Genomic DNA, 144,179 nt, shown 5'->3' with positions numbered 1-144,179 from the left:
TTCTTACTTCCAATTTCGTCTAATACAATTTAATCTCTTAATTACAACATCATTAACTCAAATTAAATTACAAGAAGAAGAAATCTTACCTTAAATTAGTTAGGACAGATTCTACAATCACTTGCACCAATTGTACCACTTCTTCTTTCTCAATCCAATTCCAACGTTGCTGCCTCCTTTGAATGTTTAGAACACCTTAGGGAATTATAATTTTCTTGCTATCAAAATATTAAACTTGGCCGTGAGTTCAAGGTGCTGCCATGGCCGTTCATGGTTCTTTCTTTCAATTGAAGTTTGGTGAAGATGAATTGTATGACTAATTAGTCATCACTTAATGATTCATTGCTATACATTATATATGCAGCCAGCCTTGTTGACATGTGGCCATCCCACTTGACATGTGTCCCATTAGCATGTCATCATCCATGCTCCAATCAAATTTAGCCACGTTTTGTGGGGCCCACTTAGTGGTCTAATTAAGTTAATTAATCATTAATCCCCACTTAATAATCTGATCATAGTTAATTAATCCCTAATCTTCACTAATGTTTCTACACTAATTGTAATTTAATGTGCAAACCGTGCACTATTAAAATCGGGATTAAAAAAGTCCTTGTCTCATATCTTAAAAATAATCTTGTCCTTGAGCTTATGTCGATTAGCTTACGAATAATCCAACGTACCAAAATACGGGATATAACATCCTTCCCCCCTTTGGAACATTCGTCCTCGAATGTTAAACTAGTCCTGCACTCCCAATACTTCCTTAAATGTTCTTTTATTGAATTATGCCCTTCACATGCCTCTTTCGTTGGTCGATTCCCTTCAATTTATTATAATGCATTCCAGATCTCTAAGTAACCATTCCCGTAATATTTCCTCTTTCTGTTGCTTCTCGAGGTAATAATTCTGCGTCGTTGTCTTTACTCTCCTCCTTATTTCGCAGTTAGTTGACAGTTGTATTGCGAGCTCTTCTGCTGAAATCTTACTCTCTCCCTGGTGCACTTAGTCATAACTCGGCTCTTTCTTCTTCTATAGTTACTCCCTTAAGATGTATCGTTCACTTCATCTTACCTCTTAATCTTTAAATAAGATTTTATAACGCGCAGACGTCCCTCGTCGATTTATTTGACTTTACAATCCTTGGAGTATTTCATGCCTCTGGTAACCTGTAGACCCTTCGCAGACTCTACGAATAAAATGAAATTTCCCAAGGTGTAATATTATTTTACTTCAATAACCTTACATTGCTCTGCTGTTACAGTCCATATTCTGGAATCCTCAGCATCATGTATCACTTCTCGACTTCCTTAAAAGACTTTAACTGTCACTCTACTTTTTAGCTCTTAATCTCAATCATAATCGACATAAGTTCAAGAAAAAGATTATTTTTGAGATATGAGACAAGGACTTTTTAATCCCGATTTTAATAGTGCACGGTTTGTACATTAATTACAATTAGTGTAGAAACATTAGTGAAGATTAGGGATTAATTAACCATGATTAGATTATAGGCTAAGACTTGGAAATAGAGTTGTACGCTAATGATATTGCGACTTATAAGTAGCGAAGGGAAGGGATAGAAAATCTCTTATAGGTGGAGTGAATAAAGGAATACTGCGTGTATATGACTTCATCTTGGAAATAGTGAAATCCTTAAAGGACAAGGACTGTAGGCCTGAGGAACAAATAATGTATTGTAAATTCATTAAAGGAAACATATGATATAGGTTGGGATAAAGATAATAGTACAAGAGAACTTTGGACACTTATCATCGGAATATAAGTGCTATCTAATTGAGAATTTGGAACGACTATAAGTACTAATTAATTACTTATTGGAGTAAGTGGAATGTGGCCTTGGATGAGTTGCTACATGGGTTGCATTACTCGAGTACAATTGGTGCAAGTTAAACCATGCGATGAAGAGAACTCTGGCATTATATAGAATAGAGGAGTTGAAGGATCGCTAAGGTCAGACAGATGACTATCAAAGACGGTTAACATTTAGATGTTACAGTATATGAAAACATCCTTAAAAAAGGAGGGGGGGGGGGGTAACAAATTCAGTTTTAAGATGAGCTACAATATTCCGAAGCTCAAGAAAAGGAAAATCTTAGCACTAGAAGAGATGGGAGTTTTAGCAAGAGGAATAAGTATAGGGAGTTCAATGTTTTCCAAAGAAAAGGGAGATAGTGTGCCTATGAATAGCAAGACAGTAGTGCTACCTAAGATTAGAAAGTACCTCGCACTCAGCGGAAGTATGACTCTATATGGGTTATTGTGGATAGGCTGACAAAATCAGCCCATTTTCTTCCAGTCAGGACTACTTATTCAGCTGAACACTATGCGAGGTTATACATCAGGGAGATAGTGAGACTTCATGGGGTTCCCACATCTATTATATCGGACAGAGGAGCTCAGTTTACAGCTAACTTCTGGGGATCATTCCAGAAGAGATTGGGGACACAGGTGAGTCTTAGCACAACATTTCACCCTCAGACTGACGGACAGGCTGAGCGTACCATTCAGACGCTAGAAGATATGTTGCGAGCCTGTATTATTGACTTCAGACGTAGCTGGGACGATCATTTGCCACTTATTGAGTTTTCTTATAATAATAGCTACCATTCTAGTATTCAGATGGCACCGTACGAGGCCTTATATGGGAGGAAGTGCAGGTCACCTATCGGTTGGTTCGATGTTGGCGAGACTAAGTTCATAGGCTCAGACATGAGTCAGCAAGCTGTTGATAAGGTAAAGCTTATTCAGGAGAGATTATTGGCGGCCCAGAGTCGACAAAAGTTGGCGGCCCAGAGTCGACAAAATTTATATGCAGATAATCGACGTCGAGACTTAGAGTTTCAGATTGGTGATTGGGTGTTCTTGAAGGTATCACCCATGAAGGGTGTGATGAGATTCGGCAAGAAGGGGAAGCTTAGCCCGAGATACATTGGGCCTTATCAAATTATTCGTAGGGTAGGCAAGGTTGCCTATGAGTTGGACCTACCATCTGATTTGGAAGCAGTACATCCAGTCTTTCATGTATCAATGCTTCGTAAATGTATTGGTGACCCTTCTAGAGTATTCCCTGTAGACGATGTCCAGGTAACAGAGGAGTTGTCTTATGAGGAGAGCCCTATAGCTATACTTGATCGCCAAGTTAGAAAATTACGTACCAAGGATGTGGCTTCCGTTAAAGTATTGTGGCGAAATAATAATAGGGAAGAGGTGACCTGGGAAGCCGAAGACAAGATGAAGAATAAGTATCCTTACTTGTTCCCTATGCCTGCAGGTAATTTAATTCCTTACTTGACTATATTGATTAGTAGATAAGCCTTTATCTTATTGTGGCCCTGTGAGGCATCTGTGGGTTACTGAATGCAGGTTGGTAGGTATAGCTATAGAGGAGACTGCCAAAATTTTTGTAAGACTCTATAGACTAGTTTAATATTCGAGGACGAATGTTCTTAAGGGGGGAAGGATGTTACATCCCGTACTTCTATACGTTGGATTATTCGTAAGTTAACCGACATAAGCTCTGAGGACAAGATTATTTTGAGGTTATAAGTATTTATGTTGTTACACCCCGTAAGAGTCTGTGCTACTTGACTTAAGACAAAATGAACGAGTTAAGAAAGTTCAAGGGAAGTTAATCGAGTTAGTAAGAATATCGTTATATATATATGGTTGTCTTAAGTATCCCGAGGTGACATGGCAACCTAAAGGATTTGAAATAGTGTCATGAGTACGTATACGAGGTAATGTGAGTGCCTTTTTAAAGTATTTGAGATTATTAGTAATGATATAGAAGATGGACAAAAGATATGAATATACTTTTGCGATTGGAGTTTCGTCGAAGCTTTATGAGTTCTCTAGCTATGTTTAAGGTTATTGTGATTCTCCGGACCCTTCGAGACACGTGTATGGATTGTTATGGATGTATATGAGTATGTATATATATGATTATTTCACCGAGACCTTCACTAGAGGGCCGGGTACGGTATATATATGATTATTTCACTGAGACCTTCACTAGAGGGTCGGGTACAGTATATATATGATTATTTCACCGAGACCTTCATTAGAAGGCCGGGTACGGTATATATGTATATGACTTCATTCACCGAGTCCCATAATGGGTCGGGTATGGTATATGATATAGATATGCATGATTCTCATCTCGTAAGGCACAGGTGCATTGGTATCTTTGATTATCATATTTGCCTTCTGTTATCTTTTCTTCAGTCTTGATCTTCTTTATGGCATTTCATGCTTTATATACTCAGTACATTTCTCGTACTGACCCTCTTTCTTGGGGGGCTGCGTTTCATGCCCGCAGGTACAAACACTCAGTTTGGCGATCCTCCAGCCTAGGACTTCTGCTCAGTTGTTCGGAGAGCTCCATTGTTCCGGAGCCTAGATTATTTTGGTACAGATCTTTTGATGTAGACTTATGCATATCCAGGGGTACGGCGGGGCCCTGTCCCGTCATATTTCACTTTTATACTCTTAGAGGTCTGTAGACACATGTGGGTTGTGAGTAGGTTTTGGTCAGCCGTGTCGATATGGTTTGTTTTAGACATTCCCGTATATAGTGGCAGCCTTGTCGACTTACGTATTATGCTTTGATCAGCTGCGACTCCTCAGGAGACAGGTTTATGATGATTTATGGCATTGTGAATCTATAGTTGCTTTTATAAGTTTCCATTCCGTCCTTAGTTTCAGTTTGACTATATCTAACAGGTTCGTATACGAGTGTCCAGCTCGGGCACTAGTCATGGCCCATGGGGTTAGGTCGTGACAAATTCAGTTCAGCTTATTATTTCATTCAGTTGCTTCACATACCAGTACAATTCCAGTGTACGGATGTCCCATTGCTCGGGGCCTGCATCTCATGATGCAGATACCGATATATAGGGTGCAGACGCAGCTCGCTAGGAGACTCTCAGATTCAGCTAGTCAGTGGTGAGCCTCAGTTCTCCCAGGCCCTATCTTTATCTTTATATTCAGTCAGTTAGCAGACAGTATTTCAGTATTAAGGTATGCTGGGGGCCTTGTCCCGGTAGTCACTCAGTATTTCTTTATTCAGTATAGGCGTCATAGATTACAGTCAGTCAGATATTTCAGTATTTTGTTAGATTATTGAGTTAGCCCTTTTGGATACCACTTATTCAACATTGCAGGCTTTTAGTATTTCTTCCGCACAGATATATATATTTCAGTAAATTATTCTCACTCGATTAGCATATGTTTATCATACTTAGATATCAGTATACCACATGTTGATCCAGCCAGCCAGTTGGTTCTCTCGGTCAGATGCAGACATGCACCAAGTGTCGTGTTACGCCCAGGCCATGGTTCGGGCCGTGACATAAATTATAATATATATTAGCATGTTGCTACATTAAAGATGGAATACTATGTAAGTCGGATTGTGTTTGATAGACATACTTAAGGACAAGTTCAGGGGTTCAATTGGAACAACGCTTAGTTGAAATGCCAAAATGAAAAAAAATAGACAAGTTTAGGGGCCGCATATGCATTAAGCCATAATTATATAATTTTAATAATGGAAAGAAAACTCTCTCAATCTTTAGTGTTACTTGGCCAAATGAGAGAGAGAGAGAGAGAGCCTATTTGGATATTGGAGGTCTGAAACTCTGAATTGGTCCGCAAACAGACTTTTATCTGTTTCTAGATTTTCAGTATTACACAGAGTGACTCGTGGGGATGTGGTAAGAGAGATTAGAGAATATATATTTGGAATATCAGAATTCTTATATTATTTAAAATTAGCTTCAATATAGCTTAAATCTCAAGTTAAACTCAAAGTCTTACTAATATGATAGAGTAAAAGAACAGTACACGTAATGATTCAATTGGCCCAATAATCACCTACCTTTGTACAATTTAGTGCAAGCAGCACTTATCTCATCTCTCCAAAAGAACGTAAGGCAAGTATTTACTGAGCAGCAGGTATTTACATTAAATTAATTAATTTATCGTTGTTTATCAAAGAATTTAATGAAATAAAAGTACGTACTAGTTAACTGTTAAAATTTATATGCAAATTCATAATATGCCTTTATTAATTTAATATAAATATCTGGTGCAGATAAATATATACCAAAGAAATTAGGACGCGGAATGAAATGTTTGAACTTGGAAGAATCAAAGTTTTGTTTTGTCTGCTCAAAAGACAACAACTCACACTTAATCTTTGACTTAAAATGATTTTCAATAACTTAATCATTAACGTCAGAATATATAGCCAAACCAGAGAGAGAGGGAGAGAGAGAAAAGAAAAGAAAAATTTGAAGATTTGAATTGGTCAGCCTTTGGACTTTGGTTTTGTGTTTCTAGATTCAGTGTTATACGAGGAATACAACGTATTAATGTCGTAAAAAGAAATTTGAGTTATGTTGGATATTACTTATTATAGTACGCTATTCACATGGACTAACTCGACCTGACTAACAATATATATATATATATATATATATATATATATATATATATATATATATATATATATATATATATACTAGCAAACTATGTCCGTGCGATGCACGAGGCCCAACATGATTAATTTGGCTACTCACTTTAGTTAGTCTTTATGGTTTGTTATTTTGCAAAGGATATCAGGATTCTCCTTAATGAGTCTCCATATTTTGTTTTTTTTTCCTCTCTCTTATCTTCCCCCTTAATTTCTCAATTGTTGTTTTTGGTTATGTCCGCCTCTTTTTATATTTAGTAAGTTCACAATTCAAATACCTTACATGTCAAGTTTATAATCAAAAGATTCAAAGGGTATTTTATTATATTAATCACATTTTTAATTTAGAACCACAAGATTTAAAAGTCTATCTTTATTTCTTAAACTCTGTGTCTAGTCAAACTTAGACCCTTAAATTGAGACAGAGGGAGTATATGACAAATGAAAGGACAACTGAGACACTGCGTTAGATCTAATTAACAAAGAAATTTGTAGAATAAACTCACTAAATTTAATAGCAAAACTCTAATTTAAACAGGAAAAATTAAAAGAAAATCTCAAATTCAGAGTACCAACTATATGAGCCACTAAGCAGCCTAGAGAAAAATCAGATCGAGCTAGTGAAGACCAGAGAAGTAGAATAAAGGCGGAGAGAACACCGGAATAGTGAAGAAGAAAGACATTACTGACTTCAGTTAATCTTTATGGTTTTTATATTTTGTAAAGGATGCCGCAATTCTTCTTAATGAGTGTCCATATTTTGTGTCTTTTTCTCTTATTTTCCCCCTTTTCTCAATTGTTGTTAAAATTTATGTCTGTGCCTCTTTTCTTATTTAGTAAGTTAACAATTCAAATATTCTACATGTCAAGTTTATAATCACAAGATTCAAAGGATATTTTATTATATTATACACATGGGGACTTAAAAAGTAAACACATAAGAGGTAGAATTAATGTCAAACTTTTAAAATGTACACATATTAGTTCCTATTTAGAGTATAATTTCATGTGCTTTCTATAACAGAGTAATAAAATGAAGCGTAGAACTAAAGAAATATGACAACGTAAAAGTAAAATACACACGTGTACAGAGAATAGGTGGTAAACCAAGTACCCCCTCCGTCCCAAAAAGATTATCTTAGTTTGACTTGACAGAAGGTTTAAGAAATAAAGGAAGACTTTTAAAATATGTACTCCAAAACAAGCCTTACATATTTGTGTGGCTGTAAATCATTTCATAAAGTTAAATTGTTTTTAGCTATAAAAAGGTGTCAATCTTTTTGGGACAGACTAAAAAGGAAAGGAAGACAATCTTTTTGGGATGGAGGGAGTAGTTGTACTTGTTAAATGAAGTGAACCCACGACTGGAAAACAGGAAAGAAACCAAGTACAATTGAAATAAGTCCAAGTTTACTGTACAACTTAGACAACTTTTTGTACAATTTGTTGTTGCTGTGTTCGTCCCTCTTGGACACTTACATATATTTTAGAAAAGAAAAATATTTAGCAAGAACGTGAAAAGTCATAAGTGAACAAGTAAAAGTGCACGGAGAAAATAAATATGTGTTGAAAAATTAAAATTGAAGTGCATATGTGTATACGTGAGAAAAGAATAAATATTCAGTGCTATGACATATGTCCACATGGGATAAAAAAGTAATTGATTAAAGTGTACAATTTATATAGCGTTTGATACAAGCATTCATTGCGTGTATAAGTTATAAAACTTTTGATATAAGCATTTACAGCTGTGTTAGTCCCTCTTGGAGACTCATATATAATAGAAATGTTGACAACCCCGTAATTTGTATTTATTACTCCTATATATGTTTAAGTGGCTAAAATAGATGAGAGTGAAGGTATTAATTTATTATGATTAATTTATTATGATAAAATACTTATTTACACCTACGTACCGTTCACATCAAATTCTGTAGTAATGTCATGGTTAAGTGATAACAGTGTATGTGAACATATGCATCATGTATAGTATAATCTGGTTGATATATACATTGGGTGCGGGTAATTTTTATCCCCTAATTAATTAAATCATGGGGAAATCTTTATCCTTATATGGTATTTATACCAAATCAAACAATTTATTCATGACAGTAGTTAATTATTAACTAAAAAATATTCACCTCTTATATTCATTGATTTAGTATAGATATTGATATATGAGTAAGCTTTCACCATAAATCTTTGGAGGTCCATGTTTTTCATGTGCTATAAGACTTTAGTTGGTATGCTATGTTTAGTTCATTAATATTTGAAAAAACTATGTTAGATAGCAAAACAACAGTGCATGGAATGACATATTTTGGTCGGCAATGACCTGATATTTGTCAATTTAACCAATAGAAAGAATGGACGCGGAATTAGAGGTTTGAAGGAACTCTAACTTAAAATATAAAAAATAACTTAGGAATGTGTTAAAGGTGGATAAAATTCGTTAGTCCTTGATTATTATATTTTTTGGTTTGTCCAGTAGCGACGCTTAAAATCTCAACAAGGAAAATTAAAAAAATTCGAACTTGTAATCTCTAGTGTTTTAGCTACATTTTCCAATATATATAGTTTTCTTTGTATAGTATAATATTTGACCGATGGAGATTCAGCTTAACCATCTTTCTTAGTTGTGGCTCACCTTCTGGTCTCAAGTTCGAGCTCAGAAAATAAAGAAAGTACTAGAGAAAGTTTCTCTTTGAATGAGCCATATATGATGCGAATAAAGAAAGTTCATGCATATGCGGCTTCCTAAATTTGTCTCTTTTTTTTCATTTTGGCACTTTAACGAAGTGTTGCTTCTATTGAATCTCTGAACTCGCCTCAAGTATGTCTATCAAACCCTCCAAATCTGATTTTTATTAGAAGCAGAAATTAAATTGGAAAAATGAAGGTGGAGTAATACTTTTGACATGTGGTAAGCTATTCTTTAGGTCATAGATGTGTCGATTTCTGCTGGTTTTGCTTTTTCACTACCAGCTTAATTAAGAACTACTCTTTTTTCCCCTCTCAATTACTACTAATCTTAGCTAAAAGATGGCATAATTAAATTAGAATATATATTAGCATGTTGCTACATTGAAGATGAAATACTATGTAAGTCGGATTGTATTTGATCGATACACTTAAGGTCAAGTTTGAAATTCAATAGGAACAATAATTAGTTGAGGTACGAAAATGAATGAAAAAAATGAATGAGTTTAGGAGCCTCATATGCATTGAGCTATAATTTTATAATAAAGGAAAGAAAACTCTCTCAATCATTAGTGTTACTATGGCCAAATGAGAGAGAGAGAGACTGAGAGAGCGCCAATGTGGATATTGGAGGTCTGAATTGGTCAGCAAACAGACTTTTCTCTGCTTCTAGATTTTCAGTATTCCACGAAGAGTGACTCGTGGGGATGTGGCAAGAGAGATTACAGAATATATATTTGGAATATCAGAATTCTTTTATTATTTAAAATTTGATAGTGAAAAACTTTACTCCGTCCGTTTCAATTTATTTATCTTATTTTCTTTTTTAATCAGTTATAAAAAAATGACTCTTTTCTTTTTTTGATAACTCTTTAATTTCAATTATTCTCGTAATATGTTTAAGATCACAAAGATTAAAGAGTATTTTGATACATTCTACATATCTTTATTCTAAGACCACAAGATTCAAAAATCTTTTATTTTCTTAAATGCCTGTCAAGTCAAGTCAATCTAAACAAACAAATTGAAACAAAGAGGATAATACAAATAAGTTAAACTTTTTTTAAAAATATATATAGGTCTCATATTCTTCTTTTATTTTTTTGGTTTTCCATTTGATTTTCGATATTCAAAAGCCCGATTAAATTCAGATTCAAGACTTGAATTTCATACTCAACACTCGGAACCTCTGGTTAAGATCGTGAGACTACTTTTATATGGCTGTGGACATTTGAAGATGGCTGAGACTATTGAAGTTTTGAATTGGTCAGCACTGAGCATTTGGACTTTCTTATTATGACCAAAGACCAGTCCACATAGAATAACTCGTTTTGATCAGTCAACTTTCCAAGTCCACTCCCTTTTTTTCCACATGCCTTTTTTGTTTACTTCTCATTTTCACTATAAATCATCCCCTATTAAATTCAAATGTTTCCATCAGCTTTTGCTTCAACACATATCTCCTACAACAAAAACAAAAAAAGCCTCTTATAAGTCCCATCATTTCATGTATCCAACTTCTCCATCAAATTTCACAAAATCATCAAGTTTCTAAATCCCACAAAAAAGAAGACGATTGTCTTCTTCCGTATCCCAAGATTGTGCTCGTTTTTCAGGGTAATTTGCTCGTTGATGACATTCCACGCGTAAGTAGGTTCACATAATTTCAAGGGTATTACATACCTTTTGAGTTGATTAAAGCAAGAAACTCAAAGAGTCACATCAACAGAAAGAGTTAAGCTACTAAGCTAAGCTGCTGTTGTGGAACGTCTTTCTAGGCTTCAGAATAGCTCCCCCTTTTCTTTTCTAATCCCGTCTTTCAAAATGGATTGTGCATTCAACTGGGAATACAAGACACTCATCAATGAGCTAACTCAAGGGATTGAACATACAAAGCAGCTTAGAGAACACTTCCACTCTGTAGCTTCAACTTATGAAAATCAAGAATTGCTTCTTCAGAAGATTCTTTCTTGTTATGAGCAATCTCTGATGATTCTCAAATGCAGTGGCTCACCAGTCCAATCTCCGCCGGCTCTTCCACCATCATCTGGTGTAATCGAGTCTTCGGTATCGGTTGATGGAAGTCCTAGGAGTGATCACAAGAAAAGGAGTTTCCAAGATCATCAGGAGCTCATTGATATTTCAAAGAAAAGGTACATCAAATTCCGGTTTAAAAAATGATACTTTTCTATGTTTAGAAACTCTTGAACATCAACATTCTCGTTTTACCTAATAACATGTTTTTAACTTTTTATAACCATGGAAATGTCAATCACATGTTTAAGACTAAGTTCTAAGGGATCTTTTGATATATGCCAAAAGTCTTTCTTTTTTTCTTAAAATCCGTGTCCAATACTTGACTGCTCTAGAAAATGAAACGAAGAAAGTTTTTGTAGTTGACTTTCATAGGTCAACTAACCTGGTTCTTAATGGATATTGCAGAAAATCACAGCCCACATGGACTGAACAAGTCAAAGTCAGCGCGGAGACCGGATTTGATGTTCCTACTGATGATGGATATAGCTGGAGAAAGTACGGACAGAAGGATATTCTTGGAGCTAAATATCCTAGGTAATAAGTCAATTTCATTTCCCTGCATAAAAGTCATAAACTCATAAAAAGGAAAACCAAACTTTACTAGAACATAATTAAGCAAAGAGAAAATAACAAAAATGGTCCCTTAGGTTTGAGGTTAGGTTCAAATAGTCCTTAAGTATGCACTGAACAGTTTTGGTCTCTTAAATTTGAGGGTAGGTTTAAACTGTTCAGTGCATAGATAAGAAACAATTTTGAACCTACCCTCAAAACTTAACAGACCATTTTTGTCATTTAAAAAAAAAAAAACAGTATACTTCTCTAGGAATTTTAGGAAACAGAGTCCTATGTTCTGATACCAAGTTTACATATATTTTGCAGAAGCTACTACAGATGCACATATCGTCACATGCAAAATTGTTGGGCAACAAAACAAGTGCAGAGGTCAGATGATGATCCTACTGTATTTGAAATCACATACAGAGGCACTCATAATTGTCATCAAGCTACTTATTCCGCACTACAATCAACATCGCTAGCAGAGACAATAGAATACAACAAACAAGCCAATTACCAAACAGGGCAATGTTCAAATCAAGTGCTAATGAACTTGAAAGCAAACCTGAGAGTCGACACTGATGAAGTGGACACGAACGAGACAGCGTGTCCTTTCTCCTTTCCTCCAACATTCTTTGGTTTAACAGGTGGCGGCTATTCACCATCTTTTGTCTCTCCTACAACCCCGGAATCAAAATACTATGGTTTTGGGATGGTTCATAACTTGCACCATTCAGAATCAGACCTCACTGATATATTTTCAGCCAATACTTCCACAACAAGTTCTCCAATTGTGGGTGAGTTTCCACTCGACCATTTCGAGCTAGATCCAAACTTCCCCTTCAATGACCCCAATCTTTTCTCATGAAGCCAAGCTAATACGCTTGAAAAGGACAATAAAGATGAATCGTTCGGATGTTATCACCAAGTTACTTTATTGAGGTTGATGATCCCTCCTTTACAAATTCGTATAGATATAGATATGATTGTAAAAATTTACAACAAACTAGTCTCAGATTAGAAACTAGCTATTATATTTGTATCAATAGTCTACTGTGTTTCAAGGTCATTAGACATCAAGTTGCTGAGTGAAATTCAAGCATATTTTTGCAAAAGCCTATTGAACATTCATGAATTTTATCAAACTCCAGACAGGTAGGCCGGGTTCACTTTTGCTTACTATCATAGTAGACTGAGAATAACAGGAAACCAAAGGCATTAATAGCATGTTTGATCAAGCTTCCAAAATTTGCTTATTTTGGAAAGTGCTTTTGTCAAAAGTGCTTTTCGGACAAGTACTTTTGGAGAGTAGCAGTTTATGTTTGGCTAATCAATTTGAAAAGCATTTTTGTCAATATTAGAGTATTACTTTCTGCTTGACCAATGTTCTAAAGGTGCTTTTGGGCAAAAACAACTTTTTTAGCTTCTGAAAAACAACTTTTGTTGCCGCTCAAAAGCACTTAATTTTTCTCTAAAAGCCTGCCAAATACCCCAACTTTCTAAAATAAGCTCTTTTTGAAGAAAAAAAACAAGCACTTGTGACTTCCAAGAAGCTTGGACAAACAGGCTATAAATCTAACAATTGTAGGCACTGAGATGCCACAAGCCCTTCGGCTGTTGCAAACAGACAGAACACTTAGCACTGTTTATCATTCAAATGCAGCAAGCAGAAAGTTGTTCAAGCCTTTTTAAAGCCTCCTGGGAAGTCAAAAGTGCTTGTTTTTTTCCTTCAAAAAGTGCTTAGTTTAGAAATACTCTGCAAGAAGTCACAACAAAAGTCATACTGGTATGGACAATAAAAACCAGAACAACAAATGTGCTATAGCTTAATGTAAATGTATTGTTAGCAGTTAACCATTAAACGGAGCACACCATTTACATGAAATTGTTCGGAAGAGCAGGTATCTTGATAGTCATCAGGAGAACCCCACAATCAATTCCAACAGATTAGGAGCCTGTTTGGATTGGCTTATTTTAGGTGCTTTTAAGCCAAAATAGCTTTTAAGCACTTTTGTTAAGTCAAATTAACAAAAATAAGCCAAATGCCATAAGTGAGGCTTATGCTTCTAAAAGTTATAAGCTCATCCAAACAGGCTCTAAATAAGTAAAAGAACAGTAGGTCACTTCTTCGCAGGTCACTTCTTCACATCTGTCTAAGCCTTGGTGGACAGAGTTACTTACCTGTTGCTGGTGGGAAGTAGCACGTTTCCCGTAGAACTAGTCGAGGTGCGCACAAGCTAGCCCCGACACCATAGTTATAGAAAAGAATAAGTAAAATACAATAATTTAAGAACGACTCGAACCATCAGCAAAAACATGAGAGCCAGAGAAGATGGAGATTAACTGTGTGCTTCATTGACTGTTCATAACATCGATTTATGCAATCTATACAACAATTTTTCTCCACTGATGCATCAAGATAGGACTGTCGCAACTATGCTTGAGGTGAAGATACAATTGACCAGATAAATATCCAGCGAAGCCAGACGGACAAAGGGAAAAACAATTTTTTTCTTTGAACCGCTGATATACTATTGTCTACAAACAACAAAGGATGATAGATATATACATGTCAACTAGACTGATGACTTCTTCTCCTCTATAACTCTGGAGGCATCATTGGTTTTGCTTTCTTCACAATTCTCAGCTTTCCTAATAGATTCCCTTAGTCCCAACACAATGAATAAGTTGGTTAAAGTGAGTAGTGACTCAGCTCCTCCATGCAACCAATCCACATTGGATAGAGAAGTTCCATAATGCACTTTCGCTGTCCCAAAGCATGTTGTTAGAATTACAGTTGTAAGTTATAGCCTGTTCGTCCAAGCTTCTCCAAAGTCAAAAGTGCTTTTTTTCTCAAAGTTGAGGTGTTTGGCCAAACTTTTAGGAGAAGAAAAAGTGCTTTTGAGTAGAAGCAGAAACTGTTTTTGAAAAGCTGAAAAAAGTAGCTTCATCCGAGAAGTACTTTTTTGAAAAACACTTTTGAGAAATACACTTAGAAACACTTTTTAAAACTTGACCAAACACTAATTGCTGCTCAAAAGTGTTTTTCAAATTGATTAGCCAAACACATATTGTTTCTCACTAAAAGTACTATTTTATAAAGCACTTTTTTTTAAAAAGCACCTTTGAAAAATGCACCTTTCGAAATAAGCTGATTTTAGAAGCTTGACCAAAGAGGCATATTAGACTTGTACAATCAATAGATTCTTTGCTGAGAAAGGAAGTTACCGTAAATTCCAGCGGGAACTGCACAAAGGAGGTGAAACAGAAAGAACAGTGTCAAAACAAATAAAATGGAGTTAAAATGATGTTGCTAGTATAATATACAGTTAGCAACTCATGGTGATTCAGAATCAAGAAAAGTTAGCAGCTCCAAATATACAATTCCATTAAGAATAACTGAATAACAAGACAATTTAATATACTATGCCTCAACTGTAATCAAGTTGAGGTCTACTCTTGACCATATGTATCTGCAATTTTGTCAAGTCTAAAAAACCGACACAATATGATGAATGCTCTAAACTAGAACAAGAGAGAAACAACATATATAGTTCCATGAAGAATACAAGAAAATCAATATGCTATGCCTCAACAATAAAGGGTCTCCAATAGTAAACTAGTTGTAGTTTATTCTTGACCATATGGATCTTGAACTTTGTATATGTAAGTTTGCATAGCCGGTCTCAAGCCCGAATAAATGAAAGGGTTAAGGGTCAAAAATAAAATAGAACAATTGTACCCTCCCTTATACTTTAAGGCTATTTAAACACTTGCCATTAGCAAATTGTTTCATACTTGCTCTTGATCCTAATGGAGCTCCAGCCTAAAGAATGACGGAAGGTAATTTTATATCAAAGAAAAAAGCAGAGGGGTAAGTTTGGACATTTTTCCCAAGTAATTTTGACACGTGAAATCCCTTTTTTTTTTTGTGACAACCGTGGTGCCCGGTGTAGCTTGCGCGCACCTTGATTAATTTTGCGGGTACTTACTAGCTCCCACTAGCACTCCATGTTGGAGCTCAGTTAAAGTCAAGGGATAAGAGACAATTTGCTAATGTAAAAGGGTACGAGCGACACCAAATTAAAATGAGAGTAAAATTAAGATATTTCGTATAGTAAACACATAAATTTGGACATTTTTCCTAAATAAAAAGAACTGGATTAAGTAATATTCTCTGTTTCATTTTATGTTACACTCATTCCTTTTTGGGGACCAAAAAGAATGACACCTTATTTAACTTTAAACTTCTTAATGAGATGATTTCTAACCACACAAATGTCTATTGTTTATTTTGGAACATAAGTTTCAAAAGTTTTATTTCATTCTTAAACTTCGTGCCTAGTCAAACACATTGACATAAATTGAGACAGAGGGAGTACTAATCATTCTAAAAAGCAGCACAAATATGATCAATACTCTTAGTGGTCGTTTGGTTTAAGGTATAACATGGGTTATACCGGTACTAATTTTTATACCACGTTTGGTATAAGGTATAGATTTATCCCGGGATTATTTTATACCTTGTACCAAACGTGGTATAAAAATTAGTGCTGGAATAACTCAACTTATACCTTCTTAACCCACTTATACTGGTATTATTTTATACCATCTTTCAAATGGTATAAAATAATACCAACAGATGGTATAAATTAGTCCCGGGATTACAATCCCGGGACTATTTTGACCTCAAACCAAACGACCACTTAAGTCTTAAAGAATAGAATAAGAGAAACAAGAAGGGACTTACTAGTAGCACCCACAAAAGCAAGCAAGAAATAGAACCCAAAAAGTGTAAGTTTTGGAGCAGTCTTGGATTTGGTGATGAAGTACAAAAAACCAACATAAGGGAAAAGAGAAAAAGCAAATAATTGTGAAGCTATGCTTTGTGAATCAATATTTGGTGCCCATGGATCAACTGGTAAAAATCCACACACAATTCTTGATTTTTTACTGTAAAGTTTTCTACTTTCAACACATTTGAGTTGTTTGGTATTTCTTAAATTGTGGAAAAATGGAGAATTAGAGGAAGCAAGAATTATGGGGTTCTTCCAAACAGGGTGTAAGCAATTAATCATTTTGAATCAATGTTTTTTTTTTTTTTTTTCAAAAGGATTTACAGTTTTCTGTTGAAAGATGAGATTAAAAGCTCAACCATAAAATACGAGATAGAGTGAAAGGAGTTGAATATGGGCTTTACTGGACTATTTATGACCCGGTTCATAGTTGGGCTAACTTACTCAATTAAAGCCCAAGAGCATTAGAGAAAGAAAAAAAAAAAAGGAAAATGACCTAATAATACTAATTAAGACTCTATATTACAAAACATAGGGATACTTTTTCTTATTTACACAATATAACAACAAAATTACAAAATATACCAGATCTGGAAAATTAAAAGGGCTGCCCTTCCTTCCTCATTCTCCTTCATGCACAAATCTGGAAAAATTAAAACCCAGCCCTTCCCTTCCCCATTCTCATTCACCCCATATTTCTTCATGTCTCAACGACTCTTCTTCACCACCCACTACCTAGCCGCTGACAGTGCAACTCCGACTGAGGCACCCACCATCTTGTGTGAGCAAAGTGTAGTATCTAACTTCTTTCCAACTTTTAAATTCGTGGATATTAGGTCTTGAATTCTACACTTTTTCACTTTAGAAGTGGGAAATAAGTTACCTTCGGTATTTTAGTGAATGAGAATAGAATAACAGATCTACAGAACTAATTTTCACCAAGTTTGAAGTTTCAAAAAAGCTGGAAAGTGATTGCTTGTTTACCAATAAAAAAGAAAAAAGAGCGGCACATTAAAGCCTACTCCTCTCTGATTGGTCTTGTAATTTCAATTTTCTATGTTGTTGTAATTGATTTTGGGATGTGCATTGTATGAAAGTTGTATACACTATTATTGTAGTTGTATTAAATTTTCAAACCCTAATATAGACTTTACACAAATTTTATACAGTTATATATATATTTCATACCGTTTTCATACATGAAAAATGTGAAAATTCTAAGCCTTTAGCAAGATGTACATATTTCATACAATTTTCATACACAATATTTTGAGCGAAATTTTTAAGCTTTCAGCGAGATATACATATTTCATACAATATTCATACACAAAATATTGAGCGAGATTTTGAATGGGGAGAGAAAAGTGAATGAAATAAGGGAGCAAAAGTTGGAGAAAATCACGGAGAGAAAAATGGATAAAATAAGGGAAACATTTTCTTATCTTATTTAATGTGTTTTATTTGCTTGTTTTTAATTTACCTGATTCGTATAAATTTTGTAAGAAATCTATTGATACATTTTGTAAACAGAAAAGTATCGTCATGTTCTGTAAATATACCCTCTTATTACGTACATATATGTTTTTTGCCCCAGAAAAATGTGGCAATTTGCATGATTGTCCTTATTCGGGGATGGTCTTTAATATTTATCCCCTAAATTGTTGATCTTTAATTTTTATCCTTCGCCTAAAATACTTTAAAAACAAAAATCTTGAAGGTATACCTTTGCCTTAAAACATTTTTTTTTTTTTGCCTTAAGGCAGGCAAATTCTGCCTTATAAGGTAGACTTTTTGCGAAGCCTTGCCTTGTGGATTTTTTTTTCATTGAGCGTGCGTTCGAACCCTGAACCTCGAGGTATTTTTGTCCACTTTTTTAAGCGAAGGACGAAAATTAAAGAGCAGCAATTTGAGGGACAAATATTAAAGACCAGCGCCTTTGAAGGACAATCCGTGCAAAAAAAAAAAAAAATGAGACTTTTACACTGTATAGCGCCCACCAAAATAATAGCCAGCAAATATATATTTTTTGTACATTAATATTTATAATATAATATACATATTTTATAGATAACTAATGTATATTTCTTATATATATGTTTAGCGGTTGTAATTATTTTTGGCGTGTGGCCATATGTGTTAACTTTCTCAGAGAAAAACGAAATGATAAATAGCAGCCTTGATTTCGCTACGTTCAACAAGAACTTGCAATAGCATAAATGAGTTTGTTCTCAACAAATGCAATTTAGGAGCAATGCTTAAGAACTGCGATTTAGGTGTTACGTTTATGAACTGTGATTCAGTTAACAATTGTCATTTAGGAGTCACATTTGACAACTGCGATTTAGTAGTTGCATTTAACAAAGGGATCTTTACACAAATAGTCGGCCGAACCTGCAAGTTTACTTTTTGGTTAATTTACATAAATTATACAATTATTATACGCAATTATATAAATATTATAGATAAACCCTACATATATTATATCCCGATTAACTATTTTTAGTTAAGGGTTAGATGAGCGGTTATTTAGATTAATTCTTCTTTAAACTAATGCAATTTAGGAGATGCAATTTACAATTATATATAGGTCTCATCACAATTATTTCTTGGGAAATTATGGTTGTGCAATAAGACGTCGTTTTATAAATCTTTGGCATGTGGATTCAGTGAATGAATATTACCTCTTCCAAATAAATATGAGAATGTCAATGAATTCCTAATTCTCTTTTTTGTTAGCCTATCGATACTTTATCTAAAGTCTAACAATCCATCATTCCCCTTCAAAAGGGGACCCCGTTTTTCCAAATTGATCCCGCGGATATAAAATTCAGAAGAATATGTGAGTGATTAATAATGTAAGCAAAAGTTTCTAGATTCGTGGATATATATATACACACACACCATATGGAATTATACCCAGTTATTATTAAACAATAACTTATTATCATTGTATGAATCCATAAATTTAAGGATTTGGGGTATCTTGCTACACTACAATACCATATAAATGCATTTTGATTAGTATTATATAGGAATAGAAAGATAGATCCATCCATCTATCATTTTCGATTTAGAGTTTGATATCTAAGAAATCGATTTTATTTGACGTTGATTCAAAGAACTGAGCTTATTCCTCCGCTAATGAAACGACATCTGCTGCAATGGATGCCAGAGAGTCTGTAGTACCCGAATCGATAGAGTGATCCAGTAGCAGGGAAGGGGCCTAGAAGGGCCTACTAATACTCCACATTATATTTGGCTCTACACATTTACAAAGTTAACCCATGTCCAATGCCTGACAAAATTAATTAGGGGGCTTTAAGCCTTACTCTTTTTACCCATATTCGCCCAGGCTAACGAGGCGTTAATTCTGGAAGAAGAGTGGAGCCTCGGTTGAAAAAGCACTATTGAGAGGAAGATCCTTGGCCCCTCTTCATTCTCTATTGGATTCCTAATGAAAGTGCAAGAGGGGGTAAATGTAATTATTTTTTTTCAGTCGACTGGTCATGAACGACAATCTACTACTAGGCAAACAGTTATGTAAAGACAGTTAAATAACAAAATATAAAGGATGCAGAAAGTAAAGTGACACTTCCTATTTTTATACTGGCTCGAATTCAATGTTAACTCTCATTCAGTTTCCTTGGGTTACAAGAGGGTTTTAGAACTGTAAGCTCTTGAATTTGTTCTTGGTTACAATGTTGAGTGTGTATTTCCTATGCATACACCAACGGTCTTTTAATTTCAATCTCTTAGCAGTTTATACAATGCATCATCACACACTATTATTATCTCTTTTCTCTTGGGTACACAGTAATTCGACTAGGGACAATGCTTATAAAGAGTAGAATAAAAAAGTTGAGAGTGGTTAGACAAGACGTATATCTTCTTTTCGTCTTTTCTGGAGAATGTATGCGTTGATGACTTTGGCCTTAATTTTTGGCTCGTCCAAGAGATTTGATCCTTGAAAAGATATGAAGTATCTTTGCCAAGAATAAGATTTGAGTTTTTACCAAACTTGAATCTTCGTTTCGATCAGCTTTCTTTCTATCTTCTTCCGCCTATTTAAATCAGTTTTTTGATGTCACTTAGATTGATATTCGATTGGTTGATTGGATACCGCTGATCTTTTTCTTTGAATCTTGGAGTTAATTTATTTTTCAGATAGTATTTATCACTACATGTTACTAATCAATGTGCTTATTGAAAAATTTACTTGTAATTAATTTTAGTTGGCTTAACTAGATAATTTTTTCTTGCCATTACTACATATAAATTAACCTCTCATTAACTATCCGCGCTTCGCACAATTATTAAATAAAATTGAAAAAAAAAATCAACCTTTATTCCTCGATCAATGTGATATTTTCTCTATTCGTGTGATTCTTCTTGTCAAGAGTTCTTATGTTGATCTAATTTCCTAGCTACTTCCTTTTTTTTTTTTTTTTTTTTTTGTAGCTGCTTTTTAATTTATTCTTAGTGATACTAGGATGAATGAAAGAAAAGATATTTTCTATGAATTTTAAGTTCAACATTTCTGGCTAAACAATCTTTCTTCATATAAGAATGTCAAACTTATATAGAACTCATTCAGCATAATTTTATAATATTGAAATCTTAAATTCTAAAAGACAATTCGGTTTTCTAACTCGCACTTTATACATCTATCATTAAATTTACTCTTCTTTCCTTGTCTTGCAGTGCATAACTTCATCTACATAAATTTTGATCTAATATAATCTTAGATAAATATACATTATATAATCCTTTTTATTTGCTCATCAATTTTGGTTTGATCTACTATAATATCCTATAATTATTATACAATATATGTTGCTATTTTCAAACGTTAAACCAAATAAATGGGAATTTCAAACTACATGAAGTTATTTAAATGAAATAAGGTAATTAAGAAAGATTATCATATGCACAGGAAAAAGTAATCTTTCTATGCAATTATCATTGGGTTAGCAAGGCTCGAAGAGTTTGGAATGTCAATGGTTTAGTTTTGAAGGTTGAAACTTGAAAGTATCACAAACATACTTGTAAAATAAGATTATGAACGATGTGAGGAGTAGTTACAACTATCTGCAGAATAGTTGAATAGGAAAAATGAAATTTGAACAAAATATTCATAGATATACAAAAAGAAAGCTAAATCTAGAACGAAGGTAGTAATCACATAGGAAAAAGATATTTGAAGAAAATTAAAAGACTTATCCAGAAAGAAGACAATATATGCAATCAAATTTTCAGATAGTCCTGAAATAAATTATCCTGCCAATTATTAAAGACCCACCAACGCTTTTCAAATAAACTCTATAGTACCTTTTCTCAATTACAACAATTGCAAACCCAACACACCTTTTAATCATCCAACACAACTGAAAGTATCTTCCAAATCATCTTAAATTCAAAAGAGATTTAGAGAAAGGACAATGCAATTATCCACAACACCATACACACAAATGTATGTATTTATAGTTAAATAGTGAGGGTAAGTTGAATAGAACTGGTATATTGGGAATATGAAGGTGAAAACATAAATTTTTGAGGATCACATTTAACCGGTAACTTATAATTGCTTCTATAATGGTAATTAAATTTTTTATACACATTAATGTACATTTATTATAGGGCATAGGCTTACCATTCTTTTGTTTCACTGTGCTTTTAGACATATGGAGTTTTTTACTCTACAAATACTTTGTAAACAACAATGATATTATACTCATTGGTGCCAAAATGAAACAACTGTTAAGTTAATAAATTAGCAATTAACTTCATTACTGTCTGCTTTAAGTTTCATTAGAAACGATTAAGAAAGAGTAATGTGCATGTAGCATACAATAAATGAATGAATAGGAAAAAGATAATACTGAAAAAAAAATCGGAAAAAGTCATCTGGGTATAGAATTGGTTATAGAATTTAATGTTAAATAATGAATGATATAAAGAAGGTGTATTTAATTTATTATTTATTTATGCAGATTTTTTGGACATCAAATAAGGGGAAAGAATTCAAAAAAATGAGAAAAAAGATAAATATAAATGGAGGCCAAAGAGAGGTGTCACATCACCTTGTCTATGTCTAGCTTTATAATATATATATAGATACTATACTAAGTAGTAGTTCTCCGACACGTGTGTTGCACGTGAATGGCGAATCATGTAGTATTTGATTTTATAAAATAATATTAATATTATTATATTATAATAAAGAAATGAGTAAATAATTATACATGAAAGAATAAAGTACAATTTTTGTTGAATGTCAATGTGCATCATCGTATGGCGACATAGTTCCTCACACATGTGTTGCACGTGAATGCTGTTGGAAGATGGAGAATGGAAGAGGAGCGTGGGTGTGTGTGTTTATATATATATATATATATATATAGCTATATTATCTGGAAAATAATGTAGTAGTGTAATATGTAGACTGTATTAAGAAATATTATCTGGAAAATAGCTATTAGATCTCGTGAATCTAATTATCTAAATTTTGGACTCTGGATTCTCTCTCTCTCTCTCCCCCTCCCTCCCTCTCCCTCACAAATGGAAAATCCCCAAAACAAGAAACTAGATTTGACTCTGGATCTGCCTTTATATGGAAGCATAAATGCATCCAATAAGTCTCTAATATGGGACTGTGAAAGCTCCCTCTATGACTCATTTGAGTTGAAATCTATAGAGCGCCAACTCCACTCGGCCTTGACTTCAAGAACACTCTCCTTGCCTCATTTATTGCAACCTCAACGCATGTCCCCAAAAAAGTGTAATTCTAAAATCGCTAGATCTTTCCAGAAGCTTCTTAAATTCGTCTTCAGACACAAGGAAAACAACAATCATCATCTTCCGGAGGTCCTCGAATCAGAGTCGAATTTAGAAGGTAGCTTGCTTCTTATTTTCGTGTTTGATCTCTTCTATCTCTAGCCTAACTCGTTGTTATTTATGCTGAAGAAAGGCCTGGTGTTGGGTTTTGGATTTTAATGATGACGTACTAAATGTGCAGGTACAAAAAGAATAAAGAAGTCACGTGCAATTCAATAAGTATTGAAGGAAGCGACATCAAAGGACTGATTTGAATAGACAAAAGAGGATAGAAGGAAACATCAATTCTCCAGCACATGTGTTGCACGTGAATGGCGAATCATGTAGTATTTGATTTTATAAAATAATATTAATATTATTATATTATAATAAAGAAATGAGTAAATAATTATACATGAAAGAATAAAGTACAATTTTTGTTGAATGTCGATGTGGATCCTCGTATGGCGATCAGTGGCGGATTCAGGATTTTCAATCAAGGTGTTCGGAAAAACAACTGAACCAACTTTTGCATTTGTTCAGGGTGTTCAAAAGTCAATATATGTAAATGAACAGAAAATTTACCCTAAATATACACTGTAATTTTTTGCCTAGGGTGTTCGAGTGAACACCCTGAGCCTTTACTACATCCGCCCCTGATGGCGACATAGTTCCTTACACGTGCGTTGCAGGTGAATGCTGTCTGAAGATAGAGAATTGGAACATGGAGAATGGAAGAGGGGTGTATCTATCTATATATCTATATATATATATATATTCGACCCGCGCGATGCGCGGTCGATAATAAAGAATTGACAGTAGCAAATTTTAAAGATCTATCAAGGTACCTATACATGAGCAACTTAATTAACAAAAATGTACCTAGCATGTTTATAGCCATTTCCATAATTCATACCTACTTTCCATTGGTCTGTTTGTGCCCATCCTAAATCCTCAGACTTGTGAAGATTGATGTAATTACTTTGTATTCTTCTCTAGACTTCGTTGTCTTGTCTCCTACCGAACATTACGCTCGTTTCTTCGCGAGAAGTTAAAAATAAAAGTCTTTGCTACACAGTTTCATGAAGCTGCGAAAAAATAATATAAAAGAAAATTTTATCAACTACAAATATTTAATAGAAACAAATTTCCCAAAAACAATGTTAATTTAGAACTAATTAAGAGCCTACAAAAACACATCAAGATTTGGGACTACCACCCTCTCGAATTACAGCATTTGAAGAGGAAGATTCTAGTTCACTAATCCAAGAATAACTAATAGATTGCTGATATAATTTTGTATGGTATTTTTTGCTATGCATCCTGTGCCATATCTACAAAGAAGGAATATTTGGTCAAATTTACACAAAAAGGAAAACTTGATATATCCAAAATCAGCAGATTAAATCTACGATGTCAACCCTCCGAAATAAATTGAATTTTAATTCATTAACTACAACATTAAAGATGAAGATTGTTGGTATAATTTTGTACGAGTGGACTCTTTCTTCCTTGAAAAAGGTTAAATCTCTCTCTAAAGCCAACAAACATATGTATTCTTTTGCTCTTTTTTTTTTTCCCCCGCTTTTCCCCTCAGTTTTTTCCTATAGAGACGTAAAAGAGCCCTTTTTTCTCCTCTTAGTAAGATCAAAACGTCACCGCAGCAGTGTTTGTCCTCAAGCCACCTATATAGGATTTGGTAATGGCCACATACAGTAGCAATTTTTTTTAAACCATTTGTTCTTAACCTCCCAAGGTTAGGGGTGGGCGTTTGGTTCTTCAGTTCGGTTTTCTCAAACTTCAGTTCGATTTTTTAATTTCGGTTTTTTGAAAATGGACACCAAACACCGCATCAAACTAATTCAGTTCGGTTCGGTTTTTTAAAGTTCGGTTCGGTTTGATTTCGATTTTTCTAGCTTAAGCACCAACAAGACACTGCATAAAAAAATATACATTTGTTCATAGATTTTAGCGTGCAAGAAGTTAATGTCACATATCAGTGTTGAATTATGAGTTTACAAGATGAGAAATAGTAACTTCGCTTTAATAAGATACCCCTGAATTGCACAATAGTTTCTATTCCATACAGCTAAGGCATGGAAATTTAATGCATCAGTTTCATAAACTTCTTGAAAATCATTTTACAAAATGAAGTTGCAGACAACCAAGATTAAAATGAAATTTCTGAAACATCACGCTTACAATTCTGTTAGTAATGTTTGATGATAATGAATACTTATGAAACATGAAATATTTATATAACAGGCAGCAATAGTCTTACAAACTAGGGGTGGGCGTTCAGTTCTTCAGTTTTCTCAAATTTCGGTTCCAGTTTTTTAATTTCGGTTTTTTGAAAGTAGACACCGAACACCGCACCAAACTAATTTGGATAGGTTCGGTCTCTTAAAATTCGGTTCGGTCTGATTTTTCGATTTTCAGTATTTATGCCCACCCCTACCCAAGGCTGTGCAAAAGTTAGCCAAATGGGATTAATGTAATGAAGCATTATTCCTACTTTAATGAAAAAATGTCATAAGACTACTAACTTCAAGTCTTCTGAAGAGCTAATATCTTTGCATTAACGAAGTTACAAATTTAAAAACCATCATATGAATGAATGTGAACCATTTACGAAGAAGTAACTTAATTATCCCACTCCACATATACTTACGATTTAGAGATTATACAGGTTAATTGTGGAGACCAGTGGCGTACGCAGGATTCTTTAAATGTCGACACTCCTTAACAAAAATCCTGTGTACGCCACTGGTCTCCACAATTAACCTGTGTAATCTCTAAATACTTATCTCTACTTGGTTTGTTCAATACATACAAAATGTACTAGCACAAGAAGGTGAAATTATATCATTCTCTTAAAGAAGATAAATTATATTTAAGCCTATGCTACAATCATATTGATGGCTTTGTCCAGTTTCCATCTTAGATTGTAAACATAAACTTTAAACCTATAAGAACCGATGATTTAATTCTGTGTATAAGCTAAACTTTATTCACTAAGTCATCTATTAAATAAGAAAAGGACACATACAAATTGAATAAACAACTATTCTATAATAAATATTGAAACACATGATTAATAGTGGATATCCCAATAATCTTTCATTTAGACTTTAAACTATGACAATTACTAGAATATATCATATTAAACACATGATTAATGGCAGCTCAATTGGTAAGAGACGTCCTCTTCGGGGGAACAAAGGTGCTTGGGGACGCGGGTTCGAGCCTCCCTCGGGGTCTGCATGACCTGGTTAAACGAGGGTATAAATGGTCGAATACTGAGCGACTGAGTACGGACAATACCTAGAGTGGGTCCCCCAAAGGGTGGTCGTCACAAAAGGCAGCTCAATTGGTAAGAGACGTCCTCTTCGGGGGAACAAAGGTGCTTGGGGACGCGGGTTCGAGCCTCCCTCGGGGTCTGCATGGCCTGGTTAAACGAGGGTATAAATGGTCGAATACTGAGCGACTGAGTACGGACAATACCTGGAGTGGGTCCCCCAAAGGGTGGTCGTCACAAAAGGCGTCTTTTTGGTGACGGTGCCCCCTCAGGGTACTACCTCCCTACTCAGATATTGTCTCTGCCAAGTCGCTCAGTGATCGTACTTATTCCAGTGTTTAACCAGCGCTGCAGCGCCCATTGGGTATCGATCCCGCGTCCCCTGGCTCCTTTACACTACCCCGAAGGGAGTCGCCTTTACCAATTGAGCTGCAGTATATACCCCAACAGTTTAATGTCACTTCGGATTTATCCTTCTCCATCTTTGATCTGCTTTCTTTCTATCATCTTCCGTTGATCACTTCAAATTGATCTTTGATTGGTTGATTTGATGTCGTGGATCTTTCTTCCTTGAATTTTGGAGTTACTTTCCTTCCTTATTGAATTGCACGTGACTTCTTTTTTCTTTTTGTACCTGCAGATTTAGTACTTCATCATAAAAATTCAAAACCTAACGCCAAACGTTTCTTCAACATAGATAACAACGAGTCAGGCTAGAGATGTAAGAAATCAAACACGGAAATAAGAAGCAAGCTTACCTTGTAAATCCGAATCTGGTTCAAGGACCTCCGGAAGATGAGGACTGTTGTTTTGCTTGTGTCTAAAGACGGATTTAAGAAGCTTCTGGAAAGATCGAGAACTCTCTTTTTGGGACATGTGTTCTTCTAAATGAGGCAGGGAGAGTGTATTTGAAGTTATGGCCAAGCAGAGTTGGTGCTCTATAGATTTCTTCTCAAATGAGTCGTAGAGGGAGCTTCCACAGTCCCATATAAGAGACTTATTGGATGCTAAATCATTTGATGAACTGTTTTCTAGTTTCTGATTTTGGGATTTTTCCATTTGTGGTATATTTCACTATGTAAGATCAAGAACGGAAGAGGAGTATATAGAAGTATATTTTTGATGGGGTTGCTTCCATCCAGAATCCAATATTTAGATAATCAGATTCACAAGAATCTAATACTCCCTCCATCCCATATTACTTGTCCACTCATAAATAACAGTGTATTTTTACTACATTACTCATATCTCTCTCCAATTAATTGCACTCTAATCAATATTGATTATTTTAAAAAAACAATTAGGGTCTGTTTGGAAAGCCACCTGGTAATTGGAATTGGTGTAATTACTAGGGTAGTAATTACACAGCCTAGTAATTAATTACATAGTAGTGTAATTACAACGACCTGTTTGTTTATCACAATGTAATTACAGTGTAATTACAAGCATGTTGTTTGGTTGCACAAGTGTAATTACACAGTTAGTTTAATTTTAAAATAAAATTTAATTATTAAAAATTTAAAATTAATATTTAAAAAATATTTGCCTTTATAAATGATATTAAATTAGTTATTTAATAACACATTTTTTCTTGAAAATATATTAATTAATAATCATATATTTTTAACTAATATCGTAAAAAATAATTCATATATATTTTTCAAATTAATAATATTTAATTTTTATTAATTATAAAACTTAAAAGAAGACTTTTTTTGTGAGAACGTGATGGATTGGATGTTTGACAAAAAAATAATATTTATAAATACAATTCCATAACATTATTCAAATGTTTGACACAAAAAATCCACCAAATGTAAGTGAAAAATAAACAACATGCAATGTAAAAGCAAATAACTTAAAATTGAAAATATAACCTAAATTCAAAATCCAAAAGAAAAAGTTTAACATAATACTCTTATGTCAAACTCCAACATTACATAAGTAAGTTCCAACGTAACTTAAGTAAATAATTCAAAAGAAAGGGAAAATATAAGTCTATAACCACATTCATAACGAAATTCTACTTTAATAATGTCACTCGTTATATGTCAAGTTTGTTAATGACTCATTCTTTCCAATATTAAGAAGTGTAGTTTTAAAAATTAGAATAATAACACGGTTATACTAAATGAATAAAATAAAAGCATAAAAAAAATACGAGCAATTTCATGGAACAACAAGAAGTAAAATAAATAATATAAAAAGAAAAATACATTTAAAATAAATTAAAAAGTAAAAATAAAAACGAAATTAAAATAATAGAAATTAAAATAATAGAAATAAAAAATAAATTAAAAATAAAATGAAATTAAAATAATCAAAAAAGAAACAAACTAAAAAGTAACCCTGTAATTCCAATTACCTGGGTGGCTTTCCAAACAGGCCCTTAATGTTAAAGGCAAAGTAGGAAAAACTTAATTAATTCTATCTTGATTTTGTAAATAGACAAGTATTTTGGGACGAATATTTATATTAATGTGGACAACTAATATGGAACGGAGGGAGTAGCTATTTCCCCTATAGTATTTATTAATACAATCTCCAATTACTCCCTCCGTCTCATATTACTTGTCCACTTTCCTTGTTTAAAAGTCAAACTATATAAATTTTGACCAACATTTTGAGATATATTTTTTCACCATATTAATATGAGAAGTATTGCAACTTGTAGCACTTTTCTTGTAGTTTTTGAATATGTAAATTATAATTTTAAAATATTGAATTAATCTAATCAAATTTAGCTCTAAAAATTAATCAATTTGACTATCGAAAAGTGAAACAGGACAACTAATATGAGACAAAGAGAGTACTAGTCAACACGCTTATTGAAAACATTACTTGTAACTAATTTTAGTTGACTTAATTTTTTTTACCGTCACTACATATATATTAACCTCGCATTATCTAAATACTTATAGTAAAGATATACTCATTATTTTAACGAATTAATTTGTGATTAGTACGTATCCACCAAAAGTGAGTTTAACTTTAATAAGCTGATAGGGGAAAATCTTTTTTACATTATCTGATTAATAGTTTCATGTAATTGTTCATAATAAGTAAGAATAACAACATGAAAAATAGTCCAACTAACACATATATTTATCGATAATTAAAAAAAAAAAACTTTATAGTGTCAATGTGTATAAGATCTGATAGTTATATATAAGTTAAATTAATAGATAATTCAATTTATAAGTTAAATCTTTAGACGAAAAAAAACTATGTTAGAACTTTGATATCAACCACCAAGAATTGTAATGGGATAGATATGATATTTTCACCTTTAAAGGTTTGAGTATGAATAAGATCCCGGTAGAAACTAGGAAGCACTTCCCTTTATTGGTTCTTACGCCAATTCTAATTAACTGAGGCTTCAGGATGAAAATCAAAAACCAATGATATTAAAAAAGATGACTATTTACTAATTAAATGAGAAGATAATCTTACATAAATAATGCATGATGATTGAGACTAAAAGTTAACGTGGGACAAAAGACCAACACCACCAAATCTTCTTATTAGATCCACATTTTATATGTTAATTTGTTTTATTTATTCCCTTGATCCCCTTGGATTACTAATACGCACTTTGAGAATTGTAATCAAATTTGCATATCTCATGATGTCACGTGTCTAGTCAAATAGTCTTGCTCTGGTATGCTTTTACCATTACAGTCACCTTGGTCCTGTTTTCTTTTTTTCTTTATGTTTAAAATTGTATGGTCCTCCTTAACAGTGCATATTGTCTCCCTACAGTTACATGTTTTTCTTTGGCTTACATGAGAATAGGCCTGTCAACCGGTTTCAACCGGAACCGGTTAGGAAACCGGCCGGTTCCAACCGGAACCGGTTAGGAAACCGGCCGGTTCCGGTTTCAAAACCGGAACCGCCTAACCGGTTCCGGTTTCAAAACCGGAACCGCCTAACCGGTTCCGGTTAACCGGTTTTAAAGTTCAAACCGGAACCGGTCCGGTTTGGATTGGTTAAAATTTTTTTTTTTTTGTTTTTTGTATTATATATATATATATTATAGTATTTATTTGTATATTGTAGGTATATTTACATATGTTATACAACTTTATAATTAAAGTTTAAATATTTACTGACTAACAGCCTAACAGCAAGTCAGCAATACAGAATAGTGTTTTTCGTACACATATATAAGTATAACTTATATACTATATATATGTATATATATGTACTATATACTATATATAGGTATAGCTTAATATATATATATATATATAGGTATAACTTAATATATATACTATATATACTATATATACTTATATATGTGTATAACTTAATATATATAGTATATATACTATATATACTTATATATATGTACTATATACTATATATACTTACTTATATACTATATACACTTACTTATATACTATATATACTTGTATACTATATATACTTACTTATATACTATATATACTATATATACTTGTATATATGTACTATGTACTATATATACTTACCTATATATACTTATATTCCTAACTTAATAAAAGTAAAAATATGAACACAAGTAAATAGAAGAAAGCTCAATGAGCCATATATTTTATTCATTCTTGGATAACATTTATTTGCAAGTTGTATTTTTTTTTAACTTGCAAATAATACATGAGTTATACAAAAATAGTAGAATAATAAAATCACCAATTTTGAACCATTTCGTTGATTTCCCCCACATCATATTCGGTCATGGAAATATCTTCAAAGTCTTCCATTTGGTCCGGTCCACTAGCTATCAAATCTTCAATTTCTTCCTCTTCGCCTTGCTCCGCTTATGAGTTTTGGTTGCGTCGCTCCGATCTAATCCAATCTCGAATGCACACTAGTACTTGCAAGCTAAAGCCGGAAATGAATGTCTATGGTCTCCAATTTGTTGTCTTCCTTGGCTAAATGCGCTCTCCGAAGCCACGGTTGATACTTGAACCGTAAGGATATCTCGAGCCATTCTTGAAAGTACCGGATAGCTTGCCTTGTACTTCTTCCACCATGCTAAGACGTCCAAGTCATCCTTGATATCCACATTTGGCTGCATCAAATAAAAGTTAAATTCATCAAAGTTTGCAGTAGAAGAAGAAGTTGGCTGTGAATGTAAAACTTTTAAACCCGACAAACCCTTTTTGCTACTCTGAGAAGTAGTAGGGCGTGGAGCAACGGGTGTAGCACGTTCTTCCAAACTAGAATAATGAGTAAAAACTTTTCTAAACTCATCATCAATAGCGAGATCGGCTTCAGCTAAAGATGGTTGAACTCCCTCTTCAATTTCTAAAAATGTATAAATTTGACTAATCAAATTTTTAGTATAAGACACTTTTAAACAAGGATTTAAAAGGGAACCCAATATAAATAAAGTTGGGATGGGAAAAAAATACTTCTTAAATTTGATTATCATTTCAAAAATAGCCACTTGATAATCGGGTTTATATTTATACTCTTGTAAAACTCTAGCTATTTCCGCTAAGTAGGCTAAAATTCCGATTACCGTGGGATAGAATTGTCTAGAAAAAGCAAGAGTTGCATTATAAAAAATTTCTAAGAGTTCAATACATTCTTTAACATCTTCCCAATGCCTAAAAGTTAACCAATCCTCACTATCAATATTATATTTGTTGTGAACTTGTTGTATGGGAATCCTATAGAAAAACATATGCTTGTTGTAGCATAATGTAAGTGTAGTTCCACCTAGTCTCAATTTCTACTTGAATTTTCCTAGGTCTAAGGTTATTTTCCACACAAGCATTCTTAAAATCTCTAATTCTTCCCCTATTAGCATTACAAAAAAGAAACGCAACAGCATTTCTAACTTTTTGAACAGAATCATCAAAATGCATAAGACCATCTTTAACAATTAAATTTAAAATGTGACAACTACATCTTACATGAAAAATATTTCTTAGAGGAGGGTTTATTTCTCTTTTTAAAAGACCAATTGCCTTTGTATTATTAGAAGCATTATCTAAAGCAATACAAAATGTTTTTCTATAAATGTTAAAAAATCTCATTATAGTAGACATTGAATCGGCTAAAAATTTTCCATCGTGACGACCTTTTCCTTCGTCGTATAAAAAAGCTATAATTCTTTTTTGCATAACCCAGTTGTCATCAACCCAATGACATGTAATAGCAAAAAAATCTAAATGGTTAATACTAAGACCCAAATCAGCGGTAAGACAAACATTACAATTTAAAGAATTAAATACATGGCGCAAATAAAATCTATATTTTTTAAACAAATTTATAACATCGGCTCTACAAGTACTTCTAGGAATACCCTCAAATAACAGGTTATAACAACGTTGAATGTAAGTAACAAACCCCAAACCCGAGGGAAAGGAAAATGGTAAACAATCATAAGCTACCATTTTAGCTATTTCTACGCGTTCTTTTTTCTTGTCATACTTAAAATTTCTACCGGTTCGTGGGTCTATCGTCATTTGAATCCCCCCCACATTTGAACCCGTTTGCTCTCCCCAAACATCCATATGTTTGGTTCTCATATGAGCATTTAGTGTACCCGTTCCACCATCCTTACCAGTTCCTTGCTTAAAACTAAATACTTGTCCACATAGGGTACATGTAACTGATTGGTTTTCCCTATCCTTAGTCATAAATTTCCAAACTTTAGCTGTTGGCTTACAAGTTCTAGGCGGTTTGTCTTGTGTATGTGATTGTGCAGGACCTGTATCTCCTATGGGATTTTCGGGGGGTTGTGTTTCATCATCATCATCATCTAAGTCTTCATTAAAAGTGTCGGTAAAATGTTGTTGCATTGCCTCATGACCTAAAAGTGGATTATTTCCACCAACATCAATACCTAAATTAGGTGTTTCTTCCACAAATGTTTCCTCATTAAGCGCACCCCTAACAGTACGACTACTACTACCGGCACCACGTCTTAATCTCTTTGACATTATTAAATAGAAATAATTTAAATCACAATCAAATAAATCACAAGAAAATAAATTACAACAAATTAAATTGCGTAAATTAAATTTCGAAAAATAAATTGCTAGAATTAAATTGCGTAAATTAAATTTCGAAAAATAAATTGCTAGAATTAAATTGCGAAAATTAAAGATAGAGTTGGAACGAAGGTACCAAATTGCCGGATTAATTTCCAACAAAGCGAAGGCGGCTAGAATTGCAAATCCACCAAAGCTACTTCGGATTGTTGCAAAATCACCAACTCCACCAACAATATTATAATTGCAAAATTAATAATTGAAAGTTGAAACTATAATAAGACTTTGTGGCTAATTATTGCAAAGTAACTATAATTGAGAGATTGAGATTTGAGCTTTGAGAGAAAGATGAAGAAGAGTGAATTGAAATGAAAATGAAGAAGGGTTTATATAGGGGTGGGGGAGGGGTTAAAGTGTTAAAAAAAAAGTTTGGGGGCCAAAAATTAAGAAAATGACCGTTTGGCAACGACCATTTTTGCAAATGGACCGTTGCCAACGGTCCATTACCGAGGCCCAACGGCTCTTTCCTTTTTTTTTTTTTAATTTTAACCGGTTTAACCGGTTCCGGTTAAAAAAATTTTGAAACCGGACCGGTAAATTAATATCCGGTTCCGGTTTAACCGGTCCGGTTACCGGTTAAAACCGGTTACAATGAACCGGTTGACACCTTTACATGAGATTTGTGTTAAGATAGTTTGCTATATCTAATTGGGAATATAAGGACTCTCTCACATTGGTGGTGGAAGAATTATATGTGAGCCTTAAAAGTCCTTGTCACTTTATGTACTTTGATAAATACACACTCCTAAAGTGTGTAAGTAATTATATTATATATTATCTATTAAAGACTTGGACTTGGTTTATTTGAACTTTAATTATCTAAATACTTATACTAAGTACTAGTTCTGGTCCCTAGGTTGTGCTGGTCTTTAATTTTTGTCCTTTAATATCAAACTTATGCCTAAAGGAGAATAAGTTACGCATTATAATATCCACAAGTTATGTCCGCGTCCTAAAAGAACTTTTGTCCCTCTAGGCATGAGTTCAATTTAGAAGGCCAAAAATTAAAGACCAATCCATCTGAAAAGCAAAAATTAAAGACCAGTCCACTTGAAGGTCAAACCGTGCAATTACTTGACTAATGATGAAGGAAGAGGTATTACTAACAATCCACTCTTGCACTAACTATTGATAAGTTACAGGTATAATTATTATTAGGGAAAAAATGTTTTAGACTTTAGCGCAAACAGAATGTATCAAAAAAAAAAAAAATGTATCACTAACTATTGTTTTTACGTGGGTTGTTTAAGTGTTAATTGGCTTTATTGTTGAGTTATGCGTCGGCTGACTCTTGGAAAGGGATAATTTACTTTATGAGGTTTTTGTTGATCCAATTAATTATGTAGAGAAATGAAGGAAAAAATGTCAAAAAAAAAAGCAATTATTGGCCATAGGGACGTGTCAACTGATCAAATTACAAAATTGGAGTTACCAACAACGTAATTAACCCAAATTTTATTAATCCATACGAACATACAGTAAATAACATGAAAATAATTAAGTAAATGACCAAATCTACATAATCAGAACAATTAATTGAGTGGACAACAAGTGTAGTAACGTGTGTATTCAGATGTGTATAATAGCGGGAAAGTGGGGAAATTTATCGGATAAGCTAGTAATAACTGTTTCCGTGATTCTCGCACGTTTCAATCGTTACGTGACACAGATAGAGGGAATTAAATGAGATTAAATGAACTTCCGAATATCTTGAAATTTGACTGTTGTTATTGAGTTATCATCCGTACGGAAATTCTAATCCTTTAATTCAGGGTATATCATTTCGAGACTCTATGCTTGCCACATGTCTGGTCAAATAATCTTACTTGGTTATTACTTTTGCCATTACAGTCACCTTGGTGCTCGATCTTTTTTACATGATCTCCTTTTTGTTTTTGCTTTAAAAAGCATGTGGTCCTCCTTAACAATTTATCTCTCCAGTTAACATTGTTTTTCTTTACCTTACATATGATTTGTGGTGAGTCTAACAACTCTAAAGATTTGATTCTAAATAACATTAACAGCAGGTGAATAGTAGAATAATAAAATTTTAAAAGAAAAAAATCAAGAAAAACTAGAACAAGTCTTTATGAATGATTGCTGCTGTTTTATTAGTTTTCTTCAATAGATAATTAATTACTGCTGTATAGTACAGATATCTCAATTCATGATGAACTTCACAATTACTTAGCATCAAATGGCAATTCCAGTAGACAATCTATTAATCTAAATACTCTTAAGATAATTGATGTTTTAAAGAAAAAAAGATGTCATGTATTACTTTTTCCTGGATCTACCCTTATTGCGCCAAATTAGTGAAGTGTTAATTAAGTAACACGTTTAAGGGAGGCATAAATTGTAGTTTAAACAAATACTCTTACATACAATTTGGGTATAGTGGAAACGACGCGAATAATTCTTAAAATCTATATAAGCGATACGACTTAAATCTGCAAGAAATCTGCAAGAAGAAACTTGATATCCTTGATCGCATCTTCTCAAATTAGCAATATTAGTCATGTTTGTGTCCTTCGCTTGCCAGAAATACTCTTACGGTTGATGTTATTACATATCTTTCTTAAGAGTATGCAAAAATATTATAAGAGAGATAATATGGACCGAAGTGAGACCCAAGATACTGTGTCCTCCTAAGTAGACCCGTAGCTTAGTTGAACAATTGATCATAATATAAAAAAGTAAATACCAACAAGTAGAGAATTCTATAACATAGTCACTTTAATTTCTCCAATAAGAGATTTGGGACTTTAATTGATTCCCAAATCCAAAATGTACAATACAAAAATCTGGTTTTGGCCAATGGTTAGGCTTGTAACCAAAATTATTTGTGTGTGTGACTAATGTTTTTCAGTTGCCTAATACTCTTTTATTCAGTAATACAATAACACTCTTCTAACAAGAACACACCTATTGGTGAACATAGCAATAAAAGAAAATGTGTAACAATTCTCAGGACAAGAATTTGAAACTTGCACATGAGCTTCATGACTTGATCTAAGCAAATCCCCGACATTGCAAGAAAGAGGAGGAACGCGCAAATGGCGGTTCCAACCTTCTCAAATTTTAGTCGGAATGCAGAAACTCCTGGTAAGAAGCGCCTTATCCCCCTTTAGTGGGCCCCACGCTGCACGATTCTGGACTCAGTGGATGTCGGGTACCAGATGTATATGAAGAAAGGACACAAGCTATTACATCTCATCATATGACTAGCTGAAGAAGCTAAACAAACTCCTGCTAAGAAGCGGTTTTTCCCCTTCTGTGTGCCCCACAAGTGCAAATCTGGAATCAGTGGATTTCGAGTACCAGATAAATAGAGAAGAAAGTAAGGACACAAGCTATTGCATCTTATCATATAACTATGGCTAAAGAAGTTACTAAATAGCTCTTAAGGAAAAACATTCCTAGGGAGCGCTCCTTCGGCCAAATTCAGTTAGCAGGATCCTCTTGTAATAGTCAGAGCGACTACGATGATAATCAATCCATACACATAATTGCCTAATCGCCTCTCTTTTTTCCTCCTTGAGAACCAACATTGATTCCTCTTTATCCTTGATCATCTTCTCTAGTTCCCTAACTTTATTATCCGACTTCCAAACTTTCTCCCTATACTTCAATATCTCAGCTTCTTTGTCATCACATTGTGCAAGTAAGCAATCAAAATCATCTCTAACATGTGCCATTGCTTTATTTTTCCTCATAACCCAATCTTTTACGAATTGCAGCTCACACGAAACTTTGGATATTCGGTTCAAAAAATGACCCGTGCATTCCTCAAACTTTAATGCCACAGCGTCCAGTGAACCTAAGATATCGCTTGCTGTCAATGATATATCCTTAACGCCCCTTAACCCCATTTCATGCCTTGCATTTTTCTCTTTTAGATCTTTGTTCTCTTTCTCGTACGAGTTTCTTGTTTTTTGGTACCACTCCTTGTTCTCGATATGCAATTGTTCTGCCACGCAGATCCTTCTGCTTAAGATTCGTAAACTGTCTTCAAACATCTTGCGTAGTTCCTCCGTCATTTCTTCTAGTTTTCTTTCAGCATTATGAAAATTTTCTTTTGAATCCTTTACCTTGATTTGCATCTGCTTATGTTCCTGCTTTGACTTGTTTACGACATCTTGCATTCCTCTTATAATTTTCTCCTGCTCCGCGATCTTGATAGTCAGTTCAGTATTTTTCTTTTCCATCTGCATAATGCTTTGCAAAAATTCCTGTTTTTCTTTCTCAGCGATTTGAATCTGCTTTTGAGTATTGCTGATTCGGGCTGTCAACGTTGAACTCTGAGTGGACATATCGTTCATGTAAACCTTGTGTTTCTTTTGAAGAATTCCCACCTCTGCTTCTTTTCCTAATAGTTTTGTTTCCAACTCCATGATCTTATCATTCAGCTTTTCTTTTTGTAACTCCGAATGATAAGCTTCTTGATTCATATCCATTATCTTCTCTTCCATGTCGCATTTTTCTTTCGCGAGTGATTTCACCTCTGACTTTAAGCCCTTCTCGGACAAAGTAATGCTCGTTAATTTCTCTTTCATATTTTCTATCCGAAGATGACAGTCCGATACTTCTTGAGTTTTTTCTTTGAGTGACAACTCAAGTTCAGAATTCTGATTTCTTAAGGCTTCCAACTCCTGCTGCAGATAATTAGTCCTTTCGGTTAAATCTTTAACTTGATCAGATGCCTCGTGAGACTTTTTTTCGAGTTCTGAAAAACGTATTTTCTCTGGTAAGTCCTTGATTTGTTCTGATCCTTTTTTTGTTTCATGTAACAACTTTTGTTCCAATTCATTCCTGTCAGCACCTAAACGGTCCACTTCTTGATGGAGTGGACCGTTTACGTGTTGTAGTTCTGAAAAATGTGTTTGTTCTAATAAGTCCTTGACTTGGTCTGATACTTTCTTCGTTTCATCTAACAATTTTTGTTCCAATTCATTCCTTTCAGCTTTTAAACGGTCCACTTCTTGCTGCAGACTGTTTGATTTTGCCATAAGATCATCGATCCTAGACATTGAGTTGAGTTGATTTTCGTCGAATTCTTTCAGAAGATGAGAGAACTGATCATCTTTCTCTATGAATGTTGCTTCTAGTGCTAAGTTTCTTTCTTCCATTTTCTTAAGTTCTTTCGACTTGCGCACGAGTTTCTCTTCGAGTTCTCTCTTTTGAACACATAAGTTATCTAATTCAACCTTCATACTAGCAACTTGATCCTCTAACACCTTTATATGAGACAATCTCTCCTTCTCACGAAGCTCAAAATCATCGGTGAGATACAAGATTTCGTCTTCTTTTTCTTTTACTTTATCGTTTAACCATTCGGATTCATGTATCAGCTTCTCGTCACCTTGAATGCACAGGTCTTTGAAGAATTCCCCTGACTCAGACCCTCGGCTATAACACATTGGCGTCTCAAAATTTTCCACATCAAAACTTTCGACGGTTTCCTTCACTTCAAAATTTGAAGTTATAATTTTGTCCTTCAAAATAGCATCCTCAAGAGGCTCACAATTGGAACAAGACGAGCTACTTTTCGCGGTGACTTCCTCGGGGCTAAAATATGATTCTGAATTCGAACACGATGAAGAAGATTGAGACGATGACTCGCCCTCGTGTTCTTCATGAAGTTTTTTCCTTACTTCCCCTCTGAGATTATCATACATAGAATAAAGGGATTGGTAATGTTTGTGGAATTCATCAACAAGTTGAAGCAATTCTGATCTTCTTCTCAAGTTCCCTTCTCTACTACCTTGGTTTATTTTCTTGATTAGCTTTGCTATCCTTTTTACTTTGTTTTCAATTTCTGCAAGAACAAACAAAATTCTTCAAGTTAGGATTCTCTTCTTGTATGAATCAAAAACAACAGAAAGCATAAAATCATATTACAGTCACATAACTGCAATGTGCATTATATTGGTCTGGGTACATGATAAAAACATGGATGAAATTAGGGATGTCTGTAAGTTATTATACAGTGCAATATAACCATGCCACTCAAGAAACTGTTATTAAACGACAACAGATGATACAGTCTAACCAAACATTGTCTCGAGTCTCGACAATACAATACAATAAAGTACAACACATACGGAACTATACATTATGAAATGACGGAAAACAGCAAAACCAAACAGGCTGTTAAGGTTTGACACCATTAGACACAGAGGCGAATCTATGATATAGAGTCAATGGGCTCAGAATGATTATGATCTTACTGTAATTTTATACTCTATTTGCATATGTTTACATTGTTCGCGTCAAAAGCAACGGGTTCAGTTGAATTCACTTCTAATTATACACATAGTTGAAGTCATATAAGCTCTTATGTGCACCATATTGATATGAACATATGATACAAAATTTGAATGTCATTAAGGGGTCTTAGAACTTTTCAAGTTAACATTAAATTTTTGCCACCATTATTCACTTCTTGACAGGATGATCAGCAACTTACTGCGAACCAGTTGCCATTCTGTATACCACATAAATCCACCACGTTGGGGGTAAATTTGTGCTCGAAGATTCGCTTTAAATTGCCTTCTTTTTGCCTCTAACGCGTTATCCCACAACCTCCAATAACATTCAAAGGGTCGAGGTTGTTCTGGGATCGAATAATTACCTATTTTTATCCATTTCAATTGTTCTTCCTTTTCAGGATCAACATGACTCCCAAAAGGCTTCATGGATTCCTTCCAACTTCGTTTTGTCATGTCTGCCTTCGAATTTTCAAGAACAATAATGCTCAGAGTTAACTGGTGCCTGTAATGCTGGTATCAAAATAGTCTCCCAACCTGAATTAAAGAAAAATCAGGATTTGAAAGTCATAACCAAAATACTTCAAATAATTCGTTAATGTGGGCAACGACGGAACCAAGAAATCTAATAGATGTAAAAAGTGCAAGTCATAACCATACATATCAAATGTTTCGTTAATGTGAACAGTGACAGAACCAAGAATTCTATTCAAAAAATGCGAGTCAATACCAAATACATCAAATAATCGATTGATATTCACTCTGTGACTTAGAGTAACTTTTGAGCTACGTTAATTACCACTATACTGGAAGATTCTCTTCTGTCGAGGGGATTCAACAATTTATATATATACACGCAAAAAATGTGTTTTTCCTTATTTGCACAGTATAGTTTACGGATGACGGGGATTCAATTGAAACCCCTTCCTGACGGACCATGTAGCTCGGGCCCTGGTTGTACCAGTTGAATTATGACATGTTTAAAAATCACTTTAAGAAAAAGAAGAAAGAATACAGAACATTTGTCAAGATTCAAACAACAATTTATAACATTACGTTGTTAGAAAAACATCACCTAAATCATATGCTTTAAGATACAAATCCTTTTCAATTGGGGTTGTTCTTTTTTTTTTTTTTTTTTTTCGGGAATCTGTTGATTAAATTTCATGCATGGCCCCAATGATATTCCTATATCACCAACTTTTCAGCAGGTACGGAGGTACCTAATATAATTAGTCGAGGTGCGCGCAAGCTGGAAGGACACCATGATTATTGAAAAAAAGTACCAATTTTCATCCAAATCACAACCAAAAACAAGTATGATACACATGGAGATAATATCCATATTTTAGAAGAAAAAAACAGATAAAAAAGACTCATGAACATCTAGGAATAGATACATACATTTAAATAAACGACATGTTATTTGAAGGTAAAGATTCAAGAATGGTCATGAAAATGTTGAATATATATGAATTAAAAGAGATATCAGAGAGAAATATATTACCATGCAAAATTTACTATTTTCATTGGGAAGAATCAAATTTCTGGATTTTTATCCAAAGCTATTTTTCTTAAAATATTACTTGAATTTGGGAGCAAAAAGATGAAGATATTTCATCTGAATCAAGAAAAAGAAAGAGCTTTAAAAGGGTTAAAGAGGAGGAAGAACAAAATGGGGATCACAAAACACAAGCATTTATTTTATTTTGACATATTGGTGTGACTCTTATTTTGCATATTTGCAAATATAAAAGAAAAAAAATGATTTAGATATATATGTCCTCTAAATCAAGAAAAAATAGTGCATTAAAATGGTTAAAGAGGAGGAAGAACAAAGTGGGGATCACAAAACACAAGCTTTTGCTATTGACATATTGATGTGATTCTAATTTCGCATATTTGTCAATATGAAAACAAAAAATATGATTCTAGAACTGTAATTATTGAGGGGGAAAAACCATCATAGAAAATTAAATTAAATGGTAATGTTGGATTGTATCCACCATTAATAGTTGTTGTTTTCCTTTGATTTTTTTGTCGGTCCACTATCAATTTATAGCATGTTTGGCAAAGTTTTGAGCAGTCAAAAATGCTTATTTAATTAAAACATACTTATTTATAAAATTAACGTGCATGGCTAAGCTTTTTTAAAAAAATAAGTACGTTTAGGTCAGAAACCGTGATGAAGTTTGAAATGTGCACTTCAAACTTTAGAAACAATTCATAGAGCTTGAAGTTTTCCTAGAGTTCACATGCATCATTTCAAACTCAATTTTTTTTCCAGAAATTTTGTTTACACCACTTCGAACTAAATAAAAAAATATCAGGAGAACTCAAAAGGAATTTAATGAAATTTCACTTATAGCATTTTGATTTTAAAAAAACATTATGGTTGTACAATTTTGACTAAAAAAGAATTTACTTGTGATGTTTTCCTTTTTATACGCTCATTAAAAAAATATTAACTAAAAGAATAATTTGATTAAATTGTCTCTATTTATTCCTTGATCTCAATTTAATACTACTCCTTTCTTAATCACACTGGTCTCTCTTCATATTTATTAAGCAAGGTTAAGGTAGAAACTACATAATAATTAATTACTTTCTCCGTCCACTTTATCTTGTCATATTTCGCTTTAAAGAGTTAATTTGACTAATCTTCAGAGTTAAATTGAATTAGATTAATTTAATTTTTTAAAATTAAAATTATAATGTTCAAAAACTATACGAAATATATTATAAATTATAATTCTTCTCATATTAATATGATGAAAAAATACATTTTAAAATATTGGTCAAACTCTATACAATTTGATCCTGAAAAAGCGAAACATGACAAGTAAAAATGAACGGAGAAAGTATAAAATAACAAACTATTTTGGATCTGTTATTGACAACTAAAGTGGACAGGAAGGAGTATACATCAAACTTATTATGGTAGTTAAGAATTAAAGTGAACTGCTTATGAATTTATCTTCCCAAGGTGGTGGGGTGAAGTCTATCATTTTCTCCTGAAAACACATAAACCAAAAAAGCGAGGAAATAAAGATTTTTTGGCCTCTTACAATTTGAGTAGAAGAAAATGTCTTTTTCAAATTTTTATGTGTTTTTTCAGATCTCTTATGTGCAAAAAATAAAAATTTCTGGTAAAAAGATCATAAAACTAAAAAAAAATTAAAAATGGCTAAAATCCATTTCTCCCTAAAAAAAAGCTCTGTATTTTTTCTCTTTTTCTGCTTCACAAAAACCCCTCTCCCGTGAAAGCTTCACACCATCATTTTCACTAAAAAGCAAAACAAATTACACTTTTTGGTGCATTATAAGTTCCACCTGAAGAAGTGAAAAGAAAAAAATATACTGCTCTCGTTCCAAAATACGTGTCATTATAAAAAATACGGAAAAAGCTTAAATATGTCATCGAACTATCGGAAAATGGCTCATTTATGCCACTTGTCAATAGTTTGGCTCATTTATGCCATCGAACTATTGAAAATGACTCATTTATGCCACTCATCAATAGTTTGGCTCATTTATGCAGCCCTCGTTACCAAAATGACTCATTCATGCCGATTTTTCATCAACGCCGATTTTATAATACCATATATGACATGTGGCCTCCAACTAGATTATGGTTGTGGGTGGGTCGGGTGTATGGCTCGGATTTTTTATTAATTTGGATTTAAAATTAGACTGATTTGATTAAACGATGTAGACCCCTAATATTAAATCAACCCAATTTTAAATCCCAATTTAATAAAAAATTCGAGAAATACACCCGACCCACCCACAACCATAATCTAGTTAGAGGCCACATGTCACATATGGTATTATAAAACCGGCATTGATGAAAAATTGACATGGATGAGTCATTTTGGTAACGACAATGGCATAAATGAGCCAAATTATTGATGAGTGACATAAATGAGCCATTTCCAATAGTTCGAAGGCATAAATAAGCCAAACTATTGGGAGTGGCATAAATGAGTCATTTCCGATAGTTCGATGGCATATTTGAGCCTTTTCTGTAAAAAATAAAGATAAAATTAAGTCCCTCCATCTCAAATTATTTGTCATTTTTTTATTTTACACGTCCCTGAAATATTTATTAAGGGATATTTGAATAACTTTATTCTTATGTTTAAGTTATAATCTCTCTCCATTAAATATTTACTCTCTATTAATGATAAAATTTTATTAAGGCTAAAATGGAAAAAACTAATTAATTATGTCTTGAACTCCTAAAACGAAAAATATATTTTTTAAACAGGTTCTTTTAATGAGATAATTATTTTTAATAATCACGACAGATAAAACGAAAGGAGTAGTTTTCTCCCATCTTATCCTTAGTAAGTATTAGGGAAAATACATAAAAAAAAATCCCAACGTATACTCGGATTAATTATGACGCACCCAACCTTTGCGGGCGACCTATTACCCCCTGGCCTTATTTTTTCTATATTTTTGTACTCTTTTTTTACTGACGTGGCAAAAAAAATTGATGCCCAGTTGCACAGTGGAGAGTGTTGCACACTCTCCGCCATATTGGTGCCACGTCACTGTCACTTTTCCTTTCTTTTTTTCATTTGATTTTTCTTTTATTAATTATATTTACACTAATTAACTTCTAGTTAACCATTAAACCATTAATTTTGTCTTCTTCATCACTAAACCCTTCTTCTTCTTCTTCTTCTTCATTTCAAGAAATCAATCAACTCATTTTCTTCCTCCATTAACAACATACATTTAACCCATTTTCTTCCTCCATTAACACGCACACATTCAACCCATTTTCTTCCTCCATTAACACACACACATTCAACCCATTTTCTTCCTCCATTAACAACATACATTTAACCCATTTTCTTCCTCCATTAACATACACACATTCAACCCATTTTCTTCCTCCATTAACACACACACATTCAACCCATTTTCTTCCTCCATTAACACACACACATTCAACCCATTTTCTTCCTCCATTAACAACATACATTTAACCCATTTTCTTCCTCCATTAACACACACATTCAACCTATTTTTTTCCTCCATTAACAACATACATTTAACCCATTTTCTTCCTCCATTAACAACACACATTCAACCCATTTTCTTCCTCCATTAACACACACACATTCAACCTATTTTTTTCCTCCATTAACACACACATTCAATTTAATCATGAGCTTATTTTCAAGAAACATTCAACCCATTTTCTTCCTCCATTAACACACACATTCAATTTCATCATAAACCCCCCTTCTTTTTCTTCATTTCAGGCTGCCCCCCCCCCCCCCCCCCTTCCCCCCTCCCAACCCGCTCCTCTTGCCCTACCTATTTGAAGAAATTGCCATTGACACCCATTTGAAGAAATTTCCATTTGAAGGACAAAATGTGCAATTTCTTCCTTTCTGGGTTATGTTCAATCATGGACTGGAATTTAACAATAATGTAAATTGTTATTTGTTAAATTTCGTGGAAATTGTCCAACCCGCTCCTCTTACCATTTGTTAAATTTCATAGAAATTCATAGGGAATGGAATTTAACAACAATGTAGAAATTGCACGAACTGCCCATGATTTCACGAACTGGGCTATGTTCAATCATGGCGACGGCGGTGGCGGCGGTGTGGTGGCGGTGGCAGCGGCGGGGGTGGTTGAGGAGAAAGAAGAAGAAAGAGAAAAAGGAGAAAGAAGAAGAAAGAGAAAAATAAATTGCAATTAATAGCTTTAACAGTTGAAATGTGAAAGAAAGGGAGGGTGGGAGTGGGTGAGAGAATAAAATATAAATAAATTTTTAAAAATTATTTTTTATTAAAATATAAAAACTATTTTTACTGCTTCACTAGCTATTAATTTATTTTTTTGCCACGTCAGCCAAACAAGGTACAAAAATATAGAAAAAATAAGGTCAGGCGGGTAATAGGTCGCCCGCAAAGGTTGGGTGTGTCATAATTAATCCGAATATACGTTGGGAAGTTTTTTTTATGCAATTTCCCTAAGTATTAATTACAGAGGAAGTATATCAAAGTTGACATAGTTGTATAACAAATATTTATGAAGAGAGAAAAACATGATAAAATATTTTAAAAGAGTAAAATAAACAAAATACACCTTTATTAATGCTAGACGTGTAAATGGAACACAAATAAACTGTACGATAATATTCTCCTGATAAAAAGAAAAACAGAAACGTGTAATAGCTCTCTGTATTTTTTCTCTTTTTATTCTACTTCAACAAAAAATATCTCTTTTTTTTTACACTTTTTGCTGCATTATTAGTATTTGATTTTCCACTTTGTTCTTGTTTTAAGCAGAAACCATTACCACCATTTTCAACCAAAAAAGATTGTTTCTTTACACTTTTTGCTGCACTATAAGTATTTAATTTTTCCTTTTTTTTCTTTTCAAGTTACCACCATTTGCAACAAAAAAAGATCGTTTTTTTACATTTTTTGCTGCACTATAAGTATTTGATTTTTCCTTTTTTTCTTTTTCTTTTCAAGTTACCACCATTTTCAAACAAAAAAGATCTTTTTTTTTATTTTTATTTTTATTTTTTTTACACTTTTTGGTGCATTATAAATATTTGATTTTCCACTTTTTTGTTGTTTCAACCACAACCCCATTACCACCATTTTCAACAACAAAAAAAGATCTTTTTTTTACAAATTTTGGTGCATTATAAGTACTTGATTTTCCACTTCTTCTTTTTTCAAGCAAAACCCATTTTCAACAAAAAAAAAAGATTTTTTTTTCTACACTTTTTGCTGCATTATAAGTATATTTGATTTCCCACTTTTTTGTTGTTTCAAGCAGAACCAATTTTCAACTTACACTTTTTGGTGCATTATAAGTATATTTGATTTCCCACTTTTTTGTTGTTTCAATTTTTATTTTTTTTTCCAACTAGAACCCATTACCACCATTTTCAACCAAAAAAAAAGTTTTTTTTCCCACACTTTTTGGTGCATTATAAATATTTGATTTTCCACTATTTTTTGTTGTTTCAAGAAGAATCCATTACCACCATTTTCAACAACAAAAAAAAAAAGAATTTGTTTTTTTTATACTTTTTGGTGCATTATAAGTATATTTGATTTTCCTTTTTTTTTTTTTTTTTTTGGTTTGATGATGGACCCATTAAAGAAGCCATCAACTATTATTTCACAAAGTTCATCAATCCCAGAAATACTTTCACTTTTGAATAAAAAATCCTCAATTTCATTTCAAGAAAATAAAGACTTCTATTTTGTACAAGCATTATTAAAGGCTCATGAAAATAATTTCAAGAATGAGCTAGAAAATATGTGAGGAAGAAAAAAGGAGGATTGAAGAAATATATAAAAAGATACTAAAAGAAAAAGGTGATGAAAATAAGGAAAAAACTCAGTTGTTATTTGATAGGATTGATGAGTTAAAAAGGGGGAAAAATGAAGATGAGGAAAAAATAAGGGGTTATTATGAAGACAAATTTAATGAGTTAAAAAAGGAAAGAATTGAAGCTAAGGATAAAATAAGGGGTTATGAGGAGAAATTTAATGAGTTAAAAAAGGAAAGAATTGAAGCTAAAGATAAAATAAGGACTTATGAGGAGAAATATAATGAGTTAAAGAAGGAAAAAATAAGGGGTTATTATGAGGAGAAATTAAATGAGCTAAAAAAGGAAAAAGTTGAAGATGAGGAAAAAATAAGGGGTTATTATGAGGAGAAATTTGGTGAGTTAAAAAAGGAGAAAAGTGAAGATGAGGATAAAATAAGGGGTTATTATGAGAAGAAATTAATTGAGTTAAATGGTAGAGTGTCTATTTTGGTGGAGGAAATGGAGAAAAATAATGATGGGGAATCTGCATGCAACTCAGCTGGAAATTGCAGTGGCAAATCAAGAAATGAAGGTATATTTTGTGTTCCTTACATCTTGTTTGGATGGTTGCTAAGGGTGTGTTTGGTATGAAGGAAAATGTTTTCCAGAAAAATAAGTGGGATTCGTGTTTAGTAGGCGTTTGGACATGAATCAGGTGATATTTGAAAAAAAAAAGTAATATTTGAAGTTAAGTAAAAAAGTTATTTAGAAGTTGAAGTTGTGTTTCGACATGTATTTCACTTGAAAAACTAATGAAGTTTGGAGTGAAAATTTGACACAAAATGTATAACCAAACAGTTGTTTCGGGGAAAAAAATAATAATGATGTTTTAGACATCAGATACATGTCCATAAAGAAGTCCATTTAGCATTGCTTATAGTTATTATGTCTATGCTTTGCAACATTTTGTTTTTCAGCTATTAAGTTTATATTCAGGCTAGATGGCTTAAGTTCTGCTAATTTTGCTTTAGGGATTGATAACATAAACTTGGTTCCAACCGAAAAAAGCTGCTCGAGTGACCAGAGTTTTCAGTTCGCGCCTTCTGGTTGTGCATATGCTAAAGTAGATAGCAAAATCAACAGACAAAAGGGAAGTGATCCTTCTGAGGAAGCAGGTATATCTGACTTTTACCGCATTTGCAGAACCTGTCTTGATGTATCCTGTTGAACTGGTGTGTTATGGGCTTGGTATTTTCTGCAAATTCTTCATATACACTTACAGTTAGCCAAAAAACTAGAGGAACCGTACCTCCGATTTAGTTTGAGACACTGGTATCGGATACATACCCATAAACAACTCCATTTAGCATTGCTTGCAGTTAGTAGGTACTAGGTACTGTTAGATTTGATAGCTTCATTATTAGAATCTAGGTTAACCATTTCATTGAACTTGAGAGGAATTTAGAAGAAGAGAAGAAAGGATATTTTGCATTGAAGAAGAAATGAGTACAATGCCAGCTAAGGACTTTTACACATTCAGTTGGTATAGTGCACGTGATGTGCACATGATTTCTAACAAACTAACTGCATCATCATTACATTCTAATTACCACTAACTAACTCCTAAGCTCATTTAAGTTACATTAAGCATCACACTCCAATAGGTACTATGTCTATTCTTTACAGCATTTTATTTTGCAGATATATATTAGTTTCAAAAAAAATAAAAATTAAGTGCTATATCCAGGCTAGACGGCTTAAGTACTGCTAATATGTGAATGAACGCTGTATGTTTATTTTGTTGAGGGCCTGAGTTTCAGTGTGGACTGATAACATGGTAGATGCCAATGTGATGATTGTGTGTAGACGGACACTTGGTTCAGATATTCCCGTTTTTCCCTTTTCGAAGTTGAGGACTGACTTGCGGTTTTATTATAGGAATTGATGACATAAACTTGGTTCCAGCCGAAAAGAATTTCCCTGGTGACCAGAGTTTTCAGTGCGCACATTCTGCTTACGACTCTGCTCAAGTAGATAGCAATTTCAACAAACAAAAGGACAGTTATCATTCTGAGGAAGCAGGTATATCTTACTTTTGGTGCATATGCAAAACCTTTTTCTAATTATTTGTGGCATTACACTAATCAACTACTCCCTCTGTCCCAATTTATATAATGGTGTTTGACTGGGCACGGAGTTTAAGAAATAACGGAAGAAATTTAGAACTAGTGGTCTAAAATAAGCCATAGATATTTGTGTGACTATAATCATTTCATTAAGGGTAAAATGACATTTTAAAGTCAAATCTGTTACTAAAAATAGAAGGGTATTATTCTTTTAGGGACTGAATAAGTAGGAAAGACTGTTAATATGTTACATATGATTTCTTGTAGAGCCTCTTCCAATCAACTTGGCTTCGGAACGTGGAGTTCCTCCATCGGCATGTGAAGCAGTAGACTGCTTTAAGAATAACTTGAAGGCAGTCTCACACAAACCGGAATTTCCACATGTTATTCTTATTATCGACAGTGACAATGAAATGGCCACAAATGAAATGGAAATGCATGTGCAAGATTCCTGTAATTCGATGCGAAAGAGAAAAAGAAGCGTGAATGAGAGTGAAAATAATGATGGTTCTTCATTTGGTAGACGATGTGAAGACAAAGTAGGAGCTAACTACCGGTCTCAACTTCCTACCTGAAGATATGACAAGCCTAACGGGTCTATATATGGCAATGATTCAGATTCAGACAATGATTCCTGCAGTACCCAAAAAATAGATATGTTCATTAAAGAAGGTAGAAAATGGTAACAAATCCTCATATTCCATGAGTCAAATTGACGAAATGAGGTATGCATAGTTATATCATTCTCTCGGCTATTTTTTTCTTTGTTGGTAATAAAATTATTTCTTTGTTTGTCAGATGAAGATGTATTATTGGCAGTGATATTAATACCTGAAAATATTAAATTTCCAATACTTTACCGATATAGAAAAGCCGGACTACTATGTTTCTTTTAGGGATGTCAAATGGGCGGTTTGGGTTGAATTTGGGCGGGTCAACATGACTTAAGTTAATAAACCCGCCCAGAAATTACTTGGTCATTGACCAACCCAAACTTGGGCGGGTGGGCCGAGTCATGCTTTTATGGGCTAATTTTGCCACCCTTAGTTTCTTTCCATGCCTCGAGAGTAGCTTTTATAACAAAATGGGTAAAATGATGTTCATTTTTCACATGCTTGCACAACTATGTGCATGTCCACTAGTGATCCTTTAACTTTGTCAGTACTAGAGAAAATATGAATCAAAATTGATGCAAAGACAAGAAAGACAAAAATTAGCTGTAACTATATTTGTGTCTTGTCTAGTAAGTTCATTCGATCATTCACTTTGTAATCTGTTTTTGCATATTTTTTCCTTCAGTATTACTGCTTCAGGGAAGTATCTGATTGATGAATATCCCGAAAACAAGCTCAGAAGAACAATGTCGGAGGTAAGTCTAGAAGATCACAGAAAATGCAAGCAATTAGCTATTCGATACTGCCACCAACTATTTCAGAAATACCATAGCAAGAAAGACCGTATATATACACTAATGCTCAAAAAGGGGGGTTGAGTTGTTACACCAGCCTCCGAGTTCCCTTGACAAAAATGGATAATTGACTTGCTTTGTTCTGTGAAGATATCTAACTAGTAGGTATGATTAGGTCCTTTGTTGTTCATTTCTTGGACTTCAATGTAGCATGCTGATTATGAACAATAGATGGCTATAGCCTGTATTTATAGAATGGTGACAATTTTAGCTTAACATTTTCATGATTGTAGAACATATAGATGCTTAATGTGCTCTGATCTGTTGGAAACAGTCCTTTTGTTTGAATTTTGGACGTCACTTTAGATTGTTGATTATGAACGATAGATATCTATATTTACAGAGTGGCTGACAATTGTAGCTTAACATGATTCATGATTTTAGAATATATGGAGCATTTTATGCTAAGTTTTAAGTTTAAGTAATATGCACTGTCAGTGTAAACAATAACTGCATCATGAGTTCATCTTTACTTGTTGTAACATGTAATATATCTCATTTTCAATATTTCAAATCACCATTTTTAAAGAGGCTTGCCTTGTTCTTTGGATTGCCTGATAGTGTAATAAGTTGTTTACTCCTGAGTGTATAAAGTTTACTCTTTGTGGATATATCTAGCAAAGAAGGAACTATCAAAATTCAGGAATAACCCCCTTTCATTTTTGCACTTTTGGTTCTTTGTTTCGTTGTTTCTTTTTTTGAATCTTGAAGGCAAGTTCATCCTTGTTTGGATGTACTTATATTGGATGCTTGAAAAAGGTTGATTTACGCAAACGTACCTTTTTAGGCCACTATTTAGATTTTATCCCTTAAAAATGGTTCAAATATAGACCTTCGAAAATTGTCCTTTAGGACAACGCTAGACTCAAATTTAATGTTTGTGCATATATTATTCGACCTTATAGACAAAACATTAAATTTTCATGTATACAACATTTGCAATAATTTACAAAAAGATTGACCGTCATGTAATGTTTTCTCATAAGATTTTCAATTTGCTCAAATGAGATTTCCAGACCATGGTCTAAACGGTTCATAAATTGCAAGAGAATCATTTACTAAACAATAATGCCGAAAAGGGACAACAGCCAAAAGTTTCACCTTGAAAAATACTTATTGGCATATGATGTCTGCACAAACTAAACAATATATGACAAATATTTTCATATTAACTTAGTATCGTTCATCTGAACTTTTTGTCACTTTATTATGGTTAAGTTATTTCTATTCTCACTGTACGTTTTTCATTTTGCTAACACTGTACATATTTGCTTCATGTGCCATGGTGCAAGCTGCTGCTAAAGTGCTACGTACGAGTGGCCATTGATTGCTCATATTATTTTCCAAATACTAGCAAACGAATTTTTAAATACTAAACTAACAAGTAATTGTTACTGGTAAACGTAGATAAATAAATCTGGAAAAAGGGTAACATATTAAATTATACAGTACAAATATTCTTTATAAGATAAATGCATATAATTTCACACTACTCAATTGAGATTGATCTGTTCTACTTGCAAATCAGCCCTGCTTAGAGAAGGGCCAATTTTGCCCCTCGATTATTGAAAATAGGACAACTATACCCTCCGTTTCATTTTGGTACCAAAAACGCCCTCGCCGTTACTCAAGTAGCTCAATTATACCCCTTCAGAACTCACGGACCTCCACGTGTTTCTTAGAAAGGGGCAAACGAGCGCCATATTTCAACAAAATAGTTGGGGTCGCCGTAACAATAATTCTTCAACCACTTCCTAGTTCTCTGTTTAAGTAATCAACAAACATCCTTTTTGCACTATCAGCATCTGAAGGAGGGGCCGGCCCGCTCAAGCTTGTCTGTCCAGCAAGCTTGATGAAAGTTCGTCGTAGCCTACGCAGCTCTGGCAGGCCAACAGATCTCGAAATATCTACAGTTGGTATTCCTGGACCAAGAGATACACCATTTAGAGGACCCCCGAGAGCACGGGACTGAGCTTCCATAATAGCACTCGTAACTTCTTGTGTCGCCCTATCCATCTTGTATAAAGAATTTGCCTCCGAACCTCGTGTACTTTGGGTCGCAATGGTTGGTTGTAGAATCTTAACATCCCTTGTTTTCGAGTCTACTTTTTTCGTTAAATAGCTCAAAGCATCGACCATAGTTGTAGACGATTTATCAATTCCTTCTTTAGCTGGCCATAACTCGAACAATGGAGAATCCCATCGATTTTTGCTATCCGGCCTTTCAAACCTTCTCACAAGATCTTCAAATATATTATCATCATAAGACGGTTCTCCTCTCTCACGACGTTCTCCATTCCATGTTCTACAAGATTGTTCGTCGACATCACAATGGACGACACAATATCTAATCCCTGCTGCTCTAGCCAAACACCATAACTCATATCTATAGCCCTTTATGCTATTAAGAGAATCCACTATAACTATACCGTCCTTCGACAAAGATCTGTCAACTTCGGACCTCAATACGCCTCTTAAATTCTTTTCCTCGGTCATGTTCGCGTAGCTTTGGTTGCGACTAAGATGAAACGAAGTTTCATCGATCGCTCTAACTGATGGTTCTGGTTCTGTTTGTCTAAGCGCTTCGGCTAAACAAGCTGCAGCTGTTGATTTCCCGCTACATGGTTGACCACATATAACAACCAATGCCATCTACACAAACAAAAATGAACAGGAACTGAATTTAACCCAAGTAGCTTGATGAGAAAATTACAACGGAAAATTTTTATTTTCAAAATTACAGCAGAGAAATGATAACAAAACAGTACTACATTGTCTTTTTTATGAAGGAGAATTTCATTAAAAGGCATCAAGAAGACGCTGACAGAAATTACAGGGAATAAGAAGAGTTGCTCTGGTACACTAACTAGACTATAACTAAAGAGCAAACATCATCAAAAAACTGTTCACAACTAGATAGAGGCGCCTGATTTAGAGCCTGTTTGGATGAGCTTATGCTTATAAGCTGCAAACAACTTATAAGCTAAAAAAAATAAGTTGGGGTAGTTTAACTTTTTTTTTTTGGCTTATAAGCTGTTTTAGATAAGCTAAGTCAAATGGGCCCAATTATTTTTTTGAGCTTATTTTAAGCACAAAATGACTTTAAGCTGGCCAGTCAAACACTCAAAAAAGCTAAAAACAGCTTATAAGCAACTTATAAGCCAATCCAAACGGGCTCTTAGCTAACAAAATAAATTCATTAAGCACTTAGTTTTAAGAGTATGAACAGGAGTTGAGATCCCATCAAAACGCCTGCGGTTCCTCTCATCCCATAGACACCAAAAAATTGAGGCAAGATCCAATGACCAAATAATCTAAAACCCGTAACGACAAATATAGAAGTGTAGCAAACTAAAAATCAAACAGAAATAGAGAAGCAAACCTCAAATCCTAGACCCGTTTATGATAACGAGATTATTTACTCCCTCTGTTCACTTTTACTTGTCACGTTTCGTTATTCAAGAGTAAATTTGACTAATCTTAGGAGCTAAATTGCATTAGATTAATTCAATATTTCAAAATTAAAATTCACATATTCAGAAAGTATAAAAAAATACTATAAGTTGCAATTTTTCTCGTATGGACTTTTGACAAAATAGAAGATTGGGACACACTTCAAATAAATCTAAAAAGGAGAGTCATTTCAAACTCACACAAAGTCAAAATCAGTAACAGTTAGTAGCAACAATTAAAGTGTAGCAAACTACCAAAAAAAAAAAAAAAAAAAAAAAAATCAGATCCCCTTGATCTCCATTAAAACACCTCAATAACTAAAAAGCCAAAAAAAATCATACTTTTGGTTAATAGAAGTCTTTATTTACCAGAGTCGGGTCGGGTCGGGTCGGGTCGACGTTGGATGACGGAAGAGCGGCGATAGGTTGCGTTTCTTTTTCTTTCTGAGGGGTTGCGTTTTGTTTTTACTTTACTACGACTTAGAAGAGGGAGTTTGGTCGTCCCTCTTCGTCTATTAAACAGGTCATAAAAAAAAAAATATATGGATTCTATATATATTAAACAATAATTAATATTTAAAAAAAAAGGGTCTCATATTAAACACCATGCATATTCGTAGCAAACATCAATATAAAGTTTTAAATACGGAGCATAAACTAAAAAATTGTGGCTCCCATATATATTAAATAACAACTAATATTTTAAAAAAAAATAAAAAATTGGGCCCCATATTAAACACCATGCGTATTCGTAGCAAACACTAATATAATAAAGTTTTAAATACGGAGCATAAACTACAATGTTATATTAGTCGTTTTTTAACATAGTATCCCATATTGACAAAAGCAAGCAACATATAAAAAAAAAGGGTGCAGACTTTGTATTCTTAGCAAATACTAATATAATAAAGTTTTAGATACGGAGCATAAATTACAATGTTATATCAATCGTGTTTTGAGCATAGTACATATAAATACGAACATAGTATCCCATATTGACAAAATCAAGCAATATATATATAAAAAAAAAAGGTGCACACTTTGTATTCTTAGCAAACACTAATATAATAAAGTTTTAGATACGGAGCACAAATTACAATGTTATATCAATCGTGTTTTGAACATAGTACATATAAAAAAAAAAAAAAAAATTGGGCCCCATATTAAACAGGTCCATAAAAAAATTGTGGGCCCCATATGTATTAAACAACAACTAATATTAAAAAAAATTGTAGGCCCCATATTAAACACCATCCAGTATTAAAAAAAAAAAGTGGAACCCACCACATCCAAAACGGGAAAAAAAAGTGAAACCCATATTAACAAAATCAAGTAATATTAAAAAAAAGTGAATCACATATTAAAAAAACAAACAATGTTAAAAAAAATTGTGGGCCCCATATTAAATACCGTGCGTATTCGTAGCAAACACTAATATAATAAAGTTTTAAATACGGAGCACAAACTACAATGTTATATTAATCGTGTTTTGAACATAGTATCTCATATTGACAAAATCAAGCAATATATATAAAAAAAAAAAAATGAATCCCATATTAAAAAAATAAACAATGTCAAAAAAAAAAAAGTGCAGACTTTGTATTCTTAACAAACACTAATATAATAAAATTTTATATACGGAGCACAAATTACAATGTTATATCAATCGTGTTTTGAACATAATATATATAAAAAAAATAAAAAAATTGGGCCCCATATTAAACAGGCCCATTAAAAAAACATTGTAAAAAAAAAATTTTCGGCCCTATATATATTAAAAAAAAATATGGCCCCATATTAAACACCATCCAGTATTAAAAAAAAAAAAAAAGTGGAACCCACCACATTCAAACTCACGGGAAAAAAAAAGTGAACCCCATATTAACAAAATCAATCAATATTAAAAAAAAAATCGTGGGCCCCATATTAAACACCGTGCGTATTCGTAGCAAACACTAATATAATAAAGTTTTAAATATAGAGCACAAATTACAATGTTATATTAATCGTGTTTTGAACATAGTATCCCATATTGACAAAATCAAGCAATATATAAAATAAAAAAAAATGAATCCCACATTGTGGGCTCCATATTAAACACCATCCAGTATTAAAAAAAAAAAGTGAAACCCACCACATTCAAACTCACTGGAAAAAAAAAGTGAACCCCATATTAACAAAATCAAGCAATATTGAAAAAAAAAAGTGAATCCCATATTTAAAAAACAAACAATGTTAAAAAAAAAATGTGGGCCCCATATTAAACACCATGCGTATTCGTAGGAAACACTAATATAATAAAGTTTTAAATACGGAGCACAAACTACAATGTTATATTAATCGTGTTTTGAACATAGTATCCCATATTGACAAAATCAAGTTGTTATATTCACTAAATATACTTAAAATATTTATATTTTAAAATTAGATAGAATTTAATACAAAAGATAGCATGACAAGTAAAATGAGCTAAACCGAGAATATTTACTAAAAAATTAAAAAATAGTATTTCTTCGTTTAGATAGAAAATCAATTTCTACAACAAGTCTTCTCTTTTAAAAAATATTAATAAATTTGCCGATTTTGTATTCGTAGCAAACATTAATATAATAAAATTTTAGATACGGAGCACAAACTACAATGTTATATTAATCATATTTTAAACATAACATATATATATATATATATATATATATATATATATATATATATATATATATATAATCACTATTCAAAGACAACTACATACACATAAATGCACTATAATGTAAAGTGTTGGGCCCGTGCGCAGCACGAGCATAAGCCGTCTAGTTTAGCTATATATTCGAGAAAATGATAAAAAGTGGTCATTTATCTTTGGTAGTAGGTTCAAAATAGTCCCCTTTAAGTACTACCTAAGCAGCTTTAGTCCTTTAAATTTATCAAAAATGAATACTTTAGAAACTTTTTTTTTTTTTAATAACCATGTGTGTCCGCGCGAGCTTACTGGCACCTCGACTAATTTCACGGATATTTGTCACCTCCCACCAGCAGCAACAGGTAATTTTATCCATCAAGGCTAGGACAAGAAATCACCTAGTATTGAATACTTTCAAATTTTACGTGAACACAAAGTGTTTCGTGCATAAAATTATTCTTTTTACTCAGCAAAGGTTAAACTACCCCAATTTCAAACCATCGCCGAGCATAGTACTCCCTCCGTTTTTTAATTAGTTGTCATGTTTAGCTTTTTTTCAAAGTTAAACTATTTGAACTTTAATCGACATTTTAAAATATATTTTTTCATCAAATTGAAACGAGAAAAGTTGCAATGTGTAGTACTTTTCGTATAGTTTATAAATATCTAAATTTTAATTATAAAAATCGAGTTAATCTAATCGAATTTAGCTTTGAAGATTAGTCAAATTGACTCTCGAGAAGCGAAACATGACAACTAATTTGAAACATATCATGTATTAAATTTTCATAGTTTCTCTCATTTACCCATTCTCATTCTAACATCTATAGTGATGATTTAATGTTGGTTCATTCAATTAGGTGCTTCCATCAACTAGTTACCTTAATGAAGTTCAAAGCTTTCACACTGATCTTATTACTACTTGCATTGTAAGAACAAGTTAAAGGGCAAACCATGGATTAATATATGCCATAACCTTTAAGTACCTATATACTTAATGAGAAGGTTGGTAATCTTAAGTAGGGGTGGGTATTCGGTTTTTCAGTTCAGTTTTATCAAACTTTGGTTTGGCTATTTCAGGTTCGGTTTTTTAAGGTGGACACCGAAACCGAACCAAACTAGTTCGGTTCGGTTCTTTCGGTTTCGGTTTTTTAAAGTTCGGTTCGGTTTCGGTTTTTTCAATTCGGTTTTTTTGATATAATATTAGAAGCGATTCCATTGACACTAATTCATATTCTCAAAAGCAATAAAACATAAAACTGATAAATTGAAATCAAAATCTAACAAACAGGATACACAAGAACAGAAAACTATAATCATGATATAGGATTACTAAGTGTTATATACATACTGTAAGAATAATTAAGAAAACACATAAAGGACATACATTAATTCTAAAGACACATCCTAGTTACCTTTCTTTGTTAAGGATATTTGATTTTCTCAATTGAAGTGGAAAATTAGGGATACAAATGCAAAAGAGGACTTATTACAATTGGGTTTTTTTTGCTTTAAACTTAATGAGTCTGGACTATTTTAATATTTTTTTGGGTAATGTATTAAATTTCGGTGCGCGTTCGATTTTTTGGTTCGGTTTTATCAAACTTCGGTTCGGCTATTTCGGTTTCGGTTCTTTTACGGTGGACACCAAACACCGAACCAAACTAGTTCGGTTTGGTTCGGTTGTTGAAGTTTCGGTTCGGTTTTTCGGTATTTATGCCCAGCCCTAATCTTAAGGTCAAACAATATTTTGTTTTTTATAAATTCATCATATTGACATAGAAAAAGCTTGTTTTACCAGTTCACTTCGTGGTTATTCTTTTCAACATTTTTTTTTTGTCAACAAATGGTTACAAATCTGGTGAATTGAGATGTTGCTAACTTGCCATTATTTTGGTTCATGCTGAAATACTGGTGATAACTCATGATCCAACTTTACTACTTTGCAGTTTAATCTTTTATTTCAGGTCTTTTCTTGAGAAGTTGTGGACTTTTAGGTTCATAAAGACCTAAAGAAGCAATGCAAGTACAATCTCGAGATAACTGTAAGCTACTATACAGCAGTACGTATCCCTAAGGCGCATCCAGGATTTCAACTTTATAGATTCAAGTTCGAAATTCTAATATATTCCATTTAATTTGCCAGTCTCAAAATCTATTATTTGTACTAATTTAGTGATTTTTTTAAACACATACAGGATCTAAGCTAAAGCTACAGAGTACGTATGAACTATTACCTTACATCCATCCCTGCCTATCTAGTATGGTTGCATGGAAGTATCTGACACGGGTATGTCAACATTTTCTTGCTATTTTTTAGTGTATTTGAATAATTCGCACAAAGTCCCACACCTTTATCACACCTGTAGGAAACGAATGTCAAGACAATAACGGATCCGTGCAACATAGCACATAACAGTGTCTAAATTTCAGGAGAAGATTTATCCGTAAGAAACAGTTTTATTTATTTACTCTCATGATGAGTACTTGTACATGTCAGGATCACAGGCGTAGTCAGGATTTGAAGTTTATGGGTCGGGGTTCTAGTCCTTTAAAGTTATTGGGTTCTAAATTAATAATTTATACATATTTAATAATCTTTTTAATACAAATACGAGGTTTGGACCAAAATTACTGTGTTTAGCTAACCGAACCCGTAACCAAAGCACTAGCTCCGCCCCCTGACTCACGATCCCCCTTCCCTTATATCTAGATAAATTGTTAATTGACTGAACTTAGGCATATATCCTGTGCCATTCTACTAAACAGATGACAAAATTTATGCAATTTTTTTTCTTTATTAATCTATGTCAACAGAAACAAAAGGAAACTCCAAATTTACAATTATATCATATGCTGGTGTAAACTGCCTTTAAACCAAATTCATGTCAATCAGAAATGCCAAATTTGTTTAACGTGAAGAGTATTACAAGAACCGTGAAATTGAGGAAATCGTAGAAGATAATGTGAAATTTGTCGCCTTAGAAGCAGAAAGCTTGACAAACATACAGATATAACCGTAGAATTGTTAGCTATCTCAGAAAGTGGAAAACTGTATATGTAGAATAGTTCATATTTCTCTTGTTACAAAGGTCCCCATGAAAAGCTGGGGAGCTTTTCTAGCTCTAACCTGGGAGTACTACATGTCTCATTGGGTTCTCTTCCAACGGGCCGGGCCGGGCCCGTTGATCTTCATCAGTGCAAATATTGTTGTACAGTCAGACCTCTTTATAACAACCATCCTCTATAACGACATTCCACTATAACAGCTATATTATATAATATGCTCTCTATAACAACATTTTGATAGTAGCAAAAAAATATCGGGACAGATGATGTTATAGAGAGGTTTGACTGTATAAGCATGCATTGGAAGACAGATGATGAAGATCTAAGCTATCTCGGAATGAGAGATATGAGCTTTTCCCCTCTGTATATGTGGGCTCATACCTGAAGGTTGGCACTCTCGGTTTACTCTTGAACATCGCGTACATGGATTTAATGGTGATGAACTCGGGGAATGATATTCGTATCCCTTCGAGGCGATTGCTGGTGATCTTGAATATGTCTTTGGGGTTCGTGTTGGAGAGGACATTGGCGATGATGAATGTATTCTATTAACTCTAGCTGGTGAAGATCTTGGTGAGTCATCGATCAGTTTATCTGCACAAACGATTCAATATTATACTCATGTTTGGATGTCCTCAAGCACTAACTAACTATTCAACAGAGATAAAAACATCGGACCGACTGAGAATCAGGGACAAAATAGTCTTAATACATCGACAATCCCTTAAACTTGCTAGTGAATTTCATTTAGACACTCGAACTATAGCTTGTTTCAATTGAGCACTTGAACACATGATAAAGTGTTCCTATTAGACACTTTCATTTCAAATTTTGAAAAAACTTTTTGCTCATATTCTCAAGTGTCTGTTAAGTAATTAAGTTAACTGCATCAAATATGCCACACATCAACCTCAATTTGAACAGGCCTAAGGTATTACGGCTTATTGAGACTAATTCGTCTAATTAAAGAAGGTGACATATTTTAAGTGGTTAACTTATCTACGTAATGAACACTTGAGAACCCACGCAAAAGCTTTCCCAAAATTTAAACCAAAAGTGTCTAATATAAATGTTTTACCATGTGTTCAGGTGCTCAATTAGGATGCACCATAGTTTGAGTGTCTGAATGAAATCTATTGGCAAGTTAAAGGGGTAGTCGATGTATTAAGCCGACAAAATAAGACCTATTTCTTCCTTCTTTTTGTGTATGTTTTTTGTTTTTTTGGTCAGCAGAAGAGCTAACCTGGTATACTGCTAGTCTTCATGTCCTGGACTTTTCTGCGTGATGTATCTTTCTTGACTGCTATCTTTTGATTGCTGGGCTTGGATGCATTTGTCTGGTGATTCTCTGATGATATTGAAATTTGATTAGCTTCAGGAACTATCTTCTCTACATTCTTGGTTAACTTCTGGTTTGTTATTCTCCTAGTCCTCAAACTTTTCCTTTGCACTTGCTCGCCACGAAGTGGTTTCTCATTGGCAGCTAATGACTTCGTCTTTTCTGGAGTACTCTTCGAACGTCGTAATTTCTGTTCATCAGATGAATGTTTCTTCTCAGGAGCCTCAGAACTAATCAGTTTCTGATCGTCCGATGCATGTTTCTTTTCTCGAGCCTCAGAACTAGTCAGTTTCTGATCATAAGATACAATTTTCTTCTCTGAAGTCGAAGGAGATACTAAATTTTGGTCTGCTGGTTTCATCTTCTCTGAAGTCCGAGGAGATTCTAAATTTTGTTCAGCTGATTTTATCGTCTCTGTAGTTCGTGGAGCTGCTAAATTTTCTTCAGCTGATTTTGTCTTCTCAAAAGTCGGAGGAGATACTAAATTTTCTTCAGCTGATTTTGTTTTCTCTAACGTCCGAGGAGATTCTAAATTTTGCTCAGCTGATTTTGTCTGCTCTAAAGTCCGAGGAGATAGTAAATTTTGCGCAGCTGCTACGTTTGACGAAGGTTTTTCGTCACCTGCTTTTGGAGACATTGCCTTTTCCTGGTAGTCCAAAAATTTCTTGCTCATAGATGAGACGATCTTTTTCTTCAATGTGTCGACGCGTGGTGACCTATTGACTATCGGTGTTGATACTGCTTTCCTGTCCGGACTATCAGTGAACAAAAACGTTTCATCTGCTGCTGCTGCCACAGACGAGAATCTCCTCTCCGGACTCTCAGAGCCAACTGATGTTTGATCAAATAAGAAAAGCCTCGATCTATGTGGTATCTCGGAGATAGCTGACCTTTGATCAAACAATCTCGAATCTTTCCTGTCAATTATCTCCGAGCAAACTGACCTTCCATCGCTTGGTGCAAGAAATAGATCGTCCATCGCAGCCAGTTGCCCATCATCACTCTGCATGGACGCTCGCCTATGGACCGAAGAAAAACCGTCATTTGATGGGTCCCAGTTCTTTCCATAAATCTTCTCTTTCTCAATGAGCCGGTAAGCAAACATCTGAAAAGGAACCTGTGATACCTGTTGGGATCGAAAATAACAAGGCGTCATGCGGAAGCCAGCAATTGTCAAACCTTGAATGACAATAAATCAGAAACATAGAGAAGTATATTAAAATACGCATAATTAATTAAATATGGTTTGGCCAATTGACCTGCATATGAGAAAACGTATAAAATAAAGTATAAAGCTATCGAGAGAATAATGTCCCTCCTAAACAAGACTCTTTAATCCTAAAGGACTACATTGTGGATGTTATGTGTTCTTGAAGATCTTCGATTTATAGAAGTTCAAAAATTTTCTTTCAAGAAAACAATTAATATTTCCTTTTGAATTATAACATAATTATGGTAAAATCCAAATAAAGTACGAAATTCACAATACCGGGGTCAAACTCGTGTTCTCCTCTTCACCAAATTTCTTCAAGTAGCCAGCCTCAAGATCGCAATAGTCAACAAGTGGAGGGGCAGTTTCAGGCTGGCCATGTTCCGGATTTATGACGAGGACCTTCTTAATATAACGTAAAATCCTGCATAGAGACGAGAAACGTGGACGAAGATTTGGGTTCGTGTGCCAGCATCTTCTCGTTAAGTTCACGAGGTATTTAGGCGAAGGATACGGGAAAAGTGGCCTTTCTCCCGCTCTGATATTTCGCACAACTTTCTCCCCTTGCAAATGTCCTTCATCAAACGGAACTTTCCCTGTTAAAATTTGAAAGCAAATCATCCCGAAGCTATAGACATCGGCTTTCTCTGTGTACTTGTAGGCACATTTGCTTCCCGGCTTTTCTTGTTCAGCGAGTACTTCCGGGGCATACCATATGATGGAATCAGCTGGATTTTGGTTGGCTGTTTTGTAAGTACTTTTGATGGAAGTTAAGCCAAAGCCTTTGAGTTTCGCGTGAAAATAGCTCTCCGTCCTTGCTTTAAGGAGGACATGAGACGGGTTCAATTCTCCGTGATAGATCTTTCTCGAGTGCAGGTACTCCATCCCTTTTGCAATCTGAAGCATAATATCAACCGCAGCAGAGGTTGAAAAAGGCGGTCTCTTCCTCTGACCCGAATGCTCTTTTATGTACATCGCAAGAGTATCGTTCATCAGCTCCATAACAAGGTACCCTTCTTTCCTTTCTTCATCATAAAAACCACAATGATATTGTAAAATGTTGGGGTGAGATAGCGAAAATACGAGAGAAATCTCGTCATGCAACGGTTCAACCTCTCCGAAAAAGTTCCTTAGAGCAAAATTTTCTCCTAACCATTGTATCTCCTTAACATGTTCTCCCCAAGACCCTAAACGCCTCTTCACATTGTAATCGTTTGATCCGACTAAGATTGAACTAGGTAATAGTATTTTGTTAATTGGTTCAACACCATCTAATTTCCATAGCAATAAGTCTCCAAGCCTTTGTTCATACTTCAACAAAGTTTCTGTTTTCTTTTGCCTTATCGTTTCGATAAGCAACCATTTATCCTCTTTCCAAGAACTCTCCAACCGGCTGCATATTTCGCGAGTGACTAAGTACTGCTTCCCAAACATCCACTGGAAAAACCTAGGATCGATCAATTCCCTATCGTATTTCTTCATAAGCGTGCCTCTCCTGTTCATCATTTCTTCCTCGTCGAATCCTGATATTTCTGCAGCAGTCTCAATGGCTTCAATAACAACAGGGAAACAACAAAGCAAGTTATGAATGTGAAACTCAACACATTCTCTGTTCATATGGAGACTTATAGCTTTTCCCCACAAATCTTTCACATCCAAACAGTACTTTATATACAATTCGCCTTCTTTAAAGACCCTATGAAGCTCTTTCATTGGTTGCTCAAGAGCTTTCCACTTTGTATTCCTCTCATTTAACCTTAAATTATGTTTGATTTCTTCAGAAATGACATCAAAAGCTTGAACAAACATATCATGTAGAAAACAACATTGCCTTTGATTGATTTGAATATCATTTTTCAGCACCATTAGAGCTTTCAAGCTCCCAACTACTTCACCAATCTGCCTGAATTGATCCATTTACCTTTTATGAGCTGCAAATCCTTCAATACAAGAAAGACCTACAATAGAAAAAAGCACACAATTTTAAATGAGCTCAACCCTAAATTAATAAAGTGAAAAATATGCAAATGGAATTCTACAATTGCACTAAATCATGGGAGGTCAAGATTCAAATCCCAAAATGCTTTTTTTTTGTTCTAATAACGGTGATGTCAGGTACAACTTGTGCACACCTCAACTAATTTCATGGGTGACCTGTTGTCCACCAAGGCTCGGACAGATGGAAGAAATCACCAAGTGTGTTTGTCGTTGTTGGGATTTGACAAAAAAGTGGTTTTTCCTATTTGCCTACGCCTTGTCGGACAGAGTCATCCGGTGCCTATATTGGTGGAAGATTGCAGGTACCAGTGAAACAGTCGAGCTACGCGCAAGTTGGCTCGAACGCCACCGTTATGTAATCTAAGAGAAAGAAATTCTACAATTGCATTGCATGAAGGCATAGAACATTCAAGAAAAAGAAAAAATTGTGCTTCTCCCAATAGTTGAAACTCCATCTCTATTTATCAAATATGAATATCAATCTATTGAACAATAATATAACATAGAAAAAGCAACAAAATGCATCATATGAAACTCCATGATATCAATATATGAATTATATGAAATGAACACTTGCCTAACAATATTGTTGCACCTTTTTCAACAAGAGAAACACTGAACTTCTATTAGGTTTTCTTAGGATAAACCCAATAAAAATTCAGCTGGAACCCATTCTTGATCAGATTTCAGATCAAATGATCACCACCTTCTTGATAATAATAACCTTCAGAAATAATTAAGAAAATGCTAGAAAAAAACTAACCCCATCATTTTTGTAATAATGATAAAAGGGTAGCTGAAAAAGAAAAGAAAAAAACAGCCAAGGTGGTGATGTTTATTAAGCAACAAAATTGAGAAACTGATCTAACTTCTTGGAAAACGTAAAAATCAAAGTTGAAAGTATGAGGTTGGTAATAAAAGTGACAAAAAAAAAAAGAAATTTTCTGGAATGCTATTTTATTTATTATCTGTTTCAAGGATTTTGCATTTCTTTTTTCAATCGTTTTTGACCAACCTGAAGAATAATTTTTGGAATGGCTGATTGTTTTTTAATTCTACGTTGCCATGGCCACTGAAGCTTCCGTTTCTTTTGGTGTTGATTTAAATATTTTACCGAAAATCTCGTTAAAAGTCTTTCTCATAATATATTATATACTTTGTAATTTCTTTTTTTAAATAAAATAAATAAGAGTTTAAATAACTTCTATACACGGACAATACTATTTGTTCCAAGAAAAGGAAACAATTACTATATTATTTGTCATTTTGATTTGTTGCTGCAATGCTACTCTTACCATGCAAGTTAAATCCTATAGCTTACTCATCCGAATCCAATAGTTTTAACTTGGACCCAATAAATGTTTTTTTTTTAATATTAAATAAGTACAAATAATTGATTCGAACCAAATAAATCAAATGAGTTGTGGTAGAATATCAAACTCGAACCCACATAAAGTTCAAATGTTGGATCGATCCGCCTCTGGTTATCGTTGTATGCACCCTCTGCATGAGAATGTCATTCCTAAGAAAATTGGATAATATAATGAGTCTGTCCCTCTATCCTTTTCCACTTAAGTACTAGACTAATTTTGTCTGCCACATGACTCAAACCGTTGCGTGCACCAAATTAAATCACCCGCTACGCTCTTACCACTAGATCAAAAACATGGACTCGTCAGCCCTCATATTTCGAATATATGTGTGAGATTGACTTATATACTCAGATTTCAAAATCGATGATTTAATGATAGAGTAGCTTAATTAATACATATGGATCAAGCGATAAGATTTTTATCAAAATCATCTAGAACATATACAAGTGCATTTTTATATAGGGCTGATGGTGCGTAAAAAAGTATCATATCGATCTACTTATTTAATTTTTGTTTAGCCAAGTTATATATGAAAAAGTCGTCCTCAGGTTAGTGGTAAAGGTTGAGAGACGACTTCGATTACAAATTTAAGCCTTGCATCGAACTAAGCATGATATTTAAGTGAAGAGGGTAAAGCTAAAACGGACGGCATTCTCATTATCCCGAAATCTCAAGGGCTATTTGTCCTAAGAATTGCCTCCAAAGAGATACCTCGGTTATTAAAAAAAAAAAAATGTGTATGAGAAAAGTGACTTTGAAGATAATATTCCTTTTTCATTTGTCTAACTTTTGTTAAAAGGTTTGTTGGGCAAAAAGGCTATTAATTTATACAATAGCTAGTAGATTACTGTTGGCTGTATATCCTTGGAATTAACATCTATCTAGTTAAGCAGCTAAGTTATATACAGATCCAGAAAAACTTTATTTTGTTCGAGTCACAAGTTGTGCATGTTTGAGCACAAAATGATGCAAATAAGCTCTTCTTTCTTTCTTTTTTTCTCAACAATCTAACGTAAGCTCTTTTTTAGGAAAAATAATATATGTTTCTACATTATCTCACAATTGAAATTTATTTGCTTGAAAGTTTTTATAATTTCGGTTCGCAACGGGTGTTGGTCTTTTTATATAGTCTTGATCAATCCTTACTTCATAAACTAGTCTTTTAGATTGAGTTAGATACTACATTTTGCTTATTCTAAAAAAGGCATTATTTTGAAATGGAAAAATGTGGTGCTAGATGTGGCAATTTGGTGGGTTTGGTCAAATTTAGACATCTCAAAATGAACCAAATCGAATAAATGGTTCATGACCAAATCTATCCAAAATTTTCTCGAGTCAAAATAAGGTAAAGAGCTAAAATGGATTATAACTCATCTCATTTAAACTTGGGTAGGTGCACGCGATCCATGGCCTATTTTGCCCAAAGCGCTACTACGCCTATTCTTTCTCTTCTTTTTGAAACTTCAAACTCATTAGTCTAAAATTGGTCTGAAACGGTTAAATTTACAGAAAATTATGAACTACGATTATGCCTTAAATAACGACCCTCAAACCGACTATCTGCGTACTCCGACCTCCAGCAAAACCCCCCAAATATAGGCCAAGCCCAAATTGAATTGAACTGGGCCTGCAAAGGAACTCCTCATAAGCCCAAAACTCCACCAACCCAAAACATGGAAACTTGCGACAACAGGATCATGACACGTGGAAACATCATGACCACACAATGTGGCGCCAAATAGGGGTGAAGAAACAATACTCACATGGGAAACAAATACTACTTCATGTCAGAGTCAGAAACATGCATGGTGGAGCGCATAAAAAAAATCAGAATTAAACATGACTGTACTTATGATACATAATTACTCCCGGGTAAAAAAAAAGTGCCCACTTAATTTTTTTTCTTAATTTAAAAATACTATTTAGCTATCACAAGAAAGAATTGATTTTATTTTTCTATATATAAGTGTTAAGTGACCAAATCTCAATACTGATTTAATTAAGCTAGTTTAGTCAAATTATGTACTTTTTAGGAGTTAGTATTTTCTTAAGGAGTGTACAAATGACTAAATGGATACTCTTTTTGAATCGGAGGGAGTATAATTTAAAAAATTACGAAATGTAATTATATTTTGGTTTTGTAGCAAATACACGATACGCGCGCGAAACTATACTCGCGCGATTTCAGTTGATACAGCTCTTTCACGCGATTTCAGTTGATACAGCTCTTTCACGCGATTTCAGTTGATACAATATACTCGCAATTGTGTTCTGATAGAGCTCTTTCACGCGATTTCAGTTGATACAATATACTCGCAATTGTATCTATTGATACAGCAGCTATCGCGCGCGCACAAATACACGATATCGCTACATTCTCAAACAAAAAGTGTAGTTATGTTTCGTAAACACACAAACTGTTTCTACGTTTCGTAATTATGCTTTAAACTATTACTAAATTTTCTTTTTTCTCTTTTTTTTTTTTTTTTTTGGGTCTTCAAAAGACAACCAGTTGAAGCTTACCGATACTTCCGGTTTACCGTCCACTGGAATCCTATGACAAAACCGTACAAAATAAAAACCATATAGTATAAACAAAATTGAATCCATTATCGCAATTTTTATTTTTTTTTATCCTTCAATTTTTATTTTATTTTACCTTATACTATAAGAGAGGGAAAAAAATAGCTGTATTTGTGAGATTTTAAAGGAAATTTTTTTTCTCAAAAAATTAGATCTCTCTCTGCGTACGGCAATCTTTCGAGATCTTTCCTCGAAGGCTGTTCGCACAGAGAGTAAGAAAGAAAGGAATTAATTGAAATAGACATATAGCCAAAAAGAAAATTACAAAAATGGCCATGGGATCTGGAAAATTACTGTTTGGTTTCGTTTTTGTGTTTTGTGTGGTTTTGTCGGTGTTTTTGCCGGGTGTTAAGGGACAAGATGGTTTTGCTCCGGTACCTGCTCCGGCAAGCGACGGTAATTTTTTTTTCCATTATAGCACTTTTAGTCCCTCAATTATTGATAAATTATGAATACGATCCTTGTGATTTCTAGTTAAGTACTCCCTCTAACAGCTTTAAGTTTTTTGATTTTTTTTTTATATATTTAGAGATTACGAATAAAAAGTATTATAAATCACAATAATTAAAAACTTTATATAAAGAAATTAGGGTCAAAGAAAAAATTGGTTGATTCTCGGAATTCAAAAGGTGTCACATAATTTGGGACGGAGGGAATTTATCGAGCCTTCAATTAATTAAAATGATGCACCTTTAGGCCCTTTGCTTACAACTTGTCTCAAAATTAAAAATATGAATTGTTATGTTACAAAGGTGTCAACCTGCACCTATATTTTTCGAACTCTCCAAAAATGATGTCGCAGCCGTGTCAGCAGGGTCAGAGCCAGTAAGGGCCGAAGGGGTTCATTCGAACCCCGTTCGACAAAAAATTACACTATATATATAAGGTGAAAATTATTTTTTATGTATACATAGTAGATATTGAACCCCCCTCGCTTCTTTGTTTGTCTATTTCTTTATATTTTTAAACCCCTTTATTTAAAATCCTAGCTCAGCGTGTCAGATCTTTAAAAAATGCACTATTTGGAGGATCCGACACACACCTGGCCGCATTTTAGAATAGTTCGAGCAAACATAGATTTCCCAGTTTGTACAGTTTAAATGTTGCAAATATCTTCTTACTACTTGACCAAAAGAAAAGAAGATGGCAAAATTGAGCTAATAAAGCAATAAACTGATCTTAAGGCCTCTTCTTTTTTTTTTTTTTTTTTTTTTGGTTGTTGTTGTAACATGTCTTTCTGGAGTAGAGATTATCAAAGTGATTTGCTTGTATGCCATTGAGATTGATGACTTTAATAAGGAGAGCTAATTTCTACCACATTTTAAAGATACCACTTTCTCTGGTTCTAATCTCTAAATATTAGTCATTTAGGCATATTGAATATGTTTTAAAATATCTGACGTTTTAGAAAACGAAGTTATGTACTACTATTTTTTTCTGGATCTAATCTTGTAATTCTTATTAGTAAAGTGTTAAGTGAGATGTTTCAAAAAAGATAATAGGTAATTTCCAATAGAGGTAAAATACGCTATGTGATTTCTTCCTATCTACTTAAGGCCTTTGTTGGTAGTCACTCGGTACTTGTATTGATAGAAGGTAACATATACCCAATGAAACAATCTATGTGCGTGTAAACTGGTCCATACATTACTGATATCAAACAGAAAAAAGAACGAGGAATAAAAGGTAGTCTGCACGAGTGCTCTATGATTAGAGCAATTACTTTGTTTTTTTTTTAATTAACAGTGTGTATAAATACTCTTGTGTAGAATATTACTATGCTACATGGACTCACTGACCACGTAAAATTAACTCATGTCATATATATATATATATATATATATATACACACACACCTTCTGGGTCGAGCTCGTCGCACGGGGCTTACCTAGTGCGGGCTATCTTTCCTGTGTAATTTGCGGGTTATTACCTAGGAGCGGAGTTTACCCTATGCGCACCCAAAGAGTAGCGGCTACTATTAAAAGTTCTCTACATTTTTACTTGAATATAAATCGGTGTTAAGGTCAAAATTCTCTGAGAAAAGCATTCAATGTAGTAGCAAGACTAAAACCTATTTTCAACCGGTTGATATCACATATTCTTCCATTGTGCTCTATCTTTAGCTAAGTCTGCATTGGTCTAACAAAATGTAGGTCTTTCGAGGCAACTTCCCTTCTATATGATTTTTAGGTCGATTTCGTCCCTTTTTGACACCTTTATTCACCATAGTCTCATACCTACAGACCGGTGCATCTGTAGGTCGACGTAGAACATGACCAAACCGTCTTTAAACGACCTTCTCTCATTTCATCCTTAGTACGTACTACTTGCACCTCCTTATGAAGAAGATTATTTGATTTCCCCCCTTAAAAGTTAAATGTTTTCAGCCATCTCTATTTTCTCATATGGTGCTAAGCATGGAAGTGTTTTAATTGATGTGTAGTAATTGTATTGCAGGTACAACAATTGACCAGGGGATTGCATGCGTATTAATGCTGTTGGCCTTGGCAGTGACATACCTTGTTCATGCCGCTGATGTTCCTTTTTAATTAGCTTCTATTAACAATGGATTTATTTAATATCATTGGTGTTGTGCGTGCCTAGGTTATGGAAATTTTTACAAGGTTTTTCTTGAAATGTACTATTGTTATACCTAGGACACTTAAATTTAGTCATCTCTGTTTAGGAACTCTTTAACTTTGACGAGCTATATCTGTCCTGAGATTCCAACAATATTTTGTATAACAGTTGGTTGAGCCACTCATTATTTTGCATACTGTATTACTGTTGCTGGGGTTCTTTAAAAATGTCACGGGTCCATGTAAATTGTCCAAAAGTAGTGCTCTTTTTAGGACCTGATTCATATCTAGATATGACAACTTTTTTAAAGAATCCGATCAACATAGCTGTCATTTACTATGGAGATGTAAAGGGAACTAAAGTATGTATTCGGAAATATTTATCTTTTTTTTTTTTTTTTTTAGTTTCTCACATGGTACTTGGTACCCATTTTAGGGTTGACAAGTGCTCCATAATGAGTTTTTAGGCAATTAATTGCGAAAACAAGTAAAATATCTGCTAGGCTCCTATGAACTTGATACACTATCAAGGTTGCAAATTGTTACTCCACTCGACAAACAGCCTGTTGAAACATGAATATATGATTTCATGGGAAAGTTTATTCATATCGGGTGTTCATGTCAAATTAAGCAAAATATATGACTTATACATATATATATATATCACTTAGTGACGGTTTAGTATTAAGGTAAAATTATTTGGTTTGAAGTAAACGTTCAATACGTTCCATGCTTAATTCGAGAACCCTAGCAATAAGTCATGGACTACGTCTTCACGCGATGAGGCAAGGAAGATGTTGAACACAACTTCAACATTAGAATCTTTAGGATTTAGGTACATTTAAATACGTGAATTGTTACTTCATATTCATGTTACATTTAAGTGCAAAAAAACGTTAGATTTGAGGTCATTCGTTGATTTTGAAACTCTAGAATTATTTGCACCATATTGTCTTTTTAGCCGCTACTCTTTATATTCTGTCCTTATTTGGTCTCTAAAGGTTGGTAGAAGAAGTTTTTCTTTTTGTAGACAAATTTAACCAACTTATCGAAGCACAGAATAGTGCCTAAAAATGTAATTTGTGCAAATGGCCCAAAACTCTTTCATCCTTGATTCTACACAGCCCAAATGAAAAGGCCCAATATCCACCTACCATATCTAATACTCTTTCTGTTTCAATTTATATGAACCTATTTTCTTCTTAGTCCGTGCCAAAATGAATGACCTCTTTCCTAATTTGAAAACAAATTCACTTTATGAAATGATTTACAGCCACACAAATATTCAACACTTATGTTGAACCACAGTTTCAAAAGTCTTCACTCTTTCTTAAATGTCGTGCCCAGTCAAAAGGGTTCATATAAATTGAAACGGAGGGAGTAGTTTTTGCCATCATTTACAAATTAATTCTCTTAGCTTGGTAACTTTTTTTCTTGGATAATTACCAATACTGTACATTGATATTTCTAAGAGTGCGTTAAAAATCTAGTCACTCCTAGCTGAGATGGATCTAAAGGTAATTTATAGATTCATGGGAATTCAGTAATTTTTATCAGACCCTATATTAAGAAATTTACTAAATATTAATAAATATTTCATAGAAAATCCGGTTATTAATATTTCAACTTGAGGTCGCTTTAGGAACCATAAATTTTAAATCTTAAATCCGCTTCTAACTCTTAGTAATAGTGTTTTTCTTAGGTCTATCATAGGCAAGCGATAGGCTTGGTTCACACACACACACACCATATTTGATTAAATTTATTTCTAACAATATATTTTAATTTTTTTTAACATTTTATAAATTGTTGTGGGCCTAATTTAATAAAGACATAGGGAATACAACAAAGGCCCACAAGAGTGGATGGTGTGGCATGCGTGAGGGCAATTTGCAGGATTGTCCTTCGCTGGGGGTGGTCTTTAATTTTTATCCCTCAAAATGATGGTCTTTAACTTTGAATTTTAGCGAAATTCTGCCTTTGTGCATGAGCATAATTCTACCTTGCGAATTTTTTTATTTATTTTTTACTGAACTAGGGTTCGAACTCACAACCTCAGAATATTAGGCGAAAGACAAAACTTAAAGACCATCAATTTACGGGGCAAAAATTAATGACCAAACCAAATGAAGGACAATCCGCGCCAAAAAAAGCATGCGTGACGTGAATGCAATAAATTGGGCCTTTGCACCTTCATAAAGAACTATCACGTCTCTTTATGTGTCGACAGGCTTCCATTTCACAGACTATTATTTATAGTTTTGGAAAAACAAATAAAATGAGAACTGAGGAATTAGTTAAGAGTTTTAAACTCAACGATGGCAACTAAACATATCGGCCCAAACATTTCTTACATTGTGCCATGTATCTGTCCGGGCAATTCGCAGAATTGCCCTTCTTTTGGGGTGGTCTTTAAATTTTGCCCTTCATATTTGAAAGCTTTAAATTTTGCTCTTCGCTAAATCCCATGGGTTTCAGGTTCGAACCCCCACACAGTCAAAATTTAAAAAAAAAATCGCAAGGCAAAGTTTAAATTTCGCTATGCCCCCATCAGCATACACTTGTGAAGAAATTAGCAAAGTTATGCCGGACCCGGCATACTTATGCCTTATGGCAGACTTGGCATAAGTATGTTGGTTCCGGCATAACTTTGATAATTCCTTCACAAGTTTATGCCGGATCCGGCATAAAAGTTTGTCCATTAAAAGTATGCCCCCATCGGCATAAACTTGTTAAGGATTTACCAAACTTATGCCGATGGGGGCATACTTATGCCTTATGGGAAAACTTTGCCTTGAAGCATATATATGTATTTTTTCAAGCATATATACCAAAGTTACATGGAAAAGTATTATGCTGCAACCAAATGTCCATCCCATATACAAATTCACACTTTGGCTGGCAATACAAGGTAGATTAGCAACTGTTGATAGACTTCACAAATTTGGCATTCAAGTGCCACCTGATTGCATCTTCTGTGGGTAGACCCAAAAAACATTTTCCCATCTTTATTTTGAATGCTCCATCACAAAAGGGTTGTGGTACAGATTGTTGGTATGGCTGGGGTACACTAGAAGAATAGGGGGCTGGCAAGATGAAATCAAATGGATCTCACACATTGCTAGACACAAATCAGGCCACTGCTCCATTACTTGCTGCATTTTTGGTATGCTAGTGGCATTGGTTTGGAGAGAAAGGAACCTACTCAGATTTCAAAACACTCAGTTTCTTCTTGATAGACTCTGCAGAGAGATTGCACAACATATTCACATCCAAGGCAGGAACAACTTCAAATGGCAGAGAGCTCTTGCTGCTATGAATTGCTATCCCTAGCTAAGTGTAGTTGATTGAAACTGGCTGTTGTTTTTTTAATGTAATAGTTGCTCCTAGTTTGACTTATACAAGTTAGTGAGTAGGAATTTTACCATGTACAGTTGAAGGTCAGCTTCAACTTTGTGCTGTACAAGTTTTTTGGATGGAATAAAATAGACTTTCAACCAAAAAAAAAAAAAATTGCCTTATAAGGCAAAGTTTAAATTTTGTATGCCCCCTCCGGCAGACTTTTAGTTATGTTTAACTAAAAGTCTGCCGGAGGGGGCAGACTTTGCCTTGAGGGGCAGACTTTTAGTTATGCTGGATCCGGCATAACTTTAACTTTTTCTTAAAGATTGTATGCTGGATCCGGCATACACTCCCCCAGTCCTGCCTTGCGAAATTATTTTTTTATTTTATGTCTGAGCGGGGATTCGAACCCAGAACTTCATGTATTCGCTCATCTTTCCAAGCAAAGGGCAAAATTTAAAGGCCACAACTATGAAGGGCAAAATTTAAAGACCACAAATTTGAGGGGCAAAATTTAAAGACCACCTCAAACGAAGGGCAATCCGTGCAAAAAAATGTATCTGTCCTATCGGAATGTGATATGTGGCTATTTTGGGCACTAGACGGGTTCACAATCTAATTGGTTGTTGAGTTCACGAGTCAGTTATACAACGATTGTAATATAAGGGCCGTTATGCAGTAGATGATAACACGGAAATTACTATGATTTTTAGTCTTCCCTACTGATTTAAAGACGTTATTGATTGACTTTTGAATTTTATTTTGCCAAACTATTGACACAAAGAAATAATAGGAACGATATCATTTTGTATTTCTTAACTTGATGTTTTGAATTCGTCTGAGTAAAACAATCTAAGAGAAGACACTCGATTTCTCATTGCAATACTGAAAAGCGCCTCTTTTTGTCATCCTTATAAATTTCTAGATGTTGTATTGGACAACATTGGGACATTATATATGCAGAGGCGGATTCACGATTTAAAATTTTTGGATTTTGGTAACCTGTCGCTTGCCATTGAAACAATAATAATTCATTTATGCTATAGAATTTGCAGTTTATTTTATGTGCATATTCCATGAACTTCGCAACACTTATACAAAGTCTATCCCAAAACTACTAAAGTTTGTCCAACCTCTATTATATATACCATAAATCTGCCCAATATTTGCCGGCCTTAATGTGACACTGCACATGATACATACTCCAAAAGGCCTCTATTACAACATTGTCATTACATGCAATCTCTTTTCACACACAAGACATAGACCTTGCACTTATCACAACAAAAAATCTTAGGACCTGTTTGGATATATTTATTTATTTTGCTTTTTTCAAGTCTTTTTTTTTTTATCTGTTTGGCTGTATATAGTGCCATTTTTTCACTCCAAACGAGAAAAAGTTTTTCAAGTTTGAAAAATTGATTCAGGCCATTTTCATGAGTGAAAAAAAATCTCATAGAACTTAACGTAAAATACATGTCCAAACACAATTTCAATTCTTAATTATTATTTTTCAACTTAATTTTAATTATTACTTTTTTTATTTCAAATATCACTTAATTTATGTCCAAATGCCTGCTTAGTCATCTTACATTATGTTGTGAGTTACATCTTGAAATTAGTTATGTGACCCAAAAAGAATCAATCTTACATTTTTTGTACTGTCACTAAACATTATGTTGGCTATTGAGGGTGGCAAAGGTCAAGTTGGGATTTTTGAGGGACCAAAAACAGAGCAACTTGCACTGCCAATTGCAGAAGGCTGCTATCTATTTTGAGTATCAACAAACAATGGTCTTCATGTCTCTAACTTTCTCTGATTGCAATCCTAGAAATTTTCTACTTTCAACTTCTTCTTTTGACTACACTATTCTCTTGTTCATTCTTTAACTTTGGGTCGTTTGGTTTTGAGTATATAAAAGAGTTAATTCCAGCTTTGACTCCACAATTTTCTTTTACGTTGAACTCATTATATGTTTAAAGTTATAAGTTTATATTTATTATTTGTTGTAATTTTAGTAAATTTTGACACATAAATTTATGTCCTATGTCAAAAATATTGAATTTAGATAAACTCGTTCCTGCACTCTGCATCCACCAACGGGCATAGCCACCTTGAAGCAAGGGGTTCAAATGATACCCCTTGCCAAAAAAGTTTACTTATTAAACATGTATTTTATAAGCTAAAAATTAATAAAATGTATGATAAATATAAGAGTTAAATTTCCTTAACACTAGTTGCACTATAATAAAGTTTTGTTCTGCTTCTCACCCGATATCTAATACCCCTTTTGGGGCTCTGGACTAAATCAAATTCGCGACCCATAAGATTCATTAAATGAAAAATCACTCTCCATAAAAAAAAAAAAAAAATCATTTATTTTCGGGGGGCGACCCTGAAATCCCTAATCTCAACACAATTCTTGGTGGTCCAATAATTAAACTCAGGAAGCATGTGTTGGAAAGCATATTCAAAAAGATTATGAGGGACCCTATATGAAGATCCCAGAATTTCAAAAGAAAAAGAATTTTGCAAGCAAGTTGGTGTCTTATAATGATACAAATTCTAGCTAAAGCTACAAGATCTTAGTTATTTTGTAGGGCTTCAAATATAGCTAGCTAGGTCCATTCTTGTCCTTTTCACTTCTATTTAATCATAAATGTGGACCAATCAAAATAGAATAATCCCCTGGTCTTTTAATAGATAACAATATCACTAAACTAACAGTTGAAATACTATAATGATCTATCTTACGTGGCCTTAAACAATTGAAATATTAATTTAATAAAAAGGATATCACATCATAGATTAAAGACTAAAGTTGGAATAGTTAGATGTTTTTTTTCCACGTGGTGTTCGCTATCAGCGACTCGACTAATCAAGATTTGCACCCGCATAAAATCCATTAAAAGGGAAAGAGCTCTCGACCAGTTTCGGAATCACCTTTTTTCAATGGGAGTCAATTTTTTTACGCTACATAGACAGGTCAATTTTTTTTTTTTTTGTGTTTTTTTTTTTTTTTTTTTTTTTTTTAATTTTCTTAGTGAAAATCTTAGCTTTGCTACTGTTTCTTAATTACTAGAATCTTTCTCATTTTTTAAGCACGAACTTGAGGTCTATAATTAAGGATGGAGTGATACTAGAACTCTCGGTGGTTGAATAGCTAAAAGAGTTTAAGGTCTTGAAGGTTGTAAAGTTATATAGAGTTAATACGTTATACTCTCTCCGTTTCAATTTATATAAACCCATTTGATTGGGTACGACATTTAAGAAAGAGGGAAGACTTTTGAAACTTGTGGTTCAAAATAAGCCTTGAAAATTTGTGTGGCTGTAAATCATTCATAAAGTGAATTTGTTTTCAAATTAGGAAAGAGGTCATTCATTTTGGCACGGACTAAAAAGAAAATAGGTTCAAACAAATTGAAACATAGGGAGTATTAATTAGAGTAATTATATGAGTAAAACATTTTGGATTGTCGGAGCACAAGAAAACTTGATCTATAACATGAGATGGATGGAGTAATTCTCATAAAATTCTCATCATCCTTAGATTTCTTTTTTAAATAACTGGAGATTAATGATCTTGAAAGGCTCATCTCTTTAGCTTACTGTAAAATAAGCAAAAATCAGACAAAAAATGAAAGAGACATTTTGTTGTATGTTAGTACTAGCACTTTTGGTGGTCCATTAATAGAAAAACTAAATCCTTGTGAATTTTGTTTGATTAGAACAGGTCGGTTCGGAAATTATATATGGAAGTATATATGTAAGCACAAAGGTAGTGTTGATCATCTTATTGTAAAAAGGCTGAGATTTTGTGATGCTGCAGCTTCTATTTGAGTGTCATAATCAAATAACTTTGGTCCCCTATTTATACTTTCTTCGTTTTAACTTATGTGACATTTTACTTTTTATAATTTGACTTGAAATAAATTTAATTTTTTTTAAAAAATATGATCTTAAAAATTTCATAACACTTAAGTGGCTATAAAATTTTAAAGCTTATATTCTCAAATATCTTAGACTATTTGTGTTGCTATAAAACCTTCTCATTAAAGAAATATAAAAATGTGTTATTTTTTTTTCCTAACAGACTAATTAGTGATGAACAAAGTGAAACGAAAAAAGTATGAATTTTCTTTCTACCTGATGTCCCATACATATGCTTTGAAGGACGTCTAATACAAACTCCTACCAAGAATTTTTCACTTTAGATAGTAAAGCTCTTTTTATCAAAACCTACTTCATTTTTGGATCTCAAACGAGCTATAAAACTTTTCATTAAAAAAAAAAAAAATGTGTGATTCTTTTAAATGAACTAACAAACCAATTAGTGTCGAAAATAGTGGAAAGAAAGGAGTATGAGTTTTCTTTCTAGCTTATGAGCTGTTTGTATGGGCTTATGCCTATAAGCTGAAAATAACTTATAAGCTAAAAAAAATAAGTTGGAGTAGTCTAACTTATTTTTTTTGGCTTATAAGTTGTTTTCAGCTTATAAGCTGCTTTAGATAAGCTAAGTCAAATGGACCCAATTATTTTTTTGAGTTTATTTTAAGCACAAAATGACTTTAAGTTGGCCAGCCAAACACTCAAAAAAGCTAAAAACAGCTTATAAGCAACTTATAAGTCAATCCAAACGGACTCTATGTCTAGATAAAGTCGATTCCATTCTCGAGGCCCGAATAGCCATAACCAGACAACTACCCATAGCCACACCCTACAGCCAGTCTAGCCCAATGGCTACAGGAGCAAGCAGAAGCACAAAACACAAAAAATGCACTGACTAACTTCCTCTGCCAACAGTTCATATGACAGAGTTGTTTCATGTTACATAAAAAAATATTCTCAATTACCAATCTCAAATCAAACAACAAATTTGGAGAAACATTTTAGGAAAAAAGATCACAGAATTGACAAAAATAATATATTTATTTTGTTTCATCTTATACTATTTTTGATTGAATACGAAGATATCATACAACAACAATTAATACATTTCAATCTTAAGCACAATAACAATAATTTCACTTTTGTGAGTTTGCTCATATTGTCCTTCTGAAAATAAGTCTATGACTCCCGAATATTGCACGTAAATTGATCATCGCTCATGAATCACGTATATAAAAAGAACATTGATCTGTTTTTTTTTTTTTGTTTTTTTGTTTTAACATAATTATAACTCCCTATGAGTTTGATAGACCTTCTAATATTGGACTCAGAGGATAACAACTCAAATTATAACATATTTCAACACTTAAATGTCCATTAGTATGACAAAACAGACCATTTGCATTCAACATCTAAATACTACCACTTCCTAATCACAGTTTAATTAAATTTTTCCTATTCACTATAATTAAATTTTTTCAAACGAAGAATAATAGTACTACTACTATTCTTTCAATCAAGTTTCAAAGAGCAATGAGCGGGTCAAACCCGAATATATCTCCAAAATCCAGAAAAAAGTCATCCACAAGCCCGAAATCATTACTTGACCCGACAAAGTTGTCTTGCAAACTTGTTGCTTCAAACCAATCAGGTACGGGTACCGGATTCTCAAACTGGAATAACTCATGTGGAAACAAACTCTCAAACGATGAAAAGTCAGAAAAATTCTCCGGTATAGGAAAATTATGTTCTATATCTATTTTCATTGGACTCGGCGACAGCTCAGTATCCGCTTCTTCACTCGTAAAATGGAGAACAGACGTTGGAGAAGGGTGAGAATCATGGACCGAGTTGTAACCGAAGCAACTACCTGTTATGGAATAGAAGAAATTAGAGAGAAAACCAGAAAGCGAACGAATGAAAACTCTTTGTATTGTTGCATGTTTGTTGCATTGAAAATAAAAGACTACATTACTATTTATAGAAAACTAAAGGGAAACTAGCGATCCGTCTTGTTTATGAGAATTATTTACTTTTTTTCCGGAAAATATTTTCACTTTATTTGAAAATCATCTTTTGGTTATGAAAATTTCAAATACAACTTGGGATAACACCTAAAACCCTATTTTTATTTTTTTCACTTCATATACATTTGAACAATCAAATATTATTTGCAAAAGTTATAACCAGAGAGAGTTGTTATCGGAGCAACTACCTTCCACCTTAATCTCGCCGGAGTTGTAATCGGAGCAACTATCTTCCACCTTAACCTTGTTGGAGTTGTAATCACAACAACTACCTGTTATGGAATCAAGAAATTAGGAAGAAAACCAGAAAGACAACAAATGAAAATTAATTAATTAAAGAGAAAATAAATATTTGTGTAATTAATGTAAATACTAATATTTTCATAATAAAAAGAAATTAAATATTCTATTATTAATGTAAATCATAAAGTACCTTCCACCTCAGGAGCAAAGTTAGTGAGTGCATTAGGTCCACGTAACTTAATAGCTGCATTATCATAAACCATAGCAGCTTCTTCAGCTGTATTATAAGTACCTAACCACAACCGTACACGTCTCGTCGGATCTCTAATCTCAGCCGCCCATTTCCCCCATGGCCGCCTCCTTACACCTATAAACTTTTTCACATTTTTCACTTTCACTCTTTTTGCCTCGGTATTCTTTTTCCGTCGTCCCTTTACTGATTTTACTGCATTCTCGGTTGCGTCCAAGATTTGAAGTTTATGAGTTCCTACTGCAATTTCATCCAAGATTTGAAGTTTATGAGTTCCTACTGCAATTTCAAATGAATTTATAATGATAACGGAGTTTACAATCAAATATTTATAAAATTTAATACCCCTCTATTCTAATTTATGTGATACTTTTCGATTTTTGAAAGTCAGACTTCTTTATTCTGACCGTGAATTCGAACATACAATGTTTAAGTTTTTAAAAAATAACTTACATATTTAGAAACTATTACTATGAGTCAGGATTTGAAACTTGTGGGTTCTAATTCTTTAAAGTTAATGAATTCTAAATTAATAATTTATACATATTTGACAAAAAATTTAATACAAATATATGGTTCGGTCGAACCCATGCATGAAGACTAGCTCCGCCCCTGCAGTCACAGACTCACACTAATTAACAATTTAAAATTTTAAAAGGCATACGAATAAGTCTCGCGATGAAAGATTTTCACTCTCGAAAAAACAAAAAGTATCACATTGGGAGAGAGGGAGTAGTAGCATTTTTAATACATATACAGGATAAGAGTAAATGTTACTAAGTTCTCGGAAACCCGCACCTGAAGAGCTGGATTCGCCTCTTGGTTTCAACACCAAATTAACACTCTCATTACATTGCTTGATTTTGACTTCATTTACGAATTTCTTCACTCTATGTCGTACATTAGCAACACTTTCTTCATCACTTGAAGAATCTGTGGCATCAGCATCAGTGACAGATATACGTACAAGTTTGTGACACGTGGCATTCATTTCCGGTGAGTTTTTCTGGTCGGAGATATTTCCGGCTGGTGTTAATGGTTGAACTATTATGGTAGTTTGCTTTTTGTGTTCAGTATACTTCACTACTCTTTTAGTACTTGAAAACATATTTTGTTGGTCTATTTTTGTATAGTGGTTTCTCATATTTGCATTGAAATGGAGAATTGGAATATATAAAGAGTAAAGAAGGAGAAGGGGTTCCTAAAAGAATAGAAATTTACAAAAAACTACTTGTTAAAGAGTGGGGGAAAAAGAGCGGAGTGGAGTATTTTATATCAGTTCGGTAGAATTTAATAATTTTTCTCAATTCTTGTATTTGTACTATATATATATATATAAAGGTTCATTTAATATGTATAAATAATCTATCCGTAACTCCATATGCTAAAAGAATTATGATCCAAGACTCAAAAACTAAATAATTGAGTCCGTCTCGAAAAGGAGAAAAAGTTCAAAGAAAAGTAGCAGAAAAAGAAGAGAATATATCAGAGTGTAAGAGACCCAAAAAACAAAGAAAAGACTAAATTATGTTGCATTTGATTATATGTGAAGGACCAAAAAAGAGTTCTACTTCTTTTGCTTTTATTTTTTTTTTAATTTTCTCACAAAAATCTCTTTAAAAAAATTGCAGGCCAAGAAAATGATGTGAAAATGAGTGTAACAATAGAAGAGCTAAAGAGAAATATAGGGAGTAATAATTGTAGTGGAATAGGAAATCTAGTGGATGACCAAAACAACTGCAAATCCTATTTTAAAGGATCCAGTAGCTAAGGCCTAAGGCTAACACTATGTTACATTTTATATGGCGATTTCTGAGTAAGAAAATTGCTATTCTATTTGGACATCGCTATTTAATTTGTACTCACTTTTTAAATTTTTATATGTATACTCATTTCGAAACGATTTTAGATATGCAGTGAAGTTAGACTTAACAGATCCTAACTTCAGACAAAAAAATATAGTTGAAATTTAAGCAAAAATAATTGAATTCAGTCATATGAAACTTCTGACACCACACGTGTAAAGTTTTACGCACTACCGATATAACTTAAATGATGATTCCGAAATCCAATGATGACTCACGAGTGAATGATAGAGGTGGTGATATATAGGCTAGAGGTTTTAAAAGATATTTTCACGGACCAAAACTCAATGGCTTAGTCATATACAATAAAGGGTGATTAGTTGAACACTTTTTTACAAAAATTTAGATTGTCTATATATAAAAAAAATATTTAATATATTAGTAAAAAAATATTTTATACATATATTAAATCTTGAACATTCTTAGCAATACTTTTGATTTCGTCATTGCCTCCGCATCTAGTGGAGTTACTCATTTGAGACGTGGTTTAGTTTGTGAACGAAGTTATACAAGAATTATAATACATAATCATTATTAAGATTATTCAAGTAAGAATATAAAGTTAGTAACCCAATAACTAGTTAAACAAATAAAACATCATAATCATACCAAAAGTAATAAGCTCAGAATGTTTCAATACAAACAAATTTGTCATAACATCGAAGTCCCATCCCACAAAAAATCAGAAACTAAAAGTTGATTTAAGTCCTTTTCTACGTATAGTTTGATTTTAGCACTTCGGATAAAGGATTAAACATATGTACTTCTTATCCCTTTGTGTTTACCTGGCACCCATTCAAAGTTATAAAATGATTAAATGTTGTCTTCGTCCTTCAATCATTAGGTGTTTGGTTAAAATTAAAAAGAATATGTATTAAAAGGGAAAACAAAAAGATTTTCATAGATTGCCGTTTGTCCTATATAAGCTTTGGAGTATTTATCATCACTTTGTATTTAGTCTTTATTACTTGTTTTGTTTGTTATATATGTTGCTACTACAGAGTAACGGATTAGTAAACTTTACGACTTAAAAGCTTGAATTTGTGTCTTTTTTAAGAGGCTTCTAGCAAAATGGTTGTAACAATATTCGTGTTTTTCAAAGGCAGTATCCCAAGTCGAGTTCGGTCTTTTCCTCACTGAGGATCGTGGCCATGGATCAATAACTTCATATACAAAGCATGATTTTTTCAAGGCGCCCCCTAGCCTTCCAATAGAATGACTTCAAAGTAAAAGTTAACCATTTTCGTTCGTCTTGTTTCCGCGACAGACGTATACTCGATTAAAGTTGGATCTAGGAAGGATTTTTGTCGATCAGTATGAATCTTTTTTCTGTGCGGATTGCCCTTCATTTGGGGTGGTCTTTAATTTTTGCCCTTCAAATTGGTAATCTTTAATTTATACCCCTCGAACCCCAGCTCAGGTAAAAAAAAAAAATTCTCTAGGCAGAATTTCGCAAGGCAGACTTTGCAAAATTCTGATCTACCCAACAAAATTCTGCCTTAAGGCAGAAATTGCACTTCACAGGCAGAATTTCTGCCTGAAGGGCAAAATTTAAAGACCACCATTTTGAGGGGTAAAAATTAAAGACCACCCCCAGCGAAGGGTAATCCTGCAAATTGCCCAGTATGAATTACTCTATGGGCCGCAAGCTAGCCCAAACATATATTAATGAGATAGTGTGCCTACACGAAATACCATCATTCATAGTATCTGGCGAACTTTACCGATCACTTATTTAAATTATTGAATTCGTCTCTGCTTCTGGAGGCTTCTTAAAATTTGGTTATACAGTGGCATACTGTCATTGTTAGTTCACAAACAATGTTTTTTTTTTCTTTTCATTTTAATTTCTTGAGGTGGATGTGGAGACAACTAACAAGAGAGATTGTTTAAGCAGCAATAATTAAAAAAATTATGATTATTAGAGAATGAAATGTGAAGTAGAAAAGATACTCTCTGACCAATAATATCTTGAGGTTAGGAAAAATAAAGAAAGACTTGAAAAAATTAACAAAAGCTATGGCTCAACTTGCATGAATCCGTTGATTAAAAAAAAAACGTGTGCATTTAAGAAACATTAGAAACGAAAAATACCCTTCGAGGGTTTCTAATAAATATATATATAAATAAATAAAAGAAATTGGGCTTAGTTGAGTTGATGTTTTATTTAGATTCTCAAACGACAAGAAGTCTTCATAATTTATTTATATGCAAGTTGATTGAGAGATGAGGGAAGGCGTTTTTACGATAAAAATTTATTTGTACCAGGGGTCTATATCTAGCCAATAAATATAAAATATGTTTTGCATATATATTTTTTAACACTTAATCATGGTTAGATGATATGCATTTTCACTTTGATTTGTTGATTCTTAAGATTAATTGTTTAATTAGATATAAACACCCTATATAAATAAGTATTAACTATGTGTCAGCAGAAGTATTTTTTTTTTTAATTGACTATGTACATAATATATTAATGGCTCTTATAATATCTAATCCATATTTTTATCTACTGGTCAATAAAATTTATTGAGAAATATGAGGTTTTATATTCAAATTTCAGCGGAGAGAAAATTACTAGATAATTTCTTCTCTATCCGTCTAAATTTCGGTGGATAATATTATACATGTCAGGTGAACAGAGAAGAGGTGGCACATTACAAAATTAGGAAGATATATATTCATAGCTTATGTACATGATCATTTGGCTAAAAAGGAAATGAGTCAAAAGTTAGAAAAATTGATACAACTCTGAAATATTACTCCCATTGTTTCAACAAAAAATATTACTCTACTTTCTACCCGTAACCCTTTAATTCTAAGATTCCTTTTTACCCTTAATGGCACCCCTTACATGACTGACATGATATGTTTAAATCACAAGATTCAAAAAATATTTTGATAGTGAACAACATTTAATTTAAGATCACCAAATTCAAAAGTTCTTAAACTTCGTGTCCGGTCAACTAAAACACGTAAAATGAAACTGAGAAAGAAGGATGTGTCCCAGATGACTAATTAGTGAACAACACTTGAATCTTCCTAGTAATTAGAGTTTGGACTAGCTTAGATTCCTGTTGTGCTACTCAGTTTTTTCCTGGAAATTTAACCTGATAAGTATTTAAATGTTCAACTATCAAGGCTTTTGGACTGCTTCACATATATGAAAGAGCACTTAAATTCAGTTGCCAAGGGTCAAAATGTGTAGGTACTTTGAACCCATTTACCCATCCATAGAATTTCAAAACCATTAAGGTTTACAGACACAGCAAATTTAATGTTTCACAGAAGGCCACAACAATTCAACCTATCCCCTTTGAGTTGATTATGCATAAGACACAAACACTTCTCAGTACATTACAGATAATGACCAAAAACTCAAGGGAAAGGAGCTCCTTCGAAAACGGATCTGAGCAGCAACTAACCCATTGCATACTTTTGGGTCCAGCTCCGAGCAGTTGCTTCATACTTGCTCTTATCAGTCTTGTACATATGAGCAATCTCTGGCACCAAAGGATCATCGGGATTGGGGTCTGTCAGCAGAGAACAGATCGAAAGCAACACCTGCAAGTAATACATAACAAAATAAGTCACCGCCATAATGTGCTTTACTGAGAAAGATATCTGCATTTTGATAGATTACTTTATGGTTTGCTCTTGAAATGAACAAGGTATGATTTGATCCGTGAACATATTTCCTTCTACTAGCTTTCTAGAGAACAACTTCAACGGGGAACAGAGAAGCTGCTGGTACTAGTTTCTTAAATTAAACTCTTGACAGAAGGAAAATATTTTACGTTCCTTTTAGATTGAATGGATAGGCGGACACAACTAGATAAATAGCCACACTGATCAAGAAGCATTCACATTCTTAGTGAGTATTAGTCCTTGAAACTCTTGGGATGTAGATAAGCAAAATCAAAAGAACAAATGTGCCTGAAACTATATCAGAAATAACCTTGGAAATCGTAAGTGCCGGGCTCCATTGTTCCTTCAGAATGTCGAGGCAAATGCTACCATTGCTGTTGATGTTTGGGTGAAAAACTTTTGTCCTAAAAGCTACCTGCACATTGTTCCATAAATGATGTGTGAAATTTCACAGGCAATAGAGTAAAGAAAAGAAAAGACATACACATTGCAGAACGTTGCCTAGGGAGATAGCCAATACTTATACTTTGGCAAATGCATCTACGAGCACGCCAAGTCAATTCTAAGAAAATACATGAAGATAGTCAATCCATTGTTGGATTAAATATGGAATAAAACAAAATTGTTCACGAGGATACCAACAAGAAAATTAGACTCCGTCCCCCCTCAAGTTAAATGTTCAGCATAGTACTCGTGAGGGGAATGTTTAGGATGAAATTAACAAGATGCGTGTTCTCAAACCTGAGGAACTGAAAGCAATTGTCTATGTGATTCATGCACCAACACTGAAAAGTATTAGAGAACTCCAAGATCTCACAATATGGCTAGTTACGCAACATGAACTCAACCAAAAGGGAAATCCAAGTCATCCTTCTTAGTCTTTTTGGATGACGATGGTGTCAGGACCAACTTGTGCACGCCCTTCCACTAATCAACCAAGCAGCCTGCAACTAGCACACAAACACAATGCCAAGTAAACCTGCCTACCATGGTTGGAGCAGATTAGCTCACGGCGAAGGATCTCCAAGTTGTTACTCCTAACCCTCAAAACTCACAAATCTCTTTGGGCCAAATCCAAGTCATTCTTCTTAAACTTGCACAACATGCTGCAATCGTCCTCCCCGAGTTCATGTCTTCAGTGGATCCCGCACAAGCAAAGCAGCAGCAAAGAAAACTGGAAAACCACTTGATTAAATAATCAAGCCAACCAACCATGCTCTTTATTGACATTAATACAGGAATACGGTGCATACTCAGCAGCTTTTGAGTAAATTACACAATTTATGCCTCAGAACTTCAGCAAGGCTTGGAGTGCAAGTTCCCAAATAAGAACACAAGTCAACTCACAGGCATCTATGACCATCGCTACCGTGCTAGCAAATTGCAGATAAGTCAGAAAAAAGCTACTTTCTTGATACCGGTCTTAACTGACCAGTCTATGTAGGTTTTACAATCAATTAACTCAACTTTTAAGGCATGATTAATACCAAAAAAATTTGGGCGTTATAGAAGGCCCATTCACACAATAGTTTTACATTGATATTGGGGAAGAAAGAGCTCTCTCCCTAGCAAATGACCTCTGACATCTGTACTTGGCTTAAAATATTGTGAACAAAGACTTTGGAACCCATTGACATATTATAAATGCAAGCCTAAAAAACAATAGCAGATTTGATACTGAGAAAAGCTCCCAGCAAGATTTAGGAGTGCATTGATAAGCAAACAAACAACTTATCAGGTTAGTCATCAAGAAATGTGGGAAACCCCATGATGTAGATGGGATACCTTTGGAGGCTTAAATGGATAATCAGGTGGAAAATGAATGGTAACAAGAAACACTCCGCCAGCATAAGGACTGTCAGATGGACCCATAAGTGTTGCTTGCCAGTGAAACATATCTTCAGCAACTGGGCCTGATACAAGGAAGAGCGCAATAATCAGAAAGCAACATTCCACATGGAGATCTTAAACTGGTTTCTCAAAGCTACTGACCTAATACAAATAGCAAAGGAAAAGCAGAAGGAATCATATAACTTTCTGGATGCAGATTGTAAAATGTCTCAAGAATAAACACAGACATGCTAGGCTAGTTCATATGCACAAGCCAATTTTACTTTATGCCTGTCTGTCAAGGTTTTGTATCATGTGCAATGTGGAACATGTATCATTTGATCATGTTACTAAACACCGGAAAAGCAATCATCTAGCTTTTTCTTATTAAGTCCTCCTGTTTTTGCTTCATTAGGTAAAAGGGAGCAAAGCTTCTCGGATTTGTATTAAACCAAGAACACCAGGACATAACCGCCAAAAATAACATCATTGAACCAAGAAAGCCAGGACATGACCTCCACAAATAACATGATGTAACACTTTAAAAAGAACCACAGCAGAACGAGAAACATAAGTGTCTCATCTAAATGCTACAAGCTAATCCCTCCCCATCCTTCAGAAGACTAAAGAATACTTTCTTCTATGAGGCTACTTAAAATTTTCTACTATTTTATAATCAATCAAGAAACCGAGCCATCTTATCCTCATACATGAGGCACAGCCTCATACATGAGGCACAGCCTCATACATGAGGCACAGAGTCACGGACAGACTGAATGGAAAATTCTATATTTCCAGCCAACTTAGAGAACAATATGAGAACTTTTTCCATCGTGTTTCATTCCTTTCTTCTTTTTCCCCTTGTTTATTTTGCTCTTTTCTTTCTTTGGCAGAGGAGGGCTATCTGTTCAACGGACTCACATGAGCTGAATGGTTAGCTGAAAGAGAAATTAATAAAACATGAGCTCGTCATAGTCCACTGCATTATACAACCTGAATGATGTTGTAAGGGCTCTGCCGTAGTTGAAAAAAATTAAGGCCTAAGTTGTTCGGACTTGGGTGCGGTTTTCTGATACGGGTGCGGATCTAAAGGCTGGATTCTTCATCTGATAAATTTTAGGATTCGGGGGTATGGATCAGATTGCAGACACGGGTGCTGGAATACGGCCATTGAAAGTATGTTACGACACATAAAGTATATATCTCGATTGATTAAAGCTATTGAACTAAAACTAATGAATTTTAATTCTTTATAAACACCTAAAATTTTATTCACAAGATGTCTCGTGTTATAACAAAACATTCTCATACTTTGTATAACTATATATGTATGACATAAACCCAAAAATCAAACCAAATATTCAATCAATCTAGACTTCTCTGTCATAGATGTAGTCAAAGCACCCAAAGTAAGTTGACCAAATAGGCAAATACGATGTGGATCCCACAACCATGTCCTGTCGACACGGGTGCGGCAAGAATTTTGACGAGTCCAAGCAACATAGATTAAGGCTACAAAAAAGCCAAGAGGACTTGCAGGTACTTAATTCCTCAAGCTTGAATTATTTGAACTCTACAGTTTCCCCAAAGATATGCTCTCTTTTTTCCATTACCACAGGATCACAAAATCAAACAGTAACAACCTAGCTATTACTCTTCTCCCTCTAGTCCTTTCTTTCTCTATTTTTAAACTCTGCCCCCCCCCCCCCCCCCCCCACAAACCTCTCTTCACCTGTCTGCTCCTTCCAAATATCACACTAAACTAAATCATGGAGATGAAGGCAAATGGCATGCTCAAATATTATCCCTATAAAAAACTTCAGGACAGAAATGATGGATGTCAGGTGATTGATGGCAACGTACAAAGATAAACTGACCACCATTACCGTCACTTTTCTTCTCTCAACACTGCAGGTCTGATCTTTTCTTTGCTTTATGATTTTATTCTTGAGTCTAAAGAGTTTAATTTGACTAAATGTAGAATTACTTTTCTGCTATTTGTACTGTTTAGAAAGCACAGCATTTGATATTCTTTCAAATATTTTTCTTCAAATAAAGGTCCTTTGTTTACTCATATTTCATCCATGGAGAGGAGATAATTCATTCCAGATATTTCATGTGCATAATTGAACTGCAGAAGAAGTGTTCACATCCCAAATACTATTCACAGAAAAAGACTGCAAAAAAGTTGAGATTAAATTATAACAAAAGCAAAATCCTAGTTGTTGCAAAAATTCCAGCCAGATCTCAAAGTCCTTTCCTTTTGACCACTAACAAGCTCAAGACTGCTCCTTTCATTAAAACCGATTCATCTAAGGTCCAAGTACAGATAACCTGAGTCTACCAGCCAACCTTTTGCAGACCAAACAATTTCTTACATACTCAAGGACCATTTTTCATTATTTCCTATCCCCTCACCAGAACCAGAACAATAGAAAAATGTGAAAAAAGGAGCAACAAAATAAGCACTTGGCAGTGCATAAATGTGCGGTCATGCCCAAAAGCACAGCCTGAATTTTTCACACTTCCCACACCATAACCAAACAATCATATAGTCAAGCAACAAAAGGATAATCCTTAAAAGCAGTAGCCAACTTCATCTTTTTTTTTTTTTTTTACTCACCTCACCCAGGAGGATCAATAGACCAGAAAGAATTTTATCCACGTCTGAGTTTGCAGCAAGAATAAATGTATGATATGACCTTTAAAACCTCATCACTTAACCATACCTAGTTACAACAACAACAACAACAACAACAACAACAACATACCCGGTGTGGTCCCAGATGTGGGGTATGGCGAGGCTAAGACGTACGCAGACCTTACCCCTACCTTTATAGGGTAGAGAGGTGTTTCCGATAGACCCTCGGCTACTTAACCATACCTAGGTAATAAATCAATTTGTCACTAAGTGATTGTTATGAAAGTTTAACTTTTGGTACAAAAGGCAAGTTTTTTCATCAACGGTATTCTCACGCAACCTTACTCATCAAAACAGCAGCCAATTTCCGGGAAAAAAAAAATGAATGAATCACCAAAAATAATCATTAATTACAAAAACAAAGGGAACTAATGCGTTCTCACGCAACATTACTTGTCAAAGCAAACGCCAGTTTTTTTTTAAACTCACCCACCTTAGGACGATCAATAAACCGAAAATAATTTCATACACTCCCTTGTTTGCAGCAACAACAAATGCATGATATGTCCTTTATAATTTCATCATTTAACCATAACTAGACAATTAGTAATACATCAACTTGTCAATAAGTGTTTCTTTTGAAAGTTAAATTAACTTTTTGCTACCAAAGGCAAGTTTTTTCATCAACAGTATTCTCACACAACCTTACTCATCAACACAGCAGCCAATTCCGAAAAAAGGAAAGAATGACCAAAAAATATCATTCAAATACAAAAACTACCGAACAAAAAAAGGGAACAAAGAGATTTCGAGACGGTATCAACACTGCAAGAACTCACCCCACCCAGGAGGCTAAATAGACTGAAAATATTTTTATCCATTCACTCGTTTGCAGCAAGAACAAATGCATGTATATATCCTTTAAACTTTTCATTACTTAACCATAGTTAGTTAATAGTTAATACATCAATTGGCCACTAAGTGCTTCTTTTGAAAGTCAACTTTACTTTTGGTACAAAAGGCAAGTTTTTTCATCAGCAGATTTCTCACGCAACCTTAAATCATCAAAGCAGCAGCCAAATCCATTTTTTTTAACTCACCCATCTAGGAGGATCAATAGAAGAGAGTTTTATCCATGCCTGTGTTTGCAGCAAGAACAAATACATGATATGTCCTTTAAAACTTCATCACTCAACCATAGTTAATTAATTCATCAAATTTTCCCTAAGTGCCTCTTTAGAAAGTTAACTTTTGGTAGAAAAGGGAAATTTTTCATCAACAGTATCCTCACGCGACCTTACTCATCAACACGGCAGCCAATTTTGGAAAAAAAGGAAGAATCGCCAAAAACAATCATTCAAATACAAAAACTACAGAAGCCAAAAAAAGAAGGAAACAAAGAGATATAAAGACGATCCCACCCAGGAGGATCAATAGATGGAAAGAATTTTATATACTCACCTTTTTACTTTCCTGTGTCGGTTATATCTCTTTTGAGCCGAGGGTTTATCGGAAACAGCCTCTGTACCCAGGGGCGGATTTACCCTAGGCCGAGCGGTGTCACGTGACACCGCTCAATCTAAAAACTTCACTAAATATCTTTATATGATTGAAAGGCAGAAAGAGAAGTAAAGTCCAAATTGAATAACGTGACACCACTTGACATAACGAGTGGCGTAGCTCAGTCGGACGATTCAGTTTTGTACTAGAGGTCGCGAGTCGAAGGCTGGCAGCTTCATTTTGGAGTTTTAACATTTTTGAGACTCAATCTACAAAAGGATATACGTCCTGATGTCCAGGGTCGAACTGCTAACCTCTTAGAAGTTACCAAAACATTAAACCAATCAATCCAGGATAACCTTTTTATACTTTGGTGACAATTAAAATATTTTTAGAAAGGATGTTTCTGCTTCCCTAGTTGTTGTCCTACTTTTTTCCTTTCATCTTTTTTCTCGCCAATGAAAATAATTAAGAATAATTGTGGAATCAAATGAATAATGAGTTTTTAGTGATAAGTCATGTTTTCTTTATATTATCTTCTTTTTTTAATATGGTTTTATAGTATTTTCTTAGTAGTAGTAGTATTTTGGTATCGCATCGATCATTATCTTTATGTTGCTCCATTTGTTTTGTATCTTGACATGTTGCTGCCTTATTTTCCTTGCAATCCTGCATTGACTACATTTCTTTTGAGCCGAAGGTCTATCGGAAACAGTCTCTCTACCCCGCAAAAGTAGAGGTAAGGTCTGCGTACATCCTATCCTCCCCAGACCCCACTTGTATTATTACACTAGGTATGTTGTTGTTGTATCTCAAAATATGACATCGCTTGTGAAAAATCCTGTGTCTCTACCCACGCCAAAGGTCAGGTCTGCATACATCCTATCCTACCCTCCCCAGACCTCACTTACGGAATTACACTAGGTATGTGGTTGTTGTTTTTAATTGTTTGCAGCAAGAAAAAATGCATGATTATGTCCTTTACACATTTTATCACTTAACCATACTTAGTTAAATTCATCAATTTGTCACTAGTGCTCAAGTTCTATTAATTTTTGGTACAAAAGGTAAATGTTTTCATCAACAGAACAAAAAAGAAAAGGAATTTAAAAAAAAAAAAAAGATTTATACCAGCACTGCAAGAGGTAGGAGGATCTTTTTGGAGATCCTTGAGCTCTTTCAAAATCCTCTTGGATGCCATTTCCCTACACAAATCCCTAATTACAACAACAACAACAAAAGAAACCCTAAATCAGCTCAAGTATAACAATAAAGTGTAGCCAGGCCTCGTTTGTTTTCATTAAGACTAAAACATCTAAATCTGATTATTAAGACGTTGTATTAAAGTCTAAATGGAGTACTAAATAGTCTTAGTTAAGACGGTTTATTTTCTCAATATCTGAATGTATGAAATTTATTTTTATCTAAAAATTAATAAATTTAAAATTCAAATCAGCTCAAGTTTAACAAATCCACAATCACAACATCAAAAAAAAAAAAAAAAAAAACTAAATCAGCTCGAGTACCACAATAAAGGGTAGTTAGGCCTCATTTATTTTTATTAAAATTAAGACGTCTGTAATCTTAATATTAAGATGTGCATGAAGATCTGAATGTTAAATAGTTAAGAATTTTTTTCTCAATATCTTAATGTATAAAATTTATTTTTATTTAACAACAACATCAGTATACACAGTGTAATTTCACAAGTGAGGTCTACCTTTATTTTTATTTAAAAATTAATAAAATTCAAATTCAAATCAGCTCAAGTTTTAACAAATCCCTAATTTAAACGACTACAACAACAACGTAAAACCCTAAATCAGGTGGAATTTAACAAATTTTTTTTTTACATAATTACATGTATAGCAAGACATATATATATACATAAAAAATTTAGAATTGAGAGATGAGAAGAGATTTTTTATTTTTATTTTACCTTAGAGATCCTCCTACTCAGTTTTGATTTTTTTTATTTTTGTGAAAATGGAAGAGTTTTAGGTGAAACGAGAAACACGGTTTTTATAGCCACAAGAAAAGAATAAAATATTACGTCTATACCGTAAGGGGTCGTTGGCCGTGAAAGATAAGCAAAGATACTGTCGACATAAAATTTTAATGTTTTTTTATCTCATGTTTGGTTGGAATAAAAATTTGGTATAACTAATTCTGAGATTAGTTATTTTGGGATTGTAGCCTTATTTTATTGCACCTTAAGGGGTCGTTTGGTAGATTGACTCATTAGTCCCGGAATTATAATCCCGGGACTAATTTATCCCATCTATTGAGATTATTTTATACCATTTAAAAGATGGTATAAAATAATCACAGTATAAGTGGGTTAAGAAGGTATAAGCTGGGATATCCAGCACTAATTTTTATATCATGTTTGGTACAAGATATAAATTTATCCCAGCACTAATTTATACCTTCTACCAAACATGGTATAAAAATTAGTGCTGGAATATCCCAGCTTATACCTTAAACCAAACGACCCCTAAGGGTGGAATAACTTATTTCGAGATTAGTTATGTTGGGATAAGTTATTTTCCAACCAAATGAGCCACCGTTTCGTAACTTTTTTATGTCACTTTACAACCCAAATGTTTCTGTAATTGTTGTGCCTGGATATGTTCGAACTTATTTTTAATCTATATTAAGTTTTCTGTACGTTGGTATTTCAACTTCATCAAAGTGGCGCAGCGGAAGCGTGGTGGGCCCATAACCCACAGGTCCCAGGATCGAAACCTGGCTTTGATATAATATTTTTCCTCATTTTTTTTGGGGTCTCTTTTCCCCTTTTTTTTCTCACTCTTTTTTGGCTGTCATCAACAGAGGAGAAAAGTGGTGTTGCAATGAAAAATATTGCAGCATTTAGCAACTCAAATTACATTTGTGCTATTACCAACGAACATCTCAACTATAAAAGAGTATTGACGACTAGAGGCAGCTAAAAATTTCGGGTTCAAGGTTTATGGATTCGGAAGCTTATTATATGTATATAACGAAGGTTTTTCACCAAAGATAGAAGTTTTTCTTTGTCAGAGTTGGAAAGAAGGGAAGTGTTAGAAGAAGAAGAAATTGACTGAAAATTAACGTGAGGTTTCTTTTTAAAAGGCGGATTCAAAATTTAAATTTTATGGATTCAATTTGAAGAATTTTACTATTGAACCCATTATATTTTTAAAGTTATCGGTTAATACCTACTATTTATTATAATTTTAATAATTTTGTACACATAAATTTATGATCCACTTACAATACTAGATTGATACGCCACTGATTCTAATATATATAAACCTATATAGATCTTTATGTGACACAACCGTTCAGAAACCTTCCCGATAGTTGTGATTCTTCTCCTTTCCTCATGTATTCATATATTTAGACATGGATCCTGATTGATCCACAAGGGTGACACCAATTCAATTTCCAACGTCGACTAATCATAGTTTTTTTCTTCCAAGAGCAGAAAATTTTGCTTATGCTATTCAAAAGTATTTTTTTCGTTTTGGTCAAACAATCTAAATTTCCAATAGCTTGGCTAAAAAAGCCAATTTTAATCATATGGCAGTTGGATGGCATGATCTCGTTACTATAGAGCTCACATCGATTCTCAGACCCTTTTTTTTCTGTCTAAGGGAGTATAGTTTAGTTAATTATCCTTTTCCTCATGCTAATAAGTAAAATATGAATCACCTTTAATGAATGTCTAAATTTTTCTTCATGAATCACCTTTAATGAATATTCAAAAAGATTTAAATTGTCTTGCATGTTCCAAAAAGCAATCAAAAGGTCTCTTTTCTTTCCGATGTGAAAGATCAGCACAACTTTTTTGGTTTATTTGCTTTACGGTCTTTTAATTATTAAACCAAATAAAGGTAACTTTCCTTTCTTTGTGGAGAAAAAACGTGTAAAACCAGCTTTAGGGAGTGATATACACATAGGCATAGCAAATCAAATAAGATCTTTTGGATGGAATATTTAGGTTCTACATAAATTGAACTATTCATTGATCTATTTCCAGCCAATCCGTCTCGAGGAAATGACTTTTTTCTATGTCCACGTACAATTAGAATAGAGAAAATAATTCTATAAAGATCTCATATTTTATTTTTACAAATCTGTTAAATGGAGTATGTTTTATCAATTCAGATCATATAAGTCCTTTTATCACCAAAAGAAAAAGAATATCTCATATCATATAATTATCGGAAAAGGGCCAAATATACCCCTGTATTATGAGAAAAGGTTCAAATATACCCCTCGTTATACTTTGGGTTCAAATATATCCCTGTCATTATATTATTAGTTCAAATATACCTCTCTTTCGTTAAGTTTGTCTAAGATGGACATCCAATTCTACATGACAATGACATTTGATGAGGTGAATGCCACTTGGCATGCCACCTTAGCCCCCATGACCCATTTTACCCCTTCCCTCTATTTGTTCTTCCACCACTAAAACTTTCTTCTCCTCCACCACTATTGCCACCGTTATCGACACTATGATTTATGGATTTGCCATAACTATCCTTTTTTGTTACTGTTACCGACTTCAAATTTGATTTTATTACCTTTGTAATGTTTGTTTAAATTGAATCATATAGCAGTAGATCTGATTGTGTTAAATCTCCGGATTTTTCAAAATCTAATTTCAGGTCAGCTATACTTTGTTGATTTTCTTGGACCTGATGGAGCTTTGGTTCAGGGGAAATGTAGATTTCCGGTGGTGGAAGTAACGGCGGATAGATTCTCGTAAACGACGTTAGTTGATTCCAGACAATCAATATAACAGTCAAATGATAGTTTAAAAGGCTATTATTGTCGTTTGGAAGGGGGGTTTGGTTGTGGAGTTTACCATTAAAAAAAAGTGCATTTGATTTTCATCAATTTTAGCCGGTAGGAGTAATGTCATATCAAGACTTTCAAGTTATATCCTGTAGAAATCACGTTATCTCACACCGCAAGTCTAAATCATGACTCTCTCTGACCAGAAAAGAATTTGTGCTTGTACTGAGCCAATTCTAAGCATTTTCATCAAAAACTGACCTTATCAAAGGACGACTGTGCATCGTTCAAAGCCCTTATTTTCGTTTCGACGAGTTGAAACTACTGAGTCAACACTCATCGTTCAAATCCTTTTAATCCTTCATATAACTTACAATGCACATCATCCTAGTGATTATCTTGCCGTGCCAAATTTGTAAAAATCAATTGATCACCCCAAAGACTTTTCATATCCATTTGTACCTCCTCAATACATCACCAAGTATCCGCGTAGACCATTAGAATTTGCCCGTATAGCTGCTATCAAGAAAATATTGTCAAATCTCCTTGTAAAATGAGAGTCTTGATATGACATTACTCATATCTGGTAAAATTGATGAAAATCAAATGCACTTCTTTTTATGGCAAATTTCACAACCAAACCCCCTTCCAAACGGTAGCAGTAGACTTTTTAACTATCATTCGATTGCTATACTGATTGTGTGGAATCAACTAACATCGTTTACGAGGATTCGTCCGCCCTTATTCCCACCACCGAAAATCTACATTGCCCCTGCCCCAAAGCTTCGTCAAGTACAAGAAAATCAACAAACTAGAAGCTGACATGAAATTAGACTTTGAAAAATCTGGAGATTTTTCACACAATTAGATCTACTACTACATGATTCAATTTAAACAAACATTACGAAGGTAATAAAATCAAATTTGAAGTGGGTAACAGTAACAAGAAACAACTGATATGGAAAATTCATAAATCAAGGTGGCAGTAATGGTGGTGAAGGAGAAGAAAATTTAAGTAGTGGAAAAACAAATAGAAGAGAGGGGTAAATGGGGTTATGAGTGGTGAGTTGGCATGCTACGTGACATTCACCTCATCAAATGTCATTGCTACGTAGAATTAGATGTTCACTTTTGACAAATTTAACGGAGAATGAGAATATTTGAACCAATAGTATAATGATAGGAGTAAAATACTACAAGTGTTAGAAAACTTGGGGGTTGGATCCAACAATTTCTAATTAAAGACGGGGGTAAAATGTAGATAGATCGGACATATGATTCATCAGTTTTAAGATCACACTAACTGTCAACTCAACTCTTACCTGTCTTCTTCATCAAACCCGAAATTGCCTTAATCGGATCCTACGTTGACCCGAATTTAGATCCGCCAAAATGAACGACACAGATGTCTCAAAGCAGATCCAACAAATGGTCAGATTTATCCGTCAGGAAGCTGAAGAAAAAGCCAATGAGATTTCAGTTTCTGCTGAAGAAGTAAGCACTCTCTCTCTATATATATATATTTGTTATACAAATTAAACAGAATTCAATTTAATTATTATTTCTGCATCCAACATTGTTTCAATTCATAGTCTAGTGTTCTATTTTTGTGATATAAAATAAATGTAAATATATAGGTACTTCTCGAAGATTTTGAGTTATATATGTAGTTCGAATGTGTTTAAATTTTTGTTATACAGATCATTTGAAGACAATTTAATTATTTGTGCATCTAGCATTGTTCTTATTCATAGACGGATCCTAAATTTGAAGTGTGATAATAAATGTAAGGCATAATACATAAACATGCCCTCAAACTTGGCCTCAATTGGCAAGTGTGCCCTTCAACTTTAGGTATGTGCAAATAGGCACCTCAACTTGTATAAAGTTGAACAAGTAAACACGAATGCTGACGTGGCACATAAATATTGGAGGTGCCACGTCGGTGCCACATTGAGGTGACTATTTGCACACACCTAAAGTTGAAGGACACAATTGCCATCTGAGGCCAAGTTTGAGGGCCAATTTATGTATTATGCCTAAAATGTAAATATATAGGTGCTTTTAGAATTTCCAATTATATATGTGATTCGAGTCTAAATATTTTTTAAATGTGTACTTTTCGAAAAGTTTTGATTATCTATATTGAGGTGGATCCAAAATTTAAAGTCGCGAGTGTGAATAGTGCTGCAGTTACTATTATATCTGATAGTAAATGTAATATACTTTTTCGAAATTTTTTGAATTATATATGTCGAGTGTAAAAAGCTTTAAATGTGTACTTTTAGGAAAAGTTTGGACCTTTTTTAAGATAGTTGGAGTTGAAAAGTTTTATTATATACTCCTTGTGTTTCAATTTATGTGAACCTTTTCGGGTTATGAGGGTTAAACTGTATAACTTTGACCTTAGATTTTGACATAGATTTTTCAAGTTTATAAAAGTAAAATTTATATATATAGAGCCTGTTTGGATAGGCTTAAAATAAGCAGCTTATAAGCCAAAAAAAAAAAAGTTAGGGTGGGCTAACTTATTTTTTTTGGCTTATAAGCTGTTTTCAGCTTATAAACTGCTTCAGCTAAGCTAAGCCAAACGGGTCCAATTATTTTTTTGGATTTATTTTATGTACAAAATGACTTTAAGCTAGTCAGCCAAACACTCAAAAAAGCTGAAAACAACTTATAAGCAACTTATAAGTCAATCCAATCGGGCTCATAGAAACTACATAAAAAGTTCTATAAGTTATGATAATTTATAATTCAAATAATTTAGAAAAAACGTAAGGAAAACGTGGTCAAAGAACCACCTCGTAGACTCCCCAAATAGTAATAGGTTCACATAAATTGAAACAAAGGGAGTATATAGTTTGAGCTAAAAGTAACGGTGCTTCTAATTTCACTGACAAATAGTTGGATCTGGTTGAACATCACAACAACAACATACCCAGTGAATCCCACAACGTGGGGTCTGGGGAGGGTAGAGTGTACGCAGACCTTACCCCTACCTTAGGTAGGGAGGCTGTTTCCGGAAGACTCTCGGCTCAAGAAAAAGCATAGGAAAGGTCAGATACGGGCAAACAGTTCAAAGCAATTATGAAAATGAAAACAATGAAAGTAAATAAGCCATGATAAATCAAGATATACTCGCAGAAATCAAGGGACAAGAAACTATAGAGCAATACAACTACTCGTAAGAAAGGATAAACACGACTACCTACTAGCCTTCTACCCTAATATGAGTCCTCCATACCCTCCTATCTAAGGTCATGTCCTCGGTAAGTAGGAAATGCGCCATGTCCTGTCTAATCACCTCTCCCCAATACTTCTTCGGCCTACCTCTACCTCTTCTGAAACCGTTGCTATCCAGCCTCTCGCACCTCCACACTGGGGCATTTGCATCTCTCCGCATCACATGCCCAAACTATCTCAGCCTCGCTTCCCGCATCTTGTCTTCCACCGAGGCTACTCCAACCTTGTCTCGGATGACTTCATTCCTAATCCTAGCGCTTCTAGTGTGCCCACACATCCATCGCAGCATTCTCATTTCCGCCACTTTCATCGAGAAGTTGAATTCAATTAATTGTTTCTACATCTCACCTAGTTCCAATTCATAGGCGATCCAAAATTTAAAATCGGTGAGTGTGAATAGCTCTGAAGTCATTATTATATGTGATAATAAGTGTAACGATATATGTACTTCTCTAAAAAGTTCTAAATGTGTACTTTTCAAAATGTTTTGACTATCTGTTTCTGCATCTCTCGTGATTCCGATTCATAGGCAGATCCAAAATTTAAAATCGGCAAGTGTGAATAGCTCTGAAGTCACTATTAATATGTAATAGTAAGTGTAAAAATATATGAACTTCTCGAAAAATTTGAATTATATATGTGATTACAGTTTAAGGAGTTTTAAATGTGTACTTTCATAAAGTTTTGACTTTCTATTTTCTGCATCTAGCATTGTTTGGAGTCAGTGTTGGATCAAAAATTTAAAACCAGGGAATGTGAATAGCACTGCAGTCACTATTGTTTGTGATAATAACTGTAAATATATATGTAATTTTCAAAAATTTTGAATTATATATATTGTTCGAGTGTAAAAAGCTTCAAATGTGTACTTTCTGGAAAAGTTTCAACTTTTTTGTATATAATTGGAGTTGAAAAGTTTTAGTTATTTATATATAGTTTGAGCTGAAAGTAGGGGCGCGGCTAAAGTGACTGACACATAGTTGGATCTGCCTATTTTTGAAGTTTCTTTTAAGGTACCTAGAGAAATGACGTACAGTGGAATGTGGATGTGGTTGTTTCTTAGGAATTGAACAACGAGATGTTGAATTCAATTTATTCGTTTCTGCATCTCGTGTTGTTTGGAGTCATAGAAGGATCCAAAAATTAAAATCAGTATGTGTGAAGAGCACTGCACTCATTAAAAAGTTCTAAATGTGTATTTGTCAAAAAAGTTCTGACTTCATTATGCAAATATATGGGGACATTAATATATAGTTTAAGTGGGATGAATGTGTTGTGTAAATCTATCGGACTTTGTGATATTAAAAAAATGCGCGAGGCTGTGACTTCACGTACGTAAGCTTTTCTCTTTTCGTTGTCCGATATACGTTTTTTATGTTCCGGTCAATTCAGATTCTCGTCATGTAAATTTATTAAAAGGGAAAACATTTCAATGAACTGCGAATCTAGAATTTCAAAAAGATGTATGCGCTATTACGAAGAGGTGGATTTAGGATATAAATTTGACGAATTCTACCTTTAAGTTTTTAAAAAATAAAACCATTTTATTTTTGAAATGTTCAAACATTAGTTTAATTTAAAAGTAATTTTTTACATTTACATCTATATTTCATGTCAAAAATATTGGGATCAGTAGAACACATTGATTATATGCTACATCCTCCACCGCTGCTAGTATATATATATATATATATATATATAATATGTGTGTATGTGTGTGCACATATAGTTGGAGTTGAAATATAGTTTGAGCTGAAAATAGCGGTGTCTAAAGTCACTGACATACAGTGGATGTGATTGTTTCTTAGGAATTCAACATCGAGAAGTTACAGCTAGTGGAAGCAGAGAAGAAGAAGATCAGACAAGAGTATGAGCGCAAAGAGAAACAAGTGGACGTTCGCAAGAAGATGTAATTTTCCTTATTTGATTTGTTTTGTGCTTGTGTTATTATTGTGTTTTAGGTAAAATTGGCTTGAAGAGAAGTTGTTCGATTTTATGCTTGGGAATTCATATTGCTCGTCAAATGCTTCAATTTGATCTCATGTTAGCCATCAAAATGGCTGTTGTGCTTTAACTGTGAATGGAAGATATTCAGTAGTACTGTCACTGCAATAGCAATCACTTGATTTTGGATGAAAATGTTTGTTTTTATTTGGTGTCTTAGATGTATGAGTTGAGTTTTCACGTTTCAGTTTGAGAATACCTTTTTCTCTTTGGTAGCTCCAGATTTCTTCTTGTGTTGCTGCATGCTAGGTCTGGAACATCATGGATGTAGTTTTTCAGTTGTCGGTTTTGCTGGGTATTTCTGAAGTAAAAGAATTGTGTATAAATCTTACTGTAATAAAAAGAAAAAAAGCTTACTAATGGCATCTTCTGGAGCTTTTGTGCTTTGCAATATTCTACTGTTGTACTCTGCTACCATTAGTACCTTTTTTTAGTATTCTTGCTAGTTCGAATATAGTTCTTTTTGGAACAAGCCACATGGTTAGATTTGGTCTGACGTTGATGTCCTTACGATGTTCTCTTTTTATAGACTGTAGCAAGCCAGATCATGTTGAACTAGGTCCGAAGTTTAATTTTGAATTGCTATTGTTTTGCGAAAATAGCATTCTCTGTAGTCTGTGGTTCAGCTTATCTAATTTGAACTGCAATCGGGCGACATGGTCTTTGAAGTTTCTTTTTGATATATTTCTTGCAGTGAGTACTCCATGCAACTCAATGCCTCTAGGCTCAAAGTTCTTCAAGCTCAGGATGACTTGGTTAGCACCATGAAGGAGGCAACAGCGAAGGAGCTCTTACAAGTTGGCCAGCATCACCACAACCTCGTAGAGGCTATCCTTCCTCATCACCACCAAGGCTTTTATAAGAAGCTGTTGCATGATCTTATTGTTCAGGTATGATGGAAGTAAATCTACACCATTTTCTCTCTCTTTTTTTTTGTGGGTACTTCACGAATTAAACTATGAGATCTTAGAAACTGGGCAGGAATGTTATATGGAAGATATAATGTTTGTAGTTGACCAATATAGTCATCTGTTGAGAGGTGATAGATTATGAATCCTTATTTGGTTTCTATGGCATTTACTGTATTTTACAATGGCATGAGAACTTGAAAATTGTGAATATGTTTTGCTTCAAGTTCCGACTGGATCTTAAAATATTAAGTCTAAGACTACTAGAGTCATGTTATAGTATTAGATACCAAAAAATAATTGGATAGCATGACAAGGAACCTTACCTTCAAGCTGGATCCTTCTAAAATTGAGGCTTGACTAACACAAAATCTGAAATTGTAGCACTTACTCTCATGGTAATATGAAGCTTGCAGTTTCTTCTTTGCAAGTATTTAAATGTCTAGAGTGGTACGACCAAAGGCAATACAATGATTAACAGCCATGTTATAGTCTTATGTTGTTTCTGACCGTAATTGGCTCAACTGTTCATGGTGTCTGGATGGCGTACTGAACTTACTATTGCTTAGTCTTTAGGCATGATTTGAAACCAACTCTTTCTGTTGCAGAGTTTGCTTAGGCTTAAAGAGCCTTGTGTCCTGCTGCGTTGTCGGAAGCATGATGAACACCTGGTTAAACATGTATTGGATGCAGTGAAGGAAGAATACGCAGAGAAGGCAAACGTCCACGCACCTGAGATCATAGTTGACGACATCCACCTTCCTCCGGCTCCATCACACCATAATATGCATGGTCCTTCTTGGTAAGCTACTCTGGTTACAACTTTACTTTCATGAGGAAACCTGAAAGTACAGCCCGTCGTTTTTAATTCAGGTTGTGATATCTGTTGGTCGGATTCCTTTCTTTCTCCTGTTTTGTGTGTTACTGCTTTTGGGAGAAATTACCTTTCTGAAAAATCATGTAGATCCTCTTACTAACTTCTCTCTCTTTATCCCCACAGCTCTGGAGGAGTGGTGATGGCTTCAAGAGATGGGAAAATTGTGTGTGAAAACACTCTTGATGCCAGATTGGAAGTTGTGTTCCGTAAAAAACTACCAGAGGTACTTTCTTCTGCCCTTTCCTTCATACTTCTCAGGTTTCTGTGATCTGGTCTTGCCCATTCTTTTGATCTTCATTCCTCCATTGTACGTGATCTACTGCTAGAGTTTTAGCTGTCTATAGATCCCTCGTTATTTAAAATTTCATTCAGATGAGTTACAAAGTCTCTTAAATTGTTCATTGTTTAATTTGATATACGTGTTAGATGTTTACCGTTTCTGATTCATGATTGATCTCTATGGAATAGCTTCTTGCAGCTCAATTCATTGACATGTTGTACCTCTTAGCTATGTGGTTTAAAATTTGCACTGTCATCTCCTTATCATTTTCGTCCGCTAAATTCAGTTATCTGGGTCTAGGGTGGGTAGTTGTTTCCTAATTCCTAGATATTATTATCAAGTACGGATTGAATGAAGGTTTAGAGGTCCGTCCTTGTGTTTGTACATTGAACGAGTGTGCTTCTTCCATCAGTTTCTTTGACATTATTTATCTCTGCTTAATTATTTGTTAATTTTAATGGCTGTTGTCCTGAATCTTGCAGATCCGCAAGTGCCTATTCGGTCAGGTTACTGCTTGAGGGGCTGGAACCTTTCCCTGTATTTATCACTCTCCGGTCATCGCTCTGTGGATTCTGAATTGGCGAACGACTGGATTCAAATCATCATGGCTCTGCTTGTGTACTCTACTTCGTTTTCTCTGAAAGACTTGTTTGCATTATTGAAGCTGTCTTGTTTTCTTGTGATTGTTTCATTGGGGCATTGCAACAAATTCGGGTTAAGTGATATACTTAATTATGTACTCTAGCATTGGATCTGGGCATTTTTTGCAGTGTAATGTTTGGAAATAAATTTAAGTTGCTTGATTTATCAGTTTGAGACAAATTTATTGTGAGTAATATCCTTCTGTGTACTTGATGAATAAAATCTGTGCTACTCAAGGATTTGTTTGCATTGATAGTGTAAAAATCTTTTATTTGCATTGATAGTGTAAAAATCTTTTATACCTTTAGTATATATGATCAAGTCTAACCAATTAATTATCAGATTTTTATATTACCGACTTCTAGTTGGTTCATACATTTACCAATACTTAAAGGAGTATCTAGATGGTGTAAAAATTTTGGTACTCTTGATATACATGAAGCATACTCTATTCGGACGTAGTGTTGAAATACGTTGAAAATGCTTTCCAAGGGGCCTTTGGTACGCGGGATAAGGTGAGATATAACTGGAGTAAGTTAGGATAAATTTTGCATCTTGTTTGGTCGTGTAAATTTATACTTTCAACTAACCAAGGTATTAAATTTATCCCAAATTTAATTTTGGATATCCCATCTAATCTCATCAGAATTTGTCTAATTTTATCACCTCCAGCTGAGATAAATTGGGATCAATTTATACCTTCGATCAAACAAGGTATAAATTTATTCCAAATTTAATTTTGGATATCCCATCAAGCTTGGTATTATTGTATCCTGCTTTTCAACTGGGATAAATTAGTCCATAAAGTATCATCCTAGGACTATAATTCCGAAATAACTTAATCCACATACCAGACAACCCCTTTAAAGAAATGTATGCTCCCCTTCTTTACGAGACTACTATGGGATTAAATGCAAATAGTTTTGGTAAATTTTACGAGTTTTAAAATTTTTAAATTAAGCAAAGAGTGGAGTAATTCTTCTTTAAGAAAGCAAGAGCTAGCAATTTATTCTTTCAAGTGTAAAAAGCTGGACAAGAAAGAGCGTTATATAGACACATCTTCTCATTTAAAACATTTATTTTTAGTAGTTATATTTAAATAATTTTCTAATAGTTAGCCTATCCTGGCTGCTTAGACATGCATCTACATACATATATCATAAGGAATTTATCTCAGTTTGCCTTGAATTCATCGAGGAAAGAGAAAGCGCGATTCAACAATATCGCGTGGGTGAAGATGGACAATAATATTGACAAATAGAATCTTTTAATTTCCAACAATTCTTTGATAATAAAGTAAATCAGAAACAAGGGCAGAATCGTAGTTATAGTTACGAGTTTGGCAGAACTTTGCAATTTTAGTTTAACCTTGCATTTGTGTTAAAAAAACTACTATTTAATATGTAGAAGAGTCGATGCAGAATCCACTAGCAAATAGAATTATGATTCAAATTCATAAACTAAAAATCTTTGTGTGCTTCTAATTGGAGATATATGCATAGTGTTGGATGCTTTCACGAGAGATTGAATCCACGAGGTGAAAGTGCAATGATCTAATTTAAGTTAATTTCCAAATTTGAAACATCAAATTAGGCACAAGTTTGGAGTTTACTCGAATAAGGTCCAACACTTGAGTAATTATTGTGTGGTGATAAAGAGCCTTATATATGATTTTATATAAAAACGTGAACCAAAAATCACAACAAAAAAGTTAATAGTCTTGGATGTATAATCCCTACTTGTAAACATATTTCAACCTGTGTCATACAATCGATTAAGTTGGACAAGCGGATCTAAAATTTAATTTTTATGAGTTCGGATTTAAAATTCTATCACAATTTTAGGTGTCGTATGGCCATAAATATAAAAAAAAAAAATTCATTTTTTTTGGAATTTTAGAGTTGGAGTTGGAGTTGTGTTTGGCCATAGTTTTTGAAATTGTAGTTTTTGTTGAAATGTAGTTGTAAAAAAGTGAAAAAATTTTGAAAAACAAGTTTTTTGAGTTTTTGGTATTCCGGAATACAACTTCAAGTTGTATTCGGAATTTTCATGGCCAAACGCTGATTCCGAAAAAAAGTGAATAATTTTTATGGTCAAACGACACCTTAGTTTATTGGATTCAAAACCTACTATTTATATTAATTTAATAGTTTTTTTGACAAATATTATAGATTTTAAATTTAAACTATTGAGTTCTGATGAATTTATATCTTCTTCACTATATTCGCCATGCTAACTTAAGTTTTTTTTTTGGGTTTGGAAGAGATTTATGAGAACTCTTGTCTGTCTATGCTTATTTTGTGTACCTGTGTTATACAATCGATGAAGTTGGACGGGTAGATCTAAAATTTAAGTTTTATGAGTTTGGATTTGAAATTTTATGATAATTTTAGTTGATTGGATTCAAATTCTACTATTTATATTAATTTAATAAATTTTTTGACAAATATTATAGAGTTTAAATTTAAACTATTGAGTTCTGATGAATTTATATCTTCTTCACTATATTCGCCATGCTAACTTAAGTTTTTTTTTTTTTGGGTTCGGAAGAGATTTATGAGAACTCTTTTCTGTCTATGCTTATTTTGTGTAATTAGCTAATTTGAGCTGACAGGAGAGTAGTAAACATCGAAGCACTTGATAAGAAAATGGACCATGGAAAATCAATTTTTTGTGCGGAGTGTCCTTCAAATGCACTGGTCTTTAATTTTTGCCCCTTTCGCCTAATACAACGAGATTTGGGGTTCGAATCCTGGCTCCGTAAGAAAAAAAATAAAAAAATTTGTAAGGCAGAATTTTGTAGTAAAGTTAGGCCTGTTCAGGTCAAAGTTAGGCTTTAAAATAGAGTTTTATCTTCAGGTATAAGGCAAAACTCTGCCTGAAGGCAGAGTTTTAACATACTTGAAGGCAAAACTCTACCTGAAGGCAGAGTTTTTCAGGCAAATCTCTTCCTTGTCAATCCAAACTTTACCTTGCGATTTTTTTTTTAATTTTTGACTGACCAGGAGTTCGAAACCGAAAACAAGTGGTTTTAGCGAAGGACAAAAATTAAAGACCATCAAATTAATGAGTAAAATTAAAAACCATCCCAAAATAAGGGCATTTCTGTGAATTGCCCATGAAAAATGGGACATTTGGGTTAACTCAACCCAAAAACTAGGTTAAAAAGTGAGTATTGAATAGAGAGACAAATGATCCAGCCCACAGTAGATGCGGGATTCAACATCACTCACGTGACTTACCTATCATCCCCATTACTATTTTGACTATAGCATATTACTATAAATAGACCTTTAAGTAATTTGATTGTGTATATATACACCGTTTGTGTGATAAGTGAAGGTTACTCAGTTGGTAAAACACCTCCATCAATGCTCGGTAGGTTCGGAGTTCGAGTCACGCTGGAGGGAAAGTGTGAAAACACTATAAATCCTTCAAAATAAGTGTCAAATTAGGGAAAAAAAACTAGTTGATTGATCCCGCTTCACGCGGTTAGACATTTTATTTTGTAACTTATTAGATGTAAATAAAGATGAGAAAATTTTTATAATACAAAAAATAAAAATATTTAATCTTAGACAAACATTAATAAGATGAAAAATTTAAAAGTAGAAGGAGAAGATACATATGCAATAAAATAAAATAAATAACAAATTCAAAGGATTTTTTTTTTTTATTGGGAAGGGAAGCTAACCCTATTTCATAGAGAGAAAAGTTATGCAATATAAGTCTTGTCGTTGTTCCTTCCCGTTTAAACACTATTCTGAAATAGCGTTATCAATTTTGTAATAAGATTATGTAAACAATGCAGTTAAACTCTCTTTACCTAATCTCTTTAGAATATAATGATTTTATTAACGCATGAATGGATCATTAGTAAAATGAACACACCATTTATACATTTTTCATACTAAAAGTCTCTATTTAAACTCAAGTTTCTATTTTATTTTCACTTTGTAAAAGAGTAATATAAGAGGTAAAACCAAAATATTCTCGATGCATTTTGGTAATCTTCTAAGGTCAAAGAGGGCTTCTTGTTCTTCATTAATCGTCAATTTCTTGGTCATGACTGCGCACAATCTAACCCATCCTTGTCCCTTGCACTTTCTTTTTTGACGGGCTAGCTAACAAAAATTGTTCTTTTAGCTAATTATAGGCCCGGTAATAGCAAAGGTAAAATTGTTATATTGTAAATTTTTTGACGTGTAGAAATAAATAAATAAAAATTATTTCAAAGAAATCAAAATAAGAAAGGTAGGCGTAATATTATCTATAACATGAAATGTTAGTGTTATGAAGTAAATCATGGAAGAGGTTGTTGAAATTATCCCTAATTAATATATAGAATATTAAAAAAGGGCATCATAGTATTTCCCCAAGTATCTAGAAAAATTAATTTGTTTAGTAACAACAAAAAATTAATCTTGAAAGATGGCATACACTGTACAGTTGGTTAAGGGTACAATATCACAAAAAGGCATTTCCAAAATAGTGATACCAAAACGATACTAAAATAACAAAATAGTTATACCAATTTAAGAATTTCAGAAATTTAATATATGAAATGATATTTTTCAAATACTCTAATCTTAAAATAACAAACAGTAAGTTTTTGTAAAAATTACAATATCTTTAAGTTTTTTAACAGGAAATAATGCAAGCATACAAGTTCATAACATTACATAATTGTACTTTGCCAAACTTAAATTTTCAATAACTAAAAAAAGTCAAATCAAACCATAACTTTAACCAGAATAGAAAAAAAGAGATAATTTTTTTGCTCAATAATCAACTTACGAACAAGTATTAAACAAAAGTTTGTTGATATATCCAAACATTCAATATATAACAAATCAACAAAAATGCACAAATCTTAGTACCTATATCAATGAAGGGGTTTTATAAAAAGTTGCTCGGTATTTTGGTAAATGATGGATGAAATAATGAATTTAAATAAACTTGACAATGACAGGAAAAATCGTAGTGAATAAAGTAACACTGATGAAACATCTTTCTCCAAAATCAAACAAACTTTAAAATATTTCTAAAAATAAATCAAATATTCATCATCTTTTGATACTAAAGGGTCAAATAATCAAATTGTCGACGTACCTTTTATTTTGTTGGGGAGAAGTTGTTTTCTAACTGAAAGTTGAACTTAATAGAAAAAGTGAATTAATGTGGAACTCTAATGGAAATTTTCAATGAAAACTGATTTGAATCACAACCCTTTGTTGTTGTAACCATACGGTTGCTGAAGAGATGCAACAGTTCGGCTTCTTTTTTTTTTTTTTTTTGAAGGAAATAATTGATAATTAATAGAAAATTGTGGGGAAAAGGCAAAAAAAAAAAAAAAAAAAGGAAAAAAGATAAATACCAATTCTGAAGCGTGAGAGTGTTACATCACCGGACCTATGTCTTGCAATTTTATATATATATCTCCATATACCTTCCTTTAAACAATTGATTTTAGTAATATATTTATGTTACTCAATGCAGGTAAAATCACATCTTAACTGGTAGATTGCATCTACCAATACTATTCGTTCATTCATTAATAAACTGTTTTTTTATAGAGGCAACTGTTACTGAGGGATGTAAGTATTTAAGTTTTAAGAGGAAAATAAATTAGCTTATTAATTAATGTGGTTTGAAAAGGTGGCTAGACGACCGAACAGTCACTTGAGATTTGTAAAAATTGGAAATTAGGAAAACTAATGCTAAAAAATCTAGAAAATTAGATAAATAACAATCCTGGCTTAGGAGAGTGCCACATCATTGAGCTTATGTCCAGTTTTATATATTTATATAGATTATACACCGTCTGTTCATGGAATTTAACCCTATTTTAAGTACCTTTGTTCATTATCGTTCGGCTCGTGGTAAATGCAAAATTAACCAAATGAAGAAAACAAAATTATGAATATAACTTCTATATACTAATGTAAATGAATTTTTAAACCATCAGAACCACCTGAAAGATAATTATAAATTATTATTCATTACTAAAGAAATACTCCAAATCTTTTTTGGAAAAAGAAAAATAATAAAGAAAAAAAAACCCTCATTCTAAATCGGATCTGGTCCTCAAATTAAGAATTATCTCAATTCAGAATGCTCTTTGTTTCCACTTATTTTAGTCAAATTTAACCTAAAAAATCTTGTAATCCTCATGCAATGTTTCTGAATATCGATCTCCATCTTATTGTTCAATAGAATATTTTTGGAAAAAAATCATTCATAAGCATTGTTACATTATATTAAGTATTTTAATCTTTAAGTCACAAGTTAGAGTGAATGAATATGTATCACCTAACTATTTAATCAAGTAATAAATAAATATAAAAAAGACATATATCTTACATTTACTGATTTAATATAGATATCTGCGGCAAAAAGAAGTTGAATTTTTTTCGTGGAGTACAAGTTGGATAAATTTTAGAAAAATACAAAAGAGGTATGCAACCATGAAGAAAGGGAATGTTGCATTGATATGCTACATTTATTGTTATTACTATTTTCAATCAATAATTGAAGATATGCCAACATTATGGAAATAAAGCTAATAAAAAAAACTCATTTTTTTTCTCTTTTCAAATCGATTGACTTTAAAAGCAAGTAATTAATTTAAAAAGTTTTATACCCCTTCGGGTACATCTGATAAAAGCGAAACTGATATAGAAATAAGTAAATAAAAAATCTCTACTTCTTTTGAGACAAAAAGAACAACGAACATTAAAAGCCATAATTGATCCCAAACAACGTGAACAATTAATATTCAAAGCTCTATTTTTTGAATATTCTTTTGTTAATCATTATATTATTTTATTCCTCTTTTGGTGGCTTTGCTTGTGGAGTTTCCACATGATTGATTTGTCTATCTTTGACTCATTACCGGAAATTTAGCCAATTTACTGTTTTCCTCTAATTGTGTATCTTTCATTTGTTACAAGTCTTAATCAACCTTCAAATTGCTTTTTCACTTATCTTGGTTAAAAGTAAATTTCCTTATTAGTAAAGCTCATTTTGATATTACGTACATATTGCTTGTAATTCATACTGTTCGGCCATTTTTAATTATTAAGATTTCATGAAATTCTAAATTTTATTAGAAAGAAAGTAATGATTTTATGTGAAAGTGAATGTTTTTAGAGTTACCAACAAGGGATGTGGTAAGGTGGATGAAACCCTTCTACTTTAATTAGAAAGTCTTGAGTTCGAGATTGTTTTTATTAGGAGCGCTCCTTCCCACCAGTGGCGGATTCAGGATTTTCATTCAGGGTGTTCGGGAAAAAAAAAAAAAAGCTAAATATACACTGTCATTTTTTGCCGAGGGTGTTCAAAAGTTAATATATGCACATAAACACAGAAAATTTACCCTATATATACACGGTAATTTTTTACCGAGAGTATTCGGGTGAACACCCTAGCCCTCAAGTAGATCCGCCCCTGCTTCCCACAACCCCCCCCCCCCCCCCCCCCTCCTTAAGGGGCTTTACATAATGTGAATCTGAATTAATTGACGATCCAATGAATTCTAAATACCGAATATCAGGTAATTAGTATATGATAAAATATTTTTAGATCACCACTCAGGGATGTGATCCCTCCACCCTTAATTTGATGTCTCAGGTACGAGCCTTTTGAATGAATAAGTTTCTTGTAAGGAGAATTTTTAATGGATCCTACATAGTGTGAATTTGAGTTAGGATTAGTGAGTATTGTATGCCGAATCTATATATATAAAATAGGAGAGGTACAAGCAATGTGGTTAAGCCAAGTGGCAAGCTAATAACATGCCACATGTCAATTTTAAGACAAAGTTAATGAGAATTAGGACAAAGTTTTTAAATTAATTTTATCAAATCTATATATATAAAATAGGAGAGGTACAAGCAATGTGGTTAAGCCAAGTGGCAAGCTAATAACATGCCACATGGCAATTTTAAGACAAAGTTAATGAGAATTAGGACAAAGTTTTTAAATTAATTTTATCAAATTCCAAAAATGTAAAATAATTTATGAGAAATAAAATTTTAAATTTAACAGCAATATTAATCCACATTTAGAATAAATCCTTAAACCTTATCCTTATCAATATCACAATAAACTCAAACTCAAACATATCGGCTAAAAAAAGAGTTGTGTACTAACCAAATGCCACATTAAATTTAAATTAAAACTCAAAGATAGAAATGTGGGAACTTCTAGCAATCTGTAGTTATCTAGAAGTACTAAACACAAAGATATCTTTTATACGATGAAGTATTTGCTTTTAACGAATTATTTAATATTTTTTGTTCTGAAATTCAAACTCAAAGTTGATTTCTATAGAATATTAATGTAAATCACTTTCAGCAATTAGATGAGACTACATTATTGTAAGTCAAATATATAATCCCAATATTAAAAAAAAGTTTTTTATTTTGAGAAATCACCAATCTCTATATGTGTTTTTTTGTAAAAATATAAATCCTTTAATTATATTGAATAAGTTATCAATAATATTTTGAATTTGAATTAAAATAAAAGATAAATGTGTGGTTAAAGTTGTATATAATATATAATCTACATAATATATGTCTGTAGTATAAGATAAGGGTAGATATGATATCCTATCTTTTCATTACGCGTTTTTTTTTTTTAATGTTCCTAAATCCTAACAAACTGGTTTGGTTTTGGAGTTTGAATTGAAAAGAATTTGAATTGAAATAAAATTCGGATGTTTTTAACCTCTTATATATACTCCTTCGGTGACACATAAAATCAGTGTGACACACTTTCACTCATTATGCAAGTAATAAGAATTGCAAATTTCTTGCCAGATTTTAACTTTGATTTCTTTCGTGAATTTCAGGCATGCAAATTTCTTGCCAACTTTTAACTTTGACTTCTTTCTTGAATTTCAGGCATACAATGTTGATATTAATATGAATGTGCATGGCCACTGCCTTGGACATACTTGTGATGGATGCTGATCAATCTTCTATTGCATCAACTGTGAGGTGAAAAAGTATAATAAAGAAGTAAAGTTCAATATATTTTTTAAATTAAAATTTCTTTTGACTAGAAAATTATTTTCTAGTGTCTTTTCTTTGTTATAGATGTACAGATTTGTGAAGATGATTTCGGACATATAATTTTCAATACAATTTTCTCAAAAATTAAAGAACACACTATTGATGTAAGAGAGAATAATTTCAATATTTTGTGCATGTTCCTTTAAAATGTATGTAGTTTCTATACCACCAGTTATGCTGGTAAGCGATGATCATATTGGCTTTTGATTAGTGTTTTAATCATGAGCCAGTTTAAATTTTTGGAACTCTTTTTTATCTTGATTGGAGTTTCTGTTCCTTTAATTTGAATCTATACTTTATTTTTATTTCAGACGTACAAAGAATGAATCTACAATTTATTTTACATCTAGGTTTTTGATGCATATTGATTAATTATAGTCTTGGATGCATTTACACTAAAGCAAGAATTTGCATTAGAAAAAAAAAAAAACTATATGTAAGACGTTAGGGGAAGATATTTTTAGAAGGATGCTTGGAGCTTTTAGAAAATATCTAAAAGAAATGATCTCTCCCCAATTAATTGTTTTGACAAACATATGCTCGGATTTAGTGCATTCTTTCTTTGGGGCGGAAGTTGGGGCGGAAGTAGCACTAAGTATATTGATTTCTTGCACTATATGTATATTAGGGTAAAAACTTATCAGCACAAGTGTTTAGATAAGAAAGAATAAATACATTATATGTGATTACACATGCACTTTTGTTATATAATTAACCATGAATAACTAATGCATATTTTTACTTAATAAAATTACTTAATCATAACAAGTTAAGTTTATTTAATGTAAGCACTCGGATAAGTATTTACTCTTTAATTATAGGTGGTAAAATACTAAATGAAAAAAAAAACTAATTAATACCATAATTGGAAAGGCGTATAAATTGAGCTAAAAAATTCTAAGTAACAAATAAAATTTTAAAACTTTAACTAAATCTCTCATGTAGGTGAAGAAAATACTTAAAATTATAACCCAAAATTTTATATTGAAAATAAAAGAGTAAAAAATAATTAATTGCTTATTGCAGGTAATACTCAAATAAGAATTACAAAAAATAAAAAATAAAAAAAATCAAAGATTTTGTGATAAATAATTGAGCAACTATGTATGTCTTTGGATATCATTAACAATCTTTAATATTATTCGCACATTACACAGAGTTTGTAATGTGGTTAAATCAAGTGGCAAGCTAAGTAACAAATTAAATCACTTGGTAATTTTAGGATAAAACTTATAAGTATTATAATAAGAGTATTGAATGATTTCTTCCCGCCTCAATGTTAGTTCATTCTCCTCGTTTTGTTATACAAATGTTCTATTTGTACTTATCATATCTATATAAAGTAAAATAATCACTACAAAACTTAAGGTAATTTACGTAGGTTGAAAACTGCAATTTTTAGAGGTTTTAACCTTCGCTAGAAATCATCAAAAGTTAAAACCTACCCGAATTGTAACTTTTAACCTCCGCAAATTACTCATTTTTTTTTGTGGTGATTTTTTTTGCCTTTTCTATAATGATAGAAAAGAATCGCACAAAAAAGTTGAGAATAGAAGAAGAATGTCTTTTTAAATGATCCGCCCAAACTAATATCATTCTCGATGTGCTAACCAATATTTTGTTGTTATTGGCCTGGTCAACTTCAAAAACTAAATTAAAAATATTCAAGAGGCAATATATGAACTAGAGGAGCTTTTAGTATTTGCTAAAAGTAAAGTGAATAACTAAAAATGATTAAATCGCCACTAATAATATTTATGTATTGTTATTAGTTAATGTTATGTCGATTAACTGTACTTTACTTAGCTTAGTTAGATTTAGATGAACTTTAGCTTTTCGTATAATTCGACTATTGTTTTGGCACCAGTATAAGATGTTAGAAGAATATATTGGAGCCTCAAGGAATTATAATATTGTTAACAATGTCAAGCTTTCTCATAAGCTCAAGGAGTATGTGTCTTCAACAACTTCCTTTATTAGTGTGTGTATTAATTATCTTAACCAATTGTCCTCTTTGTTTTAATTTCTTATTGAATTTTTCTCTTATACCTTAATGTGGTATATTTGATCTTTCTTTTTATTTGTCTGAAGAAATTTTCATGAGTTTACTCATTAATTTAAATGCAAAAAATTAGTCTTATTGATTTCTTTACGGAACGCTGACTAAGTCAATTAAAATTTAATAAAATTTAAGAATAAAAAATATTTTTAAACTTTTTTTTGTTATCTCCATTTAGAGTTGCTGGATAAATATAGTTCAGAAAATATTTTCGATAATATATATAACTACTAAGGTTGATTCTTAGAGATTAAGCATTGATCTTTTACCATCTTCAACGCTCTCGTAATTCAACTCTAAAGTCACCAATTTAAGGAGAAGGAGACAACGAAAAAGAGTTTGAAATAAGTAAATCTAAAGTTTTGAGCGTGAAATGCAAGAATACCGTTATAAAAAAATGAACATATATTTTCTCAATTTTGATATATGAGGAAAGAATAAGAGAACAAGTGTTGAGCAGGGAATATTGTAGGAGTACAAGAAAAATTATAGTGTAATATATAAGGAACGAAATTAAGACACCGATATTAAAAGGTTAATTCAATGATGAAAATATAATAATATCCGTTATACTTTTTTCACTGCAAATTCATTCGTTTTGATTAATTACCTAACAATAATTTTGTTCTTATTCAATGGAGTTTTCTCTTTATAGCTTTGCTATCGCAAGGAATATGTGACACACATATTGATAAGTTATAAGAAGACCTAACAAGGTTTCAATCAAAACTATAAATCATGGGGAATGATATTTAGCCAAATGATAAATTATTAGAAAATCACATGTCAGGTTCCGGATAGTATGTATTTATATTTAAATTTGATTTGAAATACAACTTTTTAAAAATTAAGTGTAGTTAGTTTATATTTAATTAAAGGATAAATAATTCATTTTTAGTATAAGTGGAAATACGATAGGAGTATATCCATATATATTGGCTTGGGTACATAATTAAAAATAAATATTCGTTAAAGAAAGTGCTACAAAAATTAAATTTTAAAGCTTCCTCCTTTATCTGGCTTAAAAGCCTGTTAAAGAATTACTTTAAAAACTTTTAATGTATTTTTTTGCGTAGGTAGGAATATTAAAAAATTAATTTATAAGAATATAAATAGTCTCGGGAAAAATACAATTTAAGTGTTAAAGCAATTAGATTTGACGTGAAATAAACAATAAAGTATGTGTACTAATTTTTTACAATTAGATTTTTCTGATAACGGCCGCGCATCGCGCGGGTATGAATACTAGTAATTAAAAAAAAAAAAAGAATATTTCGTGTATCTAAATGTCTACTCACGAGATAGGGTAAGGTGTTGGTATATTGTTGAATACGAAATTTCTAAGAAGTTTACGGCCTTCACGCTAGTTGTGTCCACTCAATATTTTGAGTAGTATAGCTGATCAAATTTGAATGTAGGAAGTCATAAACAAATATAAAATCTCACAACTATTTTTTCTCCACCAAATAATATACTGCACATAATTTTGCAAAATAATTAGTGACATAAAACCTCCCTTGGGAAAACTCGAACAGAATCTTTTCTACAACTTGAGAATCAGATTGCAATATATAAATGTAAAAAATATGTAATTAATAACTTATGGAGGACTTGATTGGCAGAATCATAACATGAAAATTAGCGTAATCAATGAGATTAGTATTAAAAACTCGTTAGGTAATATTTTGATAAAATGAAACTTGTAAAAATAAAACTGAAGTTGTGCTTTTTAGATTGAGTTTTAGGATATATAAACCATATATGTACTGGCACATGCTATAAAATAATTACATATAAATCTCTATGATATTGAGACACTAACTAGTAATCTGATAAACATACTATAAATAGTAGATTAAACTACATTGGTCATGTAAAAATACATGGCGTGTACTACATTGGTCATGTAAAAATACATGGCGTGTACTCATCTAATTATATGGATTAGTTAGCAACCAATTCGGAATCCATGAGATTAATGTCAATCAACTTAAAATATAAATTTTCTTTGGAAACTAAAAGGATAATCAGTGCTTCTCTGTTTACTTTTATTTATCCACTATGGACTATGCACACCCCTTAAGAAATAATAAATGAAGTGCATAGTTTATTATGATACCCATATTAATTGGTGCATACTTTTTATTGGAACTGAAAAATTATTCGAAATGAGCAATTAATACTATGGGTAAAGTATTAAAAAAATTATCTTCTCTTGATATGCTAATTGTGATAAATAAAAGCGAAAATATATTTTTAGAATACTGGATAAGTAAAAGTGAACGGATGGACTATTAATTATTCTAAATTGACTATAAAAAATGAATGTAGATTTTTTGGGAAGTACCTTGATTACAAGATTGAGTTCATCTTGGGTTCATTCAATAATAGAAACGAGGCATTGACATTTCACATGAATATCATTTTTACAAGGCATTGACATTTGACATGAATATCATTTTTACATTCAAATTAACACGTGAAATTCATTTGTAGTGGCATGCTATGAATGCTGCAGCTACGTCTGCAACATCGTTTTTTTTTTCTTTTGCTCGAATTCAAAACCTCATAGAGAGCATTAAGAATGAAGAGATTATATTCATGATAAAAGTTTATTTGCATTCGATATTAATATCAGATCATATTAATTTATCATGGTTAAGTGAATAAGATTAAGATATACATTAATCAAATATGGTTTAGTGAGGATAATGTTTACGTATACACGTGTTTAATAATTGGATTGATGGATTGATGCAAATATAAGATAAAAGTAAGTTTTAATTTATATTCATTTCACTGCAATTTTTAGCGATTAAGATGGCCTTGCTCATATGTTTGATTTAGGATCTTGCTGATCAAACACACGAGAAAGATCGTCATAATTGGTCACGGGTTAAAGTGAGATGAATAAGATCCTCCCATACTTAATTAGAGATTTCAGGTTTCAAGCGGCCTTGAGAATGAATATTTTTCGGCATTTTATTTGCGCCTAATTTTTAGCCATCATACGTTGAAGTTATTCAAAGTGAGTAAATTTGCACTTTTAGGTACTATGACTATAACTTAAATGGCAATTCCAAAATCTACTATGCTTATAATTTTACCACACTGTAAAATGGATACCGAATACAATAAAAAAAAAAAAAGCAAGGCCATCATGGGCATATGACAATTTTTTTTTCATGGCTCTATAAATAGAGTTAATGGAAGGCTAATGTTTATAGCAGTCCTAAACACACAATTCCCCATATCTCTCTCACTTCCTCTTTCTCATTTTGTTGTTGGTTATTAATTTATTTTGCCATCAGTTCCAAACTCTTTGGAAAAGTTTTTCTCTCCTCCTTTCTCTCTCTTATCTCTTCTTTGTCTTCTTCTTCACAATAATAATAATAATAACAAAAACCTGCTCAATTCATCTACCAAAATAAATTCTCCTCCAAGATTTTGCAGAGAAAGATATTGTTTTGAAGTGCAGATTTTTCTCCAATTTTCAACTTTGTCCAAACTCTCCAGCATTCAGGTTTCTCTCTCTCTCTCAATGTATTAAACATAAAAAAGATTCTGGTTTTGCCATATTTATGAAACTTGAAGGAAATGAGGGCAAGTATAAGGTTAAAGCTCTCGTTACAATAATGCTTGAAAAATGATGAAAATAGACGTTTGAATTTCTTATCATTTTGTTATAACTTATACATAATAGATATTGAGTAGGCATTTGGCCATGAAAATCAAATATTTTTCACTTTGTTTGGAATTTTTGAAGTTGGAGCTGAAGATAGAGTTGTGTTTGGTTATAATTTTTGCGAATAATATTTGATTGTTTAAATGTACTAAAAATGGAAAAAAAGTGAAAACAGAGTTTTAGGTGTTTTTCAAATTTCAAATACAACTGTATTTGAATTTTTCATAGCCAAATAGTGATTTTCAAATAAAGTGGAAAAAAATTTCGAAAAAAGTGAAAAATTCTCATGGGTCAAATGAGTCCCGAGTCTCCTTAACTTTTTTGTGAGTTTATTTTACTATTTTGAATCACCTTATTAGATTTTATGGAAGGGACCATGTTTTGAGTTGTTTTTACTTAAAAGAAACGGAGGAGAAGCAATATCATTGCTAGCTAGTTTCTAGGAAATACAAAAGATGTGCGCTTTGATTTTTTTTTTTTTTGGTTTGGCTTGCTCAATAATAATAGCAGACGTAAGTTATTTAGGTAAAATTATTTGCACCCTATTTACACCAAAATCAACAAATGCAAGATAGTACTTTCCTCGTCCCAAATTAATAGTCGTTTTAGTTCAAAAAAGTGTCAAAAAAACAAGTGTCATTTTAGGTTTTTAAGAATAAAGTTATTTTCCAACTATACTCTTAACATTAAATAAGTAGTGGTAGATCATTTTTATAATGCTAATTTCTTGAAAAAATATCTAATAAATAGAGGTAACTTAGTAAATTATATTTTATGGAGTATTGACTATTTTTTTAATGGACGCGAAAAGAGTTTAAAGTGACAGTTAAAATAGGAGGGAGAGAATAAATGTTTTGTACATATTTATAATTACTTAAGCAGGGATAAGATACATGTTTTCATTTTGAATTTTAACTATTACGATTAACTTAATTACTTGGTTTGACGTGAATACTGAATATTAAGTTCTGGCAGGTAAATTTAATTTGCTTAGTAAAGATAGAGTTACGATAATTTCATCAATTTATTAGTTACTCTTGCTCTGGCCCTTTTCCGAGTTTTTAGAAGTCCATAATTATTTACCACTACTTTTTTCTTTATCGTTGAAAGATTAACGTAAAGTTGTATTACGAAACCAAAATTATTTAGGATTTGGTACTTCTTAATTTATTCAATACATATCCAAATAGGATAATTCAAAGTTGTACGAGGAAACCAAAATTGTTTAGGATTAGATATTTGTTAATTTATCTAATACATATCTATATAGGATTAGTAGTTTTCCAATTTCTAATTTTCACAATATTATAAATAAATATGCTACTATCTAGTCTATCTTCTGAGGTGAATTAATGTAGAGATCATTAAGAGATTTATTAGTTTCTGAATTAAGAACCTTCAACCTATAAAGATTAAATCTTGGAACACTGACTGTTACAATATTTGTCAAGCATTACAGAAAAAGAAAAAGGACAACACGTAATCTTATTTATTCTACATGATTTTGACGTGCAGATATTGAAAAAAGACATAGATTTTAGAGAAAATTACACTGTATATTAACTGGGGCAACAATGCTACCAAAATTGACCGTTTTTTTTTAATTCTTACAAAAAATGACCCAAACTTTTTTTTCTCTCTCTCGCTCTCTCTCTCTCTGCCTTCTTATATGTTTGTATATGTTGGTATAAGTATCTGTATATGTGTGTATATGTCTGTATATTTTGGGCTATTTTTTGTAATGTAAGTTTTGGACTATTTTTTTGCAATGTAAGTGACCAACTTGTATATTTCTGAAATTTTCCCTAGATTTTATTGTTTTCTTCAAGCTCAAACATGGCTTCAACTACCACCATGAATTGTCCAACACCTATGAAAGCTACATCAAATGGAGTATTCCAAGGGGACAGTCCATTGGATTATGCACTTCCACTTGCAATTGTACAAATATGTTTGGTGCTTGTACTCACTCGAGTCCTCGCCTATCTTCTCCGTCCTCTAAGACAGCCCCGCGTCATTGCTGAGATTATTGTAAGTCTTTCTCTCGTTTTATAGTATCAGTGTACTTTAACTTGTCGTAAAAATCAACGTAACCTATACAGTTAGCATATAGAAGTTAAACTTTTTACACTATCACTGCACTTTAAGTTGTACTTGTAGAAATTAACATGTCTTATTTTACAGATTACTAATCTCACTTTCTTATGAACGGTTTAGAATAGTTAGTATATAGAAGTTAAACTCTTTGCTTTGAGTATATGTTATGTATATATAATTTGAGTCAAAGGGAGTGAACGTGTCCATACCTATCACCTTCAACGTGCATTTGTCAGTACTATTTTTCATGGGATATAATGATTTTTACACTATCAGTGTACTTTAACTTCTTGTAGAAACTAACCTGTCTTATTTTTCAGAATACTAGTCTCACTTTTTTATGAACGGTATAAAATAGCTAGTGTATAGAAATTAAATTCTTTACTTAAGTATATGTTATGCATATATAGTTCGAGTTAAACGAAGTGGATTCCATACATCAAAATTATTCAGGAATAAGGTCCAAATGTACCCCCTCAACTTTATATTTGATTATGATTCAAAGTTAACCTGCCTTATTTTTCAGGTTACTAATCTCACTTTTATATGAGCAGTTTAAAACAGCTTGTGTATAGAAGTTAAACTCTTCGTTTCAAGTATATATGTTATGTATATATAGTTTGAGTTAAAGGGAGTGGACGTGTTCCCTCCTTTTGTCTTCAATGTGCATCTATAAGTATTACTCTGCACTTGTTTAAGCAAGCAGAGCAGAGAAAGCCAGAGAGAAAGATTCTAAGATATTACTATGTGATATAATGATTTTTATTATGTTCCTGTGATGAAATCGACACTAAAGAAATCGACGTGCTGACTCTAACTAATAAGCATTCGACACTATGTTGCACAGACAGTCAGACTTTTCAAAATGGAGATGGGTACGTGTCGGATCTTCAAAAAGTGTCATATTTTTTGGAGGATTCGATACGGGTGTGGAAGTATTTTTTAGAGTCCGAGCAATATAGATTTGATATCGTGATATGGGCTTAATCATGCAGGTGGAATTTGGAAACCAACAAATTGGGACGTGTTTTCTATAAGATTAGACTTTTTGAGACCATAATGTCCAAATTGTAACTAATTGCACAAATTCATGAGGATTTCACGAAATAAGTATATGAAATATTTTACATAGACAACTAGTTACTTAATTGTTGATGGATTCTTGTTCCTATCTGCCTTTCTGATCAAAAGTTGAGGAAGAAAGGTGTCTACAACTTTTCAAATGAACTTATTGAGTGACGAATATAACTATACTGATTTGCATGATATCGATAAGTATTACAGTTACATATCTGCAAAATTTTCTTCTTAATGATCTTGATTTCATGAAAAAGATCTATGTATTGCACTATTATGGCCCTATGAAACATTGCTCTGTAACATTACTTGCTAGTGCAGCAAATAGTTGATACAGTCAAACCTCTTTATAATTGCGTCATTTTTCTGGATACATTTTGACTGCTATAGCGAAATGTTGTTATAGAAAACATGTAATAAAACATAATATGAAAGATTGGTTCCATAGAAAACATGACTGAAATAGTGAAATGTTGTTATAGAGAATGATAGTTATATAGAGGTCTGACTATAATTGATCTCTATTTTGGCAGGGAGGAATTCTACTCGGTCCATCTGCACTTGGCCGGAACCAGAAGTATCTAGACTTAATATTTCCACCAAGGAGCCTCACAGTGTTAGACACTTTAGCCAACTTTGGCCTCCTTTTCTTTCTTTTCCTTGTTGGGCTCGAGTTAGATCCAAGGTCTATTCGTCGTACTGGAAAAAAAGCTCTTAGTATTGCCCTTGCTGGAATTAGCCTCCCTTTTGCATTAGGAATAGGGACATCATTTGTTCTTAGAGGAAGTATTAACAAGGGAGTTAGCCAAGGTCCTTTTCTAGTCTTCATGGGAGTTGCCCTTTCTATCACCGCCTTCCCCGTCTTGGCTCGGATTCTAGCTGAACTCAAGCTTTTAACGACTGATGTTGGTCGAATGGCCATGTCTGCTGCAGCAGTTAATGACGTGGCTGCTTGGATTTTGCTTGCCCTTGCTATTGCCCTTTCAGGTAAGGGTGTCAAATGTGCGGGTTGGACTAAATACGGGCGGGTCAAAATGTTTGGGCTAAATAGGGGGTTATAAACTTGAGCGGATCATATTTTCATGAGCTAATTTTGTCACTCCTACTTTCAGGTACTGGTCATTCACCCCTTATTTCACTATGGGTACTTTTGTGCGGGACCGGATTCGTCCTGCTTTGCACGGTCATTGGCCCTCCGGTGTTCAACTGGATGGCTAAACGTTGTGCTGATGGTGAGCCGGTTGATGAGTTGTACGTCTGCGCTACACTTGGAGCCGTGTTAGCTGCAGGATTTGTTACTGATACTATTGGTATTCATGCCTTATTCGGGGCTTTCGTGCTTGGAGTTCTTGTACCTAAGGAAGGACCGTTTTCCGGTGCCTTAGTGGAAAAAGTTGAGGATCTTGTTTCCGGTCTATTCCTTCCGTTGTACTTCGTCTCGAGTGGATTAAAGACAAATGTAGCTACTATTCAAGGGGCACAATCATGGGGTCTTCTTGTTCTAGTCATATTTACGTCGTGTTTTGGGAAAATCGTTGGCACTATTTTAGTCTCACTCTTGTGTAAGATGCCCGTTCAGGAAGCTGTTACGCTTGGTTTTTTGATGAACACGAAAGGTCTAGTGGAGCTCATTGTCCTCAACATCGGAAAAGATAGAGGGGTACGCTTAATTTACATCGACTAAACTTTTACTATCAATTTTGAAAATTTGGTTCTTGTAAGTTTACATTGTTTCGAATGTTCAATCTTGCAGGTACTGAATGATCAAACGTTTGCCATCATGGTGTTGATGGCCCTCTTCACGACGTTCATCACGACACCTATAGTGGTATCAGTTTATAAGCCGGCTAAACTGGCTATAACCAAGTACAAGAACAGAACGATTGAGAGGAAAGACATGAGCAAACAACTCCGAATCTTGACCTGTTTCCATAGCACGAAGAATATTCCCACGATGATCAATCTCATCGAGTCTTCTCGTGGTACTGCAAAGAAAGAAGGACTCCGTGTCTATGCAATGCACCTTATGGAACTTTCTGAAAGATCTTCCGCGATTTTGATGGTCCACAAGGCTAGAAAAAACGGACTGCCTTTTTGGAAAAAAGGAGATGTTTCAGATTCTAATCAAATTGTTGTTGCTTTTGAGACTTTTGAGCATCTTAGTAAGGTGTCCATCCGGCCAACAACTGCAATATCTCCGATGAATAGCATGCATGAGGACATAATCACTGGTGCAGAGAGAAAGAGGGTCGCGATGATAATTCTCCCGTTCCATAAGCATCAACGAATCGATGGACATTTGGAAACAACAAGAGCTGATCTTAGGCACGTTAACCGGAGAGTCCTTCAACACGCGCCTTGTTCAGTTGGCATCTTGGTAGACCGAGGACTCGGTGGTGCATCTCATGTATCTGCTAGCAATGTTGATTTTAAAGTAACCGTCTTGTTCTTCGGGGGCCATGATGATCGCGAAGCACTTGCTTATGGTACGCGTATGGCAGAGCACCCTGGCATTAACTTGCTTGTGGTTCGTTTTCTAGTGGACCCCGAGGTTGTTGGAGGGAGTGTCAAGTTAGACATGGACAAAACTCATAGTTCTGACGAGGGTCAATCCAAGGATGAAGAGTTGCTTACCGACTTAAAACACAAAACTTCCAATAACGGTTCGATCAACTATGAAGAGAAGTTAGTAAAGGATGCAGCAGGGACTACAGAATTAATTCGTGCATATAACCGATGCAATTTGTTTCTCGTAGGAAGAATGTCTGAGGGTCAAGTGGTAGCAGCTTTGGATAAAAAGAGTGATTGCCCGGAATTAGGTCCTTTAGGTAACTTGCTAACTTGTCCCGAATTTTCAACTACAGCGTCGGTTTTGGTGGTGCAACAGTATCGAAGTGAGTTATCTCAAGATTCAATCAATTCGTTGAAGGATGACGAGTTAACAGAAGGCGATAATGATTCAAACTGAAAGTACTAGGTAGGTCCAAATGTTCGAGTTGTGTTGATAGTAAGTGAGAACACTGTTGATCCTCCTAGGTAGGTTCAAATGTTCGAGTTGTGTAGATAGTAAGCGAGAACACTGTTGATCCTCCTAATGTGTGACAGGAAGTAACACGAAAAATAGGTAAAAGAAGTAGTCACAATTAGTTTGTACAGTAACAGATAGCTAAGGGAATGTTAAGAGTTAGTTCATTTCCCTTGCTTTTCCTTCTGCCTTTGTGTTTGTAATTAGAGCTGCAAAATCTCCAAGCTTCTCTGAAGCTATACTGCTCGGAATCTCCGAAAATGTTTCCGCATCTGTATCGGATCTTTAAAAGATGTGGTGCTTTTAAAGGGTCCGACACGTACCGACGATATTTTTAAAGAGTTAGAGCAACATAGCTTTGAAAGATCACAAGTGTATCCTTATCCTAAATTTCTTGATTTCATAATTGTCACAGTTATCTTTTACTTAACAATGTAGCCTTTGATTGCATTATATATTTCATCCAAGAATAATTGATATAATAGTATCACCTCTTCTGACCAACTACTCTGGTACCAAATTAACATTGGGAGTAAATTTTCTTTTATTGTTTATCAGATAGCTATGTCGAATTATCATGTAGAATAAATGTTGGTTTTTTAAAGATGGTGCACCAAAAGGGGTTGAAATTATTGATTGAAAATGTCTCTCAATAATTTTATTAAGGATGGAGGGCTTTAAATAGCCAACATGGAAACAAAAAATCTGCAGAATATCTATAGAATAAAATTTAAAGTCCTAAATTATCTCAACTAAAAACTTATCTAACTAAGTTCAATTATAAATAAAGACTCCTCCGACAACTAAACTACTTATTATTCTAGTAAATCAGCAGTAACAAAAGCAAATATACAACACTCCTCCTTTATTTTAGTTACAGCAATCAAAAAATTGCTCCCTTCAATTTCTGCTTTTGTTGGTACTGAATTCTTTAGAGTGTTTTTGAATTTGCACACTTTTTTACCACGACTCTCCCTTCTTCTCTCTTTTTTTTTTTTTTTTTCCCTCTCTTTCTTCTCTTGGTTTGGTGCATAAAAGGCATTTTCAATAATCTTTTCTTGTTTGAAAGCTCTTTGGAAAGTGTTTTAATAGGATTTGCACAGAGTGTTTGCAAGTAACGTTCTTCCATTATAGCATTCCATAAATCATATCTGGTAGTTTTCGCCGGTGAAAGTTTTTGGGGCATTCAAAGAGAGGTTGCTGCTTGCCATGTTTGAAAATAGGTTAAAACTGATATTGCTTAAAAATCAGTATTGCTTGAAAAATAGTCCTGCTTGTTGAAAATAAGCAAGGATTAAAAATGAGTTGAAAATAGTTTTTGAAAATGGTTATTTAGATGAACACATATCCCGTAAGATCAATGAGACTCTTGATACCACTGTTGATTTTTTAAAAGATGGTGCAACAAAAAGGGGTTGAAATTATTGATTGAAAATGTATTTCAATAATTTTATTAAGGATGGAGGGCTTTAAATAGCCAACATGGAAACAATTTTTTTGCAGAATCCACAGAATAAAATTTGAAGTCCTAAATTATCTCAACTAAAAACTTATCTAACTAAATTCAAATATAAATAAAGACTCCTCCAACAACTAAACTACTTATTATTCTAGTAAAACAGCAGTAACAAAAACATATATTCAACAATAAATAATCAGAAGTCTCATGTTCGAGTCTTTAGAATAAAATCGTCTTTTATAAGGAACGCTTTACCCCCTAAAATAGGACTTTTAGAAACAAATCCAGATTAGTCGGGCTCAGGGGCGAAGCTAGAGTATGAGTTACGGGTTTGGCCGAACCTAGTAATTTTGGTCTAAACATTGTATTTATCTTAAGAAATCCATTGAATACGTACAAATTGTTAATTAAGATCCCAATAATTTAAAAGGACTAAACTCATAAGCTTTAAATTCTTGCTCCATCTCTACTCGGGCTCCCAATATGGATACTGAACACGGGGTGAAAAAAAACAAATAAACTCAGAAAATTCACGTATGACACAAATAAAAAAAACCTTTGCTTCTTCCAACAAAAGGTTTAATTTTTAATAAACATTGCATAAATTGGGATAGAGAAAATACATGTTTGCACAGACAAGAATCTGTATTATAAGCATATTATTTGGTGGTGGTCATCCACGTTACTTTTCTAATAATTAAAAGATAGAAAGAAGGTCACTTTCATTGTACGCGACAAATTGAAATGCAATCCAACAAACAATGTCTAGTAAGAGAAGAATAGGAATAAAGTGTTTAAATAGTAATGAAATGTGGAAACTTGGAAGTAAGTTTTAATATTTGACAATTGACATGTGCGTCATAGCAAGGAATATTTAGATGGCATATTCTTGAAAATCCATATTCTTTTTAAAAGTGTGGAAACCCCACAAAAAATTATATACAGTAGATAAAGAAGAACATAAAAACTTTCCATTATCATCCTAGGATTGGAAGAAAGATAGAAATTTGCATAAAAATAAAGACAAAAATGGATACTCTAAAAAAGACAAAAGTAACTACAACAACATAAAATAATGAATTTAAATTATACATGAATTACATTAATAGCGTAAATATATACACTATTAAATTACTCATATTAAGTAATTATGCCATAGGATATTATGTTTTCGAAATAAAGGAACTATGGACCGGTTCTTTACCTAAGATCATTGATATTTTTGTTTCGTGTGAAAAGTATGAGGATGACCATGCATCTAAGAAAGTTGTCTAGCGGTCAATTAAGTAAAATAAAAATTATGATAAATCAGAGTTTAAATTTCTGCAGAAAATAATATTAGATGATTTCTTTTCATTTGATTGTAGTCTTAAATGCGTGTAGGAACATATAAATCTATTTATATAACGCGCATAAATACGGAGAATTTATGGGAATCGCTTTAAAGTGGAAGTAGAAGATCGATGGTACGTAAAGATCGTGGTAGGAGTTATTAGATCGGTGGCGATTATCACGATATATCAGACGAACCCACTATGCCACAACCTAAATCGTAACTTGTATGCCGAAAAGAAGAGAGTGTGGTGCAAAACTTTGTCTCTTCAATGTATTAATCGTGCACTATAAGTGTACTTTTTCATAGGAAAATATCAGAATTAACAGTAACTACTAAAATTATTATATTTATCCTAATAGACTGATAAATCATTCCTTATGGGTGGATTCTTATTCCAAAAATATACGTAGAGTTATCTAATACCTATATTAGTTAAAAGAATCATGTCCTCAATAATATTATCGAAATACACATAAATTATCTCAAATTCACCACCGTTACGTAAAAAGAAAAGTACAGCATGGTCATCGAAAGAAAAGAATACTGCATAAATGTGCCAACATCGAGTGGTTAATAGATTGAAGGAACAAAAGAATAAACTCAAGGGTTCATCTTTTTTTGTCTCATGATTTTACAAAAATAGAGAAACAAAAAGATAATGAAAGCACAATCTTGATCCTGTAAAGATTGATTTTTTCTTATCTAGATTTTGACATATCAAAGCAAGCACCACACTTTTTCTAAGGGGTATCCTTTTTTTCCATGTTCTCTCCATACCTTTTTTAGTTTGAGAAAGATACTCATTTTTCAAAAATTTCCTAAATAAAGAATAGGAAAAGGATACACAACCAAGAATTGTTAAGATCCGACGAATATTCTATTTAGAATTTGACTCGTCAATTAGGGGTGAAGAAAAATGAGCACCATCAGAAAATTGTTAATCTCTGACGAATATTTTATCGGAATTCGGCTCGTCGGTAAGGGGTTTCTGACGGAGAAGGCATCGAAAATGTTACCAGGGCAGGGCAGCCGGTGCAATAAGTTCCCGCTATGCGAGGTCTGGGGAAAGACAGGGTCACAGGAATATATTGTCGGCAGCCTTACCCTACATTTTTGCAAAAGGTCGTTTCCATGGTTTGAACCGGTGACTGTTAATAGTACTATTCAAAAAAAATTGTTGAAAATTAGTGAATCTCTGATAATACGTGATGACTCTTTGAATATTTTTGTGACATCTTATCTTCCTTTTAATTCGGAAGGTAGTATTTGAAGTTTCTGATCTCAAATAATCTAGATACATACTGGATAAACGTACCGAGGGGATGAAGTGCTTCTACCAACATGTTCTCTACTCTTATGACTAAAAAATTGAAGCGTTTGGTTAAGAACGGACGAATTTCAATTATCCTAGCTACTGCACTTCTTATATTACTACTATATATAAGGGACAACAAAAAGGCTTTTGTAGTCCTCACAAAATTTTTTCAAAAAAATTCAAACTTTTCAATTAATTACTTCTAGGTCCTAAATTTATTTTTTATTCTTATGATATACTTTTTAAAAGTTGTCGAACATTCTGCATTATTTACCTATTTTCTATTAAGTATCTGGTACCCGTATTGGAGCTCGCCTAATCCAGATTTGTGTCTCATAGAGCCCAATAAGGGGAAAGCACTCTCTACCAAGGATTTTTTCATTCCCAGGCTCGAACCCAAGACCCCTGGTTAAGGGAGGAACAACCCATCTGTTGCACTTTATTTTCCCTATTGCTTTCTTCTATTGATCTTATCTATTAACTTAAAAAATAGTCATTTCTTCGCTAGATATTCTTGCTTCTTGTTGCTCTTTGTTTTCTTCGTTTTCATTTGTTGCTTATTATAGATTTTTACATGTAAGCATTTCTTTTACTTTGTATTTGTATTTTGAAATTTGAGAATTTCTGAAAATTCTTTTACTTTATATTTATACTTCAATGAGCTCGTTTACCAAGACTAGTACAAAAATGATTTTCAGAAAGTTTTAAAAATTATTAAATGATGTCATATAATGTTAAATTAAAGACAATATTATCAGTTAAGATCGGATTATCTTTAAAATCTCTTGTTTGGTTAACTAAAATTAATCTTTCAAACAAAAAATGAGTTTGAAGTAGGGCGGAATTAGAGTGTCAGTTACCGATTTGATCGAATTAGTTAGCACTTTGGTCCAAATTCTATATTTGTCTTAAAAGTTCATTAATTATGTACAAATTATTAATTTAGAACTAAATAACTTACAAAATTGGGATTCGAAACTCATATATTTCAAATTATGCCTCTGCATTTAATTTGAAGTAAATAATTTCATCAAAATGAAAGTTAAAATATTAAAGGAGTGAAATGAAAGTTTTGCTTTAATATATTGAAAATATACTTATTTGAAGTTTAATTATTACCAACATGAATTATATTTTTTTAATTAAAATATTACTTTTATAGTTGGAGTTAGGCCCGAGTTTAGCACGGACCTTGTGAAACTAGTTTGAATTATAATAGGAAAAAAGAGCAGTCATGTTAGTCATACTGGATAAGATTAAAAATGAGTCAGATGCCACGTACTTAAATATTACTACTTGTGACAAATTGCTTTTATTAATGTACACATATGTCAGATTAGAAGACTAAGCAAAACAAAAGAAGAAGATAATATTACCGTGGTTGTTCACTTCACATCAATCATTCAATATTATATCATTATAATCCAATTGTTAGTCAAATGTTGTACTGTAATATTTATTCTTCACAAATCCTGAAATATAATTATCATTAAAGCATAAGGGATAATAAATATATAAAGATAATTAATTTAAAACAAAAACATAAAAAGGCCACATAAATATTTCTTTTGACCTAATCTTTAACTCCTACACGCTATAAAAAAGGGTGAAGCCATTTTTCATGTCACTTGATACTGCATGAAAATTTTAATTAAAATATCTCGTAATTTGATACACACCATAATTTAAGTATTAATGTTGCAACGTGTGACTAATCTAGGAAAATTATTAAGTATTAACTTAATTTTAAAAAAAAGCTCGACAACCGAAAATCTCAAGTTTAAGTTCTACATATAAATCGCTTTTATTAAAAAGTATTTTATTCCCAATATAATTTTTTTGGCATAAATCTAAATTTAATCGTGCTTCATATCAAACACCGCCAAATAAAAAATAAAATAAAAACCAAACGAGGAGGCTATATAAGTGTAGGGGTCCATAAAGCAAAGGCAATACGAACGGTGTCGAGCCGCTGCCAACTTTTCAATGAATTTGATTAATTGGATGAAGAAAACATTAATTGATAAAAGGTGACACGTGTTTTTTTCGTTCGGTATTTCATATTCATATTAGGGTTCGATTAATAATTTATTTGAACAAAGCTTTGTTGGTGTATTTTGAAAAATATTTTATGTCAGAAGCACACAATTTGTGTTTGACTAATTAAGTTGAAAAACACTTTTGTCAATATTAGAGCAGTAATTTGTCTTAGGCTAAAACTCTAAAAGTATTTTTGCGTAAAAACTAGTATTTTTAGTTTCTAAAATACAGTTTCTTACTCCTCAAAAACACTTATATTCCTGTAAAAGTTTGATCAAACTCCTCAATTTTCTAAAATAATAAACATTATTTAAAAGAAAAAAAATACGTTTGCTTTCTAGAAACGGAAAAGGGCCAAAATTACCCCTGAACTTTGAAAAATAGTTTATTTATGCCCTTCGTTGTACTTTGGGGCTGTTAATACCCTTACCGTTACAGTTTGGAACAAATATACCCTTGTGTTTAACGGAGTACCACATGTCAAGCTGACAGTGGCCAACCCATTAAACCCTTATATTTCATCTGGGTCAATTAAAATCGGATCCGACCCAACTAAATTAAATCACCAAACACGTTAATAATATCTCTCTCTACCCAAATAACCCTAAATCAGACCTACAATCTCTCTCTCTAAAATATACCGCCGACACCTCTTTCTACCCAAAATCGCCACCCACCTCTCTCTCTAGAGTAAAACTAACTTCATCTATGACGTGATTTCTATGAGTTGAAGATACTATTTTCATCATCGTCCCTTTTCTGCTTTAAAGTTCTTTTATTTGTTTTTTATGTGTTACATTTTCATTGAATAATGGGTTCTGATTTCAACTTTTTCCTTAGATTCTCTGTTTTGTTAGTTATTTTTTCGTGTTTAATGTGTTTGCATACGCTTTTTAATATGGTCCTGAAATGGGTGGATATGGTTAAATTGTCGGGTTTGCTTTTGGAGTTATGTTTTAGTGGTTTTAGTGTTGGTTTCAGGTTTTGTAGGCTTGTGGACCTGATATTAATATGGGGTTGGTGGTTGGGTACAGTTAAATATAAGGTTTGCTTTTTTTTTTTTTTTTTTGGGGGGGGGGTTGTTTTAGGGTTGGTTTCAGCTGGTGTGATGATAATGAAAGGTGGTTTTTATCCTTTTCGTCATATTCGTAAGGGTTTGGGCTGCTTTATCTTAAAAAATGTACCCAATTCCATGTTAAGTGTGTGTTTTGGGATAAACAATTCCATATTTTTTTATACTTTGTCCAGAATTTTATATTGCTTCGTGGATAAAAAATTCCATGTTTTCAGATTGTGGTCCTTGAACAGTACAAAAAAAACATTAAACTTTTAAGTTAAAGAATAAAAGTTCATTTATTTTCCATACCTACATGGCTCCAAGGTTTTACATTTATGAGGGGGTCCCTTATTGTTATACTACTGTGTGTGGTACCCAAAGTAATTGATTTTTTTTTTCATTTTTATACTATTGTGTGTGGTCCCTTATTAATTAACTGCTTTATTTACTAATTAATTGCAGGTTATTAAGATGATAAAAGTCAACTTATTCTTCCATCATGGTGGTAATTGGATTAGAGAACCACATGTATTGTATGAAAAGAAATGGGTTCACTATTGGAGAGGGTATGATCCTGATCTATTATCTTATATTGACATTGTAAATGAGTACACTTCCCAGTTAGGATTTGTTGGTGTCCAACAATTAATTGTTGTTGGACCATCTAGAAAGTACATTGAATTAGAAGGTGATGAAGGTATTAGGAAATTATTATCATTTGTCTCTGAAGAATACCATGTTATTCATTTCTTTGCTACTGATGAATGTGAAATAGCTGTGCATCTTCCAAATATTCTACAAAATGATGAATCATTTTTCTCTGTACCTAATTCTATTAATGAACTTGGGATAGATGTGCATGTTCCAAATATTCTAACAAATGATGAGTCACTTTTCTTAGTACCCAATTTTGTTACTGAGGTTGGGACAGATTGTAGTGATAGTGACAGTGAGGATGAGAATCGTATGGTATTTGATTGTCCAGAATATGATAGTGAGGAATTAGAGAGACTTGCTACCCACAAGAGAAGGGCTATCACTGAAAATTTGAATGATTTTAGGGAGTTAGTTAAGGGTATGACCTTCAAGGACATACCAGAAGCAAGGAATTTCTGTAGACTTTATGCACTGGCAAACAAAAAGAGTTAGTTGTTGAAAAAAGTGATAGGCATAGGGTGAGATATTCATGTGATGCTATAGGCTGCCCATTCATATGCCACATATCTGATGATGAGACTACTGTTGGGGTGACTGTTAAGACTTTAATTCCTCATAGTGATTGTGGTGTAGTATATGATAACCCACTGATTAACTCTAATACCATAGCTCAATATTTCAAGGGAAAATTACAAGATAACCCAAAATACAAGGTTAAAGATATGAGGGCTGACTTACATAGAGTTTTTGATTTAAATGCAAGTGAAGGAAAATGCAAAAAAGCCAAAAGAGAGGTTCTGGAAACTCTAGAAGGTAGTTTTACATATAATTACAAAAAACTGGAGGCTTATGCAAATGAATTGAGAGAATCAAATCCTGGAAGTGATGTTGTGAATAATTTGTCCAAGGAGGCACTAGCTCAAGGTAAAAGGAATTTTTTGAGAATGTATATTTGTTTCAAGGCATTGAAAATGGGTTTTAAGAAAGGATTAAGACCATTTATTGGGTTAGATGGTACATTCCTTAAAGGAAAAACCAAGGGACAAGTATTGGTTGCTATTGGTCAAGACAGTATGAACCAATTTTACCCTCTAGCATGGGCAGTGGTTGATAAAGAGACCAAGAGGACTTGGAGCTGGTTCTTACAGCAGTTGCAACACTCACTTGAACTCCATAATGGCAAAGGACTTAATCAGCAGGTATCCTCTAGAAACATGGTGTAGAGCTTATCTTGATATAGTCTGTAAGAATCAAGGAGTGGACAACAATTTTACTGAGTCATTCAATTCTTGGATACTTGAAGCAAGGTATAAGCCCATCATTGAGATGTTGGATGACATAAAGATTAAGGTTATGAATAGGTTGAGAGAGAATTATGAATTTGTGAATAAGTGGTATGGTTTGGTCAGTCCTAATATAATGAATTTGTATAATGAGTATTTGAAAATAGCCCAAGTGTGCAAGGTCAACGGAAATGGGGACAGTGGATATGAGGTAACAGAGGGACATGATAGGCATGTTGTGAATTTGAGGCAAAAGAGGTGTACTTGTAGGACATGGGATCTTACTGGAATCCCATGTCCACATGCAATCAAGGCCATGATTCACAAGAAAATTGATCCTATTTCTGAGATACATTGGTATCATAGTAAAGAGGCATTCAAGCTAGCATACAAACACAAGTTGCAGCCTGTTAGGTGTGCACAATTCTGGAATGTTGACCCTTCTCAGGCTATGGAACCACCTGTTTTTGTCAAACTTGCTGGCAGACCCAGGATTAAGAGGGATAGAGGGAAAGATGAGGCCCTTAAGAGGCAAGGTGAATGGAAGCTTTCAAGGAAAGGTAGAGTGATGACTTGTAGCAATTGCGGAGAGCCAAATCATAATGTTAGGGGCTGTGACAAGGTAAATTAACACATCTATTAACTGTTGTGTATCTTATTTTAGTGTAATTAATTGTTTTCTAATGATCTTTTTTTTTTGCCTTTTTGTAGCCAAAGAAAGGCAAGCAGCAAGCTAAGAAAAAGCAGCCCGCTAGGAGCAAAAAGAGGCAGACTAGGGGCTTAGTTGATGAAGATGAAAATTCCTAAGTTGAAGAAGAAATCAACTTAACAGCCCCTCAACCAACCCAAGACAGTCAGCCCATGCCGACTCCAATGCATTATGGGCATGCTTCTAGTAGCAGCAGCACCCCATTTCCTAACTTTGAATATCCTTTAGTTGAGGAAGATGATGAAGACCCTTTTCTAAGGCCCAAAGTGATTTCTGAATTTTCCACAAGACTTCAAATGAGGCAAAAAGCACAAGAACCAACTGGAAGAAGGGCAATAAGCTTTAGAGGTGACCACAATGGTGTTAGTGAGGCGACTAATCTTCCAGTCTCATTAACAAGCTTAACTTGACAAGGGAATAATGCAGTTACTACCAACCAGCTGGAGGCTCAAGTTCAAGAGAGGATTGGGAAGTTGAATCCAATAAGGGGATCTAACAGTTGATTTAACTTTGTGAAATGTTAGTTTTTTGTGAATTATGGTGATGTATTTACTGCTTAAGACAATACTCTTAATTTGCTAATTATGTAATGGTCAAACTAAATGTATGCCACATTATGACTTAGGGTGTGGTTTTTGGGGTTATAGTATGGCATCCATACAACTATTGGCTTATTTTGTATTGTGGTTGACAGTTTATTTAGCATATTTATGGTGTATGAAATGTGCAGTTGTTTTGTTGAATTGAATTATGTTTAGTTGAAATGTGCAGTTACTTAGTTTCTGTCCAGTTGTGTTGTTGATAATGTGCAGAAACTGTAGTTTCTGAGATGTTGTGTAGTTCTGAAAATGTTCAGAAACTGTCCAGTTGTGTAGTTGAAAATGTGCAGAAAATGCAGTTGAAATATGCAGTTGCGTAGTTGAAAATGCGCAGAAACTACAGTTGTGTAGTTGAAAATGTGCAGAAACTGCAGTTTTATAGTTGAAAAGTTGAAAATGTGCAGAAATTGCAGTTTTGTAGTTGAAAATGTGTAGAAACTGCAGTTTTGTAGTTGAAAATGTGCAGAAGTTGTGCGGTTGAAATACAAGCATTTCTTTTGTTCTTCCAACAAAGGGCCTTTTTGGAAGGTTATATCTATTTATAAGCACCATATTCATCACTGCCATAATTAAAAGAGACAATAGCCTTATGAGCAATAACAAGTTGTCAAGCCATCTTGGCATCATGAAACTTTTCCTTTTGGCAGTACCATTTTTTAAAGGCTGCCATTAGTTTTTTCCATATGGAAAGAGTATATTTTTTTTTCTTTTCCTTTCATTACATATATTTCTTCTCACTGACATTAGTTCCCTAGAAAAATGTTATCAGTGCTAATTCAACAAATTCTTCACTGTTCTCAGTCATAAAGGTAAGAAAGGAGTAAAATGAGAAAGCTTCCTCTATAACATAAGTCTGCTGCAAGAATTACTTAAACATATATCACAATTCAAACTACCTTACAAACCAACACTTCTACTTCTAAACATCATCATCTACCTAAACAAGCCTTTCACTTCTACTACTAGAACAAGCATAATTCATCCCAAATTAGCGACAAAAAATCCAACTAATACGGCCAATGAAATCATAAACTACATCTTCAACTTTAACATCTTCTCTTCCAATTCCCTTGATTTGTTGACTTGAGAGTTGTTTATAGCCTCCAAGGTATCGACTTTTTTCTTCAAGTTGTCTCTTTCAAGCTTAACAGCATTCAACGACTCTCTTAAATTGTCCATTTTCACCGTAGCCACTTCCAATTTACCCTTCAAATCACTTATTTCCCAACAAAGCATTGTCCGGAAAATTATCTAGCCACTCCCAAAAACCACAGTTTTCAGCCTGTCCAAACCAATAAAAATACGAAAAAATTATCAACACTTGAATTGAAACATCAAACCAAAATTCTGGATAAATAATTCAATAATAACACTTACTTTAGGTTTAGGACACTTATAGAATTTCCTACCAGGATTTGAAGGTGTTTTCGAAGTGAAACAACGAGCAATTTCACCACGTGACAGATCTTTGTTGAATTACAACTAATTTCGGACATTGTAAGCCTTCAATCACTGAAAATTGAAGGTGGGATCAACAATGGAGTGATGTCAAAGTTCTTTCTTCAAATCAGTTTTCACCGCTTCAAATACAGTGGAATTCATCTTTTGATAACTATCAATATCCAAAAAAACACGACACTTCCAATATCTAAGCAACTTCACTAAAATCAAGGCTTAAAACATTAGGCATTAATTAAAATATCATTAAGCAATCATCTTTCAAGCCATTTCAGTTCAAATCTTCTTCGTATTTGTATCCCATCTGAACCCATTTGACCCTACTTAAATACTTTCTTGCCCAAAACCATTAAGTCAAATGAAAACAAAAGAAATGAGTGAGAAAGGAAAAAGAAAGATACATACCTAAAGAACAATGGAGGAAAGAACCATACCTGAAAGAGAGAGAGGTTGTTCGGCGGTGGGTGAGTTCGGCGGCGAGTTGCTGTAGAGAGGGGTCAGAGATGGTATATTTTAGAGAGAGAGATTGTAGGTCTGATTTAGGGTTATTTGGGTAGAGAGAGATATTATTAACGTGTTTGGTGATTTAATTTAGTTGGGTCGGATCCGATTTTAATTGACCCAGATGAAATATAAGGGTTTAATGGGTTGGCCACTGTCAGCTTGACACGTGGCACTCCGTTAAACACAAGGGTATATTTGTTCCAAACTGTAACGGTAAGGGTATTAATAGCCCCAAAGTATAACGAAGGGCATAGATAAACTATTTTTCAAAGTTCAGGGGTAATTTTAGCCCTTTTCCGTTCTAGAAACTTGACCGAACAGGCTATAAGTGCAAGTTCGCACCCAAATTCTACATTGAAGGTAAAACACTTGCTACAAAGATAATTTTAAAGGTTCAGATTCGAGATCTCTAGATGAGGATGAACGAATGTTTATCGCTCCCCGTAACCTAATTGGTGAGGTGGACACGTTGTGATTGTGGAAATGCCTTTTGACATACTCATTTTTCAAATTTCCTAAATAAAGATTAGGAAAAGGATGCACAACCAAGAATTGTTAATATCCGATGAATATTCTATTAGAATTTGACTCGTCAATTAGCTACCGCACTTCTTATATGAATTATAATATTACTATCTATTGGAAAAGGCTTAAGTCTCGACCAAGGGTAAAAGAGTAATTTCGCTCTGCTTTCATGAATAAAAATAGGCCACATGTTCACTTTCTACAATGTTCTACAACTTTTCCCCCTTCCTCTATCCAATCACCGTCTATTGCTCTCTCTTCCTTCGGTCTCTTTTTCATAATTCATATTTCTATCTCAGTGGGTGTCACCGTCATTTCAGGTATTCTCATGCTTTAATAGGAAAAAAGAGCAGTCATACTGGATAAGATTAAAAATGAGTCAGATGCCACGTACTTAAATATTCCTACTTGTGACAAGTTGCTTTTATTAATGTACACACATTTCATATTAGAAGACTAATAGCCTGTTTGGCCAAGTTTATTTTTCCCCCAAAAATACTTATTTTTTCAGTAAGTGCTTATTTAAAAAAAAAAGTGAGGTGTTTGGCCAAGCTTTTGGGAGAAAATAAGTACTTTTGGGGAGTAGCAGAAGCAGTTTTTCAGAAGCTAAAAAAAATAATTTTTGCCCAAAAGCACTTTTTTGAAAAGTACTTTTGAGAAAAATACACATAAAAGTACTTTTTAAAAGTTTGGCCAAACACTAATTGCTGCTCAAAAGTATTTTTTAAATTAATTGGTCAAACACAAATTACTTTTAGCTAAAAATACTTTTTTAAAAAGTACTTTTTAAAATAAGCTATTTTTAAAAGTTTGGCCAAACAGGCTATAAGCAAAACAAAAGAAGAGGATAATATTACCGTGATTGGTCACTTCACCTCACATCAATCATTCAATCCTATAGCATGATAATCCGATTGGTAGTTAAATGTTGCACTGTAATATTTTATTCTTCACAATCCTGAAATATAATTATCATTAAAGAATAAGGGATAATAAAGATATAAGGATAATTAATTTAAATATATAAAGGTAATTAATTTAAAACAAAAACATAAAAAGGCCACATAAATATTTCTTTTGACCTAATCTTTAGCTCCTCCACGCTTAAAAAAAGGGTGAAGCCATTTTTCATGTCACTTGATGCTGCATGAAAATTTTAATTAAAATATCTCGTAGTTTGATACACACCATAATTTAAGTATTAATGTTGCAAAGTGTGACTAATCTAGGAAAATTATTAGGTATTAACTTAATAAAAAAAAATTAAAAAAAAGCTCGACAACCAAAAATCTCAAGTTTAAGTTTTGAATATAAATCACTTTTATTAAAAAGTATTTTATACCCAATATAATTTTTTTAGCATAAATTTAAATTTAATTGTGCTTCATATCAAGCACCGCCAAATAAAAAATAAAATAAAAACCAAAGGAAGCGGCTATAAGTTAGGGATCCATAAAGTCGAGGCACCACGAACGGTGTCGAGCCGCTGCCAACTTTTCAATGAAGAAAACATTAATTGATAAAGGTGACACGTTTTTTTGTTTTTTTTTAATTTCATATTCACATTGAGATTCGATTAATAATTTGTTTGAACAAAGTTTTGTTTGTTTCTTTTGAAAAATGTTTTATGTTAGAAGAACACTGTTTGTGTTTGATTAATTAAGTCGGAAAAAAAATACCTTTATCAATATTAGAGTAGTAATTTGTCTTAAGCCAAAATTCTAAAAATATTTTTGCGTAAAAACTAGAGTATTATTTTTAGTTTCTAAAATACGGTTTCTTAATCCTCAAAAACACTTATATTCCCGTAAAAGCTTGACTAAACTCCTCAATTTTCTAAAATAAAAATGAACACTATTTAAAAAAGAAAAAAAAAAGCACTTTTGCTTTCTGAAAACTTGACCAAACAGGCAATAAGTTCAAGTTCGTGTCCAAATTCTACATTAAAGATAAAACACTTACTACAAAGATAATTTTATACTTAAAATTCAGATCCGAGATCTTTAAATAAGGATGAAGAATGCTTTTCGCTCCCAGTAACCTAATTGGTGAGGTGGACACGTTGTGATTGTAATGTATGAATATATAATTTGTCAAATATGTGTTACACAGGTGTCTTTTGTCTTCATAGTAAAAGTCCACTTGACCTTTGCACTCTTCAAAACTCAAAAGGAAAGTAGCCAATGCCAAACCATTTTCTTGATTGAAAGTTTGAAACTCTTCACTAAATTGTTTTTACTAGTACCATTTAATCATTATACAATTATCGGCAACAACTGTTGTGATGGTTGTGGAAAAGACTCCGCTAGAGAGATTTGTTTTTAAATGCATAAGGCAATACTAATCAGGATTAGTCGGGATCTCAATGCATAGGTGAAAAAAAAAAACTTATATAGTTTTACTTCAAACTAAGATAAATTAATATAATTTCAAATGAATCTAGATATATTTATACTATACTATTGAGTCCGGAGCCAAAATGGCTTATTTTTGCAGTCATTAGTCCAAAATAGTATGTTTTTTTTTTAGACCAAAATGGGTATTTCGTTGGATAACCAACGAAATATCCACACTCACACTGTTCTGTGCCGAATGAATTCTTGTATTTCGCTACACATGTAGCGAAATGCAACAATTTTTTTTTTTTTGCATTTCGTTGTGCAATTCACGAAATGCAACAATTTTTTTTTATATTTTTTTTTGCAATTCGTGAAAGAAACTGTTTTTTTTTTTTTTGCAATTCCTGAAACTAATGAATTTTTTTTTTTTTTTTTGCATTTCATGAAATTAATGAAAGAAATTGTTTTTTTTTTTTTTTGCATTTCGTGAATCAATGAACGAAATAGTTTTTTCGAAATAGTTTATTTTATTTTATTTCGTTCATCTAAAAACAAAATTGGAAAAAAAAAATATATATATATATATTTGTATTTCGTTGATATACCAATGAAATAGGAAATTATAATTTATTTATTTTTGCATTTCGTGTATTAAAAAATGAAATAGGATAAAAAAAAATTAGTTTTATCCTATATGTTGAGAAAATTAGTCAGCTTTATTTTCAAAAATTGAAACCACATAAGTGAAATTGACATTCACAGCTACATTACTCCGAAATTTTTATGTTGAAGTCTATTGCGCATCATCATATTATAAGTAAAGAAAACTAAAAATTTCCCGCCAATTTGGAGGAAAATTAAAATTGGAAGGGAAAAAAGAGGTTTTCTAAAATATATATATATATTCAATTTCGTTTTTAGATGAACGAAATAAAATAAAAAAAACTATTTCGAAAAAACTATTTCGTTCATTGATTCACGAAATGCAAAAAAAAAAAAAACAGTTTCTTTCACGAATTGCAAAAAAAAAAAAAAAAAAAAATGTTGCATTTCGTGAATTGCACAACGAAATGCAAAAAAAAAAAATTGTTGCATTTCGCTACATGTGTAACGAAATGCAAGAATTTATTCGGCACCGGAACAGTGTGAGTGTGGGTATTTCGTTGATTATCCAACGAAATACCCATTTTGGTCTAAAAAAAACATATTATTTTGGGCTAATGACCGCAAAAATAAGTCATTTTGGCTCCAGACTCCTATACTATTCTCTCCCGTCCGTTTTATCTCTACTTTAGCCACACAAAAAAATGATTTAAAATATTTATTATTTTAGAAAACAAGAAACACTTACGTATACAATATTAATGGACGACCAAGAAGGCTCATAACCTAGGCTGATGACTTCTATTGCACTTTAGATAGATGTCCACTTAAAATCGACCCAAGTAAAAAATAAAAAATAAAAGAAGACACTATTTTTTATTACATCACGCTTGCCTCTTGGCATATAATCATACAAAATACCCTTTTAAAGACTAGTTAACGATAACTTAATCAAATATTTTTTATGATAATGGCATACTAAATGCTCTATGTATTCTGATGTATAAACAAAAAAATAAATTCATGTAGATGTTAAGGTAAGATAAGGTTTGCATACACTCTATCATTTTCAGATCTCACTTATTGAATTTCACTGGATATGTTGTTGTTATAGATCGACCTAGATGATCTTCGGAGGTAGATATAAAACTCGTAACAAAAAAGAATCTTTCCCGCTAAACAAAATTAATGGAATTTCATGATGCGGGATTACTAATAGATGTAGGAATTTGCATTGCAAATATATGTCAACCCCTTTAGTTATACACATCAACTTCAATTGAAACAGACATGCGGTTTTATGATTTATTGAGGTTAATATGCACAATTAAAGGACATGTCATATTTTAAGTAGTTAACTTATCTATGTAATGGACATTTGAGAACACTCTCATAAAGTTTTTCAAAATTTGAGTCGGAAGTGTCTAACAAAAACACTTCATCATGTGTACATTGATCAATTAAAACAACACGTAATTCGAATATCTAAATAAAATAGGCAGAATACATAGATAGACACTTATATTTGGCCTACAGTACTGCTAGTTGAACACTCCAACTTACGTAATGATCATGTAGACACCTCAACTCGTCTCCATTGTGTCATATATATATACATACATACATACACACACACACATATATATATACATACATATGTATGTATGTATATATATGTATGTATGTATGTATGTATATATATGTATGTATGTATGTATGTATATATGTGTGTGTGTATGTGTATGTATGTATATATACACACACACACACTTAGTAGATGATCATCTAGACACCTCCAAAGTTTATGTGTCACGTCAGCGTCGGGTGTCCACGAGACATCGAGGACAAGTATATATATATGTGTGTGTATGTATGTATGTATGTATGTATACACACACACTTAGTAGATGATCATCTAGACACCTCCAAAGTTTACATACATACATACATATATATACATACATATGTATGTATGTATATATATATATGTGTGTGTGTGTGTGTGTATGTATATACACACACACACACACTTAGTAGATGATCATCTAGACACCTCCAAAGTTTATGTGTCACGTCAGCGTCGGGTGTCCACT

At 33.2% G+C, this 144,179-nt stretch overlaps 10 protein-coding genes across 13 annotated transcripts; 4 read left to right on the top strand and 6 right to left on the bottom strand.

The window, feature by feature from the left end:
• Window positions 1-10,626: 10,626 nt before the first annotated feature.
• Window positions 10,627-12,906, top strand: LOC132609925 (probable WRKY transcription factor 41). The gene is made up of 3 exons (XM_060324139.1): window positions 10,627-11,352; window positions 11,642-11,770; window positions 12,116-12,906. The coding sequence occupies exons 1-3, from the start codon at window positions 11,024-11,026 to the stop codon at window positions 12,657-12,659; spliced, it is 1,002 nt and encodes a 333-aa protein (XP_060180122.1). The 5' UTR covers window positions 10,627-11,023; the 3' UTR covers window positions 12,660-12,906.
• Window positions 12,907-14,124: 1,218 nt separating this feature from the next.
• LOC132609927 (uncharacterized) lies at window positions 14,125-16,935 on the bottom strand. Its single transcript, XM_060324140.1, has 3 exons — window positions 16,542-16,935; window positions 15,020-15,037; window positions 14,125-14,558 (listed from the first exon to the last, which is right to left on the bottom strand). The coding sequence occupies exons 1-3, from the start codon at window positions 16,867-16,869 to the stop codon at window positions 14,368-14,370; spliced, it is 537 nt and encodes a 178-aa protein (XP_060180123.1). The 5' UTR covers window positions 16,870-16,935; the 3' UTR covers window positions 14,125-14,367.
• Window positions 16,936-22,848: 5,913 nt separating this feature from the next.
• Window positions 22,849-23,740, top strand: LOC132608776 (uncharacterized). The gene is made up of 2 exons (XM_060322517.1): window positions 22,849-23,479; window positions 23,603-23,740. Exons 1-2 carry the CDS (start codon window positions 23,146-23,148, stop codon window positions 23,638-23,640), a joined length of 372 nt encoding a protein of 123 aa, XP_060178500.1. The 5' UTR covers window positions 22,849-23,145; the 3' UTR covers window positions 23,641-23,740.
• Window positions 23,741-36,485: 12,745 nt separating this feature from the next.
• Window positions 36,486-41,754, bottom strand: LOC132608775 (COP1-interactive protein 1-like). The gene is made up of 3 exons (XM_060322516.1): window positions 41,524-41,754; window positions 40,382-40,553; window positions 36,486-39,565 (listed from the first exon to the last, which is right to left on the bottom strand). Exons 2-3 carry the CDS (start codon window positions 40,470-40,472, stop codon window positions 37,167-37,169), a joined length of 2,490 nt encoding a protein of 829 aa, XP_060178499.1. The 5' UTR covers window positions 40,473-40,553; window positions 41,524-41,754; the 3' UTR covers window positions 36,486-37,166.
• Window positions 41,755-52,301: 10,547 nt separating this feature from the next.
• LOC132609924 (protein KTI12 homolog) lies at window positions 52,302-54,894 on the bottom strand. 2 transcript variants are annotated; one of them, XM_060324137.1, is made up of 2 exons: window positions 54,735-54,894; window positions 52,302-53,565 (listed from the first exon to the last, which is right to left on the bottom strand). In XM_060324137.1, exon 2 carries the CDS (start codon window positions 53,563-53,565, stop codon window positions 52,657-52,659), a length of 909 nt encoding a protein of 302 aa, XP_060180120.1. In that variant the 5' UTR covers window positions 54,735-54,894; the 3' UTR covers window positions 52,302-52,656. The 2 variants fall into 2 exon arrangements, with proteins under 2 accessions (XP_060180120.1, XP_060180121.1); XM_060324138.1 differs by having other exon boundaries at window positions 54,708-54,874.
• Window positions 54,895-59,995: 5,101 nt separating this feature from the next.
• Window positions 59,996-64,610, bottom strand: LOC132608774 (serine/threonine protein kinase KIN1-like). Its single transcript, XM_060322515.1, has 3 exons — window positions 62,940-64,610; window positions 61,355-62,576; window positions 59,996-60,705 (listed from the first exon to the last, which is right to left on the bottom strand). The coding sequence occupies exons 1-3, from the start codon at window positions 64,575-64,577 to the stop codon at window positions 60,434-60,436; spliced, it is 3,132 nt and encodes a 1,043-aa protein (XP_060178498.1). The 5' UTR covers window positions 64,578-64,610; the 3' UTR covers window positions 59,996-60,433.
• A 15,147-nt stretch (window positions 64,611-79,757) lies between these two features.
• LOC132609923 (ethylene-responsive transcription factor CRF2-like) lies at window positions 79,758-82,691 on the bottom strand. Of its 3 annotated transcripts, none has more exons than XM_060324133.1 (4): window positions 81,743-82,691; window positions 80,885-81,223; window positions 80,640-80,723; window positions 79,758-80,294 (listed from the first exon to the last, which is right to left on the bottom strand). In XM_060324133.1, exons 1-4 carry the CDS (start codon window positions 82,086-82,088, stop codon window positions 79,948-79,950), a joined length of 1,116 nt encoding a protein of 371 aa, XP_060180116.1. In that variant the 5' UTR covers window positions 82,089-82,691; the 3' UTR covers window positions 79,758-79,947. The 3 variants fall into 3 exon arrangements, with proteins under 3 accessions (XP_060180116.1, XP_060180117.1, XP_060180119.1); XM_060324134.1 differs by having other exon boundaries at window positions 80,885-81,184; window positions 81,743-82,685; XM_060324136.1 differs by having other exon boundaries at window positions 80,885-81,181; window positions 81,743-82,633.
• Window positions 82,692-85,972: 3,281 nt separating this feature from the next.
• On the bottom strand, window positions 85,973-94,505 carry LOC132609922 (ubiquitin-conjugating enzyme E2 10). The gene is made up of 5 exons (XM_060324132.1): window positions 94,371-94,505; window positions 93,563-93,648; window positions 88,246-88,373; window positions 86,771-86,875; window positions 85,973-86,376 (listed from the first exon to the last, which is right to left on the bottom strand). The coding sequence occupies exons 2-5, from the start codon at window positions 93,630-93,632 to the stop codon at window positions 86,233-86,235; spliced, it is 447 nt and encodes a 148-aa protein (XP_060180115.1). The 5' UTR covers window positions 93,633-93,648; window positions 94,371-94,505; the 3' UTR covers window positions 85,973-86,232.
• Window positions 94,506-98,508: 4,003 nt separating this feature from the next.
• On the top strand, window positions 98,509-105,428 carry LOC132609921 (V-type proton ATPase subunit E-like). The gene is made up of 6 exons (XM_060324131.1): window positions 98,509-98,716; window positions 102,277-102,377; window positions 103,167-103,362; window positions 103,989-104,182; window positions 104,381-104,480; window positions 105,020-105,428. The coding sequence occupies exons 1-6, from the start codon at window positions 98,615-98,617 to the stop codon at window positions 105,053-105,055; spliced, it is 729 nt and encodes a 242-aa protein (XP_060180114.1). The 5' UTR covers window positions 98,509-98,614; the 3' UTR covers window positions 105,056-105,428.
• Window positions 105,429-119,547: 14,119 nt separating this feature from the next.
• Window positions 119,548-127,556, top strand: LOC132609920 (cation/H(+) antiporter 18-like). Its single transcript, XM_060324129.1, has 5 exons — window positions 119,548-119,841; window positions 121,813-122,034; window positions 123,711-124,164; window positions 124,290-124,837; window positions 124,931-127,556. Exons 2-5 carry the CDS (start codon window positions 121,840-121,842, stop codon window positions 126,143-126,145), a joined length of 2,412 nt encoding a protein of 803 aa, XP_060180112.1. The 5' UTR covers window positions 119,548-119,841; window positions 121,813-121,839; the 3' UTR covers window positions 126,146-127,556.
• Window positions 127,557-144,179: the final 16,623 nt, after the last annotated feature.

Source organism: Lycium barbarum, chromosome 9, assembly GCF_019175385.1.
Source record: "Lycium barbarum isolate Lr01 chromosome 9, ASM1917538v2, whole genome shotgun sequence".
NCBI lineage: Eukaryota > Viridiplantae > Streptophyta > Magnoliopsida > Solanales > Solanaceae > Lycium > Lycium barbarum.
This window is presented reverse-complemented; position numbering and strand designations above follow the sequence as displayed.

Coding starts and splice junctions, on each gene's coding strand:
- LOC132609925 (XM_060324139.1), top strand. CDS start 11,024: ATGGATTGTGCATTCAACTGGGAATACAAGACACTCATCAATGAGCTA. Junction 11,353..11,641: donor ATTGATATTTCAAAGAAAAG/GTACATCAAATT, acceptor TGGATATTGCAG/AAAATCACAGCCCACATGGA. Junction 11,771..12,115: donor CTTGGAGCTAAATATCCTAG/GTAATAAGTCAA, acceptor TATATTTTGCAG/AAGCTACTACAGATGCACAT.
- LOC132609927 (XM_060324140.1), bottom strand. CDS start 16,869: ATGATTAATTGCTTACACCCTGTTTGGAAGAACCCCATAATTCTTGCT.
- LOC132608776 (XM_060322517.1), top strand. CDS start 23,146: ATGGAAAATCCCCAAAACAAGAAACTAGATTTGACTCTGGATCTGCCT. Junction 23,480..23,602: donor ATCAGAGTCGAATTTAGAAG/GTAGCTTGCTTC, acceptor CTAAATGTGCAG/GTACAAAAAGAATAAAGAAG.
- LOC132608775 (XM_060322516.1), bottom strand. CDS start 40,472: ATGACAAAACGAAGTTGGAAGGAATCCATGAAGCCTTTTGGGAGTCAT. Junction 39,566..40,381: donor ATTGAAATGGATAAAAATAG/GTAATTATTCGA, acceptor TTGTTCTTGCAG/AAATTGAAAACAAAGTAAAA.
- LOC132609924 (XM_060324137.1), bottom strand. CDS start 53,565: ATGGCATTGGTTGTTATATGTGGTCAACCATGTAGCGGGAAATCAACA.
- LOC132608774 (XM_060322515.1), bottom strand. CDS start 64,577: ATGGATCAATTCAGGCAGATTGGTGAAGTAGTTGGGAGCTTGAAAGCT. Junction 62,577..62,939: donor AGAACACGAGTTTGACCCCG/GTATTGTGAATT, acceptor CGATCCCAACAG/GTATCACAGGTTCCTTTTCA. Junction 60,706..61,354: donor GAAGACTAGCAGTATACCAG/GTTAGCTCTTCT, acceptor TCGTTTGTGCAG/ATAAACTGATCGATGACTCA.
- LOC132609923 (XM_060324133.1), bottom strand. CDS start 82,088: ATGAGAAACCACTATACAAAAATAGACCAACAAAATATGTTTTCAAGT. Junction 81,224..81,742: donor AGGCGAATCCAGCTCTTCAG/GTGCGGGTTTCC, acceptor TTGAAATTGCAG/TAGGAACTCATAAACTTCAA. Junction 80,724..80,884: donor CTTTGCTCCTGAGGTGGAAG/GTACTTTATGAT, acceptor ATTCCATAACAG/GTAGTTGTTGTGATTACAAC.
- LOC132609922 (XM_060324132.1), bottom strand. CDS start 93,632: ATGGCATCCAAGAGGATTTTGAAAGAGCTCAAGGATCTCCAAAAAGAT. Junction 86,876..88,245: donor ATCCATTTAAGCCTCCAAAG/GTATCCCATCTA, acceptor AACAATGTGCAG/GTAGCTTTTAGGACAAAAGT. Junction 86,377..86,770: donor CGGCACTTACGATTTCCAAG/GTTATTTCTGAT, acceptor TATTACTTGCAG/GTGTTGCTTTCGATCTGTTC.
- LOC132609921 (XM_060324131.1), top strand. CDS start 98,615: ATGAACGACACAGATGTCTCAAAGCAGATCCAACAAATGGTCAGATTT. Junction 98,717..102,276: donor TTTCAGTTTCTGCTGAAGAA/GTAAGCACTCTC, acceptor ATTGTTTCTTAG/GAATTCAACATCGAGAAGTT. Junction 102,378..103,166: donor GTGGACGTTCGCAAGAAGAT/GTAATTTTCCTT, acceptor TATTTCTTGCAG/TGAGTACTCCATGCAACTCA.
- LOC132609920 (XM_060324129.1), top strand. CDS start 121,840: ATGGCTTCAACTACCACCATGAATTGTCCAACACCTATGAAAGCTACA. Junction 122,035..123,710: donor GCGTCATTGCTGAGATTATT/GTAAGTCTTTCT, acceptor CTATTTTGGCAG/GGAGGAATTCTACTCGGTCC. Junction 124,165..124,289: donor CCTTGCTATTGCCCTTTCAG/GTAAGGGTGTCA, acceptor TCCTACTTTCAG/GTACTGGTCATTCACCCCTT.